Source organism: Mobula hypostoma, chromosome 7, assembly GCF_963921235.1.
Source record: "Mobula hypostoma chromosome 7, sMobHyp1.1, whole genome shotgun sequence".
Lineage (NCBI taxonomy): Eukaryota > Metazoa > Chordata > Chondrichthyes > Myliobatiformes > Myliobatidae > Mobula > Mobula hypostoma.
The window spans coordinates 39527772-39671950 of record NC_086103.1 but is presented as its reverse complement, the minus strand read 5'-3'; the positions used below and the strand labels follow the sequence as shown (position 1 = coordinate 39671950).

The 144179-nt window shown below is 43.0% G+C and overlaps 2 protein-coding genes and 2 long non-coding RNA genes across 6 annotated transcripts; 1 reads left to right on the top strand and 3 right to left on the bottom strand.

Moving 5' to 3' along the window:
- Positions 1-51019: 51019 nt before the first annotated feature.
- LOC134349254 (uncharacterized) lies at positions 51020-52204 on the bottom strand. Its single transcript, XR_010018621.1, has 2 exons — positions 52056-52204; positions 51020-51325 (listed from the first exon to the last, which is right to left on the bottom strand). It is a non-coding gene; the product is annotated as an uncharacterized LOC134349254 (long non-coding RNA).
- A 3415-nt stretch (positions 52205-55619) lies between these two features.
- On the top strand, positions 55620-123768 carry LOC134349252 (neuropeptide Y receptor type 5-like). 2 transcript variants are annotated; one of them, XM_063053287.1, is made up of 7 exons: positions 55620-55742; positions 75168-75554; positions 88531-88704; positions 102063-102296; positions 103699-103908; positions 105991-106198; positions 122596-123768. In XM_063053287.1, the coding sequence occupies exons 1-7, from the start codon at positions 55710-55712 to the stop codon at positions 122610-122612; spliced, it is 1263 nt and encodes a 420-aa protein (XP_062909357.1). In that variant the 5' UTR covers positions 55620-55709; the 3' UTR covers positions 122613-123768. The 2 variants fall into 2 exon arrangements, with proteins under 2 accessions (XP_062909357.1, XP_062909358.1); XM_063053288.1 differs by lacking the exon at positions 122596-123768 and adding an exon at positions 115251-115364.
- Positions 88594-101246, bottom strand: LOC134349253 (uncharacterized). Of its 2 annotated transcripts, none has more exons than XR_010018619.1 (3): positions 100740-101246; positions 99727-100005; positions 88594-88726 (listed from the first exon to the last, which is right to left on the bottom strand). It is a non-coding gene; the product is annotated as an uncharacterized LOC134349253 (long non-coding RNA). The 2 variants fall into 2 exon arrangements; XR_010018620.1 differs by lacking the exon at positions 88594-88726 and adding an exon at positions 90414-91186.
- A 682-nt stretch (positions 123769-124450) lies between the features above and the next one.
- Positions 124451-142352, bottom strand: camlg (calcium modulating ligand). Its single transcript, XM_063053286.1, has 4 exons — positions 141849-142352; positions 132714-133174; positions 127339-127404; positions 124451-126399 (listed from the first exon to the last, which is right to left on the bottom strand). The coding sequence occupies exons 1-4, from the start codon at positions 142069-142071 to the stop codon at positions 126208-126210; spliced, it is 942 nt and encodes a 313-aa protein (XP_062909356.1). The 5' UTR covers positions 142072-142352; the 3' UTR covers positions 124451-126207.
- Between the last annotated feature and the right edge of the window lie 1827 nt (positions 142353-144179).

Below are 144179 nucleotides of genomic sequence, written 5' to 3'. Positions count from 1 at the left end.
TGAAGCAATGCAGAAAAGATTCACCAAGTTGATTCCCAGACTGAAGGGGTTGATATGTAAAGAAAAGTTGAGCAGGTTGGACCTTTATTCATTGACCTTCTGAGAGTGAGAAGTGGTATGAGTGAAACATATTTTAACCACGCGAACCTCAAGCCAGTGCTCCCCAGATTCCATCAGAATGTGGACTTTACAACGAGAGGGGAGAATGTGTTGGGCCTTGTTTACACAAAAATCCCCAACGCGTACCGGGTGGAGCCCCGCCCCCACCTCGGTTACTCAGACCACATCTCTGTTATGCTAATCCCAGCATACAGACCGCACGTCAGATGCTCCAGACCAGTTCAGAAGCAGGTGAAAACCTGGCCAGCGGAAGCCATCTCTGCTCTTCAAGCCTGCTTTGAGTACACTGACTGGCACATGTTCAGGGAGGCTGCAACCGATAGCGACTCTACCATCTTAGAGGAGTACACGGCATCAGTGACTAGCTACACCAGCAAGTGCATTGATGACGTCACTGTGGCCAAGACCGTCACTACCCGCTCTAACCAGAAGCCATGGATGACCACGGAGGTGCGTGCGCTGCTGAGGACCCGAGACTCCGCCTTCAGAGCAGGTGACAAGGCAGCCCTAACAACAGTGAGGGCCAAACTGTCCTGGGCCATCAGAGAGGCAAAGCGTGCACACACCCAGAGAATCCACAGCCACTTCCAGGACAGCGGCGACACGTGGCGCGTATGGACGGGCATTCAGGACATCACCAACTACAAGACAATACCATCTGCCTGTGCTGGTGATGCCTTCCTCCCAGATGCATTGAACAACTTCTACGCTCGTTTTGAGGTGGAAAATGACGTGGTGGCGAGGAAGACCACCCCTCCTCCAAATGACCAGGTGCTGTGTCTTACCATGGCCGATGTGAGGAGAACCCTGTGCAGGGTCAACCCACGGAAGGCTGCTGGACCAGACAATATTCCTGGCAGAGTGCTCAGAGGATGTGCAGACCAGCTAGCAGAGATTCTCACTGACATCTTCAACATCTCCCTGAGCAGCACCGTCGTTCCAACGTGCTTCAAGGGCACAACCATCATCACCATGCCGAAGAAGTCTTCAGTGTCCTGCCTCAACGACTACCGTCCCGTTGTACTCACATCCATCATCATGAAGTGTTTTGAGAGGCTTGTCATGAGGCACATCAAGACCCTGCTGCCCCCTCACTGGACTCCCTGCAGTTCGTGTGCCGTCCCAACCGTTCAACAGATGACGCTATTGCCATCACCCTCCACCTGGCCCTAACCCACCTGGACAAAAAAGACATGTACGTTCGAATGCTGTTCATAGACTTCAGTTCAGCATTCAACACAATCATTCCTCAGAAACTGATTGGAAAGCTGAGCCTACTGGGTCTGAACACCTCCCTCTGCAACTGGATCCCAGACTTCCTGACTGGGAGACCTCAGTCAGTCCGGATCAGGAGCAGCATCTCCAACACCATCACACTGAGCACGGGGGCCCCCCAGGGCTGTGTGCTCAGTCCACTGCTGTTCACTCTGCTGACCCACGACTGTGCTGCAACACACAGCTCGAACCACATCATCAAGTTCGCCGATGACACAACCATGGTGGGTCTCATCAGCAAGAACGATGAGTCGGCATACAGAGAGGAGGTGCAGCGGCTAACGGACTGGTGCAGAGCCAACATCCTGTCTCTGAATGTGAACAAAACTAAAGAGATGGTTGTTGACTTCAGGAGGACACAGAGCGACCACTCTTCGCTGAACATCGAGGACTCCTCCATACTGATCATTAAGAGCACCAAATTTCTTGGTGTTCACCTGGCGGAGAATCTCACCTGGTCCCTCAACACCAGCTCCATAGCAAAGAAAGCCCAGCAGCGTCTCTACTTTCTGCGAAGGCTGAGAAAAATCCATCTCCCACACCCATCCTCACCACATTCTACAGATGTTGTATTGAGAGCATCCTGAGCAGTTGCATCACTGCCTGGTTCGGAAATTGCACCATCTTCGGATCGCAAGACCCTGCAGTGAATAGTGAGGTCAGCTGAGAAGATCATCGGGGTCTCTCTTCCCCCCATTCCAGACATTTACACCACACGCTGCATCTGTAAAGCAAACAGCATTATGAAAGACCCCATGCACCCCTCTTACAAACTCTTCTCCCTCCTACCATCTTGCAAAAGGCACTGAAGTATTCGGGCTCTCATGACCAGGCTATGTAACATTTTCTTCCCCCAAGCCATCAGACTCCTCAATACCCAGAGCCTGGACTGACACCAACCTACTGCCCTCTACTGTGCCTATTGTCTTGTTTATTATTTATTGTAATGCCTGCACTGTTTTGTGCACTTTATGCAGTCCTGTGTAGGTCTGTAGTCTAGTGTAGTTTTTGTGTTGTTTTACGTAGTTCAGTGTAGTTTTTGTATTGTTTCATGTAGCACCATGGTCCTGAAAAACGTTGTCTCGTTTTTACTGGGTACTGTACCAGCAATTATGGTCGAAATGACAATAAAAGGTGTCTTGACTAGTGATAGAGTTTGGAGGCAGATTGACAGGGTGGGTGCTGTGAGAATGCCTCCCCTGCTGACAGGGTTTTGAACCGGGATCAGAGCATTGTCCACTAACACAGAGAGGAGAAGCAGTTTCTTTGTTCAGAGGGTTGCAATTTTTTTAGGAATATCTCGCCTCGAGCTGTGTTAAGTATATTCAAGGTGGAGATTGACAGATATTGGAAACACAAGCATGTCTCAGGTATGGAGTAAGAACTGAAAAGTGCTGAGGTCATGTCTGGATCAGCCACGACCTTTCCAAACAGTAGAGTAGGCTTCAGAGGACAATTGGCTCACTCCAGCTTGCATTTCTTACATTCTTACGTCCAAATTCAGTGATGCATGTCAGGTAACAATCCAAGAGTTATTACCTGATTGTGATTAAACACTAATATAAAACCAATACACAGAAAATCACATATCATTGTGCTTCCTGTATGATTTTATAGAAATAGACTTTTTCAAAAAATTAATGTAAACGTAAGGAAACATACCAGACCATTCTGGCTATTGCCTCATTAAATTATTTACAGTGGCCTGCTTTAGGAGCTTAAGTTTTCTGAGGCAATCATTCAGTAACATAATAACTTCAAAGAAGATAATAGCTCCATGAGATATCTTTCCAACTGCAGAACTGCTTGCCGCATCATCAATCTTACAGTGTGGATGCAGATTCTAGCTGAAAGAAGACAAATCAGCACAACTACCTGAGCTGAGATGGATGGAATGATGCAGGACAGGGAAAGGTCAGATGCCTTTTTTCTGAAAGGCCTATCCAATCTGTTCCATTGCCCCGGTTCTTCCCTCAGCATCCTCTGCCAACACCTTCCAGTTTATAAAAGCTCGTTATCTACTCTCCGAGGCCACTTTAGAGGCATAGCCATAGCAAAGTACAGCACAGAAACAGGCCCTTCAGCCCATCTAGTCTGTGCCAAACCACTTAAACTGCCTGCTCCCATTGTCCTGCATCAGAACCATAGCCCCCCCCATGCCTGTACCTATCCAAACTTCCCTTAAATGTTGAAACCGAGCTGGCATGCACTACTTGCTCTGGCAGTTCATTCCACACTCTCACAACATTCTGAGTGAAGGTGTTTCCCCTCAGGTTCCCCTTAAACTTTTCACCTTTCACCCATGACCTTTATAGTCCCAACCAACCTCAGTGGAAAAAGCTTGTTCCATTTACATTATCTATAGTCCTCATAATTTAGTTTACCTCTATTAATAGAAACACAGAAAACCTACAGCACAATACAAGCCCTACGCCCCACAAAACTGTACCGAACATGTCCCTACCCTAGAACTACCTAGGGTTACCCATAGCCCTCTATGTTTCTAAGCTCCATGAAGCCATCCAGAAGTCTCTTAAAAGACCCTATCATTTCCACCTCCACCTCCGCCGGCAGCCCATTCCATGCATTCACCACTCTGCGCAAAAAATTTACCCACAACATCTCCTCTGTACCTACTTCCAAGCACCTTAAAACTGTGCCCTCTCATGCAAGTCATTTCAGCCCTGGGAAAAAGCCTTTAACTATCCACATGAGCAATGCCTCTCATCATCTTATACACCTCTATCAGGTCACCTCTCATCCTCCGTCGCTCCAGGGAGAAAAGGCCAAGTTCACTCAACCTATTCTCATAAGGCATGCTCCCCAATCCTGGCAACATCCTTGTAAATCTCCTCTGCACCCTTTCTATGGTTTCCACGTCCTTCCTGTAGTGAGGTGATCAGAATTGAGCACAGTACTCCCAAGTGGGATCTGACCAGGGTCCTATGTAGCTGAAACATTACCTCTCGGCTCTTAAACTCAATCCACGATTGATGAAGGCCAATGCACCATATGCCTTCTTAACCACAGAGTAAACCTGCATAGCAGCTTTGAGTGTCCTATAGACTCGGACTCCAAGATCCCTCTGATCCTCCACACTGCCAAGAGTCTTACCATTAATGCTATGTTCTGCCATCATATTTGACCTACCAAAATGAACCACCTCACACTTATCTGGGTTGAACTCCACTTGCCACTTCTCAGTCCCAGTTTTGCATCCTATCAATGTCCTGTTGTAACCTCTGACAGCCCTCCACACTATCCACAACACCCCCAACCTTTGTGTCATCAGCAAATTTACTAACTCATCCCTCCACTTCCTCATCCAGGTCATTAATTCATTTCTCCCTTCAATCTTCTATATTCCAAGGAATAAAGTCCTAACCCATTCCGTCTTTCCTATAACTCAGGTCCTCCAGTAAAGTTTTCCCTGTACTCTTTCAACCATATTTACCTCTTTCCTGTAGATATGTGACCAAAACTGCACCTAATACTCCAAATTAGACCTCACCAAAGTCTTATAGAACTTCCACATAACATCCCATCTCCTGTACTCAATACTTTGATTTATGAAGGAAACGTGCCAAAAACTTTCTTTATGACCCCGTCAACCTGTGACACCACTTTCAATGCATTATGGACCTGTATTCCAGATCTCCATGTTCTACCATACACATCAGTGCTATACTATTTACTGAGCAAGACCGACCCTGGCTGGCCCTACCAAACTGAAACACATCCCACTTGTCTGCATTAAATTCTGCCTGTCATTTTTCAACCCATTTTTCCAGCTGGTCCAGATCCCTCTGCAAGCTCTGATAGTGCTCCTCACTGTCCACTACACCCCAGTTTTGGTGTCATCTGCAAACTTGCTGTTACAGTTAACCACATTATCATCCAGATGGATGATATAGATGACAAACAACAACAGACCCAGCATTGATCCCTGCGGCACTCCACTAGACAGAAGTCTTCAATCAGAGAGACAATTATCTACTACCACCTTCTGACTTCTCCCAGAAAGACAATGTCAGGTCCAATTTAGTACTCTATCTTGAATGTCAAGCAACTGAACCTTCTTGACCAACCTCTCATGCGAGACCTTGTCACTTGCCTTGCTGACATCCATGTAGACAACATCCACTGCCTTGCCTTCATCAACTTTCCTAGTAATGTCCTTGAAAAACTCTGTAAGATTGGTTAGACATGACCTACCATGCACAAAGCCATGCTGACTATCCCTAATCAGTCCATGTCTTTCCAAACCCTCATATATCTGGTCACTTAGAATATCTTCCAGTAACTTCCCCACTACTGATGTCAGGCTCACTGGTCTATTATTTCCTGGTTTATTTTTAGAGCCTTCCTAAACAGCGGAACAACATTAGCGATCCTCCAATTCTTCAGAACCTCGCTTGTTGCCATGGATGATGTAAATATCTCTGCTAGGGCCCTTGGAATTTCTGCACTTGCTTCCCACTGGGTCCAAAGGAACACCTGGGGATTTATCCACCCTAATTTGCCTCAAGACAGCAAGCACCTCCTCCTGTGTGATCTGTATAAGGTCCTTGAAGTTGATACCACTTTGCATCACTCCTATAGACTCTTTCTGTCTCCTGAGTAAATACAGATGCAAAACAACATCATTTAAGGTCTCCTCAATCTCTTTTAGCTCCGTGCATGGCATTCTGATCTCTCAGAGGACCAATTCTGTCCCTTGCAATCCTTTTGCTCTTAACATACCATTAGAATCCCTTAGGATTCTCCTTCACCTTGTCTGATGGGACAACCTCCTGCCTTCTTTTAGCCCTCCTGATTTCTTTCTTAAGTGTTCCCTTGTATTTCTTATACTCCATAAGCTAAGAGTTAGGTATTAGGAAAAGTTGCTAGTTAATCCAAATATCTAATCAGCCACTCGCGTGCCTTCTCACCATAACTTTTGATCATAGTCATAGTCATAGTCATACTTTATTGATCCCGGGGGAAATTGGTTTTCGTTACAGTTGCACCATAAATAATAAATACTAATAAAACCATAAATAGTTAAATAGTAATATATAAATTATGCCAGGAAATAAGTCCAGGACCAGCCTATTGGCTCAGGGTGTCTGACCCTCCAAGGGAGGAGTTGTAAAGTTTGATGGCCACAGGCAGGGATGACTTCCTGTGACGCTCTGTGTGGCATCCCGGTGGAATGAGTCTCTGGCTGAATGTACTCCTGTGCCCACCCAGTACATTATGTAGTGGATGGGAGACATTGTCCAAGATGGCGTGCAACATGGACAGCATCCTCTTTTCAGACACCACTGTCAGAGAATCCAGTTCCATCCCCACAACATCACTGGCCTTACAAATGAGTTTGTTGATTCTGTTGGTGTCTGCTACCCTTAGCCTGCTGTCCCAGCACACAACAGCAAACATGATAGCACTGGCCACCACATGCTTGTAGAACATCCTCAGCATTGTCCGGCAGATGTTAAAGGACCTCAGTCTTCTCAGGAAATAGAGACAGCTCTGACCCTTCTTGTAGACAGCCTCAGTGTTCCTTGACCAGTCCACTTTATTGTCAATACATATCCCCAGGTATTTGTAATCCTCCACCCTGTCTGCACTGACCCCCGGATGGAAACAGGGGTCACCGGTACCTTAGCTCTCCTCAGGTCTACCACCAGCTCCTTAGTCTTTTCCACATTAAGCTGCAGATAATTCTGCTCACACCATGTGACAAAGTTTCTTGCCGTAGCCCTGTACTCAGCCTCATCTAACTATGCTGATGCATCCAACTATGGCAGAGTCATCAGAAAACTTCTGAAAATGACAAGACTCTGTGCAATAGTTGAAGTCCGAGGTGTAAATGGTGAAGAGAAAGGGAGACAAGACAGTCCCCTGTGGAGCCCCAGTGCTGCTGATCACTCTGTCGGACACACAGTGTTGCAAGCACACGTCCTGTGGTCTGCCAGTCAGGTAGTCAAGAATCCATGATACCAGGGAAGCATCCACCTGCATCGCTGTCAGCTTCTCCCCCAGCAGAGCAGGGCGGATGGTGTTGAACGCACTGGAGAAGTCAGAAAACATGACCCTCACAGTGCTCGCTGGCTTGTCCAGGTGGGCATAGACATGGTTCAGCAGGTAGACGATAGCATCCTCAACTCCTAGTCGGGGCTGGTAGGCGAACTGGAGGGGATCTAAGTGTGGCCTGACCATAGGCCGGAGCAGCTCCAGAACAAGTCTCTCCAGGGCCTTCATGATGTGGGAGGTCAATGCCACCGGTCTGACGCGCGGCGTCTTCGGCACAGGGACGAGGCAGGACGTCTTCCACAGCACAGGAACCCTCTGGAGCCTCAGGCTCAGGTTGAATACATGGCGAAGTACTCCACATAGCTGAGGGACACAGGGTTGAACACCCTGGTACTGACACCATCCGGTCCTGCAGCCTTGCTTGGTTTGAGAAGTTTCAGCTGTCTTCTCGCCTGTTCAGCTGTGAAGCCCACCGTGGTGGTTTCGTGTGGGAAAGGGGTATAGTCATGAGAGCAGGGTGGGGGACTGTGAGGAGGGGTAGGAGGGGAGAGTGGAATATGTGTTGGTTGGGGGCCGACAACAGATGGCTCATGTGGGGGATGAGCCTTACTAATCAAGACCAATCAATCTCTGCTTGAAATACACTCAACTGAACCACTGAATCAGAATTAGGATTAGAATTAATATCACTGGCATAAGTCATGAAATGTTGTGTTTTGTGGCAGCAGTACGTTGTAATACATAATAATAAAAACTATAAATAGCGATAAGAAATATACGTTAAAAAATAAATTAAACAAGTAGCACAAAAAGAGAAAAAAGTTAGGTAGCGTTAATGGGTTCAGTGCCCATTCAGAAATTTGATGGCAGAGGGGAAAAAGCTGTTCCTGAAACATTGAGTGTGTGTAGAGCGTAACTTGCAATGAATTCCACAGATTCACCACCCTCTGGCTGAAGCAACTCCTCCTCACCCCTGTAGTCTGAGGCTGTGTCCTCTGGTCCTCAACTCTCCCACTATAGGAAACATCCCCTCCATGTCCTTTCAATGTTCAATAGGTTTCAATGAGATCCTCCCTAGTTCTTCTCAACTCCAGAGAGTACAGGCCCATAACCATCAATCCCTCCTCAAAAGTTAACACTTCCATTCCCAGGATCATTCTTGTGAACTCAGCTGGACCCTCTTCAATACCAGAACATCCTTTCATAGATAGGGGGCCCAAAACTGCTCACAATACTACAAATGTGTTCTTATGTCATTATGTGTGTACATAATAAAGAACTTCAGTTCCCCCCAGTGTGCAATGCAAGTGGTTGACCCAGAACCGAAGTGGCGTTGGTGAGTTGGTCACACACGCTGGTGTTGGGCTGAAGCCATTCTGTAAATAAATATGAGTTAGTTTTACCCATGCTAAGTTTGTCTTTTATGAAGAACAAACATAACATGGTGTCAGAAGTCAGCATGGTGCCTAAACATGGAGCGTAAATGAATACTGTGTGCTACTGAGAAAGAGACACTGGTTCCAACAGAGAGAAGCTGCCAGCCAGAGAGCACGTTGTGTCCTGAAGCTGCTGAAGTTCACCAAATTCACCGAGAGAGATTCAGGTTTTGAGTCTGAAATGGATAACCTAAGTCCTCCCACACCTATGCTGTTTACCAGCAACCTAACTGATAACTAGAGTGCCTCCAACAGCGACTCAATCTATATTTGGCTGTGAGTAAAGCCAAAGGGGATGGATGAAAAATTGAAAGTGTCTATATTTCTACACGTAATAGGCAAAGATGCTTTGGACATCTATAACAACAGGAATTCTGCAGATGCTGGAAATTCAAGCAACACACATCAAAGTTGCTGGTGAACGCATCAGGCAAGGCAGCATCTCTAGGAAGAGGTACAGTCGACGTTTCAGGCCGAGACCCTTCGTCAGGACTAACTGAAGGAAGAGTGAGTAAGGGATTTGAAAGTTGGAGGGGGAGGGGGAGATCCAAAATGATAGGAGAAGACAGGAGGGGGAGGGATGGAGCCAAGAGCTGGACAGGTGATAGGCAAAAGGGGATACGAGAGGATCATGGAACAGGAGGTCCGGGAAGAAAGACGGTGGGGGGGGACCCAGAGGATGGGCAAGAGGTATATTCAGAGGGACAAAGGGAGAAAAAGGAGAGTGAGAGAAAGAATGTGTGCATAAAAATAAGTAACAGATGGGGTACGAGGGGGAGGTGGGGCCCTAGCGGAAGTTAGAGAAGTCGATGTTCATGCCATCAGGTTGGAGGCTACCCAGACAGAATATAAGGTGTTGTTCCTCCAACCTGAGTGTGGCTTCATCTTTACAGTAGAGGAGGCCGTGGACATCTATAACAGCTTTCAAATTGATGAGACAGCCTTGACATTGGACACACTGATGACAAAATTTGACGAGCATTTTGTCCAAAGTAAAAATGTCGTGTTTGAAAGTTGTAAGTTTTTATCCTGTGACCAGAAACAAGGTCAGTTAGAACTTGTGCAAATACTCACTGATCACAATGATGTTGTCCAGGGCTCCATTATAAGTCACACAGCAAGAACAAGAACCAAGATGAACAGATAGCATCTTGGCAGAAAGATGTGAAAGAAATGAACAGGTTGATCAGAGACTGAACACAGCAAATGAAAGCAAAACATCTGTGGAAACAAAAAGCTGACCAAAAAGGATAATTAAATCATCACAGAGATAGATTGAAAGTAGATGAGTGAATAAAGGACTGTATTTGCTCATTACAATTGAAGTTAATGCAAATATCTTTGTTGGAAAGCATTATTGTCTCTTGCAAGTTTATGAGGACATAGTTTTTATTTGTTTTCTATAAAGGGGAAAAGATGTGTTATTATGTGTGTACATAATAAAGAACTTCATTTCCCAGTGTGCAATGCAGGCAGTTGACCCAGACTGGAAGTGATGTTGGCGAGCTGATTACATGTGTTCATGTCAGGCCAAAGCTAATCTGTAAACAAATATGAGTGAGTTTTACCCACACTAAGTTTGTCTTTTATCAAGAACAAACATAACAGATCTGACCGATGCCTTATAAAGCCTCAGCATTATATTCTTGCTTTTATATTCTAGTGCTCTCAAAATAAATACTAACATTGCATTTGTCTTCCTTAACACTCATGCAATTTGCATGTTAATCTTTAGGGAATCCAGCATGAGAACTCCCATGTCCCTTCTCACTTCTGATTTCTGAATTTGCTCCCCGTTTAGAAAATGGTCAATGCCTTTAGTCCTTCTACCAAAATGCATGATCATGCACTTCCCTACATTGTTCCTATCTGCTACCTTTTCCTAATATGTCCTAGTCCTTCTGTAGACTACCTGCTTCCTCAATGCTACCAGCCCCTCCACCTATCTTCATATCGTAAAAAGATTATGTTCCTGGTCATTGATCTTTTATTAGAACTTATCATTGCTCTCTGTTTTCTGTCTTTTTGTCAAATGCATATCTACACAGCTACAGCTGTTTTAATTTTGTGGAAATAACTTTGCAAACAAGTTTCTTAATGTGGTGCTTCATGCTTCTTGATCAGCTTCAGGACCATCATTAATCTTCTCCAAAACTCTATCAAGTAACACAATAAGTTATGTCAATCAAGATCTAGCTTTCCATATCTATACTAGTTTTCATTTTCAGTGCTTATTTCTCCAACTTCCCATGAATTTTGCCCCAAATTTTAAGCAGTGGAAATTTCTCTGACGCCCATGTTAGGCAGACTGGTTTGTAGTTGCTAAGTCATTTCTCTTTCTGTTTTTTTGAACAAGTATGTAATACTAGTGCAATCACTCGAGTCGAGTATGATAGCCCCCTAAGCAGTTGTCTGTCAGAATTTTGTTTTTTTCGAATCATAACAAGTAGGCAGCAGCGTAAATCGCCATTTTTCGGGAGAAAATTCAGATTTTTTTTAACTACTTGGGATAAAAGTGGCACGACTGAGGCATGTGACCTCAGAGCGCGGAAGGCTTAAAAAGAACACTGCCATATCCAGCGGGCAGCAGAGTGAGAGGTGCAGAGTGATAGGGCTTTGGCTCAATGGGCTTATGCGAAAACGGGAAGAGGCTTCTTGCGACCGTTGAGTCTCATAGTAAAGGGGTAAGTTACAGGTTTATTTATTTAGTAATCATAGTAGCATTAGAGGTATGCATCTAGGATTAGTGTTGTGCTTGGAGTGCCAGTTGTGGGGACCCTGGGAGACTCCCAGCCTCCCCAAGGATTACATCTGTACCAGGTGCATTGAGATGAGGCTCCTTAAGGACCGTGTTAGGGATCTGGAGCTGTAACTTAAGACATAAGACCATAAGACAAAGGAGCAGAAGTAGGCCATTCGGCCCATCCAGTCTGCTCTGCCATTTTATCATGAGCTGATCCATTTTATCCTATTTAGTCCCACTGCCCCGCCTTCTCACCATAACCTTTGATGCCCTGGCTACTCAGATACCTATCAATCTCTGCCTTAAATACGCCCAATGACTTGGCCTCCACTGCCGCCTGTGGCAACAAATTCCATAGATTCACCACCCTCTGACTAAAAAAATTTTTTCGCATTTCTGTTCTGAAAGGGCGCCCTTCAATCCTGAAGTCATGCCCTCTCGTACTAGACTCCCCCATCATGGGAAACAACTTTGCCACATCCACTCTGTCCATGCCTTTTAACATTCGAAATGTTTCTATGAGGTCTCCCCTCATACTTCTAAACTCCAAGGAATACAGTCCAAGAGCGGACAAAAGTTCCTCATATGTTAACCCTCTCATTCCCGGAATCATTCTTGTGAATCTTCTCTGTACCTTCTCCAACGTCAGCACATCCTTTCTTAAATAAGGAGACCAAAACTGCCCACAGTACTCCAAGTGAGGTCTCACCAGCGCCTTATAGAGCCTCAACATCACATCCCTGCTCCTATACTCTATTCCTCCAGAAATGAATGCCAACATTGCATTTGCCTTCTTCACTACTGACTCAACCTGGAGGTTAACTTTAAGGGAATCCTGTACGAGGACTCCCAAGTCCCGTTGCATCTCAGAACTTTGAATTCTTTTCCCATTTAAATAATAGTCTGCCCATTTATTTTTTCTGCCAAAGTACATAACCATACACTTTCCAACATTGTACTTCATTTGCCACTTCTGTGCCCATTCTTCCAATCTATCCAAGTCTCTCTGCAGACTCTCCGTTTCCTCAGCACTACCGGCCCCTCCACCTATCTTCATATCGTCAGCAAACTTAGCCACAAAGCCATCTATTCCATAATCCAGATCGTTGATGTACAATGTAAAAAGAAGCGGCCCCAACACTGATCCCTGTGGAACACCACTGGTAACCGGCAGCCAACCAGAATAGGATCCCTTTATTCCCACTCTCTGTTTCCTGCCAATCAGCCAACACTCTATCCACGTATGTAACTTTCCTGTAATTCCATGGGCTCCTTTCTTGTTAAGTAGCCTCATGTGTGGCACCTTGTCAAAGGCCTTCTGAAAATCCAAATATACAACATCCACTGCATCTCCCTTGTCTAGCCTACTGGTAATTTCCTCAAAAAATTGTAATAGGTTTGTCAGGCAGGATTTTCCTTTAAGGAATCCATGCTGAGTTCTGCCTATCTTGTCTGTCTAAGTTCTGCCTAAGTAGGTAGGGCCTCTGCCCCTTCCCCCTACAGTCCTGACGAAGGGTTCCGGCCTGAAACGTCGACCAATCTTTTCCACGGATGCTGCCCAACCTGCTGAGTTCCTCCAGTGTGTTGTGAGTGTTGAGTAGACAGGATAACTTGCTGTGCAATAGAAATATAGCAAAATCGGTAACAGATACTGATCTAAATGTACTTTACTTAAATGCACGCAGCATTAGAAATAAAGTGGATGACCTTGTTGTACAGCTACAGGTTAAAAGATATGACATTGTGGCCATCACCAAGTCATGGCTAAATGATGGATGTGATTGGGAGCTGAATGTCTAAGGATACACAGTGTATAGGAAAGATACGAAGGTAGGTAAAGGGGGTGGCGTGGCTCTGATGGTAAGCAACGATATCAAATCACTAGAAAGAAGGGACATAGGATCAGAAGAGGTAGAATCCTTATGGGTCGAGTTAAGAAATGGCAAGGGTAAAAAGACACTAATAGCAGTTATATACAGGCCTCCAAACAGCAGCCAGGATGTGGACTACAAGTTACAGCTGGAAGTAGAAAAAGCATGTCAGAAGGAAAACGTCAAGATAATTGCGGGGGATTTTAATATGAAAGTGGATTGGGAAAGTCAGGAAGGTAATGGATCTCAGGAGAGGGACTTTGTAGAATGCCTACAGGATGGCTTTTTGGAGCAGCTTGTCCAGAAGCCCACCAGGGGACCGGCTGTTTTGGATTGGGTGCTGTGTAACGAACCTGAGGCGATTAGGGAGCTGGGGGTAAAGGAACCCCTTGGAAGTAGTGATCATAATATGATTGAGTTCAGTTTCAAATTTGAAAAGGAGAAGCTGGTATCCCGTGTATCGATATTTCAGTGGAACAAAGGAAATTACAGTGGTATGAGAGATGAACTAGCCCAAGTCGATTGGAAAAGTAAGCTAAATGGAGGGAAGGCAGAGCAGAATTAGATAAAATTCCTACAAGAAATAAGGAAAGTGCAGGAAAAATATATTCCAAGAAAAAAGAAAATCATGAAAGGAAAAATGGCACAAATGTGACTAACGAGAGAGGTTAGGGCTAAAATAAAAGCAAAAGAGATGACGTACAAGGAGCAAAAATTAGTGGGAAAACTGAGGACTGCACGACTTTTAAAAACTTACAGAAGGAAACTAAGAAAGTCATTAGGAAAGAAAAGATGAATTATGAAAGGAAGTTGGCAATTAACATAAAAAAGGATACTAAGAGTTTTTTTTAAATATATGAAGAGTAAAAGTGACACCGGTAGATATAGGACCGATTGAAAATGATGCTGGAGAAATTATAATGGGTAACAAAGTGATGGCAGAGGAACTAAATGAGTATCTTGCACCAGTCTTCACAGTGGAAGACATTAGCAACATACCTGATAGCCAGAGGTCTCAGGGAATAGAATTAGATACAGTCAAGATTACTAGAGAGAAAGTGCTTGGGAAGTTAAATGGACTAAGAATAGATAAGTCTCCCGGACCAGATGAGGTGCACCCATGTGTTCTGAAGGAGGTGGCTTTGGAGGTTGTGGAGGCATTCGAAATGATCTCCCAGGAATCAATGAACTCTGGCATGGTTCTGGAAGACTGGAAGGTTGCAAGTGTAGTTCTGCAGTTTAAGAAAGGAGGGAGGCAGCAAAAAGAGAATTACAGACCTACTAGTCTGACATCAGTAGTTGGAAATTTATTGGAGTCGATCCTCAAGGACGAGGTTATGAAATACCTCGAGGTGCATGACAAGATAGGCCGAAGCCAGCATGGTTTCATGAAGGGAAGATCCTGCCTCACCAACCTATTGGAATTTTTTTGAGGTAATCTCAAATAAGATTGACAAGGGAGAGGCTGTGGATGTTGTGTATTTGGATTTTCGAAAGGCCTTTGATAAGGTGCCGCATAAGAGGCTGCTTAATAAGATGAGAGCCCATGGAATTACAGGAAAGGTATTGGAATGGGTGGAGCATTGGCTGATAGGCAGAAAGCAAAGGGTGGGAATAAAGGGATCCTATTCTGATTTGTTGCCGGTTACTAGTGGTGTTCCGCAGGAGTCGGTGTTGGGGCCGCTTCTTTTTACAATGTATATCGATGATTTAGATTATGGATTAAATGTTTTTGTGGCTAAGTTTACAGATGACACCAAGATAGGTGGAGGAGCAGGAGGTGTTGAAGAAATGGAAAGGTTGCAGAGAGACTTGGTCAGTTTAGGAGAATGGGCAAAGAAATGGCAGATGAGATACAATGTTGAGAAATGTATGGTTGTACATTTTGGAAGAAGAAATAATGGGGCAGATTATTATTTAGATGGGGAGAAAATTCAAAAATCGGAAGTGCAAAGGGACCTGGGGGTCCTCATGCAGGATACCCTAAAGGTTAACCACCAGGTTGGATCGGCAGTAAGGAAAGCGAATGCGATGTTGGCATTCATTTCAAGAGGAATAGCGTAAAAGAGTAAGGAGGTGTTGATGAGGCTTTATGGGGCACTGGTGAGACCTCATTTGGAATACTGTGTGCAGTTTTGGGCCCCCTATCTTAGAAGGGATTCTCTGATGTTGGAGAGAGTTCAGAGATTTACGAGATTGATTCCTGGAATGCAGGGGCTAACATATGAGGAGCGTTTGTCGGCTCTTGGACTGTATTCATTAGAGAATGAGAGGGGATCTCATAGAAATATTTTGAATGTTGAAAGGGTTGGACAGAGTAGATGTGGAAAGGCTGTTTCCCTTGGTGGGTGAGTCCAGGACAAGAGGCCACAGTCTTAGAATTAGAGGGTACCCATTTAAAACAGAGATGAGGAGAAATTTTTTTAGCCAGAGGGTCGTGGATTTATGGAATTCGTTGCCACATACAGCTGTGGAGGCCCGATCATTGAGGGTGTTTAAGGAGGAGATTGATAGTTATCTAATTAGTCAGGGTATCAAGGGATAAGGGGAAAAAGCCAGAAATTGGAACTAGATGGGAGAATAGTTTAGCTCATGGTGGAGTGGCAGAACAGACTCGATGGGCCAAATGGCCTACTTCTGCTCCTTTGTCTTGTGATCTTGTGAATCTTCAGGTGGCTGTAGAGGCCAAACCTGGATTGACATATTAAGTGGTTCGCAATCCCGCCCCCTTCGCTACTTGCTTAATTCAGAATGTTAGGGTGGATTCCTTTAACGGAGAATGCGCATGTTCGATGCGGGGAAGCTGATGTCCTTGAGAGATCAGGGTCAGGGTCCAGTGGAATGGGACGCAAGACGACTGGGGACCCTTCACTACTGCAGCCTTCCTCTGCCTTCACTGCCATTGGGATGTGTCATTGTCTCTGCCAGCTCCACAATTGAGGTCTTGGTTGGATCGCTCTTTGTCTGGGACCTCTCCCTTGACCTTACCACCACGGGTGATTGTAGTCGGAGCTAAGTGCCAGATAACTGATCGCCATACGCCATGAACAAGTATGTAACGTGTGCACATCCTGTCATCTGATACCAGTCCATTGTGGCAGATAAAGTTGTTAGCTGGAGCAACCCCACTTCTACTTTACTTCTGTCAGCATTTTTAAAACACGTCAACAGCAATCAGCTACTTTTCTATTTCATTCTTTCTTCCTTATGTGAGAATAAAAAGCAAACAGGTTATTGCAAATTACCACACAGAAATACTTTTCAACAAATTGAATTAACAAATTCTGAGGGAGAATGGTCTAGTTTCTATCGAAGACCTGTACATAGAGGGATGGTGTGCAACATTTAGTCTACTGAAAGAGAAATCTGAGCTGCCTCATTCGCACTTATAGATTATGAGGACTCGCAGTCCTCTTTTATTGTCATTTACTAATGTATGCATTAGGAAATGATACAATGTTCCTCCAGAATGATATCACAGAGAACAAGATAAACCAAGACTAAAAAACTGACAAAAGCCACATAATTATAACATATAGTTACAACAGTGCAAAGCAATACCGTAATTTGATAAGAGCAGACCATGGCACAGTAAAAAAAAGTCTCAAAGTCTCGTGAAGGTCCCATCATCTCACACAGACGGTAGAAGGAAGAAAAACTCTCCCTGCCATGAACTTCCAGCGCCGCAAACTTGCCAATGCAGCACCCTGGAAGCACCCGACCACAGCCGACTCTTGAGTCCGTCCGAAAACTTCGAGCCTCCGACCAGCCCTCTGACACCGAGCACCGAGCACCATCTCTGCCGAGCGCTTCAACCCCGGCCCCGGCAACAGGCAAAAGGCAAAGCTGAGGATTTGGGGCCTTCCCCTCCGGAGATTCTCGTTACTTACAAATTAGACACTACATTCAATCTAAGAATTGTAATTTTGAAATCCTTCCAAGGAAGCATATATTTTTTGATATCTTAAAGAACCCTCCTGACTTCAAGCATCTCATTTCTAAGTTTGTATGTTTGCTTGATGGTTGTACTATAGCCTCTACTGTGAAGATCAGGGAGGCCTGGAGAGAGGAATTGGGCATTGAACTATCTGAAGCTGCCTGGGGCAAGAGTTTGTCTATGATATAGGCTTGCTCTGTTAACAACAGACACCAACTGATCCAGTTTAAAGTTGTCCACCGTCTCCACTACTCTAAACTTAGATTGCACAGGATTTACCCTTCTGTCTCGCCAATGTGTGATAGATGTCAAGGGACGGAGGCCATGTTGTCACACATCTTTTGGTTTTGCCCATTACTGACTGGATTTTGGTCCGAAATATTTGACTGGTACTCAAAGGCCCATAAAAGATCCTTCCCCTTGGAAGCTGGTCTCGCCATCTTTGGCTGTTCGCAATCCACTCTATGCTTCCCTAAAGCCATACAACAGTCTCTGATGCTGGGGATGACTGTCACCAAAAGACTTACCTTGAGGGAATGGAAATCACTCTCTCCCCCTTCCTTTCAGAGATGGATGGCTGACATGACCTCAGTCATACAGATGGAGAGACTTAGGTTCCTGAGAACCAATTCAATTAAAAAATTTTCGGCTATCTGGGATCCATTTCTTGCCTACTTGGACGAGGTCGGGGGCAGATGAGCAATTTCCCTCCAGCTGATTTCTCATGGCCCTCATTTGAGATTTAATGTTTAGCACTTTTGAGCACTTTGTACAATAGGCATCCCTCTAATGTTATGTCCCTTTTTTTTCTTATTTTATTTTTACACATGTCCGAGCTTATACGTTCTTGTTGATTTCATTGTTTTTTGAAAATTTTGAAAATAAAATATAAAAAAAACAAATTTTGTAGCTGACACCACAATAGACAAAAGGTGCAGGAGTAGGCCATTTGGCCCTTCGAGCCAGCACCGCCATTCACTGTGATCATGGCTGATCATCCACCATCAGTACCCTGTTCCTGCCTTCTCCCCATATCCCTTGACTCCACTATCTTTAAGAGCTCTATCTAACTCTTTCTTGAAAGCATCCAGAGAATTGGCCTCCACTGCCTTCTGAGGCAGAGCATTCCACAGATCCACAACTCTCTGGGTGAAAAAGTTCTTCCTCAACTCAATTCTAAATGGCCTACCCCTATTCTTAAACTGTGGCCTCTGGTTCTGGACTCCCCCAATATTGGGAACATGTTTCCTGCCTCTAGCGTGTCCAATCCCTTAATAATCTTATATGTTTCAATCAGATCTCCTCTCATCCTTCTAAGTTCCAGTGTATACAAGCCCAGTCGCTCCAATCTTTCAACATATGACAGTCCCGCCATCCCGGGAATTAACCTTGTGAACCTACGCTGCACTCCCTCAATAGCAAGAATGTCCTTCCTCAAATTTGGAGACCAAAACTGCACACAATACTCCAGGTGTGGTCTCACCAGGGCCCTGTGCAACTGCAGAAGGACCTCTTTGCTCCTATACTCAACTCCCCTTGTTATGAAGGCCAACATGCCATTGGCTTTCTTCACTGCCTGCTGTACCTGCATGCTTACTTTCAGTGACTGATGAACAAGGACACCTAGATCTCATTGTACTTTCCCTTTTCCTAACTTGACACCATTCAGATTGTAATCTGCCTTCCTGTTCTTCCCACCAAAGTGGATAACCTCACATTTATCCACATTAAACTGCATCTGCCCACTCACCCAACTTGTCCAAGTCACCCTGCATTCTCACAACATCCTCCTCACATTTCACACTGCCACCCAGCTTTGTGTCATCTGCAAATTTGCTAATGTTACTTTTAATCCCTTCATCTAACTCATTAATGTATATTGTAAATAGCTGCGATCCCACCACGAAAATATGCCTATAAAATTAGTTATCAGTTATGTTTAATTATTTCCTTTTAATCTCCCTCTCCATAGTAAAAAAGTTGTTAACGTCAGTCTAAAGTACAGGAGATGAAGGCTTGTACCATCTGTCCTCTGATAAATGTTTGGCAGCTGGAACTAGAAATGAGCTTGGAGTTTATCTGCTTATTTCTTCCATGGTTACTCTTGCAAAGAAGGACTATTTGTCCTTCAACAATAATTCTGCATATTTCATGCACATGAAGTTGATTCAACAATGAATTTTAGTGGTTAATTACAAAGCTAGTGGTATTGTGACTCTAGCAGAAATTGGTGAAATGAAATAGGACAAGTTAACCCTTTTCATTGTGGACTATCTTTGCAAATCAGACGTTTGTCAATTGCAAAAAAAAAACGATCTGCCTTTCAATAACATTAGAAACAAACAAATAATGTAAGCTGAATCATCAGCAATGGATGAGTGACCCAGATTACTGCAGCCAAGGTTTCATGAGTACTCAACCAAGCACTGATCACTAGCCGTGTAGTTAAAGATATATAGATCAATATTCTTGCTCAGGTTAATTGCCAAGAGCTCAGTTTAGAACATAGAACAGTATAGCACATTACAGGCCCTTCACCCCACAATGCTTTGCCAATGTTTTAACCTGCTGCAAGATCAATCCAACCTTTCCCTCCCATATAGACCTCCAGTTTTCTTTCTTTCATCCATGAGCCTATCTGAGAGTCTCTTAAATGCCCAAAATATATCTGCCACTACCACCGCCGCTGGCAGTGTGTTCCATGCACCTACCATTCTGTCTCTGATATCTCCTACCCCCCCTTATACTTTCCTCCCAACACCTTACCGCTACGTCCCCTTCTATTAGCCATTTCCACCCTGGTCTAAGTATAGATGATCTTTTCAATGTTAAATGCTTCCATAAGCTACTTCAATAATACTTCAGGTGTGACAATTTTACACATTTACAATGTGGTATATTTTAAGTTGGGGTGGGGGGGACTGTGAATTTCCCAGGGATTGGTACTTTTCATGCTCTACACTAGGAGAAGTTTTACACGCAGTTTGAGCATTGCATCTCTGCCACCTCCTGAATGTGGCACGGCTCTGCTAGTGGATGTAAAGCTGACTGCTGCAGCCAACTGTACCAGGACAAGCACAGAGGAACTTAGAATCGTTGTGAACTTTGGAGCCTCTAAAAACGTGGCCCGGGCACTGGTCAAAAACTGTAACAATGGTTGGAGCAGGTGATCACCTCCTGAAAAACTCAGATTCTCCATCGGCAATGCCCCCCTCCATTATAAATATAGGCATTAATCATAAGTAGTCTGAATATTTTAGAGGGCAGTTGCTGAGGGAGAATGATAGATTCTTCTGGCAAGAGCTATCCTCCTTTTCTTTCTTCTGCTGTCCCTTGCGTCTCCTTACTATTATGCTGAAGGCCTAACAGGTTGCCACCTGATTCAAGATTCTTCCACAGAAAGGAATCCGATGCACTCAGTATTGGAATATAAGTACTGAAGAAATAGGAGCAGGAGTTGGCTATCTGGCCCATCGAGCCAGCTCTGCCATTCAATAAGATCGTGGCTGATCTGACCATGGACCATAGGAGCAAAAGATCAACTTTATTGCTCCTCTATATTTACATGCAGTAGGAATTTGCTGTAGTGTGTTGGTCAGGGCATGACAGGCAACAAAAAAACAGAATATTCAACAATTATAAAGAATCACATAACAATTAAGTTAGAGGTTAAAGGATTGATATGAGATAAAATATGCATTAATATCATCATATACTTACAATGTAAACAGCTCTATAAAAAGTAGCTGAAAGCGTCTGCAGTGCAGTGAAGGGGGAAATAGATTGAGGGGATTGGGGGCTAACTAGAATATAGCTGCCTAGAGGAAGAAACTTTTAAGATGGTGTGAAGTTTTTGTTTTAATAGTCCTATAGCTCTTGAGAAGCTGTCCATGAGGCGTTGCAGTTGCTCTTCAGAGTGTGTTGCCAGTGCCACGTCGTCTGCAAACAACACGTCCCTAATGAGTACTTCACGAACCTTGGTTTTTACCCTCAGCCGGGACAGACTGAACTGCCTCCCATCCGATCTGGTGTGGAGGTAGACACCATCAGCTGATGTTCCAAAGGCGTGCTTCAGCATGACTGCGAAGAAGATGCCAAACAGGGTGGGGGCAAGCACACAGCCCTGCTTCACACCGCTGCGGATGTTGAAGGCCTCCGAAGAAGAGCTGTCGAACTGAACGACGCCCTTCATGTCTGTGTGGAATGACTGAACTATCCTGAGGAGCCTCGGGGGACAACCAATCCTGGCGAGGATTTTGAACAGGCCGTCTCTGCTCACAAGGTCGAAGGCCTTCGTAAGATCAATGAAAGTGATGTAGGGTGGTTGTCTTTGCTCTCTGCATTTCTCTTGTAGCTGTCGAAGGGAGAAGATCATGTCGATTGTGGAGCTTTCCGACTTCCGCTTGACCATCAGCCTGAAGAAAACCAACGTGGGCCAAAGCGTTGAGCACCCCCCTGCCATTACCATCAACAACTACGAGCTGGAGGTAGTTCACGACTTTACATACCTTGGCTCCACCATCACGGACAGCCTCTCCCTAGACCCCGAAATCAATAGACGGATCGGACAAGCAGCCTCAACATTCACCAGGCTGACAAAGAGAGTCTGGGAGAACAGAAAGCTGACGACGCACACCAAGGTTGCAGTTTACAGGGCCTGCGTCCTCAGCACACTGCTTTACGGCAGCGAGACCTGGAGCCTCTACTACAGACAAGAGCGGCGTCTCAACGCCTTCCACCTTCGCAGCTTGAGACACATCCTGGACATCACTTGGACTGACCGAGTCGCCAACAATGAGGTCCAGGCCCACGCCCAGATACCCAGCTCCTTCACCCTGCTCCAACAACGTCGTCCCCGCTGGCTGGGCCACGTACACCGCATGTCAGACAGAGGATCCTGAAAGGCCTGCTGTACGGGGAACTGGCCTCTGGCAAGAGAGCACAAGGGCGGCCCCATCTTTGTTTCAAAGACATTTGCAAGAGAGACATGAAGTCACTGAAAATGAACATCGCGAGGTGGGAGGATATTGCAAGCGATCGCTCTCACTGGAGGCTGGAACTACGCAGAGGTCTAAAAAGAGGAGAAGAGAAGCTGAGGCTTGCTGCTGAAGAAAAGCACCAAGACAACACCAGAGGACAGCGCCTTCAAGTGCAGTCGCTGCAGCCGAGACTGTCACTCCCGTGTGGGCCTCTACAGCCACAACAGACGCTGCTCTAACGCAGACTGAAGCCAGACTTTCCAGGTGCAGATCCATAGTCTCATGAGACTAACGGATGCCACCATCACCAGTCCTATAGCACTTTTCAGAAGAAAGCTTTTCGAAAAGGCAGTTTACAGGGTGGGTAATGTCCACAATGATTTTTCCTACATCTTCTTTCCCTGAACAAACCTTCTACCGGCAGGATTGGCGATAAGTTCTGGTGTTGCCAGCAACAGCGATGTCCTGAAAAATCAAGAGCAAGAATTGAGAATCCTTTTGAGCAGAGCAAGTGATAGTGGGGAATGGGAGAAATGGATTCTTCCTACTGACGGCAGCAAGCTTCTTGTATAAGGTTAACTCAGTTCTTTGTACGGTCAGATTTGGCAACACTATTATCCTATTCAATTTGAAAAGGAGGACAAATCATATTGAAAGTGTGTGCGCGTTATTTACAATCGAAATTGAAAGCCTATTTTCATTCAGAAATAAAGGACAGCCATCTACATCACTTGTTTCAAAGTCATAATGTTTGGTATTGCAGGAACAATAGAGAATAAATGGATTTTCTTTGCAAAAAATTCTCTTCAATAATTGTTACTATTTCTTAGGGAAAATATGCACAATTAATATTTCATATTGCTTGAGATACAAGAAGCCATTCTATGTCATAAATGATTTCTTTAAAAAAAAGCTCTCTCGCATTTGCTTTTCACATGACATGTAACCTGCCAGCAGCATGCAAGGTAAATGCAAGTTAAATGGACTTGTGCTAAAGTTTCATTGCAACTGTGATCTGCTACATATAGAGCAGCCCACGCACTGCGAATACTCGGCTGGCACATTAAGACTAATTACTTTGGCAAAGTATAAGAAATGATAAATGCTTCTATTATTAAAATCACTGTTCAAATCGATGCTTTCAGTGGAAGAGTGAAGAGAACAGAAAAGGCTGAAACATGAAAGGTTTACTTACAGTCCAGTGAGAGTTAAAGAGTCATTAACAAAATCTTTATTTAGAATTGCGCAGAAGTCAGGATTAGCATTTTCACATTAGCATTTTGAATAAACGTACCAACGCTTTGATGGTTAATCTCTGATCGAATATTCAGCAGTGATCTAATTTCTCACTTAGATGGAGCAAGATTGAAGGTCAGATTTAAAAAGAAATCTTAAAGGAAAGATGCATTTTACTGAATACGCCATAACTCTCAACAGAGAGAAATAACTGTTCATTCGTCCGCATTCATTGGCTGTCTTTTCAGGGTACATAAAATTATTAATGCAGTCTGGTGCCTGCTATGAGTTTTTAGTATTACACTGACAATCTGGTATGAATCGATGAACTCTGAGTTATTTACTTATTGCCAAGTAAAATGACAGATTTCAAGTCCATTTAAAAAATGGAAATTTGAAACGAATTATATGCAAATTTGCAAGTTAAACTGAGATCCATGAGATTGTTTGGACTGTAGAGATTGTGGAGACAATTAGGCTCATGATGAATAAATGGTATATAATTTGGAACGATGGACTGTGAGGAGGGCAAATGCACAACATACCTACAGCCGTAATGGAAAAGTGTGAAAAAATGTGAAGAGAGGAAGAGAACTGGGCAGTCTAATGATTTGCAAAGAAGGGATGGCTAAAGCGAAGGGTGTCTGGAGAATATAGCCAATTGATTATAAACTGTAGCATAATATTTAGACCTTCCATAAAATCTTGTTCAGGACTAACTAGAAGAGATTCATGGTTGCTGATATTACACCACCATGGGACCATAGGATATAGGAGCAGAATTAGGCCATTAGGCCCATCAAGTTTGTACTACTATTTCATCATGACTGATCCATTTTCTCTCTCAGCCCCATTCTCCTGCCTTCTCCCCATAACCAATCACACCATGACTAATCAAGAATCTATCAACTTCCACCATAAATACACCCAATGGCCTGCCGTCCAGAGCTGCCTGTAGCAATGAATTGCACAGATTCACCACCTTCTAGCTACAGAAATTCCTCCTCACCTCCTTTCTAAATGGTGATCCCTCTGTTCTGAGGCTGTGCCATCTGGTCCTAGACTCCCCCACATTAGAAAACATCCTCTCTACATCCACTCTTTCGAGGCCTTCGTTTTCAATGAGATCACCCCTCATTCCTGTGAATACAGGCCTAAAGCCATCAAACGCTCCTCATAACATAACCTTTCATTCCCAGAATTATTCTTATGAATCTCCTCTGAAACCTCTCAAATGCCAACACATCCCTTCTTAGATAAGAGGCCCAAAACTGCTCACATAACTCCACATAAGGCCTCACCAATGCCTTTTAAAGCTTCTGCATTACATGCTTGCTGTTATATTCCAACCCTTTCAAAAGGAATGTTAACATTCATTTGTCTTCCTCATCACAGACTCTTTATTCCATCTGCCACTTCTTTGCCCATTTTCCTAATCTGTCTAAGTCCTTCTGCAGCCCCCACTGCTTCCCCGACAGTACCTGCCCCTCCACCTGTCTTCATATTGTCCACAAACTCGTCCACAAACTCGTCCACAAAGCTACCAATTCCGTCATCCGAGTCATTGACAAGTGGTCCCGACACCGACCTCTGCAGAACACCACTATTCACCGGCAGCCAACTAGGAAAAGCTCCCTTTATTCTCATTCTTTGCCTCCTACCAACAGATAATCCCCTCTCCATTCTAGTATCTTTCCTGTAGTAGCATTGGTTCTTATCTATCCCATGCCTTCCAAATTGTTCTGGAAAAACTCCAGCCATTGCTGTTCTAATGTCATCCCTGCCAGTGTCCCCTTCCAGTCAACTTTAGCCTGCTGCTCTTTCATGCCTCTATAATTCCCTTTACTCCACTCTAATACTGATACATCTGACTTTAGCTTCTCCCTTGCAGATGGAGTACACATCAGGATTCTGAAAGAGGGATCTGAATAGTGGAGGCATTAGTAATGATCTTTCAGGAACCACTAGGTTCTGGAATGGTTCTTGAGGACTGGAAAATTGCAAATGTCGCTCCACTATTTAAGTAGTGAGGGAGGCAGAAGAAAGGAAATTATAGACCAGTTGGCCTGACTTCAGTGGTTGGAAAGATGTGGAGTTGATTATTAAGGATGAGAGTTTCGGGTATTTGGAAGCATATGATAACATACGCCAAAGTCAGCATGGTTTCAAGGGGAAATCTTATCTGACAAATCTGTTGGAATTCTTTGTGGAAATAACGGGTAAGATAGACTTAGGCGAAATAATGGATGTTCTTTATTTGGATTTCAGAAGGCCCTTGACAACGTGCCACACATGAGCCTCCTTAACAAAACAAGAGCACATGGTATTACAGGAAGGGTACTAGAGTGGATAGCAGATTGGCCAGCTGGCAGGAGACAAACGGTTGAAATAAAGGGACCTTTTCTGGTTGGCTGCTGGTGACCGGCGGTATGTCGCAGGTTTTGGTGTTAGGACTGCTTCTGCTCATGTTATATATCAATGATACGGATGATGGAATTGTTGGCTTTGTTTGTGGACCATACAAAGGTAGGTGTAAGGGCAGGTAGTGTTGAGGAATTAGAGTGTCTGCAGAAAGACCTAGAAAGATGAGAGGAATGGCAAAGAAGTGGCAAATGAAATATAATGTAGGAAAGAGCAAGTTTATGCACTTTGGCAGAAGGGATAAAGGCATAGACTATTTGTTAATGGAGAGAAAATTCAAAAATCAGAAGTGCAGAGGGTCTTGCAAGTTCTCGTGCAGGAATCCCTAAAGGTTAACTTGCAGGTTGAGTCGGTGGTAAGGAAGGCAAATGCAATGTTACCATTCATTCTGAGAGGATTAGAATATAAAAGCAAGGATGTATCGCTGAGGCTTTATGAGACATTTGTCAGACTGCACTTGGAGTATAGTGAGCCCTTAGCTAAAAAGGGCTTGCTGGCATTGGAGTGAGTCAAGAGGAAGTTCACAAGAATGATCCCAGGAATGAAAGGATTGACACATGAGGAGCATTTGATGTCTCTGTGCCCGTATTAGAGTTTAGAAGAATGAGGGGGAAATCATTGAAAGCTATAAAATATTGAATAGAGTAGATGTGGAGAGGGTGATTCCCATAAGACCATAAAATATAGGAGCAGAATTGGGACATTTGGCCCATCAAGTCTGCTCTGCCATTTCAGCATAGCTGACCCATTTCCCCCTCGTCCCCAGTTTCCGGCCTTCTCCCCATATCCCTTCATGTTCTGACTAATCAAGAACCTATTAACTCCACCTTAAATGCACCCAATAACCTGGCCACCATAGCCACCTGTGGCAATGAAATCCACAAATTCACCACCCACTGGCTAAAGACATTCCTCCTCAGCTCCGTTCTAAATGGACATCTCTCTATTCTGAACCTGTGCCCTCTGGTCCTAGACTCCCCCATCATAGAAAACATCCTCTCTGCATCCATTCTATTGAGGACTTTCAACATCTGTTAAGTTTCAATGAGATCCCCTCCTCAATTGTCTAAATTCCAGTGAGTAAAGGCCCAGAGCCATTAATCCCTCCTCATGTGATAAGCCTTTCATTCCTGGAATCTTTCTCATGAACCTCCTCTGAACTCTCTCCAATGTCAACACATCTTTTCTTAAATAAGGGGCCCAAAGCTGCTCACAATATTCCAAGTGAGCATATAGTGGGAGAGTCTAGGACCAGAGGGCACAGCCTCAGAATTGAGGGACGTCCATTTAAAATAGAGATGAGGAAATCTTTCTTTAACCGGAGGGTGGTGAATCTGTGGAATTCATTGCCACATATGGCCGTGCAGGCCAAGTCATCGGGTATATTTAAAGCAGAGGTTGATAGGTTTTTGATTAATCAGGGTGTCAAAAGGTTAATAAACCAGCCTTAATGGAATGGTGGAGCAGACTCGATAGGCTAAATGGCCTATTTCTGCTCCTATGTCTTATGGTCATATTGTAAATGTTATTCTGAAGTGTGGGGAGAATGCTACGTCCTGTTTGTTCAATTCATGAGAGGAGGGATGAGGATGAAATCAGCGTTAAGATCTAAAAGGAAGTTGCAATTTCAGCCAAGGAATTGGATGTACTTTGATCAGGCTCTTAACTTTATGACAGGCTGTGTATGACTGGGTCCTTGTCCTTCATTAAAAAGGCAAACTTACCTAAGCATTGAAAAAGGATCTTTCCCAGTGTACGGTACATGATGAATAAACTCATCTCGGGCTTCCAGCCAGGTACAGGTATCGATTATAACCAAGGTTTCGATCACAAACTCCACAATCTTCATCAGGGAAGCCCAAGGAGAGTTTATTCATAATCTAAGAACTGTTTATTTTTCTTTATTTCAGTTTTGTATATTTCAATATTTTAAAATAGCACATAGTTTTGTGAACTATAAGGTGTTTAACAATTATTTCCAGTTTTATTCATTTTAGCTTTGTATAAATTGCTGTAAAAGATGTCAGCCGTAGGGAGCTGCTAACAGCATCAGAGTGGTGCTCGGGACAGGGCAGACTCTCTGCCTCATGGAAGGGTTCCAAGGCAGAGGCCTCCCTCACAGCCCGTTCTGTGTGCTACAACAGCCAAATATGGCAGTGAAGTTATTGCATTCAGCAAGTCAGATCACCCATGATCTGACCCAAGCATGTTTCACTGAAAACCTGTACAGGAAAATCTATTTTCACAGCACCTTTAAAAGCAGTTTCAAATCATTGCAGGCACATAAGGTATTCACAAGACATGAAAAAATACTCAAACCTGTCCAACTACACAATATGATCTTGGGTGACCTGCACAGGCCTCAACCCCTCTTCCCTGTCATATCCCCATAACCATCAATTCCTAGACCTTTCAAATATTTATCTACATTACCTGACCTCCGCCGTCCAGAGAGGCAGAAAATTCCAGAGGTTTACTGCTCTTTGAGAGAAAAAGTTTCTATGTACCTCAGTTTTAAATGACAACACCTTATTTTGCGATGATTCTCACATTAGTGAAAACATCTCGGCATCCACCCTGCCAGGCCACCATAGAAATTTAGATGATTGAATAAATTCACACCTCTTTCTTCTAATCTCCAGGCAATATAGACCAAACTGTCTAGCCTCTCTTGATAGGACAACTGTCCCACCCCAGGGGTTTGCCTGACAAACTGCCTCTAATTACAGTACATTCCTTTTTTAGCTATGCACAGTACACCAGGTGTGGGCTCACCTACACACTGAATGACTGTAACAAAGCCTCTCTATTGTTAAACTCTTAACTACATTGCAAAACCTCTATATTTTTAAATTCCAGCTGCTTGTTGGACTTGCTAACATTTTGTGATTCATTCACTAGTACAACTAGACCCATCTAAACTTATCCCATTCTTAAAGTTAGATAATAAACTGGCTCTTATTGAAATGCCTGAACTTGCATATTCCACATGAAACTCCACTATCCACCAGGGCATCTTCAGGGAGTGGTGTCTCAGAAAGGCAGCATCCATCACTAGGGATTCCCAGGGCCCAGGACATGCCCTGTTCTCACTGTTACCATCAGGTAGGAGGTACAGAAGCCTGAAGGCACACATTCAGCAATTCAGGAACAGCTTCTTCCCCTCTGCCATCCAATTCCTAAACGGACATTGAACCCTTGGACGCTACCTCACTTTTATATATATTATTTGTGTTTTTGCATGATCCTTAATACGTATATTGTAATTGATTGATTTTTCCTTCTATATTAGGTATTGCATTGAACTGCTGCTGCTAAGTTAACAAATTTCACAACACCTGCCGGTGTTATAATACCTAATTCTGATTCTGATTTACAGTGTCAGGTTTCACACAGTTACTGAAATTATTGACACTTATCCCATTGTAGAATTCCCATGCCCTCATTATAATACACCCTGCCACCTACTTCTGTAACATTGGTAAACTTGCATTTTGCTTCCTCCTCCAGGCCAGTATGTAAAAAGTACACAACTGAGAGCCAAGAATTGATCCCTGGGGCACTGGTTGCACCCATCCAGCCTGTAAAAGAACCATTTATTCCAACTCTATATTTCTAAAATGACAGCTGGGTTGCATTTCCTGCTGACACACTTCCTCCAATACATTGTACTATTATGTGGCACCTTGTCAAATGCCCTTTCAAAACCTCATAGTCATAGTCATACTTTATTGATCCCGGGGGAAATTGGTTTTAGTTACAGTTGTACCATAAATAATAAATAGTAATAGAACCATAAATAGTTAAATAGTAATATGTAAATTATGCCAGTAAATTATGAAATAAGTCTGGGACCAGCCTATTGGCTCAGGGTGTCTGACCCTCCAAGGGAGGAGTTGTAAAGTTTGATGGCCACAGGCAGTAATGACTTCCTATGACGCTCTGTGTTGCAAAGGTTCTGAACTTAAAGAGGGGTAACTTTGAAGGTATGAGACGTGAATTAGCTAAGATAGACTGGCAAATGACACTTAAAGGATTGATGGTGGATATGCAATGGCAAGCATTTAAAGGTTGCATGGATGAACTACAACAATTGTTCATCCCAGTTTGGCAAAAGAATAAATCAAGGAAGGTAGTGCACCCGTGGCTGACAAGAGAAATTAAGGATAGTATCAATTCCAAAGAAGAAGCATACAAATTAGCCAGAGAAAGTGGCTCACCTGAGGACTGGGAGAAATTCAGAGTTCAGCAGAGGAGGACAAAGGGCTTAATTAGGAAGGGGAAAAAAGATTATGAGAGAAAACTGGCAGGGAACATAAAAACGGACTGTAAAAGCTTTTATAGATATGTAAAAAGGAAAAGACTGGTAAAGACAAATGTAGGTCCCCTGCAGACAGAAACAGGTGAATTGATTATGGGGAGCAAAGACATGGCAGACCAATTGAATAATTACTTTGGTTCTGTCTTCACTAAGGAGGACATAAATAATCTTCCAGAAATAGTAAGGGACAGAGGGTCCAGTGGGATGGAGGAACTGAGCGAAATACATGTTAGTAGGGAAGTGGTGTTAGGTAAATTGAAGGGATTGAAGGCAGATAAATCCCCAGGGCCAGATGGTCTGCATCCTAGAGTGCTTAAAGAAGTAGCCCAAGAAATAGTGGATGCATTAGTGATAATTTTTCAAAACTCGTTAGATTCTGGACTAGTTCCTGAGGATTGGAGGGTGGCTAATGTAACCCCACTTTTTAAAAAAGGAGGGAGAGAGAAACCGGGGAATTATAGACCGGTCAGCCTAACGTCGGTGGTGGGGAAACTGCTGGAGTGAGTTATCAAGGATGTGATAACAGCACATTTGGAAAGCGGTGAAATGATCAGACAAAGTCAGCATGGATTTGTGAAAGGAAAATCATGTCTGATGAATCTCATAGAATTTTTTGAGGATGTAACTAGTAGAGTGGATAAGGGAGAACCAGTGGATGTGGTATATTTGGATTTTCAAAAGGCTTTTGACAAGGTCCTACACAGGAGATTAGTGTGCAAACTTAAAGCACATGGTATTGGGGGTAAGGTATTGGTGTGGGTGGAGAATTGGTTAGCAGACAGGAAGCAAAGAGTGGGAATAAACGGGACCTTTTCAGAATGGCAGGCGGTGACTAATGGGGTACCGCAAGGCTCAGTGCTGGGACCCCAGTTGTTTACAATATATATTAATGACTTGGATGAGGGAATTAAATGCAGCATCTCCAAGTTTGTGGATGACACGAAGCTGGGTGGCAGTGTTAGCAGTGAGGAGGATGCTAAGAGGATGCAGGGTGACTTGGATAGGTTGGGTGAGTGGGCAAATTCATGGCAGATGCAATTGAATGTGGATAAATGTGAAGTTATCCACTTTGGTGGCAAAAATAGGAAAACAGATTATTATCTGAATGGTGGCCGATTAGGAAAAGGGGAGGTGCAACGAGACCTGGGTGTCATTATACACCAGTCATTGAAAGTGGGCATGCAGGTACAGCAGGCGGTGAAAAAGGCGAATGGTATGCTGGCATTTATAGCGAGGGGATTCAAGTACAGGAGCAGGGACGTACTACTGCAGTTGTACAAGGCCTTGGTGAGACCACACCTGGAGTATTGTGTGCAGTTTTGGTCCCCTAATCTGAGGAAAGACATCTTTGCCATAGAGGGAGTACAAAGAAGGTTCACCAGATTGATTCCTGGGATGGCAGGACTTTCATATGAAGAAAGACTGGATGAATTGGGCTTGTACTCGTTGGAATTTAGAAGATTGAGGGGGGATCTGATTGAAACGTATAAGATCCTAAAGGGATTGGACAGGCTAGATGCAGGAAGATTGTTCCCGATGTTGGGGAAGTCCAGAACGAGGGGTCACAGTTTGAGGATAGAGGGGAAGCCTTTTAGGACCGAGATTAGGAAAAACTTCTTCACACAGAGAGTGGTGAATCTGTGGAATTCTCTGCCACAGGAAACTGTTGAGGCCAGTTCATTGGCTATATTTAAGAGGGAGTTAGATATGGCCCTTGTGGCTACGGGGGTCAGGGGGTATGGAGGGAAGGCTGGGGCGGGGTTCTGAGTTGGATGATCAGCCATGATCATAATAAATGGCAGTGCAGGCTCGAAGGGCCGAATGGCCTACTCCTGCACCTATTTTCTATGTTTCTATGTTTCTATCTTGGTGGAATGAGTTTCTGGCTGAATGTACTCCTGTGCCCAACCAGTACATTATGTAGTGGATGGGAGACAATGACCAAGATGGCATGCAACTTAGACAGCATCCTCTTTTCAGACACCACCGCGAGAGAGTCCAGTTCCATCCCCACAACATCACTGGCCTTAGGAATGAGTTTGTTGATTCTGTTGGTGTCTGCTACCCTCAGCCTGCTGCCCCAGCACACAACAGCAAACATGATAGCACTGGCCACCACAGACTCGTAGAACATCCTCAGCATCGTCTGGCAGATGTTAAAGGACCTCAGTCTGCTCAGGAGATAGAGACGGCTCTGTCTCTTCTTGTAGCCAGCCTCAGTGTTCTTTGACCAGTCCAGTTTATTGTCAACTCGTATCCCCAGGTATTTGTAATCCTCCACCATGTCCACACTGACCCCCTGGATGGAAACAGGGGTCACCGGTACCTTAGCTCTCCTCAGGTCTACCACCAGCTCCTTAGTCTTTTTCACATTAAGCTGCAGATAATTCTGCTCACACCATGTGACAAAGTTTCCTACCGTAGCCCTGTACTCAGCTCATCTCCCTTGCTGATGCATCCAACTGTGGCAGAGTCATCCAAAAATTTCTGAAGATGACAAGACTCTGTGCAGTAGTTGAAGTCCGAGGTGTAAATGGTGAAGAGAAAGGGAGACAAGACAGTCCCCTGTGGAGCCTCGGTACTGCTGATCACTCTGTTGGACACACAGTGTTGCAAGCACAGGTTACAGGTCTAATTACAGGTCTTCCCCCGATTATGCCTGGGCTCCATTCCTGTGAACTATTCATAACCCTAACAGCTCATGTGTTGGAAATGCCACTGCAGACCAAACTTCCACAAGACAGAAGATGGCTGTAGCCCTGCAGCAGCCAACACGTCCAATTGGATAGTCTCTCAAATCCTCATTCATCTGTGCAGGTTGTACATAAACTGGGCACTCACTGGCTAGGGAGGATCAGTACAGGATATCCACAGGTTCCCCTCTATTAACACTCCCACTCACATTCCCAAAGAATCCAAGAAAATTTGTTAAGCATGATTTGACTTTCATAAAACCATGTTTCATAAAACCATATTAAATTCAGCTTTCCTAAATGATTTGTTAGTTCCTTTTTGATTATTGACTTGAGTATTGAAAGAAAATCCGGATTTTGAAAATTTTCAACCGGAGGGTCCATGTGAAAAATATACTTGTAACTGATATTTCAGAATAATGGACCATTTTCTCGTTAATGAAAGTGAATTTCAACAATGTAATTCCATATACATATATTTATTTATACATTTGTACATTTAAAGAAGAGGACAAATTTAAATTTCATTTAAGTCATGCAGTCTATTGTTAAGAATTATGAAAGCAGGAAGTTCCAGTTCAGTGAAACTCCCACTGAGTTTAGTTAAAGTAAGAGCTGCGGATCTGGTCAGATCTGTAAGCATTCTGATAACTCCTGGTCGATAAACTGCTGTTTCTCTTTTAATCTTTTAAACACATAGCTAAGCTAGAGAAGGCTAAGAGGCAGAAGCAGGCTTCAGTCTGCCAAGCTTATGTATATTTTCTAGTCACCTTATGTACAAATGTTCTCTGATCTCTAATGACTGTAAAATAAAACTTTTAAATAGTTTTGCATTCGCCACCCCTCATTATTTATTCTGATACACAACTGGAAGCCGTCTAATCTATTGAGATGAATTCAAACTAATTAATTGACAGAAACATTTTTCATTAAAAAGGGGAAATAGTAGTAAAATTACTTTCTAGAAGAGCACCAGAAACACAAATGAAAACAGAAAATTGCAGCATCAAAGTGCACAGATGGTTCAGGATTAAAGGCTGCAGTTTCATTGTGAACGTGATTGAATAACCAAGAATAAAGCCCAAACATTCAAATTTATTATCTAAGGTGTTGCAAAACAATTTAATACAGATGATCTTCAGACAAGCAGAAAGAATAATTACATCTGTACACAAGAGATAGATACACAAAACAGCCATTTGGTGTATTTGCATATCTTTAAACTTATCCTGCTAAATTTGGAATTCAGTACTACCCTCTAATTAGCATGAGTGAATTATTAACAGAGTTTACCACTTAAGTTAAAATGTGTTGTAATTTAAAAATGGGTTTGTATAAGTCATAATGGAAGAAAGTGATTTTTTGAAATTCTTCCCTTCCCACAGCTAAATCAGATACCTTGGCACAAGATGATAACAAGTTAATGATAGAAATTTTGATGCCAATTAACATTCAAGGTAAAATTATATGGAATACTTAAAAATGTGGCAAAATCAAGAACATGAATAAATTATTCAAACAAACAGGTAACAAAAAGGCAAGAGGCTAGACAGTGAAAAGAGTGTGAAAGACAATCAATAAACAGCTGCAAATCAGAAAATACAGGATGGTCGTGGAATAGCTGATTGGCTGTGAGTGACTTTCTGTAGTGTGATGGACAGTACACTCGTCTGTGATTTGTATAAGGGCGTAAGAAATGAAAGCTCAGAGCAGAGCAACAGAGCAAACCGTTCAGCTCGAGCCATCACAAAGGTAAAGTACATTTGTCCCATCTTCTTTTATGTGAATTCTTTCTCTTGCTATATCCATTAGAACAATTGAAGTTGAAGATTTAGGATAAGCAATGATGGTAATGCTGTAACAGATTATACGTGTACTGGTGGCTACTGAAACTGAATGGGCTGCAATATCGGCAGAATTAAGTGGCTGTAGTGGTAACAATTGAATGAGATCAATACTTCGTGTGATAAAGACATAGATGTTGTTTTAATGCACAGGAAACATCTGCTTTTTCAAAATGAAAACAGGATAATATTCTAGGTGCATGCAAAACCATTATTTATGGATTTAATAGGAGAAGGAACAGCATTGTGGATTTCAGTCTGTAGAACATGCATAAAAACTTATAATTCCATTTTCAAACAGGATTTAGTTATGAACATGATTATAACCTACTGAATTATGGATTATTATCTCCAAAAATCTCGGGTAAATTGCAGAACACAATTTACTCAATTACTGGGGTCTTTAGCTTCTGATTTTCAGTTCAAGCTCATTACTGCAGCTCTGAGTGACCGATTTCATTTTTGCCACCTTTCATCTTTTATCAGAAGACGAAAATGTTGATTGCATTCCTTCTGACAAATTATACGGTAATTTAAGATTTGTCAGAATCACCATCTGTGGCCTCTGAAGTAAAAGTAACATTTCTGAGAGGAGGCTGGCAGTCAGCTCTTTGGTTCGTGATAGAGTTTAAAGTGATGGAGTTGATCTCAGACTGGTACCTACACAAGTTCTGAAACAAGTGAGGATTTAAAAAGAACATCGTTGCTGGTTGAAAACTACAGTAGAATTTATAGATAAGTATACACGAATAGGGAACAGGAAATGCAATATCCTCTATAGTTAGTTGCATATTTCAGAAACATTCACAGCAAATAATATATGCAAATTATCACCAGTTCCAAAAACAGATGGAATACACTTTATTCAAACAAATGCAGATGAGAATAATACTCTTGAGTAATGAATAAATGTTCAATGATTGGTGTCCTGTTTATGCATCTGATCATTTCTTTCTTTGCTGTTCATAAAGGCAACATGATCATGAAATCTGAACCGCTTGTTTTAAGCACAAAATTAGTGGCCATGGCACGTGAGGTAATTATCACTTGTGCTAATCTTATGAAGGTGAGGCAATTGCTGCTGTCAGCACGTGTGCAATACGGCTTAGTGTCAATGCTACATTGTGGAACTCAGCCCGCTCTGCTAAAAACTTCACTCAATTAAATTCACATCCAGCAGGAGGAAGAGCTTCCAACACTTCTTCCTCGCTTCCTCGCCACTTCCATTCCCATTTACATAAATACCTCTCCGACCGATTATTTTTCGGACAGTTCTATATCTTGCAGTTACGGTTCGAATTCTAAATTGACAGTTTTGTCGGGGGTGGTGTGGTAGATGTTGAAGGATGTATGCTGACCTTGGGCTTCTCCACAAACCATTTGTCCCAAAGGTGCAACACTCATCCAAGCAACCCCTTGTCCCCAAGATGAGTGGCTGACATCAGTAACCACACCCAACTCCCGTGTAGTTTAACATGGCTGGGAGAATGAGAGGGCACATTGAGCAGTATAACATCTGGGAAAACGAGTAAAAGGGCCAGATATTGCTCTCAGCCCACATTTTTTATGGAAGTTCTCTAATCTAAAGCACAATGAACAACATTGTGTGATAAGTATTTCCAGATTGAAACCTGCTACTGGCACAATTGCAACCTTGGAACAAACCAAGGATTTAATTCAAGGTGACCATTGCAATAAAATTTTATTAACTTGTCTCCCTCTGGACCAGAGCTGGAAATATTTTCATTATCTTGTAATCGGGGCACCATGATTGTATTAGGTGGGTCACCAAAGCTAATCAAAGGGAATCAGCTAGTATATTCCTTTTTGCCAAAATCTGATAGGAAACAGGAGGACTTTGCTGTTCTAGTGTGCAAGGTTCCACATCACAAAGAGGTCATGAAAACTGCACACAGACTGCATCTGAGATCAAGATTCAACCTGGCTCGCTGGAACTGTGTGATTTCAGATACCTGTCTATGCTCCAGCTAATACAGCCGAATACTATACGGACATAAAACATAGGAGAAGATTTAGACCATTCGACCCATTGACTGTGCTCTGCCATTTGATCATGCTTTCTCCCTGTAACCCTTGATGCCCTTACTAATCAAGAACATATCAGCCTCCTGCTTTAAATATATTGTACCCAATGTCTTTGCCTCCACGGCTGTCTGCAGCAATGAATTCCATTGATTCACCACCCTCAGGCTAAAGAAATTGCTCTTCATCTCTGCTCTAAAGGGATGTTCTTGTATTCTGAGGCTGTGCTAGGCGAGACTCCCCCATTACTGGGAATGTCTTCTCAAGGTCTGCTATATCTAGACAACACACACAAAATGCTGGAGGAACTCAGCAGGCTAGACAGCATCTATGGAAAAGAGTACACTCGATGATTTGGGCTGAGACCTTTCATCAGGACTGGAGAAAAAAGATGAGGAGTCAAAGCAACACACATCAAAATTGCTGGTGAACGCAGCAGGCCAGGCAGCATCTCTAGGAAAAGGTACAGTCGACGTTTTGGGCCGAGACCCTTCGTCAGGACTAACTGAAGGAAGAGCTAGTAAGAGATTTGAAAGTGGGAGCTGGAGGGGGAGACCCAAAATGATAGGAGAAGACAGGAGGGGGAGGGATGGAGCCAAGAGCTGGACAGTAGATTGGCAAAAGGGATATGAGAGGATCATGGGACAGGAGGCCCAGGGAGAAGGAAAAGGGGGAGGGGGGGAGAAACCCAGAGGATGGGCAAGGGGTATAGTCAGAGGGACAAAAAGAAGAGAGAGAGAAAGAATGTGTGTATATAAATAAACAACGGATGGGGTACGAGGGGGAGGTGGGGCATTAGCGGAAGTTTGAGAAGTCAATGTTCATGCCATCAGGTTGGACGCTACCCAGACGGAATATAAGGGGTTGTAACCTGAGTGTGGCTTCATCTTTACAGTAGAGGAGGCTGTGGATAGACATATCAGAATGGGAATGGGATGTGGAATTAAAATGTGTGGCCACTGGGAGATCCTGCTTTCTCTGGCAGACAGAGCGTAGGTGTTCAGCAAAATGATCTCCCAGTCTGCGTCAGGTCTCGCCAATATATAGAAGGCCACATCGGGAGCACTGGACACAGTATATCACCCCAGCCGACTCACAGGTGAAGTGTCGCCTCACCTGGAAGGACTGTCTGGGGCCCTGAATGGTGATAAGGGCATGTGTAGCACTTGTTCCGCTTACAAGGATAAGTGCCAGGAGGGAGATCAGTGGGGAGGGATGGGGGGGACGAATGGACAAGGGAGTCACGTAGGGAGCGATCCCTGCAGAAAGCGGGGGGGGGGGGAGGGAAAGATATGCTTAGTGGTGGAATCCCGTTGGAGGAGGCGGAAGTTATGGAGAATAATATGTTGGACCCGAAGGCTGGTGGGGAGGTTGGTGAGGACCAGGGGAACCCTATTCCTAGTGGCAGGAGGATGGAGTGAGAGCAGATGTGCGTGAAATGGGGGAGATGCGTTTGAGAGCAGAGTTGATGGTGGAGGAAGGGAAGCCCCTTTCTTTAAAAAGGGAGGACATCTCCCTCGTCCTGGAATGAAAAGCCTCATCCTGAGAGCAGATGCGGTGGAGACGGAGGAATTGCGAGAAGGGGATGGCATTTTTGCAAGAGACAGGGTGAGAAGAGGAATAGTCCAGATAGCTGTGAGAGTCAGTTGGAGGAACAACACCTTATATTCCGTCTGGGTAGCCTCCAACCTGATGGCATGAACATTGACTTCTCAAACTTCCGCTAATGCCTCACCTCCCCCTCATACCTCATCCGTTATTTATTTATATACACATATTCTTTCTCCCTCTCTCCTTTTTCTCCCTCTCTCCTTCTGACTATACCCCTTGTCCATCCTCTGGGTTTGCACCCCCCCCCTTCCTTCTCCCTGGGCCTTCTGTCCCATGATCCTCTCATATCCCTTTTGCCAATCACCTGTCCAGCTCTTGGCTCCATCCCTCCCCCTCCTGTCTTCTCCTATCATTTTGGATCTCCCCTTCCCCCTCCCACTTTCAAATCTCTTACTAACTCTTCCTTCAGTTAGTCCTGATGAAGGGTCTTGGCCCGAAATGTCGACTGTACCTCTTCCCTGAGATGCTGCCTGGCCTGCTGCGTTCACCAGCAACTTTGATGTGTGTTGCTTGAATTTCCAGCATCTGCAGAATTCCTCGACAGAGAGCGGTTAAGATGTGTTTGGTGGTGGGATCCCATTGAAGATGGTGGAAGCTGAGGAGAATGACGTGCTGGATGTGGAAGCTCACAGGTTGGTAGCTGAGCACAAGAGGAACTCTATCACTGATAAGGCAGCAGAAAGACAGGGTGAACACAGATGTCTGGGAAATGGGGGAGACGCAGGTGAGCACTGCATCAATGGTGGAGGAAGGGAAACCCTGTTCTTTGAAGGAGGAAAATTCTGATGTCCTGAAAGCCTCATCCTGTGGTGAAGAGAAAGGAATAGTATTTTTACTGGAGACAGGTTGAGAAGAGTGATAGTTAAGAGTGCCATGGGAATCAATAAAAGAGGTTGGTTGAGAGTTTGTCTCCAGAGATGTAGACAGGGAGATCAAGAAAGGGGAGGGAGGTGTCAGAAATGGACCAGGTAAATTTAAGGGCAAGGTGGAAGCAAAATTGATGAAATTGACAAGCTCAGCATGGGTTCGTCAATCAGTACCAATGCAGTCGTCAGTGTAGTCCACAAGGCGGTAAGCATTCCTTGTCCACCGATGAAACACAAACAAAATACAGTGTAGGAATTGGTAATTTACCTCGGAAAAGTTTCTCCGCAATAATTGTTCTGAACTAATCAAAGGCACCAACGTGTTCAGTCACTCTGCTCGTAAGGTTTTCTCAGCCTATCAATCAGTGGATTTATTTAGTCCAGTCAATGTTATTTCTATGTTATATTGACTATCCTGTTGTACATACTATTTATTATAAATTACTGTAAATTGCACATTTAGGCAGAGACGTCACGTAAAGAATTTTACTCCTCATGTATATGAAGGATGTAAGTAATAAAGTCAATTCAATTCAATACCTTCATTGGGATTCTCAGAGAAGTGCCCTGGTGAAAATTTCCACATCTGATATTTAATTAGCATCCAAAAGATTTCCATCGCTGTACTGTCAATGGCAGAAGATTTCCATTCTGCAACTGTATATTTTGTGTTAACATTGAGCGGAATGGACCCGACAGACCTACTGGTTTCAGTAACCATTCAGTGATGCGGTGATGCTCGTTTGGCATGACGTATCTTCTCCTCTCTTGTGCTGTTGTGTTATCCTGAGGGGTGGCTCAGTCTTGGATTCTAGAAAGATAAAGACAAAAAAAGAGATATTGAAATGGTGATTGCAGACCCAAACAGGTACAGGACATGGGCCGAATATTTATTATTGTAAGGGATGGATGCATGTTAAAGATCCCATAGATACTTTCAAGCTTCTTGTATGTGTAACATCCTTAGTAGCCTTAAGGGTAACAGTGGGCAATTCAAAGATGCTCAGGCGTTCCTCTCTCTTAAAGCAGACATACATTGTGAGTCACCTTATCCCGTCTGACCCCAGCAAGCTTGGGAGCAAACTGCACTGCAGATTGAAAGAGTGTCATTTAAAGGATGGAGCACCAAAGAAAATTGAAATTGAATTTCAGGGAAAGAATGTTGAATCTTTCATCATTATGATCACAGATTAACAATATAAAGGCAATGTTGCCCATTCAAAACCTGCACTGGCATTTGTGAACCAAATTTGTCGACACTGAATCTGATTTACACTGACATAAATAAGCATGGATTAACCAGGCAACAAATGTTCACCTCCCAGCTTCCCACTTGATCCCCTCTTACCCCCTCACCTGGTTTCACCTATCACCGACCAGCTGGTACCCCTTCTTATTCTGGCTTCTTTCCAGTCCTGATGAAGGGTATCGGCCCAAAACATTGACCATGTATTCCACTCCATAACGCTGCCTGATCTGCTGCGTTCCTCCAGCATGTTACATGTTTTGCTCTGGGCTTACAGCATCTGCAGAATCTTTTGTGCTAATGAAGGTTTAATGTTCTTGCTTAGAAGTGATCCAATTTCATACGACCAATGTTTTCATCAAAACTCAAAAAATGTTCTCATCAAAAGAACTGTGGGTGCTCTGTTTGGTCTACAATGGCACATTAAATTCCATTGACTACAACTTTTATCTCTCTGTCTTGGCCTTCAGCATTGCTTCAACGTAGCCCAACATAAACTCAAGAAACAGCACCTTAATGTCTGACAGGATAGGGTGCGTCTCTCAGGACTTAACTCAATAATTTCAGACAACCAGCCTTTTCTGCCCACTTGTAATACAAGACATGAACATAGATTTCTCTATGCACAGATGCCACTTGATCTGTTAAGTATTTCCTGCATATATTTTCCATCAGCTGCTTCTCTCTGCTCTGATATGTTCCATTGTTTATTTTTACTCAACTAACCTCACCTTTCATTTATACTTCTCTGGAAAAATCAGTGACAATTAACAATTTCTCTTACCTTTTTCTCATTCACTCTTAAACGGCACCTAAGCCATTGTGTCACCTAGACAGGTTTGGTCTCCACCTCATTTTAGACATCTCATCCTTCTTCCTTTTGATAGAGGGCCGTTGTTATTTTTGCTTTTCCCTCCACAGAAGCTGCCCAATCTCATGAGAATCTCCAGCATGTTGTCTTTCTATGTCAGATTGACCTTGGTTCTTCTCATTACAAACCAGTGCTCAGATTTAAAGAATAATCACAAGCGAGTTAATGGAGAGGTTCTGGAGTCAGTGTTACATCTTTTAATTGAATGAAGAGGAAAATAAATGAAAACTTAAAACATAGATTCTATTTTCACATGTTCAAAATCTAACCAGGTGATAGGAATAAGAGAAATTCACTTTATAGATGCTTTTTATCAGAAATACTACAGTAAATATTGATTTCACATTTTCATGACAATTTTGGTAAATGTAACAAGACAATGTATACTCAAAGAAAGCAGTTAATTGTAACTATATTTCAGAATAATATTGCTGACATCAGAAAGCAATTTTAGTTTATTATTAAAATAATCTTGAATAACAAAACTCCAGAGAGTGGAATCAGGAATGACATCTGTAAGTGTGCAGTCTGCATTCATCACTTTGATTAGAATGGTGCTGCAGCTTTTAACACTGTATTGTGAAAAATTTAATGCAAAACTGACTAGAAAGGCTGTGTAAAATGTAATAGAATTTTTGGTTCTTCAAAATGAATTAAGTTTGATTTGTGATGGTTCATGCACACAGTTCACCTGCAAATAAATTAATTTACTTTAATTTTTAAAAAAGCGGGAAGTGTTGTCTGGAACATAATGAGCTAATTATGCAGGTGTTGATTGTCAAGAATACAGGCTGGACTGTTCAAGGCCATAAAACCATAAGACACAGGAGCAGAACTAGGCCATTCGGCACCTTGAGTCTGCTCAACCATTTGATCATGATTTCTTTATCCCCCTCAACCCCATTCTCCTGCCTTGTCACTGTAACCTTTGACTCTCTTACTAATCAAGAAACTATCAACCTCCGCTTTAAATATTCCCAACAAATTGGCCTCCACAGCTGTCTGTGGCAATGAGTTCCACAGATTCACCACCCTCGGGCTAAAGAAATTCCTCCTCATCTCTGTACTAAAAGATGTCCTTCTGTTCTGAGGCTGTGCCCTCTGGTCCTAGACTCTCCCTCTTTGGTAACATCCTCTCCACGTCCACCCTAACTAGGCTTTTAATAGTCAGTAGATTTCAATTAGATCCCTCCTGATTCTTCAAAACTCCAGCAAGTGCAGGCTCAGAGACAACAAGAGAGCCTCATATGTTAACCCTTTCATTACAGGATTAAGCTCATAAACCTCCTCTGGACGCACTCCAATGCCAGCACATCCTTTTTTACATATGGGGGCAAAAACTCCAAGTGCGGTCTGACCAATGCCATACAGAGCCTCCACATTACTTCCTGACTTTTAAATCCTCTTGAAATCAATCCTGACATTGTACTTGCCTTTCCAGCAACTCAGCCTGAAGTCAACCTTTAGGGAATCCTGCACCAGGACTCCCCAGTCCCTTTGCTTCTCTGATTTCTGAATTTGCTTCCATTTAGAAAATAGTCCAAACTTTATTCTTTCTACCAAAGTGCATGGCCATACTCTTCCCTACACTGCATTCCATCTGCCACTTCTTTGCCCATTCTCCCAGTCTTTCTGCAGGCTCCCTGCTTCCTCAATGCTAGCTGCTCTTCCACCCATCTTTGCATAAACTACAAACCTGGCCAGAAAGCCCATCAATTCCTTCATCCAGATCATTAACATAAAATGTGAAAAGTAGCAGACCCAGTGTTGATCCCAGTAGAATGCTACGTCACCAGCAGAAAAGGCTTCCTTCGCCTCCTGCCAGTCAGTCAAATAGTTGTCCACACTAGTATTTTTCCTGTGATACCACAGGCTCTTGATTAACAGCGTCATGGGTGGCACCTTGTCAAAGGCCTTCTGCAAATCCAAGTTAACAACGTCCACTGATTCTGCTCTGTCTATCCTGCCTGTTATTGGTAACCGATGCTGACTTCAGTCTATTTTATCACATACCTCCAAGAACTCCAAACTATTATCCTTAGTAATGTACTCAGATATCTTGCCAACTACTGAAGTCAGGCTAACTGGCCTATAATTTCCTGTCTTTTGCTTCCCACTCTTCTTAAGGAGAATTAACTCCTGTTTGAACAAGGATCTGGACCCAATGCGATTTGCCTGCCACCAAAACGGACCTACAGCAAATGCAGTCTCACTGACTTACCACTGGCTTTGAAGCACCTAGACAAGAGGTACACCTACCTCAGGCTGCTGTTTGTTGATTGCATCCCTCAGTACCTCTCAACAAGCTTCAAAACCTGGGCCACTCTGAGTTGTAGCCTCAGCCAGCTCCATCGTAGACACAATCCTCCTCACCTTCAAGGACATCTTCAAGAGGCAGTGTGTCAAGAATATGGCATCCATCATGAAGGACTTCTAGCATCAAGGACGTGCCCTCTTCTCATTACTGGCATCGGGAAGTGGTACAGGAACCTGAGGACCCATGCTCATTGTTTTAGGAACAACTTCCTCCCCCCCACTCCCCATTATCAGCTTTCTGAAAGGTCCATGAACTCGTAAACTCTGCCTTGTTGTTCCTCTTTTGACCTCTATTTATTTATTTATTCTAACACAGTAATTTTTGTCTTGCACTATACCAGTGCCAAACAACACAGTTTGTGACATATGTCAGCAACAATAAACCTGATTCCATTTCTAACTAAACAGATTCTACTTCTTAAGTGTATACCCGATACAGGACCATTTTGTACTGATGCTTCACTCTGCAAACAAGAAATTGATTAACCATGAATAAGAATGTATGCAATTGCCAGTAAGAGGCTATTTCAACGATTCACCTGATAATGTAACAAGCAACAATAAGACCAGTATGTAAAAAAAAATCTAAAAGACATTGTCTGTGTTTTTCCCAATTACACGTCATGCACACTGTAGAGGTAAAATGTTTGTTGAAATGGAGGTTATTCTAGTAGGTCTGAATAACTAAAAGTTAATTGTAGCTCTTCAGAGCTACCATAACCATCAATACCGATTCCAATCAATAGAGTACGTTGCCAGCTATCAAACTAGGATTTTATAGGTTTGCATACCTGGATAGTGTGAGAGTCCCAGTGATCCACAGCTTCAACATTTCTCCAAGTGTGTACACCCTGATCAACAAGCAATAATTACCCAATAATCCCCATGATCAATCTCTAGTAGGAACGATTAAAGATTATTGCATTGAGCATGATGATTTTGACATCTATATGTAATACAGCTTGATAATTAAAAGATGATCTGAAACAGATTTAAAAAAAATATCTCCAGCAGAACAGAACAAGTGGCAGCTCATGAAGACAAAAATCTTTCCAAGGCCATGGTTTCATCCCAGAGATCATATGACCTTTATAAACATTCAGCCCTTGGTTTTGATATCTGTCAATCCAAAATGTTCCGTAAGCTCAAAATTGTAACTTTTACATTAAATTACCACTAAGGATTTTAATTAGATTGCAGCCTCTTAATTCTGCTTGGTTTCCTCTCCTGCACCCCAACCTTGTCAGTCACAACCCAGACTGTAACTTTCCTATTCTAACTGTCCATCCACTAACCTAATTTCTTTTGAAAATGGGCATTTTATTAGCTACTTCCATACTAATAATATTCAATGACCCAATCCTAATGATGTAAAAGATTCATAAATTCCTTCTCTGGGTTCTTTCAGCATGCCAGAGTAAACTTCAACTCTTTCACTAAGTGTTGCTTTCAAGACTTTTTGTGCTATTTTGCTATTGCATGCAGATGTAGACATTCTGTTTGATGAGGCCGTAATGCAGAATGATGAACAAGTCATGATTCTTCTAACTGTATTGCACAATTACTATTCCTCATTCTCTTCCCTTGCTTCATTCTTCTGATCAATCTCCATTTTTTTTATTTTATACGTGTACTTTCTCCTGGAAGAATTGAATTGTCACAACATTGGAAGGAGGCCATTGAGGCCTCTGCATCAGTATTCCACTCAGTCCCACACACCAGCTTCAAATCATACCAACAACATTTAATTCCACGTCCAATTTCATCTCAGGTGTGTCCACCTGTCCCACCAGTCTGCTAATCTTCCTCTTGAAGTCTATCACTATCTTCCTTACTGCAGAGCATCCTCCAATCTGAAAAATAACCATTCCCCACAAGTCTTTGCAGTCTGTCTCTGTCCACATTAATTCCACCACTTAGATTACAAAAGCTTCTCTTTTGGTGTGTAGCTCATTGTATGAACAGTCTGGAATTGCATTAAGATAGACACCTGTACCCCTCGATGGCTGTTTTAGCAGGACTCGTCATATTCTTGTATTAGTGCGAGTGAACCACTCCATGAAGATTTTACAGAGATTATCCTTTAGCTGTAATACTCTTCAACAGTCTTTCTTAGTTCATCAATTGCCAGAAAATCCAACTACCGAGTGCAGTCACATTTCGACCTTAAGGAATAGTAATCGTCAGGTTTTTGGTAATGTTAAATTAAGAGTTTTAGTTTAAGCTGCTTTCATGTAGCAAAAGTATAGTAGGAAATTGTTTTAAGAAATCTGAAAGTCACAAACATGTGGCACCTCAGTGGTTCATAATTTTAACCTCGCTTTTTTGTTAACTGTGAGAACCAGTATTTTCAGCTTGAAATATTCAGAATACATTTTGTAACTTTCAACATTCAGCAGCTTTTGATGATATTTAATCGTTGAAGCTCTGAACCAGAGGCCAGTGGGGCAGTCCGGCCAGTGGGAATAGGAAACGTTAAAGACCAGAAATTTTGCAGGTGCTGGAAATCCAAAATAACACACAAGTGCTGGAGGAACTTAGCAGGCCAGGCAGCTTCCAAGGAAGTGGACAGACGGTTGACGTTTCAGGCCATGACCCTTCTTCAGCTCTGGAAGGGAAGAGGGAAGATGCCAGAATAAAAGGTGGGAGGTGGGGAGGAAAGACGGCTAGGTGATAGATGAAGCCAGGAGGGAAGTAAAGTGAAAGGCTGGAAACTGATAGGAGGAGGGGCACGAGGGGGAGGTAATAGGCAGGTGAGAAGAGGTAACTGATAGGAGGAGGGGAACGAGGGGGAGGTAATAGGCAGGTGAGAAGAGGTAAGAGGCCAGACCGGGGAAATGGAAGAAGAGGGAACGGGGGGGGGAGTGGGGGGAATGTAAGGTGTTGTCCCTCCACCAATAGGGTAAAGTCATCATGGCATGAGGTGGCCCTGGACCGATGTGTCAGAATGGGAATGGGAATTAGAGTCAGAGTTAAAACGTATGGCCACCGGGAAGTTCTGCTTTTGGTGGATGGAGTGGAGGTACTCAACAAAGGGGTTCCTCAATTTATGATGGGTCTCACCAACATAGAGGAGGCCGCATCAGAAGCACCGGACACAATGGACGACCCCAGCAGATACGCAGGTGAAGTGTTGCCTCACCTGGAAGAACATTTTGGGGCCCTGAATGGAGGTGATGGGGGGGGGGCTGAATGGGCAGCTATAGCACTTTGGCCACTTGCAGGGTTAAGTACCAGGAGGGAGATTAGTGGGGAAGGATGAATGGACAAGTTAATCATAGAGGGAGTGATCACTGCAGGAAGTAGGTGGGGGGGGGAGGAGAAGATATGTTTGGTGGTAGAATCCCTTTGGAGGTGGCGGACGTTCTGGAGAATGATGTGTTGGATACAGAGAGTCATGGGTGGTAGTTAAGGGCAAGAGGAACTGTATCACTGTTAAGGTGGTGGGAAGATGGTGTGAGTACAAATGTGAGTGTTCTATCCGCCAAAAGTGGAATTTCCTGGTGGCCAAACATTTTAATTATGTTACTAGGCATATTTTTCTCCTATGGTCCACTCTCCTCTCCTATCAGATTCCTTCCTCTCCAGTCCTTTCCTACTCACCTGGCTTCATATATCACCTTCTAGCTATCGTCCTTCCCTTCCCCTTCCTCCATCTTTTTATTCTGGAGTCTTCCCCTTCCTTTCCAGTCCTGAAGAAGGGTCTCGGCCTGAAACTTTGACTGTTTGCTCATTTCCATGGATGCTGCCTGACCCGCTGAGTTCCTCCAGCATTTCTGGTGTGTTGGAATAGGAAGGTTATAGCTTTTGTACTCTTGGACGAGTAGATTGGGGACAAGTATGAATTATATTTTTTCATAAGCTCTGTGAAATCTGTGAATAAGCAATCTGTCTGTTGGCTTCCCTTTTATAAGTCACAGGCCCAATAATATGCATACCCAGCTGGGATGAAATTGATTCAAGCTAAGAACCTAACTGGCTGTGCTGCCCTGCTGTTGAGCTCCACCAAGTGCTGACCTGTCTCCTATTTCGTAACAGACACTCCTGCACGCAGTTATGGGACAAAATGGATAACTCCCATCTCCATAATGTCAGCTAGAAATTCGATGCCAATAATTCCAAATTGGAGTGCAATATTGCAGCTAACATTAAATAGCTGAAGACATGTTCAGCACTGGAAAGAACATCCAATATTCAATTTAGAAGCAACACACACTAACTTCTGGAGGAGCTCAGTAGGCCAGGCAGAATCTATGGAAAAAAGTACTATTGACGTTTCGGGCCAAGACCCTTCGGCAGGACTGGAGGATCCTTTTTTGCTATTTAGAAGGATCATTAGCCAAGTGTAGATCCATTATTGATTGAATTCTGCTGATTGTTGCTTCAATTCAATTGGTGCCTAAAGTCTGCAGAGGAAGGCTGGGTCCTTCAATATTGGCAACATTAGTCGAGTATTGTTGGGAGCACTTCATTTGTAAGGTCTTCAGTTTTGGGTGGATGGGAAATGAATAGCACCAAATCTTGGGTTGTTTAATATGGATTATGGTCCCAGAGTAGCCCTTTCTGTCATTCCTGCATTGTTTTTCCCTTTGCCTGTGGATGATTTAAGCTTTCAAGAAACAATCAAGATGAAAATTGATTCTATATCGATGGCGCAGGAAATTCAACAATATGTGTAAGGAAGATATTATGGTTTCTTACATATCCACACAGATGTTTTTTAAAAAAATTCAGTGGCAGGTCATTCAGGTGTTTATGATTATGCTTCAAAGTTCCAAGTGACTATTAAGAAAAGATCATCTGATAAAGTATCAGTTTTCTCACCTGAGATGGTTGCTATCATTTTAGCCTTGGAATTGGCCAAAGAATTAAGCCCTGATTATGTGCCATTGTGTTCTGATTCGTTCTCGGTTTTGACATCTGTTAAAACAGGTACTTCAAATTATGAACAGGTGAAATTCTGAGATGTTGGAAATCCAAAGCAACACACACAAAGTGCTGGAGGAACTCAGCAGGTCAGGCAGTATCTATGGAAATGAAGAAACAGTCGATGTTTTAGGCCAAGACCCTCGTCCCACCCTATCTTCTACAATTATGTTGACTAAACCTCTTCCTACCCTGTCTCCTGTAAAAATGCTATTCCCCTGCCTTTGTCTCCAATGCACCTGTTCCCAGGACGTGGCTTCCTTTCCACAACATCAGAGATGTCCTCCTTCTTCAAAGAACAGGGGTTTCCCTTCCTACACTATTGATGCTGCCGTCACCTGGATCTCTTCTATTTCCTGAAATCTCCACTCACCCCATCTTCCTGCCACCTTAACAGTGATAGAGTTCCTCTTGTCCTTACCTATGAGCTGCATCTTTGGTCATCTCCAAAGGGATCCTACCACCAAACATATTTGTGTGTGTTGCTTTACCTCCGCCCTCTCCCTGCAGGGATCGCTCCCTTCATGATTCCCTTGTCTATTCATCCCTCCCCACTAAACTCCCTCCCAGTACTTATTCCTGCAAGTGTCCAAAGTGCAATAACTGCCCAATCACCTCCTCCCTCACCTGCTTTCAGGGACCCAAACAGTCCTTCCAGGTGAGGCAGACTTCGCCTGCATATCTGCTGGGGCCGTCCGTTGTGTTTGCTACTCCTGAAGCTGCCTCCTCTAAATTGGTGAGACCCATCATAAATTGGGGCACCCCTTCGTCAAGCACCTCCGCTCCAACCGCCAAAAACGGAACCTCCCGGTGGCCAAACATTTTATTTATGATTCCGATTCCCATTCTGACATGTCTCTTGTGCCATGACGATGCTACCCTCAGGGTGGATGAGCAACACCTTATATCCCATCTGGGTAACCTCCAACCTGATGGCAGGAATATCAATTTCTCTTTCCAGGAAAAAAAATTCCTCCCCCTCCCCACTTCTTCTCTTCCCCACTCTGGCCTATTACCTTATCACCTCCCCGTGGTGCCCCCCCTCCTTCCCTTTCTCCTATGGTCCACTCTTCTCTTCTATCGATTCCTCCCTCTCCAGCCCTCTACCTTTCCTACCCACCTGGATTCACCTATCACCTTCCAGCTGTCCTCCTCCCCCTTCCCCCCACCTTTTTATTCTGGTGTCTCCCCCCTTCCTTTCCAGTCCTGAAGAAGGGTCTCAGCCTGAAACTTCGATTGTTGGTTCATTTCCATGGATGCTGCCTGACCTGCTGAGTTCCTCCAGTATTTTGTGTGCGTTGGAATAGGAAGGCAACAGCTTTTGTTCTCTTGGTCGAGTAGATTAGGTATAAATATGAATTATACTTTCCATAGGCATTATGAAATCTGTGAACAAGTAATCTGTCTGTTGTCTTCCCTTTTATAAGATACAGGACTGGTAGCATGCATATCCAGCTGGGATGCAATTGATTCTCACTGTCACCATCAGGCAGGAGGTACAGAACCCTGAAGGCACACACTCAGCGATTCAGGAACAGCTTCTTCCCCTCCGCCATCCGATTCCTAAATGGACATTGAATCTTTGGACACTACTTCACTTTGTTTTAATATACAGTATTTCTATTCTTGCACTTTTTAAAATCTATTCAATAAATGTAATTGATTTACTTGTTTATTTATTATTTTTTTTCTCTCTCTGCTAGATTATGTATTGAAATTCAACTGCTGCTGCTAAGTTAACAAATTTCACATCACATGTCAGAGATAAATTTCACATCACATGTTGGAATTAATAAACCTGATTCTGATTCTGATTCAAGCTAAAAACCTAATTCAAAGATTCAAAGGTTGAATTTAATGTTAGAGAAATGTATACAATATACACGCTGAAATGCTTTTTCTTTGCAAACATCCACAAAAACAGAGAAGTGCCCCAAAGAATGAATGAGTTAAACGTGAGAACCCCAAAGTCCTCCCCAGAACCTCCCTCCTGCGCGTAAGCGGCAGCGAGCAACGATACACCCCTACTCCCCCACCAGCAAAAAAAAAGCACATCAGTACCATTGCCGAGCCAAAGTGTGTGCTAAGCAATAGCAAAGACACAGACCAAAGTTACACCAAAGGCTTCACATTTCATCCGACGTTCAACCCACATTCTCTCTCTTCCTGGCAAGGGAGAGGGAGGTGTCCCCCACTTTCACAGCGAGTGGGAGACATAACAACAACCCGCTGGTTTACGATGATAGAAATCCATTTTGTCGCTTTTTTCAAGCTCTGTGTCCAAAGATCGCAAAGACCTCGAGTCTTCGGGCCCACAGCGAAAGATATTCTGGCCTCCCCGACGACCCATGAGTCTCCTGCCATGATACCGACCCTCAATCTGCCCGTCTCCAGAGCCCTGAGATCTTAGGCTTCCAAACACGATCGAGACTCTCAGGCCAAACCCTTGGCATGTCGAATAGCAGCCAGTCGTGGAACCCCGAGAACGGGTCCCATTCCTGCAAAGAACCGTAGTCAGTGTGTAACTCCAGGTCAGGGTCGTCAAAAGAACCCTGAAAGGGAAAAATAAAGATATTAAAGTTAGAAATAGAGCTGTTTCCAAAGATGCAAACAAAGGAGTCGCAGTTAGGCGCCATTATCCCTCCTAAGCTCAGCCTTCAAATTGTGTGGCATTTTGTGAAAGGTACTTCAAATTGTAGGTCAGACATTCTGCTAGAGAATGGACAACATCTGCTGAGGCTGCAGGGTCGAGGTTTATTTGTCCATTTCTTATGATCCCTGTCTATTTTGGGGTTGAAGGAAATGAAGTGGCAGACATGTAATCACTTAAAATTAAGGGTGTAAATGTAGTGATATCTTTGAATAAAGAGGAGATGAAAGTCATAATTAAAACATCTATTTGATCTCTGGGCAACAAGGAAAAGAAAGGACAGCGTTGATGTAAGGTTCGGAGGAGGGTAGGAACACACTGGGAAATGAGTACAACAGGAGGGAAGAAAATATACTTACAGGTTAATGCATTGGACATACCACGTTGAGTAAGTCCTTGTTCAGAACTAATATACATGATACAGGCCTTTGTAGTGACTTAGCAAGCAATAGTGCAGTGTGAATTGTTTGAGTGCAGATTTAATGAAGTGCAAAGGAAACATTCAATTGCTAAATTGAGATCTTTGGTACAGACCAGTTTAGCACGGACAGTCTGTTAGATATCACCTGCCATCATAATATATGTAAGTGCATATTTGACTTTCAGAAAAGTATTAGACTTTTAGATATTACCTGAGATTTTCTGGGGGGAGGGTTGTACTTCCTGACTCTTTGCTCTGCACTCCAGCTCAGTAGGTGGCAGTAATGTGCCTTGTGTTGGTCTGCCAACTGCCACTAAACAATACTAGAAGAAGGGAAGGCTGTTCACCTTGAATTGTCCTTGTACAGTCTTAAATAGAAAATCAGAAAAGTTAGTATGTGAAGGCAATCAGGATAACCTGTCTTTAGTAGGAACACAGTTTCCATGATGTTGAAGATATAAAGTACAGAGGTAATCTGTGCATCACTCTACTAGCTATTGCTTGTTACTGTTAGGTAGACTCTGTAATTTTCATGTCTTGAAATTTGACAGAATTCTTTGTGATTTCTCATACATTTGTGACCTGAGACATTTTAACAACTTTGTATGGGCCTGATGCAATGTAATGGTGACATAAGTTTAATGGAGCCAGCTTTAAGTGTAGTGTCTGTGCTGGGAGCCTCAAAGATGGGGGAAATTATCTTGATCTTCAAACCGAAAGAAAGTGAAAAGGGAATGATGGCTTCAAGGCAGCTAGGTGGGCAGTATTATTCCATGTCAGTGACTCAGCATCTAAAGGCTTGTTCCTTTGTGTGTGCTACTTTGCCTGGTGTACTCTGTGGATCCAGTTAGAATGATAAAAGGCTAATTAGCTGCTCTCCTTCTCAGTGAGGAGAACAATTTATTTCCTTTTTTCTTTCATACTATGTCTCCATCATTCTGTAAATTGGGTTTTATTCTTTGAAACGTTGTAACTTAAGGTGGAGGCATTGATTACCAATGACATTCATCTAGGTTCATATGTTGTGCAGCAAAATGTGAGTTTCTGGGTTTATTTTCACTTTCACAGAAGAAGGCCAAAAAAAAGACTATGTTGAAGTTGCATTGAAGTATTTTTTTTAACAAGGGGAAGCCTATTGTGCCTCCACAAACTATTTCATTTCAACCCTAAACCAACTGCTTTTCCACTCCCTCCAGGATTCCCTTGTCCATTCGTCCCTCTCCACTAATCTCCCTACCTGGCACTTACCCGTGCAAGTGATAGAAATGCTATACATTCCTGTACATCTCCTCCCTCACCTCCATTCAGGGCCCCAAACAGTGCTTCCAAGTGAGGCAACACTTCACTTGCGAATCTTGCTGGGGCCATCTACTGTACCCGGTGCTCCTAATGCAGCCTTCTCTATATTGGTGAGATCCATTGCAAATTGGGGGACCGCTTCATCAAGTACCTCCGCTCCATCCGCCAAAAGGCGAACTTCCCGGTGGCCCAGAGTTTTAATTCCCATTCCCATTCCCGTTCTGACATGTCGGTCCATGGCCACCTCTTATGCCACGGTGTGGCCACCCTAAAGGTGAAGGAGCAAAATACCTTATATTCTGTCTGGGTAGCCTTGGTATAAATATCAATTTTTCCTTCTGGTTAAAAAAAAATCCCTCCCCCTCCCCTCTTCTTCTATTCCCCACTCTGGCCTCTTACCTCTTCTCACCTTCAATCACCTCCCTCCTCCAGCCCTTTCTCCTATGGTCCACTCTTGCATCACTCCTACTCCAGCTTTTACCTTTCCCACCCACCTGGCTTCTTCCATCAGCTTCTAGCTATCCTCCTCCTTCCCTCCACCCCCCCCCCCACCCACCCACCTTTTTATTCTGGTGTCTTACCCCTTCCTTTCCAGTTCTGAAGAAGCATCTTCATCTGAAACGTCTGCCGTTTATTCATTTCCACGGATGTCACCTGACCTGCTGAGTTCCTCCAGCATTTCCTGCATGTTGCTTTGGATTCCCAGCATCTGCAGAATTTCTTGTGTTTATGCTTTTCTCTTAACTTTTTCTCCTTTAAGATTGAGCTCAAAGCCCAACTTCATGATCAAGCTTCTAATGGAAGCTACATTAACCCGTGTTACTAGATGTATAAACTAGTCTGGCTCAGGCAGCTTTGTTCCAGCACTATAACATCCAAAATTTATTTTACCCAGAGTATGGTGTTGGTAGACGCAGGTATATTAGCAGCATATGGATGATAGGAAAATAGAGACCAATGTAGGAGGAAGGGTTAGATTGATCTTAGAGAGGTTAAAAGGTCAGTACAACATTGTGGGCTGAAGGGCCTGTACTGTGCTGGAGTGTCCTATGTAGTGTCAATGATCACTTCTGCATGAAGTCGTGCTAACTGCAAAGCTGGACTGAGTACTTTGGGTCTCAATCCAGGTCAGCTCTTCTGACTGGTCACCTGCATTGGATGTGGACCTAAGGACATCAAGCGTGCAATGCAATTTTCAGCCCTATGAGATCAATTTGATCTCCAGGCACCAGAACATGAAAATCATTGAGCAGTTATATGGAACGTAACACAGTTGTCATCAGCTAAGGAGCTGCTCTTTGGACATCAGGAGAGTCTCAGAACCGATTGCAGATTGTCGAAACAGCTCTTGGAATCAAGAGTGTGCTTCCACAGTCAGGGAACACTTGCTTCAGCACTGTACCTTGTTCACTGAAAGGTTCAAGCCTCCACAGCCACGATACTGACAGCAGTTCACTACTGGAAGCTTGGGGCTGAGTCTTACAGGTGATTCGGGGAGAGTGTCAGGCACCACAGGGTTGGGTCAGTACCCATGTGTGATGACCCGATAAAAGAAAGTACCTTAGATCCTTTATTCTGTATGGGACAGGCTCAGGTGGTGCATAATGAAATGGGCCAGACTTGCTTTCACATTGTTGGATGTAGGATACAAACAGGGCAGGCAGAAACAGATATAGCCAGAGCAAAGGGTGTGAATGACAAAAGCAACACAAAGACTGTGGTCAGGGAACTGTTTCACAATACTTTGTTTTTGCTTTAAAACAGCACTGCAAGCTGCCCTAAAGCTGTTTTGTGAACATTTTATGAAAACTAAGATCAGTTTTGTGAAGTTCAATGTCACAGAACAACATTGTCAGATTTCTCTGTGGAACGCCGCTTTGAGACTGCCATTGTATTTTGGGAAATTACTTTTCCTTCTGAGGTTTTGTAAACTCTTGCAGTTATCACCACGTAACCGAGTGGGGGTAAACTTGGCATCTGGTCCTAAAAGGGACATGCCACAAGCAAGCCGCCGGGGAGTGTTGCTGCTGAATCTACTGACCCTGTGCTGGTGGTAGGGACAGACAAATGCTTCTAAAGGACCAGAGGAACATGGACATGCTGGTGAAGAACCTGGGCCTCCTTGCAAATGAACTATGAAAGCCAAGTGGGCCTTCTCATGTAAGATCGCCTTTTCTTGAGCATGAGGCATGAGTGAGCCCCCAAATGTTCCCTGAGTAGCAACTGTGAGATGTGGCAGAGATCTGCAGCAGCAGCCTGGAAGGTGGAAGTTGTGACCCTGCTGTCCATGGGCAAAGCAGTCAAAACGGGTAGGAATGTTTGTTTTTTGTGATCCTGGAGGCTCAGGAAGAGGTAGTCAGAAGTAAAGAATGCAGTTAGAGTTTTGAGCTGTTAAGTAGCGTGGTTCCGGGTTGATAAGACCCAGCTATTGCCAAGGACATTTTTCAAGTCAGTAGGATTGAGAATCTCACGGTAACAAAATGTTGTGCTATTGTCGATGCCACTTGTGGAGGTTTTAATTTAGGACAAACATTCTGAGGATGTCACAAGTCCTGCTGAACAAAACATGAATTTCCTGACAGCCACTGAGGCCCCACAGGTGAGTGCTGATGTTAAACTGATTTTCAACAGGGTAGAGCTGTCTTTTTCTGGAGTTGCAAGAATGAATTTCTAACTCTATACATACCTCAGCTGAAAGGATAATTACAGAAATGTTGGGGCCAGTTGGAGAAAATTAATGAAACGGTGTAGTGGCTGAAGATATGGCCCAAGGAATCACATCACTTTCAGAAAAGTGGAAGATTTAGTGTCAGAACAAAGCAAAGGGAAGTGAGATATTGAGGGATAAAAGTAGATTGAAACAAATTGCATCATGCGAAAATAACAAGTTACTGATCTACATCAGATAGGATCCTACGCTAGGATAGAGTTAACAGTAGCCCTTACTGCTTTTCAATCTTTCTTGGATAGTGAACTGATGCCAGAGGATTAAGGGGATTGCAAATGTTACAACAGTCTTTATTTTTAAAAAAAGAGGGCAGTAAATGTGATGTTTAGCCCTACTAATGAAACATCAGGTCTGTATAAACTACAAGAGCTCTTTGAGTCGGCATCTCACAGCCAGCACAGTCTGGTTAAAGAACACTTCTGTTTGATGAACTTGTTGCCATTTGTTCAAAGTTCAATGTTCAAAGTAAATTTGTTATCAAAGTACATACAGTATATGTGACCATATACTACCCTGAGGTTCATTTTCTTTGGGCATTCACAGTAAATACAAAGAAATACAATAGAATCAATGAAAAACCACACACACAAACACAGAAAACAACCAATGTGAAAAGGATAATGAACTCTACAAATACAAAAAAAAAAGAAACAAAAATAATGGTAAATAAATAAACAAATAATATCGAGAACAGGAGTTGTAGAGTCCTTGGAGAGACAGAAGTTGAGTAAAGTTATCCCTACTAGTTCAAGAGCCTGACGGCCAAGGTTTCTGAAACTGGTAGTGTGAGTCTTGAGGCTCCTGTACTTTCCCGATGGCAGCAGCAAGAAGAGAGCATGGTCGGATGGTGAAGATTTTGGTTGATGGATACTGCTTTCCTGTCATAAGAGGCACTGCAATGCCTTCTTTGTAATGGCACTTACATACAGAGCCCAACAATACCTCAACAATCAGAAATTTGAAGCAGTTGGTTTTAAAGTCATGGTCTTGATTTGGACGCAAAATTAGGCAAGGGATAGCTGGAACAATATTGTAGATGGCTATTTCTCTCCATAAAAGGTTCCACTCTCTAGCATTTTCCCCATAAACCTTTAAGTAAGGATATTAAAGTTCCTTCTGTGAATAACTTTACCAATCAGTTGGGATTTTTACCAAAATCTGGTGGTTTCATAAGAACATATAAAAACAGCAGCAAAAAGAGGCAATTCCGTGCCACAGTACTGCAGATACGGAGTGTCTAATGAATCTCTCCAGTGTCTTGAGGTGCTTGCTGTTGGTAGTTCAAATCTCAGAAGAGAACAGTCCTCTAAACCCACTGACAGGATAAGTGGACTGACATTAGCAGACTCTTCCAGGTCAACTTCCCAACATGGAGGAGAGAATTACACTTGGGTTTCAAAACTCCCTGAGAAAATGACACCTCCCCACTGGGAATCTCTAGCCACTCAAAATAAAGAAGCAACATTTAGGATGATACTGAGAACCTCAAGGCCATCCAGGAAGAGCACACAGAAGCCCAGAATAAACAGTAGAAGTTGTTCAGCATCTCTTAATCCATCCACCTGCCCAACAGACACTCCCTCCCCATTTTATAATCAGCAGGTTCCACAAGATCACATCAGTCATCTGCAAAACGGGAGAGGAAGCAAGTAATCTTCCCCATTTGCCCATGTTTGGCTCACATCCTTCTGAGCCCTTTTCATCCAAGTCTCATTGATTTTTAAATTTTAATATTGTACTTGCCTTAACTACTTCCTCTAGCAGTTCATTCCATATACATACCACCCTCTGTTTTTAAAAAAAACTCAAAGTTGTCCCTCAAGTTAAATCTCTTCCCTCTCACTTTAAACCTGTGCCCTCTAACTCTTTATTCCCTAACCCTAGGGAAAAAGACTGATTGCATTCACCCTATCTGTGTAATTCATGATTTCATGCATCTCTGTGAAATACCTCTCAGTCTCCAGTGTTCCAAAGAAAATGCCCCAGCCTGGCCCTGCTGTCTTGATGAATAAGTCCCTTGAGTCCTGGAAACATCCTTGTTAATCTTTACTGCATCCCTTTCAATTTAATAACATTTTTCCTATAGCAGGGTGACAAGAATTGACTGCAATTCCAGTTGCAACAACTGCATCATAACCTCCCAACTTCTATACTCACTGCCCTAACTGACGAAGACCAGCATGTCAAAAGTTTTCCTCATCACCCTGTCTTACTGTGGGTCCTTTTCAGGGAGCGACAAGCCTGAACTCCAAGTTACCTGTTATACAGCGTTTCTCAGGACTCTTCCATTTACTATAAAAGTCCTTGATTTTCCAAAATGCAACACTTGACACATCTGAATTAAACTCCATTTGTCATTCCTAGGCCCATTTACCCAACTGTTCAAGGTCCCACTGTAATCTTTATTCACTACTTGCAATGCCACTGACAACACACTATCTACAATGGGCAGTGCTGTACATCGTGCCAGGCTTTACAATGCCATCTGTAAGATTGGTGTTCAATTCCTGTCACTGCCGGTAAGGAGTTTGTATGTTTCCCTGTGACCACATGGGTTTCATCCAGGTACACCAGTTTTCTCCCACATTCCAAAGAGACATATAATTAGGATTGTGAGTTGTGGGCACATTGGTGACACTTGCAGGGTTCCCAGCACAAACCTTGCTGATCTGTTTTGATACAAACAGTACATTTAACTGTATACTTTGATGTACAAGTAAAGCTAATTTCTCTTTCAAAACTGACCAAAACTGTCTCTATGTCATCTGCAGACTTACTAATCATGTCTTATACATTCTTATCCAAATTATTGACATAGATGACAAACAACAATGGGTCCAGCACTAACTCCTGAAGTAAACCACAAGTCACAGGCCTTCAACCATTTGCCATCACCCTCTGCTTCCTACCATCAAGCCAACTATGTATCCTAATTAACCGGCTCTACCTGAATTTCACACTATCTAACCTTCCAAAGCCTTACCTAGACCACATGTTCTGTCCTGCCCTTATTGATCTTTCATGTCACTTCATCAAAATACTCAATCAAATTCATAAGATGTGATTTTCCATGTTGATTACAGTAGAGAACAACCTTACTGAACTCAGTCCATATTCTCGATTTCCTTCAGAACCCAGATCCTAAAATTATGGCAACCATTTGTTCCAGATTTAATTTATCATTTGATTTTAAATTCCTCAGTTCAAAGTTACATCCCCAGATCAATACACCTGACCTCTGGGATACATCCAGTAATCTGACACCATGATGCAATGTGATAGAATCATTGTGGCAAATAGTCATATCTTTCAAGTCTTCCCTTTTTCTTGGCCTACTTTCTGCTCTGGCAAATTATCATCCCTGTGAAGTGTTAATTATGACAGCAAAGTGACTCCTGAAAGTGCATTAGGAGAGCGACTCTGCAGCACTATCCATCCATTAGTTAAATTGTGCTATCAAAGCACTTAGTAAGTGAACTTTTCAAAAATGGTGGCTTCCGTGTGCTTTGCATCAGATGTGGAGAAGAAGCAGGAACGGGGAAAAAGCAGGCACCATCCAACTGAAAATATGCCAAGACACAAAATCTGAAACCCACTGCATTCCCATCCTAATGCGGGCCCCGAACGGTAGCCAGGATGTGGGTATAGATCTCAACAGGAAATTGAAAAGGCATGTAAAAAGGGCAATGTTACGATAGTCATGGTGGATTTCAATATGCAGGGACATTGGGAAAATCAGGTTGGTGAAGGAAGTTTGGAGGATGCCTAAGGTTGCTTTGCAGAGCATCTTGAAGTTCAGCCCACTCGAGGAAAGGCAATTCGAGATTCAGCATTGTGTAATGAGCCAGATTTCATTAGTGAGCTTAAGGTAAAGGAACCCGAAGGAGACATTGATCATAATATATCAAAGTTGCTGGTGAACGCAGCAGGCCAAGCAGCATCTGTAGGAAGAGGTGCAGTCGACGTTTCAGGCCGAGACCCTTCGTCAGGACTAACTGAAGGAAGAGTGAGTAAGGGATTTGAAAGTTGGAGGGGGAGGGGGAGATCCAAAATGATAGGAGAAGACAGGAGGGGGAGGGATGGAGCCAAGAGCTGGACAGGTGATAGGCAAAAGGGATATGAGAGGATCATGGGACAGGAGGTCCAGGAAGAAAGACAAGGTGGGGGGGGGGGACCCAGCCACACTCAGGTTGGAGGAACAACACCTTATATTCCGTCTGGGTAGCCTCCAACCTGATGGCATGAACATCGACTTCTCTAACTTCCGCTAAGACCCCACCTCCCCCTCGTACCCTATCTGTTACTCATTTTTATGCACACATTCTTTCTCTCAGTCTCCTTTTTCTCCCTCTGTCCCTCTGAATATACCCCTTGCCCATCCTCTGGGTCCCCCCCCCCCGTCTTTCTTCCCGGACCTCCTGTCCCATGATCCTCCAGTATCCCTTTTGCCTATCACCTGTCCAGCTCTTGGCTCCATCCCCCCCCCTCCTGTCTTCTCCTATCATTTTGGATCTCCCCCTCCCCCTCCAACTTTCAAATCCCTTACTCACTCTTCCTTCAGTTAGTCCTGACGAAGGGTCTCGGCCTGAAACGTCGACTGCACCTCTTCCTACAGATGCTGCCTGGCCTGCTGCGTTCACCAGCAACTTTGATGTGTGTTGCTTGAATTTCCAGCACCTGCAGAATTCCTGTTGTTTATTGATGATAATGTGATAGAATTGGAGGAGAGCTAATGTTGTTCCACTGCTTTAAAGAAAAGCTCTAAGAATAAACCAGGAACTTATTGGCCAGTGAGCCAGATGAGAGTAATGGGAAAGTTATCGAAAGGTATTCTAAGAGACCAGATATATGGGTATTTGCACAGACAGGGATTGATTAGGGATAGTCAGCATAGCTTGCTGTGTGGTAGGTCATGTCTAACCAATCTTAGAGTGTTTTTTGAGGAAAGTTGATGAAGTCAAGGCAGTTAATGTTGTCCACATGGACTTCAGCAAGGCAAATTACAAGGTCCTCTATGACAGGTTGGTCAAGAAGGTTCAGGTGCTTGGCATTCAAGGTGAGGTTGTAAACTGGATTAGACATTGGCTCTGCAGGAGAAGCCAGAGGGTGGTAGTACATGGTTGTCTCTCTAGTAGCCTGTGACTAGTGGAGTGCCAAAGGGATCAGTGCTGGATCCATTGTTGTTTGTCATCTGTATCAATGATCTGGATGATAAATGTGGCTTACTGGATCAGAACATTTGCCAATGATACTAAGATAGGGGGTGCAGTGGACTGCAAGGAAGACTATCAAAACTTACAGTGGGATGTGGACCAGCTGGAAAAATGGGCTGAAAGATGGAAGATGGAATTTAACGCAGACAGGGGTGAGGTGTAGCAGTTTGGGAGGACCAACCAGGGCGGTCTTACACATGAATAGTTGGGCATTGAGGAGTGTGGTAGAACAAAGGGATCTGGGAATACAGGTCCCTAATTCATTGAAAGTGGTGTCACAGGTAGATAGGGTAGATAGAGGAGGTCCTGTGAACCTCCTCTGAACAAATCTTCAGGCACATTGGCCTTCCTAGATCAAAAATAGTACAGGAGCTGGGATGTTATGTTAAAGTTGTATAAGACCACAAGACACAAGAGCAGAATTAGGTCAATTAGCCCATCGAGTCTGCTCTGTCATTCAATCATGGCTGATCCTTTTCATTCCCCTCCTCAGCCCCATTCCCCGGCCTTCTCCCCGTAACCTTTCATGCCATGTCCAATCAAGAACCTTTCAATCTCTGCCTTATATACACCCAACGACCTGGCCTCCACAGCTGCATGTGATAATAAATTCCCCAAATTTACCTCCCACTGGCTAAAGAAATTTCTCCACATTTCTGTTTTAAATGGATGCCCCTCTATCCTGAGGCTGTGCCCTCTTGTCCTAGACTCCTCCACCATGGGAAACATCCCTTCCACATCTACTCTGTCTAGACTTTTAAACATTCAAAAGGTTTCAATGAGATTCCCCTTCATCCTCCTAAATTCCAGTGAGTACAGACCCAGAGCCATCAAATGTTCCTCGTACGATAACCCTTTCATTCCTGGAATCATTCCTGTGAACCTCCTCTGAACTTTCTCTAATGCCAGCACATCTTTTCTTAAATAAGGAGCCCAAAACTGTTCACAATACTCAAGGTGAGGCCTCACCAGTGCCTTATAAAGCCTCAGCATCACATCCCTGCTCTTGTATTCTAGACTTTTTGAAATTCCATTTGCCTTCCTCACCACTGACTCAACCTGTAAGTTAACCTTTGGGCTGTTCTGCACAAGGACTCCCAAGTCCCTTTGTAACTCAGATTTTTGAATGTTCTCCCTGTTTAAAAAATAGTCTGCACATTTATTTCTACTACCAAAGTGCATGACCATGCATTTTCCAACTCAGTATTTCATTTGTCACTTGCTTGCCCATTCTCCTAATCTGTCTAAGTCCTTCTGCAGCCTACCTGTTTCTTCAACACTACCTGCCCCTCCACCAACCTTTGTATCATCTGCTAACTTGGCAACAAAGCCATCTATTCCATCATCTAAATCAGTGATACACAGCAGAAAAAGAAGTGGTCCCAACAGCAACCCCTATGGAACACCACCAATCATTGGCAGCCAACCAGAAAAGGATCCTTTTATTCCCACTCTCTGCCTCCTGCCAATCACCCAATGCTCTAACCATGCCATGGATCTTAACTTGGTAAGCAGGCTCACGTGTAGCACCTTTTCAAAGGCCTTCTGAAAGTCCAAACATACAATATCCATTGCATCCCTTTATCTATCCTATTTGTAATCTCCTCAAAGAATTCCAACAGGTTCATCAGGCAAGATTTTCCCTAAAGGAAACCACACTGACTTTGTCCTATCTTGTCCTGTGTCACTAAGTACTCCATAACCTCATCCTTAACAGTTGGCTCCAACACCTTCTCAACCACTGAAGTTAGACTAACTGGTCTATAGTTTCCTTTCTGCTGCCTTCCTCCTTTCTTAAAGAGTGGAATGACATTTGCAATTTTCCAGTCCTCTGGCACTATGCCCGAGTCCAATGATTTTTAAAAGATAATTACTAATGCCTCCACAATCTCTACTGCTATCTCTTTTTCAGAACCCTAGGATGCAGTTCATCTGGTCCGGGTGACTAATGTACCCTTAGGTCTTTCAGCTGTTTGGGCATCTTCTCTTTTGTAATAGTAACTGCACTCACTTCTCTTCCCTCACATCCTTCAATATCTGGCACACTGGTTAGTGTCTTCCACAGTGAAGACTATTGTAAAACACTAATTTAGTTAATCTGCCATCTCCTTGTCCCCCGTTATTATTTCTCCTGCCTCATTTTCTAGCAGTCCTATATCCACTCTCAATTCTCTTTTATTTTTAACATGCTTGAAAAAGCTTTTACCATCCACTTTGATATTGTTTGCTAGCTTGCTTTCATATTTCATCTTTTCCCTCCTAATGCTTCTTTTAGTTACTCTCTGCAAGTTTTTAAAAGCTTCCCAATCCTCTGTATTCCCACTAATTTTTACTTTGTTGTATGCCCTCTCTTTTGCTTTTACATTAGCTTTGACTTCCCTTGTCGGCCACAGTTGTACTATTTTGCCATTTGAGTATTTGAGCATCAGACATCAGTGAGGCCTAATTTGCAGTATTGTATGCAGTTTTGGTCACTTACTCACAGGAAATATGTAAATAAGGTGGAAGAGTACAGAGATGTTGCCAGGACTGGAGGACCTGAGTTATAAGGATAGACTGAATAGGTTAGAACTTTATTCCCTAGAACATAGAAGATTGAGGGGAGATTTGATAGAGGTACACAAAATTATGAGTGGCATAGACGGGGTAAATGTAAACAGGCTTTTTCCACTGAGGATGGGTGGGACTACAACAAGAGGTCATGGGTTAAGGGGGAAAAGTGAAATGTTTAAGGGGAACATGAGGGGAAAATTCTTCACTCAGAGGGTGGTGAGAGTGCGGAATGGACTGCCAGCTCAAGCGATGGATGCAATTTTGATTTCAAGGTCTAAGAGAGTTTAGGTCAGTACATGGATGGGAGGAATATGGAAGGCTATGGACCGGGTGCAGGTCTGTGGGACGAAATTTAAATGGGTTGGCATGGACTGGATGGGCCAAAGTGCCTGCCTCTGTGCTGCAGTTTTAGGTGACTCCATGACTCTAATCCACCCTGCAGTTTGAGAGGGAAAAGATTAAGTCAGATGAATCAGTATTACAGTGGAGTAAAGGGAATTACAGAGGCATGAGAGAGGAGATGGCTAAAGTTGATTGGAAGGGGACACTAGCGGGGATGATGGCAGAACAGAAATGGTTGGTGTTTCTGGGGAAAATTTGGAAGGCGCAGGATAGATACATCCCAAAGCAGAAAAAGTATTCTAAAGAGAGGATAAGGCAACTGTGGCTGACAAGGGAAGTCAAAGCCAGCATAAAAGAAAAGAAAGGCATATAAGAACAGCAAAAATTAGTGGGAAGTTAGAAGATTTGAAACCTTTTAAAAACCAGTAGAAGGCACTAAAAAATCATAAGGAGAGAAAACATAAAATATGAAGGTTAGCTAGCCAATAATATAAAAGAGGAAACCAAAAGTTTTTTAAAGATATATAAAGAGTAAAAGAGAGGTGAGAGTGGATATTGGGCCACAGGAAAATGATGGTGGAGAGGTAAGAATGGGGGACAAAGAAATGGAGGAGGAACTTACAAATATTTTGCATCAGTCTTCACTGTGGAAGACAGTAGCAGTATACCAGAAATTTAAGTGTCAGGGGCAGAAATGTGGGTAGTTGCTACTACTAAGGAGAAGGTGCTTGGGAAACTGAAAGGTCTGGGGTAGGTAGGTCACCTCGGCAGAGGGTTCTGAAAAAGAGATTGTGGAGGCATGAGTAATGATCTTTCAAGAATCACTAGATTCTGGAATGGTTCCAGAAGACTAGAAATTTGAAAATGTCACTCCACTCTTCAAGAAGGGAGAGAGGCAGAAGAAAGAAAATTATAGGCCAGTTGTTCTGACCTCAGTGGTTGGGAAGATGTTGGAGTCAATTATTAAGGATGAAATTTCAGGTTACTTGGAGGCACATGGAAAAAGTAGACCAAAGTCAGCATGATTTCCTTAAGGGGAAATCTCGCCTTACAAACCTGTTGGAATTCTTTAAGGGAAAAACAGGCAGGATAGACAAAGGAGAATCAGTGGATGTTACTTACTTAGATGTTCAGAGCCTTTGACAAGGTGCCAAAAATGAGGCATGGTCATAGACCGTGGAATTACTGGAAAGATACCAGCGTGGATAGAAGATTGGATGACTGGCAGGAGGCAAAAAGTGGGAATAAGGGTGTCATATTCAGGTTGGGTGCTGATGGCTAATGGCATTCCACAGGGGTCACTATTGTGACTGCTTCTTTTCAGATTTAATGTCAATGATTTGGATGATGGAATTGTTAGCTTAGTGACCAAGTTTGCTAACAATACAAAGATAGGTGGAGGGGCAGGTGGTGCTGAGGAAGCAGGGAGTCTGCAGAAAGACTTGGACAGATTGGGACAACGGGCAAAGAAGTGCCAGATGGAATATAGTGTAGGGAAGTGTTTGGTCATGCACTTTGGTAGAAGGAATAAAGGCATGGTCTATTTTTTTTAAATGGGGAGAAAATTCAAAAATCAAAGGTGCAAAGGGACTTGGGAGTCCCCATGCAGGATTACCTGAAGGTTAACTTACATGGTGAATTAATGGTAAGGAAGGGAAATGCAACATTAGCATTCATTTTGAGAGGACTAAAATAAGAGCAAGGATGTGATGCTGAGGCTTAATAAAGCATTGGTCAGATTGCACAGAGCATTGTGAGCAGCTCTGCGCAATTTATCCACTGGAGAGGGTCCAGAGGAGGTTTATAAGAATAATTCATGAGAAGGGTACGAGGAGCATTTGATGACTCTGGGCTTGTACTCGCTGGAGTTTAGAAGAATGGAGGAGGGGGAATCTCATTAAAACCTATCGAATATTGAAAGGCCAAGATAGAGTAGATGTAGAGAGGATGCTTCCTACAGTGAGTGAGCTTCGGACCAGAGGGCACAGCTTCAGGATGGACGCACATCCATTTAGAAAAGAGATGACGAGGAACCTCTTTAGCCAGAGGGTAGTGAAACTGTGGAGTTCAGTACCACAGACAGCTGTAGAACCAAGTCACTGAGTATATTTAAAATGGAGTTTGATAGGATCTTGGTTAGTCAGGGCATCAAAGGTTACAGGGAGAAGGCAGGGATAATAAATCAACCATGATGGAATGGTGAAATAGACACGATGGTCCAAGTGGTCTAATTGTGCTCCTATCTCTTATGGTCAAATGTGTTTTTCTCCTGACGCCGTGATGGAGAAATTCCCGCTGATGGAACCTGACTCACAGCCTATTTTGATTCTTAGAGAGGCTCTGACTTAGCTGCGATTGTGTGAAGGTGTCAAAAACATGCAGCTTATATACATCTGGATGCCCACCAGCAACAGCTGATGCCAGCAGTGATACCAGACAGGGATTCCTGAGGCAAATCAGTAACTTCAATCAAGTCCAAACAGATGAGAGAATTTTCTGCTTAACAGCTTCTAACTTCTAAGGACTCTTAAGACCTTAACTTTCTTGCTCTTGTGCAGCTGAGCAAATAGGTAAATTGTACACTAACAGTGGCTGATCTCAACATTATGACTGTTGTGACAAGTGTTTAAAGCTTTGATCAATGTATTCAGGGATTCCTCATTAACCTCTCTGAACATGCCACTTCCACTATTATTAGCAGCAATCGGTTACAACCATTTTCACTTACTTCCATAATCTACACTATTTAAAACAAAAATTCATCCAGGAAACTTTGTAATCCCACGGTTGTCACACAAAGTATTGAAAACATTATTATGTTTTATCATTAATCATTTTTGCTGCATTATAAATTGTCAAGACCACTTACGAGCCACCAGCCTCACTGAAGAGTCTCCCCTGATGTGGATGTAACAATCAGTCACGGCCATGAATTGCTCAACGTCTCAACAGGGAAGCTCTGCTGTTCCACCCTGGTAGTGAAGCGAGAATTATTTTCATTAGATTCTCTTCTCTCTACAATGCAGCAAGGGATTGAAGTGAGATTAACTTAATGTTACTGTACTCGAAGCATGATGATACTGATTTCAGGTCACTGATAAAAAGGGAGAGGGTTAAGTTAATATTTTTTTAACTGTAATGCAAATGATTTTACTTGCAGTGTAACTACGAAAGTTGCCAAAATCAGTAAGTATACTTTGGGCAATATTTGGATTCCAGGAGTTTTTGATTTTCTTTTTCAATGCCTGCAAATGGGTGGTGAGTCGTGTGTAAATTATCTCACTGAAGCAAGACATGCATCTTTTTTGTTTGTTTCCAGAACTCGCTCATTTTAATTCAGTGAGCTGAGAGTGTAAGAGTCTCTTTCCTGAAGTGTGGTACTCTGCTGGAGCCTGCAGCTCCTTCTTAAAGTGCTGGGGTGGGGGCACCTGCAATGAAATGAAACACAAATTTTACATGGCCAGCAATATTTTCACAAAGCACCAAGGATCTGAAAATCTGGACTGCAAGCCTTAAAAACTTCCAGGCCATTAGCATTTTTTTAAAAAAGTGACAACCACAAACAACACTCATTGACTTCAGCAAGAAAGTCCATATGGGAAGCTTAGAATGGCTGCTTCCCATCACTGGTCAATGTTTGATGAGTAGGGTCAGATAAGGTGATCATGCAGGTAGAATTGAGGATCATGCAGAAGGTGACCGATTAATATATATTCACGAAGCTGAAAAGCGATAAATACCTAGTATTGTTTACAGAACTGGTCTCCCTATCCAAGGAAGGATATACTCGCAGCAGAGGGAGTATATCGAAGGAACACTAGGTGTATTCCTGGGGTGTATTAGAAAAGTAAATAGTCTATTGCTCTTTTATAACGGGATACAAAAATAATGATATCTGACTAGAATGAAATGGGGCCTTTCATCTGCACTGTTGTGCACAGTTTTTGTCTCCTTACCAAAAAATAGTGTATTTGTTGTGCAGGGATTATAGATTCACCAGACTGGTTCCTGGGATGGCAGGTTAGTTGTATGAGGAGAAACTGACAGAACATTTTACCATAGGACCATAAGATAAATGAGCAGATAAAGGCCACTTGGCCCATCAAGTCTGCTCTGCCATTTCATCATGGCTGATCCAATCTTCCTCTCAACCACAGCTACAAGATGAATTCATAACTTCTATCGTCAGGAGAACAATCATGAAGGCAGCTTCCTTTACCACCCCACTCACTTGTGTTTCCACTTTCGGGGGGCTACGGACTTGTACCCCAAGATGCCTCGGTATATCAATGTTCCTCAGTGCCCAGCCAATCACTGTACACATTCCACTTGCACTTAACCTTCCAAAGTGCAACACTATGGCTCTCTCTGCTCTTTCTCCACCCAGATTTCCAACTGATCTCTATCCTGCTCTAACACAAACAGAAGAAGATCTGGCTGGAAATCAAAAGCAACACACACTGTGTCCTGCTGTGTCCTTTGACAACCATCTTCTCCAGCTACAAACCCAGTGATTTGCATATCACTTACTAACCAGAGTCTCTGCATTTTCATCCAAACTATTAATATATATTATAAACTGAGATCCCTGCACTAATCCTTGTGGAACATCACTTAGCACATACCTCCAGTCAGAACAACAGCCCTCTATCACTAAACTGGCCATACGGCCTCTCTGAAATGTATCATGAGGCTGCTTGCCCTCTGACCTAGCCTTAAAAGTTTTAAAAGAAGACTTGTCTTGCAAACTGACAGGGAAAACTTGCTGGTACAAGCAGAGGCTCCGAAATTGCAGTGTTTGGTTGAAGGCAGATATAAAGATCAAAAGCAGCAACAAATGGCTCAGAGCTCAGCTTGATTTCATAGAAAAAGAACAATCCAGAAGCAGTGAGAGGTATAAGGTTTGCAATGTATAGAGAGAAACACTCCGTTTCTTTTTATGGGCTTTGTTCAGTTGAACACAAAATGAGCCAAATTCAAGTGGGTTCAATAGCTCCATAAGAAGGGAACTGATAGATACCTGCTTAAGCGCTGTCTTTAAGGACACAAGCATAGGGATTGACAGGATAATTAAATCCTCAAAGGATCTATGAATCATGCAACCAAAGGTCTTAGTCTGGACACCAGTTGCTCACAGTGGTCTGAATGAGTCAGGCTGAAATTTCCCATTTAATTACTGGGACAGTTGATCTGGATTACCTTCCCGAGTAGTCCATTAGTAAGAAAGTGTCTGTGAAAGGATCAGGTATGAGACACTGAAAGTCATTACCTTCTACAATGAATATCCCACTTCTTACAGTTAATAACAAAATTCATAATGAAAATAAGAAACAGAATCCAAAGAACTCCAGTTGTCCTTTCATGCCTTCTCCACCGTTCCATCAGATTATGGATAATCAGTGACCTAGTATTATTCTCCCCACATCTCTACCTACCATGAAAAATGTATGCTTTAATGGGATCACCTCTCATTCTTCTAAACTCCAGGGAGCATGAACCTAATCTCTCCACTCAGGACAGATCCCCCCTCTTTATCTGATGTTCACTTGAGTGATTCCTATACTCCACTCTCATGAAACAAGGTGATTAGTAAACACATTTATTCTTGTCCCATGAACTGAGGTGCAGAGAAAAACTTTTCTTGTGCACAGTTCATACAGATCAATTCCTTTTCCGAGGATCGTGGTGGAAAGGCTTGTAAACTCCTGAGATCTTGAGAGTGATGTTGTCTGGAGTTTAGCCATTTGGAGCTTAGCTCCTGGTAGGGTCACCCACTGTGGTAAGGTCAAGAGGCAGGCTCCGGACAAAGAACGATCCAGCCATGACCATTGTAAGATGATGACACATCACAATGGCACTGAAGCTGGAGGAAGACTCCAGCAGTGAAGGATTCCCAGTCATCTTGCATTCCATGATGCTAGAACATGACACAATCTGTCAAGGACCGTGTGCATACCATGATGCTAGAACCTGACCCCAATCTGTCAGGGACTGTGAGCATTCCACAGTGCTAGAACCTGACCCCAATCTGTCAGGGACTGTGTGCATTCCATGGTGCTAGAACCTGACCCCAATCTGTCAGGGACCATGTGCAGTCCATGGTGTTAGAACCTGACCCCAATCTGTCAGGGACCGTGTGCATTCCACAGTGCTAGAAACTAACCCAATCTGTCAGGGACCGTGTGCATTCCACAGTGCGAGAAACTAACCCAATCTGTCAGGGACCGTGTGCATTCCACAGTGCTAGAACCTGACCCCAATCTGTCAGGGACCGTGTGCATTCCATGGTGTTAGAACCTGACCCCAATCTGTCAGGGACCGTGTGCATTCCACAGTGCTAGAACCTGACCCCAATCTGTCAGGGACCGTGTGCATTCCACAGTGCTAGAAACTAACCCAATCTGTCAGGGACCGTGTGCATTCCACAGTGCTAGAAACTAACCCAATCTGTCAGGGACCGTGTGCATTCCACAGTGCGAGAAACTAACCCAATCTGTCAGGGACCGTGTGCATTCCACAGTGCGAGAAACTAACCCAATCTGTCAGGGACCGTGTGCATTCCACAGTGCTAGAAACTAACCCAATCTGTCAGGGACCATGTGCATTCCACAGTGCGAGAAACTAACCCAATCTGTCAGGGACCGTGTGCATTCCACAGTGTGAGAAACTAACCCAATCTGTCAGGGACCGCGTGCATTCCACAGTGCTAGAAACTAACCCAATCTGTCAGGGACCATGTGCATTCCACAGTGCGAGAAACTAACCCAATCTGACAGGGACCGTGTGCATTCCACAGTGCTAGAAACTAACCCAATCTGTCAGGGACCATGTGCATTCCACAGTGCGAGAAACTAACCCAATCTGTCAGGGACCGTGTGCATTCCACAGTGCTAGAAGCTAACCCAATCTGTCAGGGACCATGTGCATTCCACAGTGCGAGAAACTAACCCAATCTGACAGGGACCGTGTGCATTCCACAGTGCTAGAAACTAACCCAATCTGTCAGGGACCGTGTGCATTCCACAGTGCGAGAAACTAACCCAATCTGTCAGGGACTGTGTGCATTCCACAGTGCTAGAAGCTAACCCAATCTGTCAGAGACCGTGTGCATTCCACAGTGCGAGAAACTAACCCAATCTGTCAGGGACCGTGTGCATTCCACAGTGCGAGAAACTAACCCAATCTGTCAGGGACCGCGTGCATTCCACAGTGCGAGAAACTAACCCAATCTGTCAGGGACCGTGTGCATTCCACAGTGCTAGAAGCCAACCCAATCTGTCAGGGACCGTGTGCATTCCACAGTGCGAGAAACTAACCCAATCTGTCAGGGACCGCGTGCATTCCACAGTGCGAGAAACTAACCCAATCTGTCAGAGACCGTGTGCATTCCACAGTGCGAGAAACTAACCCAATCTGTCAGGGACCGCGTGCATTCCACAGTGCGAGAAACTAACCCAATCTGTCAGGGACCGCGTGCATTCCACAGTGCTAGAAACTAACCCAATCTGTCAGGGACCGCGTGCATTCCACAGTGCTAGAAACTAACCCAATCTGTCAGGGACCGCGTGCATTCCACAGTGCGAGAAACTAACCCAATCTGTCAGAGACCGTGTGCATTCCACAGTGCTAGAAACTAACCCAATCTGTCAGGGACCGCGTGCATTCCACAGTGCTAGAAACTAACCCAATCTGTCAGGGACCGTGTGCATTCCACAGTGCGAGAAACTAACCCAATTTTCAGGGACCGTGTGCATTCCACAGTGCTAGAAACTAACCCAATCTGTCAGGGACCGCGTGCATTCCACAGTGCTAGAAACTAACCCAATCTGTCAGGGACCGCGTGCATTCCACAGTGCTAGAAACTAACCTAATCTGTCAGGGACCGTGTGCATTCCACAGTGCTAGAAGCTAACCCAATCTGTCAGGGACCGCGTGCATTCCACAGTGCTAGAAACTAACCCAATCTGTCAGGGACCGCGTGCATTCCACAGTGCGAGAAACTAACCCAATCTGTCAGGGACCGCGTGCATTCCACAGTGCTAGAAGCTAACCCAATCTGTCAGGGAACGCGTGCATTCCACAGTGCTAGAAGCTAACCCAATCTGTCAGTGACCGCGTGCATTCCACAGTGCGAGAAACTAACCCAATCTGTCAGGGACCGCGTGCATTCCACAGTGCTAGAACCTGACCCCAATCTGTCAGGGACCGTGTGCATTCCATGGTGTTAGAACCTGACCCCAATCTGTCAGGGACCGTGTGCATTCCACAGTGCTAGAACCTGACCCCAATCTGTCAGGGACCGTGTGCATTCCACAGTGCTAGAAACTAACCCAATCTGTCAGGGACCGTGTGCATTCCACAGTGCTAGAAACTAACCCAATCTGTCAGGGACCGTGTGCATTCCACAGTGCGAGAAACTAACCCAATCTGTCAGGGACCGTGTGCATTCCACAGTGCGAGAAACTAACCCAATCTGTCAGGGACCGTGTGCATTCCACAGTGCTAGAAACTAACCCAATCTGTCAGGGACCATGTGCATTCCACAGTGCGAGAAACTAACCCAATCTGTCAGGGACCGTGTGCATTCCACAGTGTGAGAAACTAACCCAATCTGTCAGGGACCGCGTGCATTCCACAGTGCTAGAAACTAACCCAATCTGTCAGGGACCATGTGCATTCCACAGTGCGAGAAACTAACCCAATCTGACAGGGACCGCGTGCATTCCACAGTGCTAGAAACTAACCCAATCTGTCAGGGACCATGTGCATTCCACAGTGCGAGAAACTAACCCAATCTGTCAGGGACCGTGTGCATTCCACAGTGCTAGAAGCTAACCCAATCTGTCAGGGACCATGTGCATTCCACAGTGCGAGAAACTAACCCAATCTGACAGGGACCGTGTGCATTCCACAGTGCTAGAAACTAACCCAATCTGTCAGGGACCGTGTGCATTCCACAGTGCGAGAAACTAACCCAATCTGTCAGGGACCGTGTGCATTCCACAGTGCTAGAAACTAACCCAATCTGTCAGGGACCGTGTGCATTCCACAGTGCGAGAAACTAACCCAATCTGTCAGGGACTGTGTGCATTCCACAGTGCTAGAAGCTAACCCAATCTGTCAGAGACCGTGTGCATTCCACAGTGCGAGAAACTAACCCAATCTGTCAGGGACCGTGTGCATTCCACAGTGCGAGAAACTAACCCAATCTGTCAGGGACCGCGTGCATTCCACAGTGCGAGAAACTAACCCAATCTGTCAGGGACCGTGTGCATTCCACAGTGCTAGAAGCCAACCCAATCTGTCAGGGACCGTGTGCATTCCACAGTGCGAGAAACTAACCCAATCTGTCAGGGACCGCGTGCATTCCACAGTGCGAGAAACTAACCCAATCTGTCAGAGACCGTGTGCATTCCACAGTGCGAGAAACTAACCCAATCTGTCAGGGACCGCGTGCATTCCACAGTGCGAGAAACTAACCCAATCTGTCAGGGACCGCGTGCATTCCACAGTGCTAGAAACTAACCCAATCTGTCAGGGACCGCGTGCATTCCACAGTGCTAGAAACTAACCCAATCTGTCAGGGACCGCGTGCATTCCACAGTGCGAGAAACTAACCCAATCTGTCAGAGACCGTGTGCATTCCACAGTGCTAGAAACTAACCCAATCTGTCAGGGACCGCGTGCATTCCACAGTGCTAGAAACTAACCCAATCTGTCAGGGACCGTGTGCATTCCACAGTGCGAGAAACTAACCCAATTTTCAGGGACCGTGTGCATTCCACAGTGCTAGAAACTAACCCAATCTGTCAGGGACCGCGTGCATTCCACAGTGCTAGAAACTAACCCAATCTGTCAGGGACCGCGTGCATTCCACAGTGCTAGAAACTAACCTAATCTGTCAGGGACCGTGTGCATTCCACAGTGCTAGAAGCTAACCCAATCTGTCAGGGACCGCGTGCATTCCACAGTGCTAGAAACTAACCCAATCTGTCAGGGACCGCGTGCATTCCACAGTGCGAGAAACTAACCCAATCTGTCAGGGACCGCGTGCATTCCACAGTGCTAGAAGCTAACCCAATCTGTCAGGGACCGCGTGCATTCCACAGTGCTAGAAGCTAACCCAATCTGTCAGGGACCGCGTGCATTCCACAGTGCTAGAAACTAACCCAATCTGTCAGGGACATGTGCATTCCACAGTGCGAGAAACTAACCCAATCTGTCAGGGACCGTGTGCATTCCACAGTGCGAGAAACTAACCCAATCTGTCAGGGACCGCGTGCATTCCACAGTGCGAGAAACTAACCCAATCTGTCAGGGACCGCGTGCATTCCACAGTGCTAGAAACTAACCCAATCTGTCAGGGACATGTGCATTCCACAGTGCGAGAAACTAACCCAATCTGTCAGGGACCGTGTGCATTCCACAGTGCGAGAAACTAACCCAATCTGTCAGGGACCGCGTGCATTCCACAGTGCGAGAAACTAACCCAATCTGTCAGGGACCGCGTGCATTCCACAGTGCGAGAAACTAACCCAATTTTCAGGGACCGTGTGCATTCCACAGTGCTAGAAACTAACCCAATCTGTCAGGGACCGCGTGCATTCCACAGTGCTAGAAACTAACCCAATCTGTCAGGGACCGCGTGCATTCCACAGTGCGAGAAACTAACCCAATCTGTCAGGGACCGCGTGCATTCCACAGTGCTAGAAGCTAACCCAATCTGTCAGGGACCGTGTGCATTCCACAGTGCGAGAAACTAACCCATTCTGTCAGGGACCATGTGGTGACTGCCGGTGCATCATCTCTCTACATTAAACAAAGTCATGCACAGACCTTCTCCATTGATCTGGTATGGTATCAGCCTCTACAGGCATCTGAAGACCCACCAATAGATAATTCCTTAGGAAAACAGCATACTCGACTTGAGTGATCACACTACAACAGATCAATTCATTACAACAGTACATTGAAGTAGTAAAAGTCCAGACAATAATGAAAAGTTAAAGCTACAGAGAAAGTGCAGTGCAGATAGACAATAGGGTGTGAGGTCATAGTGAGGTAGATTGAGATCAAGAGTCCAATGTTATGGTATAGTTTTAAATACCATTGATTTGTGAGTCACTTTATTCTGATTTTTTTTAGTGATTACATGCTATTAATCGGCTGCCACTAATTCTAATTCTAGAAGCCTTCAAGAAGGGAAAAAAGAAGAGACTACTATCGGTGGGATCCCATAAAGAAACCCAAATTCACCAACATCAACATGGAGTCATACAACATCTCGCAAACCATGACAAATGAGACACATTTAATTATCCCAGATGCAGCCCACTACATCATCGTCATTCTGTATGCGTCGGCCACCTTTCTGTCTTTGAGTGGAAACTTGCTGGTCATCTGGGTCCTGACCATGGGCTGCAGAACCAGAACAGATATCACCGTGTTCCTCATCAACCTTGCTGTGGCTGACCTGACCATGGCCATTTTTTGCATCCCCCTCACATTTACTGAGGTTCTCTTGCAACGGTGGCTCTTTGGGGAATTCCTCTGCCCTCTGGTGCGGTTTGCACAAGTAAGTGTTTTGCTTAAAATATCAAATTCTGTTCTATTACTGGTTTAAAGCAGTACAGTCTTTTAAAAAAAATTAAACAGTTTTGCTTGTGAAGTACGACGTCTGTATGACAGGTGAGTCAACACTATCATGAAAACATCAAATGTCTGTAAATGGAAAGTGAATGCAATGGTTTCTTCTTTCTTAAAATGCATGAAGCAGGTTTTTCTCGAGTAATCATCACAGTTAACACCCCTGCTAATCTAACGAATCATGGTGCCAGAGTCAAACAAGTATCTCTGCCATAACTGATTTCATGCTCTGCTTTGAAAAGTTTACAGCCATTCTTTCACATAAATTTTCAAATTAATACTTGATAGCATCAAAAACTATGCAGAAAATCAAGGCCAGCAATATTTCAAGAATCCATATGATTGAAATTATTTTTGATCCTCCCCTGCACAAAAAATGAGCCACAAGCACTGAACTGATTATATAATATTATTCTAATTGTAAGTATCAGTCATGTCAGCTTCAAGAAGCCCAATAAGCTGCAGAGCATGATAAAAGTATCAATAGGACTTCTGCACAATGACTCAAAGCAACTCCCCTTTGCACCATATAGATGACAGGATGGTCTGTGCTGAGTTAACAGATCTTCCATAGGTTACCCGGACTCAATATTCATGGACTCTTGCAGATGTTGAGAGAAATTTTCATGGTTTCACTTGTGATTTGATAATTTCATCTTCTTAAGTGACAGTGTAAGTTGCATACTATATCTGCACAAGGAGAGTAGTGGACACTGGGAGCTGCTGTTGTCCATGAGGCATTGAGAAATTTATACTTGCCCGTTTTGGAGTCAGTACTTGCTGCACCTGATTTCAGAATGTATGGATATGGTTGGAAGAGTCTATGTTATCAATGGCCTGGCTTGTCTCAAAGAGCCAGTGAGAATCAGGCGGCTGCTGGCGTCATTGTGTGGATTTTAGGCAAACAAAGATGAAGGATAAATAGGAGGTGGAGGGGAATGGAGATGAGAAATAAGAGGGAGACAGAGGAGGAGCTGAGCTAGCAGGGATTAGAAAGAATGGTTGCTGGGGAGACAAGTCAGCCCTCATACAGTAAGTGTGGATTAAAATACTTTGCTTCAAAAATTTATTTTGCAGATCGCTCGGACTAGTTTTACAAAGTGTAGTCAGCAGTTGCTTCAGATCTAACCAGACTTGCAGTGGGGTCCTTGAGAAGGGAAAGGCCACTGACTTGTTATAAAGTCTGAAATAGGTATGTCTTTCCAATACAATAAGCTACACGCACTCAATGAACAATACAGAACCATGCAAAAGTCTTAGGCACATATATATAGCTTGTCAATGTGGAGAGGAGAGCGAGTTTGATAATCTGGTGGGAGCACAGTATATTAGGAATGGTGAAAGTGGGGCACCGTGAAAAGGATGTGTGACAGGTGGCAGAGAAGGAGTCCCAGGGGCAAGGGCTGACATGGTATGGCAGCATGCACACCCATCCCTGAGGCACCAGGCAAGGTCATTTGATTGCAAACAATTGGTTTATTGATCATTACAGAATGTCTCTCTGGTCCTTCCCACTCCTTCCTCTCTCCCCAACCATGATTCCCCTCTCCCTGTTCCCTTCCCACTCTCAGTCCACAATAGAGACCCATATCAGAATTAGGTTTATCATCACTCACATGTGTCATGAAATTTGTTTTTTTCTCCAACAGCAGTAGAGTGCAATACATAAAATTACTACAGCTCTCTGCAAAAGTCTTGTGGACCCAAACTATATTTATGTTCCTAGACTTTTACACTGCTGGATGTCTGTGCCTCCTGAGTACAATATTGGCTGCTCATCAGACTGGCAAATGCCTGACAAGTAAGAACAGCTCAGCTGAACTTAAGACCTTATGTTTCTGGATGAGACAGAATAACATTCTCTAGGTAGAAAAAGAACATGGTTAGAATGCTTTTTCAGACATCAGTAGCATCTGCTTAATGAAAGATAAAGACCTCTAGATCCGTGACTGAATGCTAATCTACTGTCTAGTTCATTGACTTCCCACAGTGAACACAGATTAATAGTTGCAATTCTGTTGAAATTAATCCTTTTTCCAGATTCTGCAAAGCTCAGTAACTCTGTCAAACCAATCCCTGCAATAATAACTGAATTTAGATTCTACTGAACTGCGGGCTCCAGAATTTCTCACCAACCCATTCCATAAGACCATAGGACAAAGAAGCAGAAGCCGGCCATTCGGCCCATCGAGTCTTCTCTGCCATTTTATCATGAGCTGATCCATTCTCCCATTTAGTCCCACTCCCCCACCTTCTCACCATAACCTTTGATGCCCTGGCTACTCAGATACCTACCAATCTCTGCCTTAAACACACCCAATGACTTGGCCTCCACTGCCGCCTGTGGCAACAAATTCCATAGATTCACCACCCTCTGACTAAAAAAATTTCTTTGCATTTCTGTTCTGAATGGGCGCCCTTCAATCTTAAGTCATGCCCTCTCGTACTAGACTCCCCCGTCATGGGAAACAACTTTGCCACGTCCACTCTGTCCATGCCTTTCAACATTCAAAATGTTTCTATGAGGTCTCCCCTCATTCTTCTAAACTCCAAGGAATACAGTCCAAGAGCGGACAAACGTTCCTCATATGTTAACCCTCTCATGCCCAGAATCATTCTAGTGAATCTTCTCTGTACTCTCTCCAAGATCAGCACATCCTTTCTTAAATAAGGAGACCAAAACTGCCCACAGTACTCCAAGTGAGGTCTCACCAGTGCCTTATAGAGCCTCAACATCACATCCCTGCTCCTATACTCTATTCCTTTAGAGATGAATGCCAACATTTCATTCGCCTTCTTCATCACCGACTCAACCTGGAAGTTAACCTTAAGGGAATCCTGTACGAGGACTCCCAAGTCCCGTTGCATCTCAGAACTTTGAATTCTTTTCCCATTTAAATAATAGTCTGCCCGTTTATTTTTTCTGCCAAAGTGCATAACCATACACTTTCCAACATTGTGTTTCATTTGCCACTTCTTTGCCCATTCTTCCAATCTATCCAAGTCTCTCTGCAGACTCTCCGTTTCCTCAGCACTACCGGCCCCTCCACCTATCTTCGTATCGTCAGCAAACTTAGCCACAAAGCCATCTATTCCATAATCCAAATCGTTGATGTACAATGTAAAAAGAAGTGGCCCCAACCCTGATCCCTGTGGAACACCACTGGTAACCGGCAGCCAACCAGAATAGGATCCCTTTATTCCCACTCTCTGTTTCCTGCCAATCAGCCAACGCTCTATCCACGAATGTAACTTTCCCGTAATTCCATAGGCTCTTATCTTGTTAAGTAGCCTCATGTGTGGCACCTTGTCAAAGGCCTTCTGAAAATCCAAATATACAACATCCACTGCATCTCCCTTGTCTAGCCTACTGGTAATTTCCTCAAAAAATTGTAATAGGTTTGTCAGGCAGGATTTTCCTTTAAGGAATCGATGCTGAGTTCTGCCTATCTTGTCACATGCCTCCAGGTACTCTGTAACCTCATCCTTGACAATCGACTCCAATAACTTCCCAACCACCGATGTCAAGCTAACAGGTCTATAATTTCCTTTTTGCTTCCTTGCCCCCTTCTTAAATAGCGGAGTGACATTTGCAATCTTCCAGTCCTCCGGAACCATGCCAGAATCTATCGACTTTTGAAAGATCATCGCTAATGCCTCCGCAATCTCCACAGCTACTTCCTTCAGAACACGCGGGTGCATTCCATCTGGTCCGGGAGATTTATCTACCTTTAGGCTGTTCAGCTTCCTGAGTACTTTCCCTGTCGTAATTGTGACTGCGCACATTTCTCTTCCCTGCTACCCTTGAGTGTCCGGTATCCTGCTGATGTCTTCCTCAGTGAAGACTGATGCAAAATACTCGTTCAGTTTCTCCGCCATCTCCTTATCTCCCATTACAATTTCTCCAGCATCATTTTCTATCGGTCCTATATCTACTCTCACCTGTCTTTTACTCTTTATAGACTTGAAAAAGCTTTTAGTATCGTCTTTGATATTATTTGCTAGCTTCCTTTCATAGTTAATCTTTTCCCTCTTAATGACCTTCTTAGTTTCCTTTTGTAAGGTTTTAAAAACTTCCCAATCCTCTGTCTTCCCACTAATTTTTGCTTCCTTGTATACCCTCTCCTTTCCTTTAACTTTGGCTTTGACTTTTCTTGTCAGACACGGTTGCATCCTTTTCCCACTTGAAAATTTCTTCTTTTTTGGAATATACTTATCTTGCACCTTCCTCACTTCTCGCATAAACTCCAGCCACTGCTGTTCCGCCGTCCTTCCCGCTAGTGTCCCTTTCCAGTCAACATTGGTCAGTTCCTCTCTCATGCCACTGTAATTTCCTTTACTCCACTGAAATACCAACACATCGGATTTCGACTTCTCATTTTCAAATTTCACAGTGAACTCAATCATGTTATGATCACTGCCTCCTAAGGGTTCCTTCACCTTAATCTCCCTAATCATCTCTGGTTCATTACACAATACTCAAACCAGTACAGCTGATCCCCTAGTGGGCTCAACAACAAGCTGTTCTAAAAAGCCATCTCGTAGACATTCTACAAACTCTCTCTACAAATTTTCCCAATCCACTCGCATCTTAAAATCCCCCACAATTATCATAATACTGCCCTTCTGACAAGCCTTTTCTATTTCCTGTTGTAATTTGTAGTCCATATCACTGCAGCTGTTCGGAGGTCTGTATATAACTGCCATCAGGGTCCTTTTACCCCTGCGATGTCTTAGTTCAACCCATAAAGATTCTGCACCTTCCGATCCTATATCACTTCTTTCTAATGATTTATTATCATTTCTTACCAATAAAGCCACGCCACCCCCTCTGCCTACCTTCCTATCCTTCCGATACACCGTGTATCCTTGGATGTTCAGCTCCCAGAGACATGCATCCTTTAGACAGGTCTCAGTGATGGCCACAATATCATAACTGCCAATCTGTAGCTGTACGACAAGATCATCCACCTTATTCCTCATGCTGCGTGCATTTAAGTATAACACCTTAAGTCCAGTATTTGGTACTTTTTGCTTTGATTGCACTGCAACTCATCCCAATGGCTGCAAATTTCCCTCATCCCCTGCCTGTCCTTCCTGACACCTTTACTGCTCACTATGTGACATTTATTTCTGCTTTCCCCCTCCTCCGCTCTATCATTCCAGTTCCCATCCCCCTGCTAAATTAGTTTAAATCCTCCCTACAGCTCTGTTAAACCTTCCCGCCAGGATATTGTTCCCCTTCGGGTTCAAGTGTAACCCATCCTTTTTGAACAGGTCATACTTCCCCCAGAAGAGATCCCAATGATCCAAGAATCTGAAGCCCTGCCCCCTGCACCAGTCTCTCAGCCACACATTCATCTGCCTGATCCTACTATTCTTGCCCTCTCTAGCACGTGGCACAGGTAGCAATCCTGAGATTACTACCCTGGAGGTCCTGCTTCTCAGCTTCCTTCCTAACTCCTGGAAATCTCTCTTCAGGACCTCCTCCCTTTTCCTGTCTATGTCATTGGTACCAACATGTACCAAGACAGCTGGCTGCTCGCCCTCTCCCTTCAGAATATTCTGGACCCGATCCGAGACATCCTGTACCCTAGCACCTGGGAGGCAACACACCATGCGGGTATCTCTGTAAGGCTCACAAAATCTCCTGACTGTTCCCCTGACTATAGAATCCCCTATGACCACCTCTTCACAGTGTACTCAATCATGTTATGATCACTGCCTCCTAAGGGTTCCTTCACCTTAATCTCTCTATCATTTCTGGTTCATTACACAATTCTTCTTCTCCCTCCTTCCCTTCTGCACAACAGCGCCAGGCTCAGTGCCAGAGACCCGGTCACAGTGGTCATCCCCTGTCAGGTCATCCCCCTCAACAGCATCCAAAACAAGATACTTGTTGCTGAGGGGGGCAGCCACAGGGGTGCTCTCCACTATCCGGGCATTTTCCTTCTCTCTCCTGATAGTCACCCAGTTTTCTGAACCCTGTAGCCTAGGGATGACTGCCTCCCTGTAGCTCCTGTCTAACACCTCTTCACTTTCCCTAATAAGCAGCAGGTCATCGAGCTGAAGCTCCAGATCCCTAACACGGTCTCTGAGGAGCTGCATCTCGGTGCACCTGGCGCAGATGTGGCCATCAGGGAGGCTGGAGGTCTCCCAGGATTCCCACATCTGACACCCTGAACAAAGCATTAACGCTGCAGGCATTCTACCAAGTTCTACAGGAATGAAACAAGGATAAATAAGTCTACTCACCCACTTACCTTGCCAAACACACAAACTTTTTAAACTGTTAGCTCATACCATTAGTTGTGTGAGCCCTATTGTTCCTCTGGCTGTCCAGGCCGATTCGCCAAGGGGTAAAAAAAGAGTTGGTGCCTCGCTCACACCTCTTCCCATTACCGCCTAAGCCTGTTGAGCCAAAGCCCTACACTCTGCTGCCACTCACTCCACTGCCCGCTCCGACCACTACCCACTGTATAGGGCGGCCTCCTTTTTAAACTCTCCGTGCTGTCCTGTCTACGTCACGCGCCCGCGCGGTCTCGTCCTTCTTGTACTCAAAGAAGTTTTTTAAAAAACTGCCTTCCTTCAGAATTTAGCTCTAACGCCACTCTTCTTGCCCCGATCCAAAATGAGCAATAATTGGTGGTGATAACTACATCCTGAAAAATAAATAAGCAAAAGGGTGTTCCTCGCGAAAGACTTCTCTAAGGCCTGTACACTTATTAACAGCATGAATCTGTATGCAGTCCCTGCTTAATTCACTGCCACAGACTGTTGTGGAGGCCACTCATTGGCTATATTTAAAGCGGAGGTGGATAGTTTTTGATTAGTAAGGGAGTCAAAGGTTACGGGGAGAAGGCAGGAGAATAGGGTTGAGAGGGGAAATAAATCAGCCATGATCGAATGGTGGAGCAGAGTCAATGAGCCAAATGGCCTAAGTCTGCTCTGATGTCTTGTGGTCTTAATGTCACTGCTGCACTATTGATTACATTGGGTTTGTAATGAGGGCGACAGAGAAGGAAGCAAACTCACTTATGTGTTCCATAACAAGAAGAGTTTAGGTCCTACCTATAGGTTACATACTTACTTCCCCCAAACAATCCCCAGATCTCCAATTCCTTGCCCATCAATCTGATTGTGTACCTGACCACTCTCCAATGGCTGATTGACTTGCAGCAAGCCTCAAGAGGCTGACATCACCCACTTCCCTTCTCCTCACTAATACCCAACCATCTACCTGAACTTGGGCTCCCCTGCCTGAAGTCACCAACTTCCCTTCTCTCCAACCATCTACTCAAACTTGAGCTCCTCTGCCCTGCAGTGCTGGCAACCTATACCCGAGACAAACCTCCCTCTCTTCACACACACCACCAATGCAAAGTGAGTAAAGGACTGTCATGGGTTAATTATTTCAGGCAGAATCTGCAGCAACTGGCTCTCAATAAATTGTTGTCCCACCGTGTATAGTCAAGTGAAAACAAAACTGCTGGTTCTAGAAACCAGAAATAAACTGTTGGGAATACAGAGCAGATCAGACAGCATCTGTTAAAATAGAAACAAGGTTAACATTTCAGGTTGAAAAGCTGGAGGGAACAGAACTAGTTTTAAGTTACAAAAATAGTGTGGATGGGAAGGAAAGGACAAAGGAAATGTCTCTGAAAGAGTGAAGACAGAGGTGCCATGAAGATAAACTGTTAATGAAGTAACCTGGTTGGAAGATTAATCAGAGTGATTAATAAGACAGGGAGAAAACATCAAAATAAAATCTGTGAGATGTGGTGAATTAGAGAGAAAAAACGCAAAGGAATGTGAAAACTGCGAAATGCAGAGAGCTGTAGGAAATGCCCAGTAGATCAGGCCAAGTTAATGGAGAGATAAGATTGACCTAATGTAACTGATGGATAACCTACAACAGAACTGGTCCATTCTAATACAAAACAATGAAGTGAGCTGTTAAATACAGTATCAATTGCGATAAGCTGGAATTTGCCCAAATTGAAGATGAGATGCTGTTCCTCACACTTGTTATAACAGTGCAGCAGCCCACAGCTGGATGGGTCAGAGTGGGACTGGGATGGAGATTCCATGTGGCAAACATCAGGAAGCTCAGGGTTGGCAATGCAATTGCCCCACAAATCAATCACTAGTCTGTGTTTGGTCTCTCCAATGTCGTGGAGGTCACTTTATGAGCACCAAATGCACATTAGATTGGATGAAGTGTAGCGAATTGCTGTTTCACGTAAAAGGATTGTTCAGTCCTTGGATGGCGAGAAGTGGTTAATCTGTTCCCCGAGTTGAAGGCAGAGGTCAGAAATGGAGGAGCAAACCAAAGACGGACCACATGAAGAGGAGAGCGGGTGAAACATTTGTGATGACATTCTTGAACTGTGTGTGAAAGTGTCTAAAATGATGACAAACTTCTATAGACTTCTATAGTGGAGAGGATACTGACTGGCTGCATCTCAGTCTGGCACGGAAACACCAATGCCCTTGAATGGAAAATCCCACAATAAATAATGGATATGGCCCAATCTATCATGGGTAAAGCCCTCCCCACCATTGAGCGCATCCACACAGAGCATCACAGGAAAGCAGCACCCATCACCGGGGACAGTCACCACCCAGGCCCTGCTTTGTTCTCGCTGCTGCCATCAGGAAAAAGCTACAGGAGCCTCAGAACTCACACCACCAGGTTCAGGAACAGTTATTACCCTTCAACCATCAGGCTTTTGAACCAAAGGGGATAACTTCACTCAAACTCACTCACCCCATCAGTGAACTGTTCCCACAACCCATGGACTCACTGTCAGGGATTCCCCATCTTAGGTCCTCAGTACTTATTGCTTATTTATTTGACTTATTATTTATTTCTTCTCTTGTTTTCCATTTGCACAGTATCTTGTCTTTTTTGCACACAGGCTGTCCTCTCGGTTGGGTGTGATCTTTTATTGATTCTATTATAATTATTGGATGTATTTGCCGGCAAGAAAACGAATCTCAGGGTTGTATATGGTGACATGTATGCACTTTGAAAATAAAATTACTTTGACCATTGTGGATCGGTCAGCAGTGGTGAAGAGAAAGATTTCATTTTCTTACTTTTCATCCAACATCCTGATTCTCTCACACAGCCTATTAATTTCAGCAAGGCCATTGGCATTTCCAGCCTCATTGACACACGACAGCCAGAACACCCCATCGACAGTGACTGTTGTTGCTGGAGGTTAGCCTAACTGTTCATTCAGCTGCCCACTTGTCAAATCAGAACCAGAACCAGGTTTGTTATCATTCATGTATGCTGTGAAGTTTGCTGTTTTGCGACAGCAGGACAGTGCACGACATAAAAAAATTACCATAGTTTACGCTAAGGAACAGAAAAATAAATAAATCAATAAACAAACAGTGTAAAAGGAGAGCAAATAATGAATAGAACATACAAAATTCTGATGGTGGAGGAAAAGAAGCTTTCCAAAACGGCTGTGTGTGGGCCCTCGGGCTCCTGTACCTCCCTACTGATGATAGTAATGAGAAGAGGACGTGTCCTGGGTGGTGAGGGTCCTTAACGATGGATGTCGCGTTCTGGTGGATTGCCTTTTGAAGATGTCCCCGACAGTGGGAGGCTGGTACCCATGATGGAGTATAACCCTCGGCAGCCTTTTCCAGCTCTGTGCAATTCCTCACCGTGTCCCTGGGAACAAGGGATCTTCCGGCTTTCCCATCAGATGAGTGAGCCCTGATCCTTGGCTCTGCTGAGGTTTCCCGGTGCAACAGGACCACTGAGATGCTGAGCTATCTGGCTCCAACAGAAAACGTGAAAAATTGGCTCCGTCTCGCACAATGAGAAGTGGTGTTGGGGGCAAACTTAGGGAAACTATGCCATTGTCACACAACTCATTCTGATCAGCTTTTTGAAAACCCTACCTCTTGTCATCTTCTCTGCCCTATATATTTTTCTTGTTATTTTCCTTTTATTGTGTATCACATTGTTAGCATTAAAAGTGCTAACCCTTGTTCAGTTTTCTTCACAATGTTACTTCATTCTCTTTAGGCCCACTTGTAAATATTGTTACTGTTGTTTCTTGAAGTCTCAGTAATATTCCCCTGAGTATCTATCATTATCTTTGCATTATCAGAGAATTTTTAGCATGCATCCCTTTTAAGAGCTTTGTAAAATTATTGCCGATATTAGACCATAAGACATAGGAGCAGATTAGACCACATGACCCATTGAGTCTGCTTCACGGTTTCATCATGGCTGATCCAATTTTCGTCTCAGCCCCAATCTCCGGCCTTCTCCCCGTATCCCTTTATGTCCTGTCTAATCAAGAATCTATCAACGTCTGCCTTAAATATACCCATTAACATGGCCCCCACAGCTGCCTGTGGCAATGAATTCCACAGATTCACCACCTTCTAGCTAAAGAAATTCCTCCTCATCTCCGTTCTAAATGGACATCCTGCTATTCTGAGGCTGTGTTCTCTGGTCTTAGACTCCCCCATCATGGGAAACATCCTCTCCACATCCACTCCGTTGAGGCCTTTCAATATTTGATAAATTTCAATGAGGTCCCCCGTCACTCTTCTGAATTACAGTGAGAACAGGAACAGAGCCATCAAACACCCCTCATCTGATAAGCCTCATATTATCAGCTATGTAGTTGTGAATTGTAAATGCTAACCAAAAGTTATCCAGAAATACTTCTCAAAAAAATCCTCATTGCTTTCTTCTCATAATTATCTCATGTTCTCCTTTTAACGGTGTGCTGAACAATAGAAATGAATTATTAAACCTTCCTAAACATGAAATACAAACTCATCATTTTAGAGCAAAGGAGCCTCTTAGATGAGTTAATAATTCAATCTTTTCATTGGATTTATAACTCTCCCTATAACAGCATGGTGCTCAATACTCTACAGGATAAGACAGATAAGTTTTATGTGAATGCTGTGTCCACAGAGTATAGTGATACAATTTTAATGATCAGGAAAAGGAATGTGGATGGAAACTAAGCATCTATCTAACAGAAATACCAGTTACTTTTTGGTGTTTTTTTTAATATATTCTAAGCAGAATTTGTTTGAGATAAGCATTAAGAGTTCCATGAGTTTAGCTGTTAGGAGGTCTATTTCTGAATTCTAGTTGAATTTAAGTATAATTTAGAAAGAGACTGAAACACAGAGTGGGTGGGATGCTTTGAACTGTGGAAAACTAGGGAAGAAAATGTTGGTTTGGGGGTCAGTTTTTAAGGCCGCAAGATCAGCAGTGAAATAAAAAAGACTTTAGAAAAGTACTGGTAGGCCCCAAACCAGTTTTGCTTTGCTATATTGTAGTATATTCTGTTGAATTCTGTAGTTTGCACTTTAACAGAGTTAACAGAATGGACAAATAACCAAATTACTCTTGAGGGAATTTAAATATTATAAAACATTATATTGAGAGGTAGGGTGGAGATACATCTCTACCAAATGAGATGTAAGGCACTCCTTCCCTCCACTGGTCTACAGGCCACCCTTGGGCAAGGTGTAGCACCTGCTTGGCCCCCTAATCAGTGAAGCCATGGGAGCAGGAGGTGGGTGGTCATATGAACAGCTGGTGTACATCACAAGTCCTGGTTATGCGACCACTGATGCCAGACAGACAATGTCTGAAGAATATTGATAATGACTGGGGCCACCCGTCTTGTAAAGACACTGCCCAGAAGGTGGTAATGGCAAACCACTTCTATAGAAAAATTCGCCAAGAACAATCATCGTCAAAAGACCATGATCAACATTGTACGATAAGTCATACGATACGGCACATAATGATGATGAAGATGAATGAGTCTAGGCAGCTCATTCTTAACAACTATTGTGGTGTTAGTCTCAGCTAGCAGAGCTTTCAAGACCTTATGAAACACAATAGAGGTAAGGGCTCCTGGGTTCAGCTTACTTTCTTCAATGAGCTTCCATCCTTTGACAATGGACAAATCTTTTTGTTAGGCAAACTTCTGCCCCTTCTGATCTCAGTCGCTAACTCTGCTCCCTTCCCTAGACTTCTTAACTTGTACTTGGTCTCTAAATTTCTTTGGGCTCTGAACCACATTTGGCCTTTAATTTTTGGCTTTTAACTTTTGGAGTTTCATCTCCCTGAGCATTCACAGTTTAACACTCGCTGCTGTGGCTATAAAATAGGAGACAAAGTTCTAGTCAGATCCTGTCATTAAATTCATTGGGACTTCAGAGAAACTCATATGTTTGTCTTCCTGCCTCTGAATTAGTATCCAATCCTATGTGCCAGTCCTTGTTCCAATGGGAATCCAAGGCATATTATGTACATTTTGCAAGGAGAGGCTCAACATAATGTCTCACTTAACATAGCATGAACTGGTTATGAGGATGGTGCCTCTTTTTACAACACTCACAGTTTTTTGTCATTAATGGCCAAGAAGAGTTATAATGCCAGAAAAATGATGCAATATAATAAAATACCACTCTCTCGACACTCAGGGCACACTGTATGTCAGTGATAATAAACCTGATTCTAATTCATTGATATCCGCATGTCCTCATGCTATCCTATTGACCGAAGCTCCACTATTAGTCAATGTGACTTTAGCTGTCAATAACAATAATTATATTCCTGAACCTCTGGGCTCTCTTTCCTCCCTTAACATTCTCCTTAAGAACTAACATACTTGACCAACTTTTTGACCATTACCTTCAAGGGCTTGCTGTCAAATTCCATTTGAGGGACAATTCCGTGAGGTTATTTGGAATACTTTAGACTGTCAGAGTTAATATACTGGTGCAAATTGTTATTGCAAAATTTATTTTATAATATTGATCCTTTACATTGTTAATAAATTCTTCGCTTGCAACTTTAATGTGATTGGCTTTAGCCTGCCCATTCTTTTGCCCAGATTCTCTCCGTGTCTGTCAGTATCTACACCCTCATGACCATTGGTGTAGACCGTTATTACGCTGTTTGCCATCCGCTGAAGTCTCGCATGGGTCGCTCCCGAAGTAAGATATTAATTGCTGTGATCTGGATGGTCTCTTTCAGCATTGCATCTGTGCAGTTACTTGTATCCAGGGTAAGTGCGGAAGTACTGAATCCTAATTTCGAAAAAAGGTTGCATTTCAAAAGTTATCCTTAAGATTCTTTAATAGAGGAGCCCTGAAGTGGACTGGGGGTCAGGGGTTGTATTGCTGTAGTTTTTTTTCTGAGGGGGAAGGGGTCGGGTTGCTGTTTTTTTCTGTGGAAGAGGGGGTTGGGGATTGTTATTGACGCTTTTTTTCTGCAGGGAGGGTGTCGGGGATTGTTATTAACGCCGTTTTTTCTGCAGGGAGGGGGTCAGGTATTGTTACTGACACCTTTTTCTGCAGGGAGGGAGTCAGGGATTGTTATTGACACTTTTTTTCTGCAGGGAGGGGGTCGAGGATTGTTATTATCACTGTATTTTTTCTGCAGGGAGGGAGTCAGGGATTGTTACTGATGCTGTTTTTTTCTGCAGGGAGGGGTCAGGGATTCTGGGGTCTGTGAGTTTTGTTTCTTTTACTTTTTCATATGTATTTTGTGGCTATCTGGAGAAGACAAATAGAGTTATATTGTACTTGCATACTTTTGACAATAAAATGAACCTTGAACCCTGAAAATCCCAGATAGGAGGATGTTGCTGGAAATCCCAGGTAGGAGAATCCCGCTGGAAATCCCAAGGAATTTCAGCACAAGCATTTGCATTTTTCATAAGCTATATTTACAATAGTGCTATTTGTGAGCAAAATTTTAAAAGAATGGTGTACTAGCTGTATAGTCATTACTGAAATGTTGCCATGGCGATTTACTAATAGTAAATCAAACAGCTTGTCAACAAACTTTGTCAACAAAGCATGTCAACATTTGCTAAGTCAATTTGCAATCTGAAAGCTCTTTCCTAGCTTATCCAAACATGCTGGTGACCGAACATTTGAATGTTGGAGCTCCAGTCTGTGATGAGTTTGCTGATTTCAGGCAAGGTGTAATGGGCAATAATTGGCCTTAAGAGACTAATGCATTCTGAGGGAAAATGTTAAGGGGAGACAGTGTTTTGAATTGTTCTTTAAAAACCTAAGCTAGGAGAACTAGCTTCAAGGCGCAGAATGATTGGGCTGGGGTGGTGATGTTGCCCTCTGTGCTTGGCCAGCAAGATGGCTCTTCAGCCCCCATTTTAATGGGGTAAAGAAGGATTAGTATTACCAAACCCCCACCCCACTATACACATCCGGCAGTCTACATGACCCCCCTCCCCCCCCGCACACGTGGGCAAAAGCATGACTAAGATTCAGAGTTTAAAATCCAGGGACTAAACCTGACAACGTCTTAAAAAATCAGGTCAACTGTAAATCCAAAAGAGAACAATTAAAGTAAATTAATTTTCAATTCTTAAATCAATTTTTAATTCCACTTCTCTGGAGATTGCCTGCAGCCTAATTTTACCATCCTGACAGGCGCCTGACGGCAACATCCCTGTCACCTTCGCTCACTCAGCCTACAGGACAATGTGATTAGAGTCATGTGGAAACAGGCTATTTAGCCCATCACCTCCATGCAGACCACACAGATTAAAGAAAAGCTTCGCTCCCCACCCACCCTACACTGCTATCACACTGCTGAACCAACCACCTCCTTCACACCCACTTTTTGGTGGTGTTGCCTCATTCCCTTAATTCCACTTCTCTCAATTATTCTGTTATTGTCACTTTGAGTTTTTTTTTGCACTCATTCAGGCTACACTACAGTCTTTGCACTATTCTGCTGCCTTGTGCATTATTGCATTTATCGTATTTATTATTAACATGTTTCGTGTTCACTCTGTCAGCTCAAGAGAACAAGGGATTTCATTACACTCTGGTGTACATGACAATAAATTAATAACGTAATCTAATCTAACAAACAAAAGTAATGGCCCTTGCAGAACACAGCAGAGTGGAAGAATTACATTTAAAGGCTGGAATAATATTGTTTGGTGGAAAAAAGAGACAAAATAAATAAAATATTAAAAGGGGGTTGGGAGCAAGGAGATCTGAGTGTTTACAGACATAAATCATTGAAGAAAAGCAGGACAAAAGGCTGTTAAAAAGATTGAAATACGCAACTTTATTAATTAAGTCATAGGTATAAAATCCAGTAGATTTTGGACCACGCTACTGGGCCAAATCAGAAATATCGTGTTCAGGAATCAGCATCAGATTTCAGGGCTTTGGCGAGTCGGAACAGATAGGAAAATTTATTTATGTCGAGGACAAGAGATTGCTCTTTGTAGAGTGTGAAGTTTAAGAGAGGATTTAATACAGGCGTTCAGATCTTCAGTTTTGCTGGAGTAAATAAAGAAAAATGCTTTCAGTAGAGAGAAGAGTTGGAACCGAAGACTCAGATTGAAACAATTGGCAGAAGAACTGGAAACCTTTTGTTTTTGGCAACGACTTGCGATCGGGAAATTATTCTCTGAAGGATGTCAGATTCAGTGACTAAATTCAGAATGAAACGCTTGAAGAGAAAACCAATCAGTATGAAGGACTGATCTGTGAATATTGGATCTGCAAGAACAAACAATTTGAGCAGTATGTAAATTACGATTCAAACGTTAAATTTAGCCCTTTTAAGGCAATACAGTTCACACTCACATAACACACAGACCAGGAAACTTGGCATGTCATAGTGGCTCCAAAGACACAGAACTTGAAACATTTAATATTTGAAAGCAGAAGGACAAACTAATATTGGAGGAGAGGATGGCTTTATATCTTCAAGCCTTTCACTAATCCTCTAAATGTCAAATTCCAGGCACAAACTTCAGATGTGATTGACTGATATCTCTCAAAGGAAATACATCTGACTATAAGTCGGGAAATGTTTCAAAGAGAAAAAAGAACATACTATTGAAACAGCTGCAGTCATCTGCCCAGTTTGTAGTCTGAGGTCATTGACACTGAAGTTAATAAATGCTATAGAGTTAAACAGAATGGAAGGAAATCCACCAGCCCACTGAGTCCTTGCTGAGTAACAAATGCACATTTACACCAAATCCTTTTCCAGCACAAGACATAGGAGCAGAATTAGGCTATTCGGCCTGTCGAGTCTGCTCTACCATTCCATAATGGCTGATTTATTATCCCACTCAACCCCATTCTCCTGACTTCCCCTCATAACCTCTCGTTCTTTATTTTATTCTCCCCACATTCCCATAAATTCGCCCTAGAATCTATTGCCTATCTACACTGGCCAGTTAACCTACAGCCCAAACCAGAGGAAGCCCACATGTTTGCAGAGAGAAGGTGCAAAACTCCACACAGACAGGACCGGGGGAAGAGGGAGGGCAGAATTGACCCTGGGTCGTTGGAGCTATGAGTCAATAAAGGTAGTGATGGCTGAGAGACTCGTTTCCATTTTGATACATATGAACTATATAACTTTCTGATACATTTAAGCTGAAACAGTGGTTTTAAGTTTAAACATATTACTGAGGTATGAAATGAGGTCATTCAGAAAACTACAATATTTTACAGTAGGTGCGCAATAGATAACATTTAAAGAATTAACAGAGAGTTTACAGTTAATAAATATTTCTTTGAATCACAAAAGCCCAACATGAAAAATGGCCCAGCCTTGGTGTCTTACTCTCTGTTATGCTATTGGCATTCAGGCAGTAATGAAGGTCCTCCATCTCTGGTGGTGTTCAGGGCTTCTTTCATCATGTCAGTAACTTCCTCTCAGTTATTCAAGTCCTGACTGGAGACTCAGGAATACCGTCACACTCAGATGTAGAAGGATTCTTCATTGCTGCTTCTGCAATGATTTTGTTTTACCAGTCAGGGTCATTATCCCTGAGCTGAACCCCCAATCCTGGAAGACCAGTGGACCGCTCTTAGTCTGGCCTCTACCCTTTGCCCTGTTTGGCATGGGTGACCCTAGAAAGAACCAAAGCCTAAAGCCCTGACTCCAGCCAATATGGCTGTCTGGGTCATTAATGCACGCAAGCCTCCAAACCGTGACGAGGTTGTGGTTCTCTTGCAGGCAGCCTTGGTTAGCAAGGGCTTAAAAGGTCATATGAGATCAAAAGAAAAGATGATGTCAAAAAGACCAGTCAGCTGAAGATGAGAATGTTTCAGATTGCACCAAAGGAATATCAAGTAACTGAAAAGGAAAGGAAATACAGAATACAAGTATAATATAGTGAGAAACAATGACAACTGTTAAAGTTTTGATAGGTAAGGGTAAAATAAAAGATACACAAAGGTTAATGTGGATCCTTTGCAGACCGAGACAAAAGTTGCACTGGCAGATAAGGAAATGGCAGGAAAAACAAACAAACATCCTAGATCTGTCTCTGCAAAAGACCACATTGAATACTTCCTAGACATAATAGAGAACAAGTCTTGTGCGAATTAGGAGCTCACAAAAATTAGCATTATAGAGAAAAATTAGTACCGGATGAATTAATGGGACTAAGGTGTGATAAATCCCTAGTGTTGGGAACCAGGGGTCGGATGGGACTAGCCAGTCAGGAATGAGATAAGAAGAGATTTCTTCTTTCAGAGGGAGGCAAATCCTTGGAATTTTCTACTCAAAGGCGGCTGTAAAGTATCAGTGATTGCGCTTATTCACATTAAGAATTGCGGTGTGGTGGATACTGAGGAAGTTTGTCTAAGTTTACAGAAGAATTTGGATCAAATAGAAAGTTGAGCAGGGCACTGGAAGGTGAAATTTAATCCTAAGAAGTGTAAGGTGATCCATTTAAGGAAGTCAGATAGGAGTATAACATATACAGTTGTTTCTGGGGCACTAACGAACATTGATGAACAGACAGACCTTGTAGTTCAAGTCTGTTATTCCTTGAGGATGGCGAAGAAGCTGTATGACATGCTTCCCTTTATAGATCAGGCACAAAATATAAAATGGGAGGTTACAGGTAACGTCGTAGCTTTAGAAATCTGATTCGAATGCACTTGCAGTTTTGTGTGCTGATCTGGTCCCCAAGGATAGTAAGGATGTAATTGCACTGGAAGACAGCAGAGAAGATTCACCAGAACCTAGCCTGGACTAGAAGAAGTCAGTTATGGGGAGATATTGGATAGGCTGGTCTTGTTTTCCCTGCAGCAAAGGCGGCGGGGGTGGGGCAGGTGACGTGATAGAGATGTATCAAATTATGGGAGGCATAGATAGAGTAGATGATCAGAATCTTTTTCCTATGCTAGGAATGGTAGGGATATCAAAAAACCAGAGAACAGAAAGGAATTTGAAGGGAGATCTGAGGGGAAAGTCTAATTTACAAAAGAAACACAGAGAGTGGTTGATATCTGGATCACACACTGTTAGAAGAGGTACAATTGTTATTTCTTTTAAAAAAGGTATTTACTCAGGTACTTGATTGGCAAGGCAGAGTAGAACACAGAGCTAAGATGGGCAAAGGGGATTAGAGTGTGTGGCTAAAATAGCTGGCACGGACATGGTGAGCCAAAGGCCCTGTTTCAATGCTGCATAACTCTGTAACTCAGACTATGTGGCAATGATTTATTGATTTTTTTTTGGATTTAAAGACATATTGGGATTAATACTGTGACGAGAATACACATAAATTAAGATGTTTGCTGGCCTGGGCTTGCACCAGTGACATCAGCAGTGGTCTGCCACCTGTCCTCAGGGGAGGGAGAGATAAGGCACACAATGAAGCAGCATTCGGAGGTGTTAATGAAGGAGCCATCAGTCTGGGTATTGTCAAGATCGGCTCCCCCTTTGAACCCTGAACTGTTTGAAGTGATGGACAGGCGATCTGGAGATGTGTAATGAAGGGACGGGAGAGAGAGCTGTCTGGAGCGGCTCCCCCTTTGAACCCTGAACTGTTTGAAGTGATGGACAGGCGATCTGGAGATGTGTAATGAAGGGACGGGAGAGAAAGCTGTCTGGAGCGGCTCCCCCTATGAACCCTGAACTGTTTGAAGTGATGGACAGGCGATACCCCAGCAGGGGGATAAAAAGGGACAGGTTCGCTAAGGCAGGACACACACGACACCCGAGGTAACGAGACCCTGGAAGCGGTGTGCCTCTCACAAGTCGGTGGGAAGTACCAGGCCATAAACGCACAGGGTGGAAAGGTACGATCAGCGGGAACCCGGTGTGTGTCCACCCTCGCTTGGGTGCCGGGTTCACTGCAGAGGATCGACCGCATCTGGAGGAGGGGTCACAGTCGGTGACCTCAGGTGACATCACAAAGGACCCACCCGAAAGCTGCTTGTGAGCAATATCGCAGGTCTGTGAGTGGAAGCCGTTCTGAATGATCAGTCGTTCTCGTTCTCTCTCCCCCTCCCCCACGTTGTCCATCGCCACGGCAACGATTACTGCGAACTGAACTAAATTGGACTGAACTTTGTGTCACTTTGAAATTGGTCATTTACCCCTAGACAATGATAGAGCTTGATTGATGCTGTTATCTTAATTCTGTGCACATGTGTGCTTATCATTGCTGAACTGTTGCATTTATTATCCTTTCGATTACTGTGTTGCTTGTTTCTTTAATAAAACTTTCTTAGATCTAGTAATCCAGACTCCAACTGAGTGATCCATTTCTGCTGGTTTGGCAACCCAGTTACGGGGAACGTAAGTGAGTACGTAAGTACGGGATAAGTGAGGTTCTCGTCCGGGATTTTGAACGCTAAATTTGGGACGGAGTAAATTGATTGGGTCAAAATTCCCGAAAGAAAGAAAAGACAAACAGCAGAAATGGAGGCTGAGGAATTTATAAAGGCGCCGACCTTGGAGGCATTAGAGGATGCCAGGAAATCGGAATTGGTAGCTGTGGCCAAACGGTTGAATCTTGCTAAGGGGTAGTCAACAATGAGGAGAGAGGAGATACACAGAGCTATCGTAGAGCACTATGTATCTAAAGGTGTGTTTCCCCAAGGCGAGCTGGAGGTGGTGTCTATTGAAAAACCTGCTGGAGACGCGGTACAGGTGCAGCTTGAAAAACTGAGACTCGAGCACGAGTTCTGGGTATGGCAGTTGGAGCGAGAAGAGAAGGAGAGGGACAGTCAGTTACAGCGAGAAGAGCAGGAGAGAGAGGTAGAAAGGCAAGAGAGAGAGAGACAGTTGGAAAGAGAAGAGAAAGAGAGAGAAAGACAGTTGGAGAGAGAAGAGAAAGAGAGACAGAGACAGTTGGAGCAGTTGGAGAAACAGAGGGAAAGGGAATTCGAGCTGGAGAAGTTAAGGTTAAGGGCAGAGCAGGGGCTCGTGCCGAACCAAGGTGGAGGGTTCCGGGCGACCCAGGAGGTTAGGCTGGTTCCCCCATTTGACGATACCGACGTGGATCGGTACTTCCTCCATTTCGAAAAAATGGCTATAAGTGAGGACTGGCCGAGGGATAAGTGGGCTGTATTACTTCAGAGTGTACTGAAAGGGAAAGCCCAGGAAGCTTACTCAGCTTTGTCCGCGGAAGAGGCCCAGAGGTATGAGGTGGTGAAAGAGGCCATCCTCAGGATTTATGAGTTGGTCCCGGAGGCATACCGGCAGAGGTTCTGGAATACGAGGAAGCAGTGGGACCGCACGTATTTAGAGTTTGCCCGTGAGATGCAGACATATTGTGAGCGTTGGTGCGCCTCAAAGGGGGTAGAGGGGGATTATGACAGACTGCTACAGCTGATCCTGATTGAGCAGTTTAAAGGTTGCGTCCCTGAGGGTATGAGACCCTACCTAGATGAGAAAGAGGCAGCCACGTTAGCCACAACTGCTAAGTTAGCGGATGAGTATGCGTTAACGCATAAAATGAAGTTTGCCCCGAGTAAAGGCTACCAGAAGGGTAGTCAGGATGGCGGGGAGAGTCCGCCAGAAAAGTCAGAAAGTAAGCCGGGGACTAGTGAGAAGGATAAGGTAGACCGGGAGCAGTCTGGTAGGAAGTCTCCTGGGATCGTCTGCTATAATTGCGGGAAAGTTGGACACTTTGCGTCCAGGTGCTTTGCTCCAAAGAAGGAGACGGGAAAAGGGAAGACAGCGATTTTTAATGGCTGTATCGAGCTGTTAAGCGAACCGCTAGGGAAGGACAGGTCTGCCAAAGTTCAGGAAGGGCGCGAGAGGTTTATCTCGGCTGGATTGGTGTCAGTGAAGGAGGGGTTAAAACCAGTTCCAGTGCGGATCTGGAGAGACGTGGGAGCATGTCAGTCACTAATACTGAAGAGTGTATTAGAGTTTAGCTCAGAGACCCAGACTGGGGAGGTAGAGGTCAAAGGTGTTGGGGAAGGGACAGAGTCAGTCCCTTTGCACCAGATACACTTACAGAGCAACCTGGTCTCTGGACTAGTCACGATCGGGGTGAGGTCCGAATTACCGATGAAAGGCGTGGAAGTCTTGCTCGGTAATGACGTCGCCGGGGGAATCGTGTTCCCAATCGTGAGATTGACAGGTCAGCCTGCCAGCATTGAGGCCCTGCCCATGGACTCACAGGTTCATCATGGGGCTGTGGTAGTGAATTTAGCTGCGGTGGTAAATTTAGCTGAAACGTTTCTGCCAACCTTGTACGAGAAGAGGGTAGATAGTGAAAAGAAGGAGTGTAGTGAGACAAGAGGTAGTGAGGGAGCTGGGACAGACGTAGCAGTAGCCAGGAAAGAATTTGTGCAGACGCGGGAGTGAGACGAGGGGCTGATGGTTTCAGCAGAGACAGCTCTCTCTGACACAGACTTGACAAGGGAACTAGTAGGCTATTGTGCGGAGGAGAAAGTGCGAAGGAAGCAAGGGAGACCAAGTACCGTGCCCGCAGATGAGGAGTGGGGGTTGGTGCAAAAGAGTTATGGGGATGAGATTTTTAACCTGGCCCACGAAGTACCCCCCGGTGGACATTTTGCGGTGCTGGAGGAAACAGTTGGTGGAATCATGAAAGAGGTTTACCGGCTGCCCAGGGGGAAGAATGTTATTGATCATGACCGACGCGAACTGAGACGGTCACCGGCTTTTGATATGCTAACAAACCTAGTCGGTGTTAGCGTGGAAATCAATGAAGCTAGGGGCCCCCTGATAAGAGAAAAAAAAACATTTTGAAAAGATTAGTATGGGATCGATCAGATGGGAGAAGGCTATTGTTTTCGCCAGGTCTACTGATAAGGTCTCTCCCTTAATCCCCGAACAAAGCGGCTCTTTAGGAGAAGTAATTAAACGACTCGCACACGTGTGTTTGATTGTCCTGAGGCAATGCAAAGAACTGGGACGTTGGGTGATTGTGGTTACAATAGGGCAGCCTAGTAAACAACATCCATATATAATGAGTAATTCAGTCACTAAAGGGCTGATGAACACAGAGGTGTGTATTGGCAATTTAATACGGCTGTCTGAAGCCAGCTTGATAGTGAACCTTGAAAAAAAATGAATTCGGCCACACGAGGGTCACTTACCTGGGAATTGTGGTGACACAGGGGCAGCTGGCAGTGATGCAAGCTACAGTGCAGGCTATTGCTGACCTCCCAACCCCGACAGACAAGAGGGCCCTCAGAAAGCTCTTGGAGATGGTGGGGTACTGTAGGAAGTTTTGCAATAACTCTGCGGTCACTACCCCTCCTCCTCTTACTAAGCCCTTGCGAGAGAAAACTAAGTCGGAATGGAACGACCCTTGTTATTGTGGTCCGGGACAAAGCCAAATGAGAGGTTACATTGATCGCAATTCATCAGTGTTTTTGGCCACTATGAAGTTTGCTGAGTTGGAGCCTAGTCTAAGGGATTATTAATAACACATATAAAAGAAACAGAAAATGTGATGGCTGACTGTCTGTCAAGGTGTTGACAACTTCAAATTCACTGTATTAGCCAAATAGCTGATAAAGATGTATATTTGTGTGTATCAAATAATGTACTCATGTTTGTAATTTTTACCCTGGTAAAAATCCTTAAAGGGGGGAAGTGTGACGAAAATACACATAAATTAAGATGTTTGCTGGCCTGGGCTTGCACCAGTGACATCAGCAGTGGTCTGCCACCTGTCCTCAGGGGAGGGAGAGATAAGGCACACAATGAAGCAGCATTCGGAGGTGTTAATGAAGGAGCCATCGGTCTGGGTATTGTTAAGATCGGCTCCCCCTTTGAACCCTGAACTGTTTGAAGTGATGGACAGGCGATACCCCAGCAGGGGGATAAAAAGGGACAGGTTCGCTAAGGCGACACACACGACACCCGAGGTAACAAGACCCTGGAAGCGGTGTGCCTCTCACAAGTCGGTGGGAAGTATCAGGCCATAAACGCACAGGGTGGAAAGGTACGATCAGCGGGAACCCGGTGTGTGTCCACCCTCGCTTGGGTGCCGGGTTCACTGCAGAGGATCGACCGCATCTGGAGGAGGGGTCACAGTCGGTGACCTCAGGTGACATCACAAAGGACCCGCTCGAAAGCTGCTTGTGAGCAATATCGCCGGTCTGTGAGTGGAAGCCGTTCTGAATGATCAGTCGTTCTCGTTATCTCTCCCCCTCCCCCCATGTTGTCCATCGCCATGGCAACGATTACTGCGAACTGAACTAAATTGGACTGAACTTTGTGTCACTTTGAAATTGGTCATTTACCCCTAGACAACGATAGAGCTTGATTGATGCTGTTATCTTAATTCTGTGCACATGTGTGTTTATCATTGCTGAACTGTTGCATTTATTATCCTTTCGATTACTGTGTTGCTTGTTTCTTTAATAAAACTTTCTTAGTTCTAGTAATCCAGACTCCAACTGAGTGATCCATTTCTGTTTGTTTGGCAACCCAGTTACGGGGTACGTAACAATACAAATAAAAGATCAGTCATAATCTTATTTTGTGTCATAGAAGGTGTAAAATGCCAAATGGTCTTTTCCTCTTTCTACTTCATAATAAGGAACAATGAATTATATGAAGTATAAAGCTACTAACCTATATGTAGTCACTCGCACATGCAAGTCTTCTTAGGTTGTCACTTGGAGTTGGGAACGACTTAGTCCCACTCCAGTTCTACATTCTGGCTGATGAGCCTAGTGAGGAATTTTAAGACTTTACCATGGGTGGGGCAGGAGATGCTCCAGCCAAGTATGTGGATGAATCTTCATCTATTACTTGCATGAGTTGCACATGCTCCCAAACTGATACACACCTTTACTATGTCTTCCTCAATTTTCTTTCTCCATTCGGAGCAATAACTGAAGAGGGATTAGCATGAGCTGGAGGGTGATGGGCTGAACGATTTCCCATTCATCCAGTGGATTACTTCTTCAAGTGTACAACTCACTAGCAAGGTGGAATATTTTGGTGAGGAAGACTGCGAAGAAGGTTGAAGAAATGACAGGAAGCATTGCTGCTCTTGGTCAAGATCGTGGCCAGTAATCCTGGTGGATTGAATCCAAGCAATCATTTAGGAAGAAGTCTTCAGCCACTGGGAAGAAAGAAAGAAGAGAGCTATTACAAAGACTGTCCCTATGGTAAATAACAGGGAGACCCCTCTGTAATTTCCATGAGTCAGAAATCTCTCATAAAGACCATTGCAATCACAGAATACATCTGAGGTTCTCTGGCACGATACCCTCGCCCAGATGATGACCAACACAAGACGTTTCTCTTTGCCAAGTTTCCCATTCACCACAGGGATGCCATCTGCCACCTGCCATCTGCTCTGATTTCATGGCTGGTGTGTAACTTTTTCAGTCTCTCGGCTGGGAGAGCAGTAAAACCGGACTGGACACCGTGTTATGAGGTGAGACAAGAACTCTCGTTTCAGCTGCGTGTCCTGGCTGAAATGCTCTTTGAAGTGATCCTTGAAACAGACACTGACTTCCTCTCCACTGTTGACAAGCCATTCTTTCCCCTGACAAACACTTCCACTCTTGTTTCTGAATGGATGGATCCCCAGAATGGCCAACGTCGGGGAGCGAGAATGTAGAGGGGAGGAGGCGGAAACCGCTGGAAATGAATTTTTAATGCCATGAAAACATATAATAAGGCTTTAACTTTAGAATCATAGGGCACTCCAGCACAGAAACAGGCCTTTGGGCCATCTAGTCCATCGCAAAATGTTATTCTGCCTAGTCCCATCGACCCACGCCTGTCCTCCATATCCCTCCCATCCAGGCACCTATCCATATTTCTCTTAAATGCTGAAATCAAACTCACATCCACCACTTCTGCTGGCAGCTCATTCCACACTCTCACCACCGTCTGAGTAAAGAAGTTCCCCTTTAATGAGAAAGATGAACAAGAATTACTACAGCTCATTACAGTATTACCATATTGAAGGCTTACAGGTGTTCCAGTCTCTGTCAAGATTAAAAATAGCTAATTGACAGTAAAACAGAGAGTGCCACAAGCACACAGCAGGACAAGTAGCATTTCCAACATTTTCTCTTTCAGTTTTGGTGTTCCAGCATGTACAGTTCCCTTGCACCAATTACTTTACAGTGAGCGTGGTGTCTCCCTTTGAAAGACAGAGGAAGCATTTATATTGTGACTGCTAAATCCAGCCTGAATCTGGGCTCATGACTCACTGTGACACTGGATAGCTGAGGATGTTTTGCTTTGTTTGAGAATGTTTTGGAACTTTGTACTCAACTGGCAAGATGAGTGTTTGTTCAAGCAGGCACAATTTTTCCATCAATGTTAGACCAATTTTCCTGAATCTGTTCTGCTCTGCTGGGGCTTTCCACTGGAATATGGAGAGCAGGTAAAATTGAGGCTGCTTACTAATCTCAGAACTGAAAAGGCAATTCTTTGTTTTATTTATTGAGAATAGGCCTTTCTGGCCCTTTGAGCCATGCTCTTCCTGCTGTTTTCCATGTCGGTCTTTGACGTTCCCAGCACACCCTTGGGGACTCCGGTCTTTGGAAGGGTGTGACGTCAAACCCACTGTTCCTTCCCCAAAGCCTCTGTTTGTAGGCAAACTGAACAGCTGTACAAAAAAAAGTCAGCATTTTCCCCTCCCACTGGCATTCAAGGCCTACACCTATTATAAATCGTTCCAACACTGCCCCTGACAAAAGTCCTGAGGAGCAAAAGGTGATGTAAAGGTTGCAGAAAACCCCAGTCTCTAATTTCTGTCCTATAGAAGAGGATTAAAGATCAGGACTATCAGCCCTTCTAGAATGTTGAAAACAGGAAAATAATTCTGTTTGGTCATGACCTTGTCAGGATCGATACTTCCGTTGATCCTCATTCCACTGGTTTTCAAGAAGTTTATGACAAGGGGTGTATTTGGAGACAAATGCATGACTACCTTGTTCCAAATTTTCCACCGACTGTGGAAAATATGATCATATATGTACAAGATTTGCATTTCTATTGCCAGGTTGCCTCAATTTTCACTGCACAGATTCAAGAGTCATTGGTGCAAATAATTAAATGTCATGGAACAATTTAAGAACTTGCAGAATTTAAAGTGGTTTTAAGTTAAGAAATGTTATCTAAAGTGTGATTTAAAATGTGTTACATTTTGTATGTCAGGCTAAGTACCTGAGTGTGGAAAGTGAATCTGAAATGATCTGTTTGGAAACTGGTTGGCCCAGCAATACTTACCGGAAGATCTACACGCTCTTCCTGCTGCTTTTCACTTACATGCTTCCCCTGTTCATCCTCACCGTAACGTACTGGAACGTGGGGTTGAGGCTGTGGGGTCGGAGACAACCTGGAAATATGGACAGAAACAGAGAAGCTCAGCAAGACAAATCAAAGCGGAAGGTAAAGTTGCACAAGTCACACACTGGGTAAAGGAGTAGACATATGTGCAGAATATACTGTATGCCTAGATACGCTGGTTTAGAAAATCAGTAAATAAAGTATTGGTTACACTGCTGTTATCCTGCGGATGCAATTATCTATCAGCTGCCATGCTCCTGAAAAGGCACTTTTTCTGTTTCGATTATGTCCCAAAGAGAAGACGAGGCATATTTTTGCATTTGTCACATTATTGGCTAGAAGGGCTATTTTATTGAAATGGAAAGATGCCTCTGCTCCCACTTTGATACAATAGTTCTCTCAGGTGATGTTATGTCTTAGTTTGGAAAAAATTAGAAGTTGAACTTTTGATCCTAGATTTGACTTCGAGAAAAGGTGGGGTTCTTTTGCCCGTTATTATCATCTGATTTGAGTTAACAAAGATGGTCCTTTTCTGATGCTTGGGTATATGGATTTGGTTGGCGGATTGATGTCTTTTTTTTAATGGAAGCTTGTATGGCGTATAGCTCCGGGTTTTTTTTTCCCGTTTTTTTTTGTTATTAGGGTTTTTTTTTCTGTTTTAGTTAGTAGGGGTTCTTTTTTTTCTTTCTTTTTTTCCATTAAAAAAAAGATTTAACATCTTGTTTTTTTATTATTATTGATATACTGTTCAGCTTGGTTGATAGCTTAGCTCTTATTCTACATATGGATATGTTATCTTGATTATTTTGATGTATTTTTCTCTGTTGATTTTCAATAATAGTTAATAAAAAGATTTAAACATGAAAAAAAAGGAAAAAAGGCATATTTCCATAGTTTCTATGTGTTGTAGCATTCTACTGTGGAGGTTGGACTTTGTTCAGGCATTTAATTATGTTATGAGAAAGAACCTGATAAATAAGCTTACCTCAGACTGGGTAGCATTGGGGACCTGTAATTCGTCACTGAGTCACTATAGGGACTGTGAAAAGGTTTCTTTCATTCATTTTGCCCCAGTACATTTCAATAAAGATGAGTGTAATGGTCTTTCATATTCTGCTCCAGCACTTAACTAATTCCCATCAGCAAAACTGTTGTCCATCCCAGCCTGGATGACAACACAAACATGAAATCTGTATAAATTGCTTGCAGAGATTTGATCCTGTCTCGACATTTATAGCTTTCTTGGGAGTACACCTGCCTTACCACCAAATTTTTTGATGGATGAAAGTTTTAATAGAGAATGTTTTAATAAGAAACTTTATTTGTATATTTAAAAAGAGTTTTAACCATACATCAACTGAAAAAGTGGCTGAAAGAAGTTTTCAAAGAAATTCCTGATGAAGAAGAATGGTGTTGAAATAAAAGATTATAATCACTATGAAGTAAAGCTGATTGTTTTGTTAGTTGAGATGACTAAACTGGGATAAATTATAAACTCTTTCAGGTAATCAAGATGCTGTTTATCATAGTGGCTGTTTTTGCTCTTTGCTGGCTACCATTCCACATTTTCAGTGTTACGTACGAGTTCAATCCTGCTGTGCTGCCAAATGATCCCCTGGAGATTACTGCCCTTTACTTCTTCTCCCACTACCTGGCCATGTCACATAGTTTCTGGAACCCACTCATTTATGGATTCTACAACGATAATTTCAGGGTATGTTGGTATTTGACATAATTTGTTTATGATTAGAGACATGCGGTATGCACAGGAGAAGTGGCTGCTAACCTTTAGTGCGGATGCTTTTCAATTCAGTGGAAAGAGCAAAACTGAGATATGGATTATAGAACATACATAGAACATAGAATAGTACAGCACAGTACAGGCCCTTTGGCCCACAATGTTGTGCCGACCCTCGAACCCTGCCTCCCATATAAGCCCCCACCTTAGATTCCTCCATATACCTGTCTAGTAGTCTCTTAAACTTCACTAGTGTATCTGCCTCCACCACTGACTCAGGCAGTGCATTCCACACACCAACCACTCTCTGAGTAAAAAACCTTCCTCTAATATTCCCCTTGAACTTCCCACCCCTTACATTAAAGCCATGTCCTCTTGTACTGAGCAGTGGTGCCCTGAGGAAGAGGCGCTGGCTATCCACTCTATCTATTCCTCTTAATATCTTGTACACCTCTATCATGTCTCCTCTCATCCTCCTTCTCTCCAAAGAGTAAAGCCCTAGCTCCCTTAATCTCTGATCATAATGCATACTTTCTAAACCAGGCAGCATCCTGGTAAATCTCCTCTGTACCCTTTCCAATGCTTCCACATCCTTCCTATAGTGAGGTGACCAGAACTGGACACAGTACTCCAAGTGTGGCCTAACCAGAGTTTTATAGAGCTGCATCATTACATCGCGACTCTTAAACTCTATCCCTCGACTTATGAAAGCTAACACCCCATAAGCTTTCTTAACTACTCTATCCACCTGTGAGGCAACTTTCAGGGATCTGTGGACATGCACCCCGAGATCCCTCTGCTCCTCCACGCTACCAAGTATCCTGCCATTTACTTTGTACTCTGCCTTGGAGTGTGTCCTTCCAAAGTGTACCACCTCACACTTCTCCGGGTTGAACTCCATCTGCCACTTCTCAGCCCACTTCTGCATCCTATCAATGTCTCTCTGCAATCTTTGACAATCCTCTACACTAACTACAACATCACCAACCTTTGCGTCGTCTGCAAACTTGCCAACCCACCCTTCTACCCCCACATCCAGGTCGTTAATAAAAATCACAAAAAGTAGAGGTCCCAGAACAGATCCTTATGGGACACCACTAGTCACAATCCTCCAATCTGAATGTACTCCCTCCACCACAACCCTCTGCCTCCTGCAGGCAAGCCAATTCTGAATCCACCTGGCCAAACTTCCCTGGATCCCATGCCTTCTGACTTTCTGAATAAGCCTACCATATGGTTTATCCAGTACACACAGATCTCAAAGGAATGTTTAATTTATGAACGGATAGTATTTTTTTAATTATTCATTCTAGCACCCTTTCAACATAAAGTGAGATGAGAACCACTGCAGGAACAATTGTATTTAAAATGAAATAAGGGTGTCAACAAAGGGCAGAAGAGGAAGGCTGTAGAGTTTGACATTTGTAAATGCAAAGTACTTAATGGAGTGTCTAAGGCTATTTAGGGAATTTTAAATGTGCAGATCTAAGGGTATTAGAAAAGTATTTTATTTAGGAGAAACAGAACTAAATGAGGTTGGAAATGGCTATGGAGTAATTGGGTAGCAGTCAATTCAAAGAAGTACTTAGACTATCCTTAATCATCCTAATGGAATAAAGATATTAGTTGAAGAACACGATAGAAGGTGGCTGTGAATATGGATAAGAGGTTTTGGGGTAAATGATGGCAGGTGGGTTATTGATATCACTGTGGATAAGGCATTCAAACTCTAAATATCTATACCCAGCCAGAAACAACCTTAAAACTTCACAGCTCAGTCAGCGCCTGCAGAGATTAAAACATAGCTAATGCTTTGTGTCACTGACTTCACTGGAGTTGTAAAGTTTTACAAATATAATAGGTTTTAAGTATAAAGGCAAAGGAATAGCAAGAGAAGGGGAAAAGTGATAGAGAAGCTGCCAGTGAATGGAACTCGACTTTCACCTCACAGAAGTTTCGGGTCAGATCTGCGGTAGAACCCACACTACAAGTAGGATTGGCTAATCCCGGCAACGTACGTGGGAGTTAATATAACAGCAGAATTCTTTTTGTCCCCAGGCTGACCTGCAAAGATTGTGCATTCGTTTCAATCCATCCAGATGCTGCCCTCACATGTATGGGGATAACCTTTCAACCTACAGTGACTCGGATATCTTTAGGAAAGAGAATACCATAAGTGTGCGTCTGAGCTCAATGGAAAGTTGTAGATCTCTGGTCTCCAGGAAGCAACCTGTTGTCCCCACTTCCCGAACAGTCCAAATTCATGGTAAGTATTGCAAAAAAGAACACTATACTGTATTCTAAATGTACTAGAGTGAATTTATTGTAGAAATAACAAGCAGGATAGACAAAAGAGTGTCACTGGATGTTGTGTAGTTGGACTTCCAGAAGGCCTTTGACAAGATGCCACATATGAGGCTGCTTAATAAGATAAGAGCTCATGATATTGCAGGAAAGATACTAGCATGGATTGAAGATCGGCTGATTGGCAGGAGGCGAAGTGTGGGAAGGAAGGGGGCCTTTTCTGCTCGGCTGCTGGTGACTAACGGTGTGCCACAGTGGTCGGTGTTGGGACTGCTTCTTTTTGTGTTATATGTTAATGAATTAGATGATGGAATTGATCAAACTTGTGGCCAAGTTTGCAGATGATACAAGGATAGGAGGAGGGGCAGGTAGTGTTGAGGAAGCAGGGAGTCTGCAGAAGGACCTAGACAGATGAGGGGAATGGGCAAAGAAGTGGCAGATGGAATATAGTGTAGAGACTGCTAGGTCATGCACTTTGGTAGATGGAATAAAGGTATAGGCTATGTTCTAAATGGGGAGAAAATTCAGAAATCAGAGGTACAAAGGGACTTGGGAGTGCTCGAGCAGGATTCCCTAAGAGTTAACTTTCAGGTTGAGTCAGTGGTGAGGTTATGTTAACATTCATTTCGAGAGGACCAGAATATAAAAACAAGGATGTAATGCTAAGGCTTTATAAGGCATTGGTCAGACCACACTTGGAGTATTGTGAGCAGTTTTGGGTCCCTTTTTAAGAAAGGATGCATTGACATTGGAGAGGGTTCAGAGAAGGTTCACAAAAATTACTCCGGAAAGAAGTGTTAATGTATGAGCAACTACTCCTGCACGCATGCTGAGCGCGTTGACTTCATTAACTTTGCCTCCAACTTTCACCCTGCCCTCAAGTTTACTTGGTCCATTTCCGACACCTCCCTCCCCTTTCTAGATCTTTCTGTCTCTCTATCTCTGGAGACAGCTTATCTACCGATGTCTACTATAAGCCTACTGACTCTCACAGCTATCTGGACTACTATTCTCACCCTGTCTCTTGCAAAAATGCCATCCCCTTCTCGCAATTCCTCCGTCTCTGCCGCATCTGCTCTCAGGATGAGGCTTTTCATTCCAGGATGAGGGAGATGTCCTCTTTTTTTAAAGAAAGGGGCTTCCCTTCCTCCACTATCAACTCTGCTCTCAAACGCATCTCCCCCATTTCACGCACATCTGCTCTCACTCCATCCTCCCGCCACCCCACTAGGAATAGGGTTCCCCTGGTCCTCACCTACCACCCCACCAGCCTCCGGGTCCAACATATTATTCTCCGTAACTTCCACCACCTCCAACGGGATCCCACCACTAAGCACATCTCCCCCCCCCCACCCACTTTCCGCAGGGATCACTCCCTACGCAACTCCCTTGTCCATTCGTCCCCCCCATCCCTTCCCACTGCTCTCCCTCTTGGCACTTATTCTTGTAAGCGGAACAAGTGCTACACATGCCCTTACACTTCCTCCCTTACCACCATTCAGGACCCCAGACAGTCCTTCCAGGTGAGGCGACACTTCACCTGTGAGTCGGCTGGGGTGATATACTGCGTCTGGTGCTCCCGATGTGGCCTTTTATATATTGGCGAGACCTGACGCAGACTGGGAGACCGTTTTGCTGAACACCTACGCTCTGTTTGCCAGAGAAAGCAGAATCTCCCAGTGGCCACACATTTTAATTCCACATCCCATTCCCATTCTGACATGTCTATCCATGGCCTCCTCTACTGTAAAGATGAAGCCACACTCAGGCTGGAGGAACAACACTTTATATTCCGTCTGGATAGCCTCCAACCTGATGGCATGAACATTGACTTCTTTAACTTCCGCTAATGCCCCACCTTCCCCTCGTACCCCATCCGTTATTTATTTATATACACACATTCTTTCTCTCTCTCTCCTTTTTCTCCCTCTGTCCCTCTCACAATACCCCTTGCCATCCTCTGGGTTTTTCCCCCCTCCCCCTTTTCTTTCTCCCTGTGCCTCCTGTCCCATGATCCTCTCATATCCCTTTTGCCAATCAACTGTCCAGCTCTTGGCTCCATCCTTCCCCCTCCTGTCTTCTCCTATTATTTTGGATTTCCCCCCTTCCCTCCCACTTTCAAATCTCTTACTAGCTCTTCCTTCAGTTAGTCCTGACGAAGGGTCTTGGCCCGAAACGTTGACTGTACTTCTTCCTAGAGATGCTGCCTGGCCTGCTGCGTTCACCAGCAATCTTGATGTGTGTTGCTTGAATTTCCAGCATCTGCAGAATTCCTCGTGTTTGCGGTTAACGTATGAGAAGCTTTTGATGGCTCTGGGCCTGTGCTCCCTGGAGTTTAGAAGACTGGTGGGGGGGAGGGATCTCATTGAAACCCTATTGAATATTGAAAGGCCCAGATAAAATGGATGTGGAGAGGATGTTTGCTGTGGTGAGGGAGTCTAGGACCAGAGGGCACAGACTCTGAATAGAAGAACATCCATTTAGAACAGAGCTGAAGAGGAAATTCATTATCCGGAGGGTGGTGAACCTGTGGAATTCATTGCCACTGTGAAAGTCAAGTATTGGATATATTTAAAGCGGAGGCCGAGAAGTTCTTGATTAGTGAGGGCATCAAAGGTTACAGGGAGAAGGCAGGTGAATGGAATTGTTAGGGATAGTAAATCAGCCACAGTGGAATGGTGGAGCAGACTCTAAGGGCCAAATGGCCTAATTCTGTTCCTATGTCTTATGGTCTTTTGGTCTAAATTTGAAGTTTGGTCACGTACATGGTCAAAGAATACAATGCACATAGTTTGGAAGAGGAATGATTTAGAGTGCATCAAGAATTGCTTCCTATCGAATTTTCCTGGAACAACAAAAAAAGAAACATTGCTTTAATTCTTTAAAAAATCTATCTAAATACAGGAGAACAACTGGAAAATAGTCACCACATTATTGAGTTCAATGAGGAACAGAAAAGGGAGAATAGATAAAAATGAAAATATCAAAGTGAAAAGCAATTGATCAGAAAACACTGGACTTAAAATATTAGAACATAAAATAGTACAGCACAGTACAGGCCATTCAGCCCACAACGTTGTGCCAACCCTTAAACCCTGCCTCCCATATAACCCCCCCACCTTAAATTCCTCCATATACCTGTCTAGTAGTCTCTTAAATTTCACTAGTGTATCTGCCTCCACCACTGACTCAGGCTGTGCATTCCACGCACCAACCACTCTCTGAGTAAAAAACCTTCCTCCAATATACCCCTTGAATTTCCCACCCCTTACTTTAAAGCCATGTCCTCTTGTATTGAGCAGTGGTGCCTTGGGGAAGAGGCTCTGGCTATCCACTCTATCTATTCCTCTTAATATCTTGAATACCTCTATCATGTCTCCTCTCATCCTCCTTCTCTCCAAAGAGTAAAGTCCTAGCTCCCTTAATCTCTGATCATAATGCATACTTTCTAAACCAGGCAGCATCCTGGTAAATCTCCTCTGTACCCTTTCCAATGCTTCCACATCCTTCCTATAGTGAGGTGACCAGAACTGGACACAGTACTCCAAGTGTGGCCTAACCAGAGTTTTATAGAGCTGCATCATTACCTCGCGACTCTTAAACTCTATCCCTTGATTTATGAAAGCTAACACCCCATAAGCTTTCTTAACCACCCTATCTACCTGTGAGGTAACTTTCAGGGATCTGTGGACATGTACCCCAGATCCCTCTGCTCCTCCACATTATCAAGTATCCTGTCATTTACTTTGTACTCTGCCTTGGAGTTTGTCCTTCCAAAGTGTACCATCTCACACTTCTCCGGGTTGAACTCCATCTGCCACTTCTCAGCCCACTTCTGCATCCTATCAATGTCTCTCTGCAATCTTCGACAATCCTCTACACTATCTACAACACCACCAACCTTCGTGTCGTCTGCAAACTTGCCAGCCCACCCTTCTACCCCCACATACAGGTCGTTGATAAAAATCACGAAAAGTAGAGGTCCCAGAACAGATCCTTGTGGGACACCACTAGTCACAATCCTCCAATCTGAATGTACTCCCTCCACCATGACCCTCTGCCTTCTGCAGGCAAGCCAATTCTGAATTCACCTGGCCAAACTTCCCTGGGTTCCATGCCTTCTGATTTTTTGAATAAGTCTACTGTGTGGAACCTTGTCAAATGCCTTACTAGAATCTATATAGATCACATCCACTGCATTACCCTCATCTCTATGCCTAGTCACCTCGTCAAAGAACTCTATCAGGCTTGTTAGACACGATCTGCCCTTCACAAAGCCATGCTGACTGTCCCTGATCAGACCATGATTCTCTAAATGCCCATAGATCCTATCTCTAAGATTCTTTTCCAACAGCTTTCCCACCACAGACGTATGGCTCACTGGTCTATAATTACCCAGACCATCCCTACTACCTTTTTTGAACAAGGGGACAACATTCGCCTCCCTCCAATCCTCTGGTTCCATTCCCGTGGACAACGAGAACATAAAGATCCTAGCCAGAGGCTAGGCGATCTCTTCCATCGCGTCGTGGAGCAGTCTGGTGAATATTCCGTTAGGCCCCGGGGACCTATCCATCCTAATGTATTTTAACAACTCCAACACCTCCTCTCCCTTAATATCAACATGCTCCAGAACATCAACCTCAGTCATATTGTCCTCACCGTCATCAAGTTCCCTCTCATTGGTGAATACCGAAGAGAAGTATTCATTGAGGACCTCGCTCACTTCCACAGCCTCCAGGCACATCTTCCCACCTTTATCTCTAATCGGTCCTACCTTCACTCCTGTCATCCTTTTGTTCTTCACATAATTGAAGAATGCCTTGGGGTTTTCCTTTACCCTACTCACCAAGGCCTTCTCATGCCCCCTTCTTGCTCTCCTCAGCCCCTTCTTAAGCTCCTTTCTTGCTTCCCTATATTCCTCAATAGACACTTCTGATCCTTGCTTCCTAAACCTCATGTATACTGCCTTCTTCCACCTGACTAGATTTTCCACCTCACTTGTCACCCATGGTTCCTTCACCCTATCATTCTTTATCTTCCTCACTGGGACAAATTTATCCCTAACATCCTGCAAAAGATCCCTAAACATCGACCACGTGTCCATAGTACATTTCCCTGCAGAAACATCATCCCAATTCACACCTGCAAGTTCTAGCCTTATAGCCTCATAATTTGCCCTTCCCAATTAAAACTTTTCCTGTCCTCTTTGATTCTATCCTTTTCCATGATAATGCTAAAGGCCAGGGGGCGGTGGTCACTGTCCCCCAGATGCTCACCCACTGAGAGATCTGTGACCTGACCCGGTTCATTACCTAATACTAGATCTAGTATGGCATTTCCCCTGGTCGGCCTGTCAATATACTGTGACAGGAATCCGTCCTGGACACACTTAACAAACTCTGCCCCATCTAAACCCTTGGAACTAATCAGGTGCCAATCAATATAAGGGAAGTTAAAGTCACCCCATAATAACAACCCTGTTATTTTTGCACCTTTCCAAAATCTGAGGATATTTAATGTTGAGAAATGATCTGTGGAAAATATTCTAATATCAGTTCCACAGCAAACAAAACAAGTCATTTCCAAAGGATAAAGGTATGTTAAAGACACTCTGTGGATAAACGTAGAGAGATCAACTAAACACTGATTTAAGAGCTGTAGAATACAAAGGCTAAGTGCATCATTGATTAGGTCCTTCCTGAGGAATCTTTTCTCCACTTGTGCTAGAGTGGAAGATAAGCCCTACATAAATTGGTTAGGACTGTATCTGTGCTGCAATTTCTATGCAGATTTCTATAAAATGGCTACACTCAGCTCTTTCAAGTCCGGCTCTGCAGATTGTTCAATGATACTCAGTGCATAAATCATGTGCTGCATTCAATATCGTTTAATAGAGCAAATCCTTATCAGCTCCTAGAAAATAAACCTGCGTTCCAGTCTTGCACTGGGAAGCTGTTGTCCAAAGGAAGAGTACTTTTCAGTTGACCTTACTTTTATACTTGTAAAGTAAAATCTCACCATTCTACTTCCATCAGGCTCTTGAACAAAAGGGGATAAGTACACTCACTTGTCCATCCATCATAACCAATGACCTCACTTCAAGTACTCTTTATCTTGTTATTTCATGCTCTCATTATTTATTGCTATTTATTTATAATTGAATTTGCAGTTTGTTATCTTCTGCACGCTGCTTGATCTTCCATTGATCCTGTTATAGTTACTATTCTATAGATTTGCTGAGAATGCCCATGTAGCCCCCCTGGCCAGCCTCCAGGTCGCTTGGCTCACTGTCGTCTAGGGAAACAGCCCTCGGCCCTGCCAAACTGGGTAATCAGTTTGTGTGGATGCTGTGTGATGTACCCCAACCCACCCAAATTTCAGACAATACACCAGATATGATTAAATGATTTACGGTTTACAGATATTACTGGAACTATATAATTAATAGAGAATAAAATATAAAAGGGAAATAAAAGGCGCCACACTTATCAAAGTTCAATCTCTTCAAGCAAAAACAGTTGGAGCTCAGGGCCCTTCTTCTTCACCCTGCGACCCCTCAGACCACCTCGACCGGCCGCCTGGGACCAACAACGGTGGTCAACCAGACACTCCACACGAGTCCGTCTCCGTCTCCTCTCCTCGCCGAACGCCCTGCTCGGGGTCCAACCCCGTTAGCAGACTCACAGCACCTGGTCCATCCTCTGTCTCTCTCTCCCGCCTTCTGCCCCAAAACCCCGCACATACAATATCTTACAGACACACCAAAAGCATAACAACTATCCCAATTGGTTCGTAACATCTTCTTATCAGTAACGTGATCCAAACAAACTGCTAGCGGGAGGACCTTCTCAGCTGTTAACATAACAAAGAAGCCCTTTCAATTATAACATAACAAAGAAGCCATTTTAATTAGAATACGCAGTAACATAAAAAAAGAAACCCCTTACACCCATGAGAAAATGAATCTTGGGGTTGTATATGTTGACATATATGTACTCTGATAATAAAATTTACTTTGAACTTTGTACTTTAGAATTAAAGGCACCAAAACAGCAAACTGGTGAACTGTAAGACATGCAATTCCTGCCTTTTCATCTCTTCCTTCCCTTTCCACCATCCCAGGACCCCAAACGTCCATTCAGATGAAATGACCACCCATCTTCTTCCTGTTGAGTGTACAGCTCATGATGTGATTTTCTCAGTGTAGAGGCAGATTCCTCAAAGGCAGATTATATCTCACTTTCTGTGGCTGTATCAAAGCCGGCCAGTTTATTGTTGACCATCCTTCATCTGTAATACCGGCTCTGATTTTCTCTGCAATAGCACTGCCCAGTGTGCTGGGTATTTATATTCCTTCGTTCACATTCCATCCATCTAACTTCTGGTAGCGAGTGGCTAGTACGGTGCTTTACAGCACCGGTTGTAAGATCGGGGTTCGGTTCTGTCTGTAAGGAGTTTGTATGTTCTCCCGCCACTGTATGGGTTTCCTCTGGGTGCTCTAATACCACCTACATTCCAAAGACACGTGGTTAGGATCAGTGAGTTGTGGGCATGCAGAAGCATAGTAACGCTCACCAGCACAATCCCCGCTGATTTGATTTGACACAAACAACGCATTTCAGTGTATGCTTTGAGGTACGTTCCAATTAAAGCTAATCTCATCTCATTAACCCATCAATCGGATGCCCCATTCTATAGTTTAACCCCTCATCAACCCTCTCCTCACTCTATCAGAAATGTTCTCTTTCTCTTATCCTCCAATCCTCATTTCCTCCATTCCTCATTCTCTCTGCAACTTAAATCGGTTTTCTTTCTTGCCCAATCCTACAAAACGCCCACAGCCTGAAACATTAACTCCACTTCCATCTCCATTCATGCTGTCTAACCTGCTGAGTGTGTTCAGTTTTTATGTCAGACTATTGAACTGCTACCACCAGTGTAGCAGCATCATTTGATCCAAAATCAGAACAAAACGATTGTCACTGGCCTGCAACCCCAGACGGAATTGTTATACTTGCGTGACACGCCCACAACGCCAATGATTGCTCCAAAGAGTCAAATTCCCTATCCGATCCTTTATCAGCGATTAGTAAACATGCAATTAAGCAATATTGAGCATTATCTCAGCAATCTGCAAAGATACAACCTCCACCGGTCCCAAGCTACAAACTGCATTGAAATAAGCTAGAATACATAATTTATTCCCTTCACTTTTATTGCACCCCCTCCCACTCATGTGACTAATTACCAGAATACAAATAATAAACTCACAACACAGAATACATGGCCTCTACATTCCAGCACCCTAACGATTATACTATAATAATTACAACTACATACTACTAAAATACAGAAGACATGAAATCTCTATATTTATAAAATTGTCCTCTTTTGGTAAGCAGTCTATCCTGGAATGTGATCTTCTCCTGACAAATCAAGTTGTCCCTCCTGAATGTGTTCAGGAAAATCTGTCTTGATTCATTGCTGCCAAAGCTCACCAAAGCACAAAACTGAAGCTCTAGCTGAGCGTAGTCTCTTCCAACACCGTGGTTTCCTTCAGTGGCCCATTAACAGTCCAACCTCGCATTGTTCTGATTGCTTAAGGTTCATCATTAAAACTATGAATGACTTGCAACGGCTCAAAAGCCTTAGGCACATTCACCCCTATCAACACACAATTTCTGACTTAATTTCCGACAAATAAATGTGTTTCAGGTGAGACCATTCCTGAAGATCTCTCTGACAAGCAATGTTCCCTATGTGGATGGGCATATGTTCCTGCATGTAGATGTTAGACAGTTCACAATAGTTTTCACTACCCAAGTCAGCCACTTCCAGTCCTGAATTGATGTAGCTACTCACAACCTTCTCTTGACCCACGGTGTGTAAGAGAATGCTTGTTCCTTTTCCTGTCAGATTGAGCTTGTTCATGAGCCTGACTGTACAGAACATTGCTGTACTTCTTTGATCTAGGAAAGCATACGTAACCTCCGTTGTGTTACTCTTCTTAGACCTCACCTGAACTGGAATTATAGGAAGTTTACAAACATGGTCACCAGCCCCAGTAAGACCATTAGGAACCAGGGCGGTACTCACTGCTGTGTTCGATTCATTCATGGCTTGTTTCGAATCTGCACCCTTCTCATCAGCTCTGGGCTCAGTTTTAGCTTCACTTTCCACCGTAGTGGCAAAGCTGCTTCATTTAGTTTGAGAATAAATTTGTGACCCAGTTTTGTTCACACCTTTGCTTACTGTTGGTGATGTGGTATTGTATTTCTTTCCAAACACCAGGTCTGTAGCAATCTTCACTTGCCTTTCAATAAAATCAACAATGTCAGTGAAAGTAATCTTACTGTTGTGTCTTTTTTTTGCAGTTCATACACTGCCAATCTCCATTCTCTTCTTAGTTCACCAGGCAATTTATTTATGACAATCTTCAAATAAGCAGGCATGTTCAACTCCTGCATGGCCTGCATGCCTCCCATGGCATTGCAACAACTTGTAAGAATGAAGACTGTAGTCTTGAAGAGTTTTCACGTCTTCTGCTTTGATATATGACCAAGAAAGAGCCTTTTCCATGTAGGCCGTAGCAGTTTTGTTCTCATCATCGGAATGTTCCTGTAGTAAAGCTTGGGCCTTTAGATATACTTGCTCTGAGCTGATCCGCTGGCAACTTTTGACAAGCTCTCTAGGGTAACCTCCAGTGGACTGTTTGGGAAAATAGAAATGGTCACTATAATTATTCGTAAACACAAAATAATCTGCAGATGCTGTGATCAAAGCAACACTTTCAGTACGCTGGATGAACTCAGCAGGTCGGGCAGCATCAGTTAGAAATGATAAGTCGACGTTTCGGGCCGGAACCTTTCGTCAGGACTGAAGAATGAAAGATGGGGAAGGATTTGAAGAATGCTTGTAGCTTCAGTTGGAAGACTGGTAACTTGAAAGACAAAGGGGTGGGGGAGGGGAAGCATTGACGTCATAGCCCTGAAAACAACGGGTAGTAGAAGAAGGAGGCGGAACCATGAGGGAGCTGGGGGAGGGGGTAGAGTGAAATAGGGATAGAGGAAGGGAGGGGGAGGGAATTACCGGAAGTTGGAGAATTCTATGTTCATACCAAGGGGCTGGGGACTACCTGGAAGGGCTGTTTGGGGGACCCCAACAGACTCACAAGTGAAGACAACACTTCACTTGTGAGTCTGTTGGGGTCATCTATTGCATCCGGTGTTCCCGGTGCGGCCTCCTCTACATCGGTGAAACCCGATGCAGATTGGGGGACCGCTTCGTCGAGCACCTCCACTCCATCCGCCACAACAGACAGGATCTCCCGGTAGCTACTCACTTCAACTCTGCTTCACATTCCCATTCGGATATGTCCATACATGGCCTCCTCTACTGCCATGATGAGGCTAAACTCAGGTTGGAGGAGCAACACCTCATATACCGTCTAGGTAGTCTCCAGCCCCTTGGTATGAACATAGAATTCTCCAACTTCCGGTAATTCCCTCCCCCTCCCTTCCCCTATCCCTACTTCACTCTGCCCCCTCCCCCAGCTCCCTCATGGTTCCGCCTCCTTCTTCTACTACCCGTTGTTTTCAGGGCTATGACGTCAATGCTTCCCCTCCCCCACCCCTTTGTCTTTCAAATTACTGGTCTTTCAACTGAAGCTACAAGCATTCTTCAAATCCTTCCCCATCTTTCATTCTTCAGTCCTGACGAAGGGTTCCGGCCCGAAACGTCGACTCATCGTTTCTAACTGATGCTGCCCGACCTGCTGAGTTCATCCAGCGTACTGAAAGTATCACTATAATTATTCATCTTGCCTTCAATATTATTCTTGAAAGCTCTCATAAATGAATGATACTGCAATGGATGATTTCCATTGAAGATTTGAATCTCTCTTTTAGGAAGAGATGCAATGTATTGTCGTTGCACCACTAATCTTGTTATTTCCTTTTGTGTCCTTGTGGCCTCCAGCCCGGCATTTACACCTTTCTCATCTGAAACACGAGTCAGAATCAGAATCAGGTTTATGTCACCAATCAATGTTCTCAGAAGCACCTTATACTATTGGATATGGCATAGGTTCGAAGTGCCTCCTCGGTGCAGGCTGAGAGTGAACTACCCCTTGGGGTTCAAACTCCTGGCTCATAGGTATTTGATTCTCAAATGTCTCCATTGAGTATGCTGAATTTTCTCTGTTCCATGCCAGCAATGGAACTCTCGTCAGAGGACCGCTCTGCTGGAGCAGGCTTAGCACACACGGCACTTGCAGCCCATAAAACTTAAAACTCTGGCCATCTTGGCTGCAATTTCTTCCTGCAACTTGACCTCCTCCATCTTCCTCCGAAGTTGTTCCACCTGTTGTTCCTGACTTTGGCGATGCTGTTCCACCTTTCCCACCAAGGCAAGCTTATCCCTCAGTATCTGTTGTCCTGTGTAACCCAGCTAAACCAAGCTTCCACACGGGACATTGATCTGTGTGACGGAACACGTTGGCAATGCTAATTCTCCCGCTAACCTTGCCCTTTGCCCGGTTAGTCACTCCTCCTCATTCTGTCCCTGGTCTAGTTTCCCCAGTAGTTCACACACTTTGCCCTCCGACTCTGCAGTCCTTGGGAGTTCACCATTTACACACCCTAACAGTAAAACAATCGCTAGCTTGGCTAATCAAAACAATCCCTTCAGTTAACATGCCCTATTGGTTTATAACTCATAAAAATAAGGATTCAAGGCACAGTCATTCCAAACCGTTTCAGTTATTTTCACTCACACTGTTACATTGGTTTGTAGACAACCGAACAGCCCCAAAAGACCCGAGGGACAGTTTGTGGCATCCCAAAATAATGCCTGGGTTAGTGGGAGCAACACCACTGGTGGGGAAGCATTATTCTTTTATATTCATCTGAGCGTGTGGACACGGATCAATAGGTTTAACAAAGACATTTGTTCTGGAATAAAACTGTAGGACGTTAGAATCCCTGTTTAAAACGTTCCAATTCTGCGTCTGAAACAATTATCATTGTGGGGTCACGTGATCCCCCACCCCCGGACCAACAGTAGGATTTCCTGGTCCTCCTTGGCCGGGTGGAGGCAGATTTAACCCCTCGGTCTGGCTTTGCTAGAGAGGTGCGGAGATTAGAGTTGACGGTTGGTGACTAGTTATATTAGAAAGTTCAGTGTGTCATGGAGAAAGACTCTGTATATTTGTAAGATTTTGTACATACAAGTTTGATTTCATTTAACTATTTGTAAGTACTTTTTTACTTCACAACTTTTGGGCAGCTTTTGCATTTTCTTTCTGCTGGCTCTAAATAAAACTCCTTGTGCTACTGTGCGGATGTGGCTTACCATCTTTTTTTTCAACTGGTGACCCTCACCAAGGCAAGTCTACCCACACCGGACAGCGAGGTGTGACAATCTGCTGACAACGGAACACGCTCCGCAAACGTTATCCATGCTGTCTTCAGCTTGTATGTAGGCCTCTAACTCATCACCTTTATCAGTTCTCACAGCTTGTTCTTTAACTTCGTAAATATTTTCATTTCCCCCAGGGAAGTGACCTTCATTACTATATGTTTGTTTAATTGCTCTCTCAGCTTCAAGCCACTGCTTCTAGCTGAAATCATTTTGTCTTCCAAGTTGTGCCAACGAGACAAAACAGTGGCAGTTTCAATTTAGCTTTTCAATTATAGAAACAATTCAATTATTTCAGTTCAAACAGAAACAGGGGTCGAACCACCACCAAACAGCTTTTCACTCCAATCCAATTGGACACAGCAATGTTCGACCACTTCAAACCTGTGATTCAACCCAAACACACAATATGAACAACAAAAAAAGGTCGTTCTTGCCACAAGCTGCCGTTCATTTGGTATAACTGTCAACATCTTTGCTGACAAAATGTAGCGGCAAAATTTGATCCAAAATCAAAATAAAACTATTGCTACCAGCCTGCAACCCCAGACGCAGTTGTTATACTTGCGTGACGTGCCCACAACCCCAATGATTGCTCTAAAGAGTCAAATTCCTTATTTTAATCCTTTATTAGCGATTAGCAAACATACTATTAAGCATTATTTTATGTTATCAAAGCAGTCAGCAAAGGTAAACCTCCACCAGTCCCAAGCTACAAACTCACCAATACGTAACTTATTCCCTTTGCTTTTACCACGTCTCCATCCATGTGATTAATTACCATATAGACTCACAGCACAAAACAAACACAGGGCTCCTACAACAGGAGTGCTACTGTTGAAGCTCGGCATTGCATGGATCAGGCAAAATGCAAGATAAATTTTTCCAGTGGCTACTGCCTTCCTCACATAGAGTATTTTTCAATGAGAAAACTATCTGCTTGGTCTTGATACACTGAGAACAGATTGCACTTGAGCCCAGAGAATTTCTAACATGCAGTGATGAGAACTATAGAACAAAGAACAAATGTTCTGCACCCACCCACATTGTCTGCTTTGCTTTGTGCAAAGATCTGCAGTCTCTCAACACTAGAAAAATAATATTGCTATGATTCACGTCAAACCTTTTATGATTTCAGGATTTGTGCCTCTTTGTTTGGATAGAGTTGAAGCAGGTTATTTTGATCATCCTCTGCCTTAAAATGATTCAGTCACTGAAAACACTCTCTCTCACCTCTTGAATCTAGTTCTTTTTTCAATTTGTGTCAGTAAGTTGGTTGGAGATCGACTCATTCTTTCTGTTGCAGGTTGTAACCGAACCACTGGGGTGAGAATGCTGAAAGCTAAAGAGTCTTTTTTTGGCTTTTGTATAATTAGTCACCAAGTGTAGGAGAGATAAATTTATAATCAAATACCAACTGTGAAGAAATAATTTCAACCCTTTGCACAGCAATATACAAGACATGTCAGATTTGGCATAATTCAAGAAAATAACACTATATTCTGGATTCTGTCATTTTCCCTTGTAGTATCTCGATGTACTGCTGCGATGAAACGATCTGGGTGAATGGCATGCAAAACAATGTTCCTCTCTGTATCTCACTAAACGTGACAATAGTGAACCAATTTATCAAATCATAATTTGAATTCTGTCAGACTAATCAAGAGAAAAGAACCAAATAATGTTTCTTATAACCAAATGCATTTAAATAAGATGGTTTGGAATCAAGCAGCATTTGTGATGTCAAGCTATCTCCTTGTAGGTGTGAACAAGCTAAATACAGTGTTTAATTGATGATATTCTTCGTGTGACAGTTTGCTCATGTTTACAGAAAATGTATTAATCATTCAGTAATATTTGCCAAATAAATGTCAATTATTTGTACTAAAACTTAGATACAGAATGGAAATTATGTTTTACTGGTAATAAGGCACATGATTTTGATTTTAATTATTGCAAGAATAATTTTGCCTATAGAGAGGGAAAATAAGAATTTTCACTCCCTATTTATTCTTTTGACTTATTCTTTCAAGTTACGGTCATTACAGATGTGTGTTGATTGTAACTGCACAGTACCTCTGTAGTTTATTGATTTGAGAGAGCAAGATCCAAAGCTCAGAAATATCAACATATGACTAGAGGTACTAATAGAGTTTAACCAATATAATTGACCAGTCAATTATACAGAGTATTGATAATCCACGAGGTTTATCTTGCACACTGACCAAGATTGGACAGCTAGCTAGAGCCAAGTGTTCTTGTCATTAACATTTTTCAGTCCTTGAACTTCTTCTACCACAGCAATGATCTAACTCTAGATAATCATCAGTGCATCTTTTGCTATTCTACATGCACACCAAGGCCAATATACACTCAGTGGCCACTTTATTAGGTACACCTACTCAATGCAAATATCTAATCAGCCAATCATGGGACAGCAGCTCAGTGCATAAAGACATACTGACACGATTAAAAGGTTCAGTTGTTGTTCAGACCAAATATAAGAATAGGGAAGAACTGTTCTCGAAATGATTTTGACCATGGGATGATTGTTGGCGCCAGATCCTGTTTGTTTCAGTACAGTATCTCCATGCTGCTGATCTCCTGGGATTTTCACACACAACAGTCTCTGGAGTTTACAGAGAATAGCGTGACAAACAAAAACATACAGTGAGCAGCAGTTCTGTGGGTGAAAATGCCTTGTTAATGAGAGAGGTAAGAGGAAAACAGCCAGACTGGTTCAACCTGACAGGAAAGCAACAGTAACTCAAGTAGTCTGCAGAACAGCATCTCTAAAATGCACACGTCGAACCTTGAAGCCGATGTAGCCAAGAACATGAACGTACACTGAGTTGCCACTTTATTAGCACAGAAGATTCAATGGCACTTTAGAAAGGACTGCTCCCCTGGTATTCTAGCCAAAATTTATTCCTCAACTAGCCCTACCAAATGGTAATTTATCACGTTAACTGTTAGTAGGATTGTATTCACAAACACTCTTCCACTTTTGTGTATGAAACAATGTCATTACTTCAACAATAAATTATTAGCTATGAGATGCTTGGGGATCCAAAGATTTAAAGGATGATTTTTAAGTATTCAGTCTCCGGAATTCTTTCTCTGTATTCAACTCTACCACCTTCAATTCTCACCATCATTCGATACCTTGATAGGATCACCCTTTGATCAGGATTTTTCTCATCATTGTTATCATGATTCAGTTTCCTTTCCTTGTCAACAACCTCAGGATGATCCAAAATAAATACCAACTGCAAAGATTAGGCGGGGGGGGGGGGGGGCAGGAGGACAAAATAGCATCAGTACAATTGAATCTAGAGGTTCCAAAAGGAGCCACATGAAGTTGATTGACTGTCCAGAATGGACAGAGCTTATTTGCCTTGTCTCAACAATACAACTGTACCACATTCAGGAAATAGACATGTCATTCACTACAACGATATTGCTATTTCACGCCATCAACCAACCTTGTAGCCTGAGTGAGGTTATTCTGGTCCCGAATTTAGTGGCCTTCTGATAAAGGGGGATGAAATGGTCCTAATGTATTTTTTTTAGTAAAACACGAGGCAGGACAGCAAAAATGTTATCATACTATGGTGAATTAGAATCCATTGTTTTAATTATGTTCTCACTTTAAAAACATTTAACATTACTGCTCAACAGGTTTGATGCTGAGACACATTTTTCCTAACTACTCTAAGGGGACTCAGGGCTCAAGGTGACATAGAAATGAGAATCAAGATGAGGAGAAATTTCTTTAGAGTTGTAAAGCTTTGCAAATCTAAAATGGATCTAAGAGCCACCGTTAAGAGGAAGATCAAAATGAGAAAAAGATAACGGAGGGTTTAGAATATCAGCAGTGATCATCTTGAATGTCCAAACTTATGTTTTTGTAATTGCTATATTTCTGTTTTCTTACAGCTACTTCTGTGATATAACATGCAATCAATTTGACTGGGTTCCCAAAGGGTGTTTTACATGCAGATGACTGTAAGCTGGTACCAGATGAAGCTAATCCTAGCAGTACCAATTTCTACTTTTGTGTATAGATCCACAAAGTAAAGACAACTGGGTTGTCCAGGTCTCTTAGTAAATTCAGATGGAAAGAGACCAGCTCAATGCCAAAATTGTTAAAAGTTACCTGCCTTGACTTGTCCTTTATCAGACTCAGCTACAGGTAAAACCAAATGTATTGATACAAAATTTGGGTAAATCTCAACACATTCTGTACATACGTTATCTGTTCCCAAGTTTAAAAATCACATTTACTGTACATAATCCATTTTCAATTATGGTTGAATGAAAAAATGTACATAATAAAAATACTAGACATAAGTAAGCAAAATAGTTGTGATTACTGAGCTCTTTGCATTTGTAAATACTGAAAATAATTACCCCAAATAAGCAATGGACTTTAATTATGGATTTAGACAGCAGGATGTATAACATCAAATTATTGCTTGGTTTCACACTGGTATCATTATTTATAAAATAACAAAATTGGTTTAAAATATATTTGTTACTTGTCTAGGCTGCAAAGCCGGGTATCTGAAAAACACAGATAATTTGCGATAAAATAACTCTATTGCACGTTTTGGAGAAGCATTTTCAGTTCATTTAAAATGGTGGACTTGTCACAACAGAAAGAGCTGAGAAACTAGCAGTTTCAGTTAATTCATTCCAGGATAACATTGAATTCAAAAGTGAGATGCACAATTCTATCCACAACTGTAAATACGCTGAAATGTAGTACTTTATGCTATTGATGGATGCCAGTGTTGCAAACCTCAGCAAAAGAAAAAATCATCTAAACAGGACTGTCAACTTCCTATGCAAAGGATATACTTCAAAGACTTCCCAGTTAATTTCTGAGTTCAAAGTGCATGAAGCTCCCTTTTGCCTTTTCAGAATATGAAATTAAATCCCCCTTTGTATGACTACAGAGGTCCATTTTGGCAAACATACTGGTAGAATGGAAAACTGATTTTTATTAAAGGGCTGTGAAAATCATCTTTCTATTGAAGTGACTGCTTTTTCATTTTTATGAATATTTCCTTTAGGAAACTCTCTTCTATCGACACTAACGGTGTCCACCAGAATCACCACTGATCCATACCATTTTGATTGTTTATCCCTGCAAGAATGTGGATGAGTATACTTAGTGATGACAAAATTGTGATTGAAATACAGGTACTAAGTTAATATACTGGACAATTGCTACAATTCCTAAAATCTGTATGTGAATACAAGAAACAGTGCAGAAATTGGAATTGAGATTGATCTACCAATTACCTTCTTAATTACTTGATGTAATTATGTTAACTTACTATTTTGTCTACAAAGGCATCTAAATTCCACCAAAACATTAGCAATTATTATTAAAAGCAAAATATTATTTAATCTTCCTACCAGTGTGAATAATATACTTGCCACTAACTCACCTACTTATAAGGTGAATTGTATCCACCTTGCACCACTTTCCACCCTTATTGGTGAGTATGGATAAAACAAGTGGAGGAAAGTTTAGAGATGTCAGAGGTAGTATTTTGTTTAAAACAGGGAATGTTCTGCATCTGGAACACACTTCAAGGGCTGTTGGTGGTGGAAGCTGCATGTATTTTCCCTCTCCTTCTGCACAATGACAGCTTTGTACGCAGGTCCATGAAGTAAGGAAATGGGGTAATGCGAAAAAAAATTCTAGTGAGTGTCCTTAACTGGGAAGGTACTGCATTTAAAAACAGATGTGGCTGTGATCACCCCAAATAACAGAAACATTATCACCATCTTTGCAAGTATGAGAAAATGTACAATAATAAAAAATCCAGTTTTAGGACAGTATAATATTAAACATTTAATTAAGTTTCTCTTACAGAGTAATGATAAATGATAACATGTGGTGCAAACTAAATTCAACAAAAAGATCCACTCATTGTCATTCACCAAATTCAACCAAAGCAACATTTGTAAGCACAGGATTTGTTTTTTTTTTAAACCAGATGATTTAATGATTTAAAATAAAGATTCAATTAACCTGGAGTGACAGGTTAATTGCTTAAAGATTCATTCAGGGAAATACATGTTGATAGTTTTACAATGTATTTATAAGATATGGCAGCTCTCCTTCACTTCAAAGTTGCTTTTCTCATGAGTTGCTCATCACTGCCACACATTGGTTTCGACAACATAGGATCTCGGAGTTGCCCCTTACTGAACAAAATCACATGCTATACAGCAGCTTCACCAAGATCTTTTTTTTTAAAAAAACACATGCATACATATTTTTTTTAAGTACCTCTTTACGGTAATGGTTCACAATTTAACTAGCAGCAATTTCTCATTTAAATGTTTAATGTAGAAAAGTCTGAACTTGATATGATTGCCTCGCAATCAAATTAACCTTTAATACATCGTCTAGTATTAAACAGCATGATTTGGAAAACAATAACAGACATCAAATCAAAAGGAAAATGAAATTGGTTTGAACTATGTAACAAGATTTTATTCAAGATTCCAGCATTTACCTTATCATAATGTGATATACTCTGCAGCAAAACAAATAAGAGGCATTTTCCCCTTCACATATTATGCAAGCACCCAGTATAAAGAGAAAAAAAATTCACTGCTGTTCTTAAATATGACTTCCTTGTTGATTCATCCTGTTCCGTTGCTGGAGGGCAGCAGAGACTGAATAGTGTTGAGAATACCTACGTATCATCGAACACTACAAAGTCACGTAAATGTAAAACCTGAGTGCTGGTTGTCAAATAAACTTTTATATCAGTGGCAGTTTTACTGGATAGATTTATACAAATAATTAGACCAAATGTGTAAATTGTGATGCACCTAACTTTTAATGGATTTTGCATTGCAAAATAAAAACATTCATTTTGCTCTTGAATGGCTTACAGAAAACACAAAATCTAATATAAATACAAAACCTGGGTGAAATAATTTAATCACAATATGTACAATGAAAGAATAAACACACTGAACAATCGAACTTTCAACTTTGAACAAGTTCACACTGAACTTTCCATTCAAACACAGTCCCAAACTGTAGAAACAAACATCAGATAAGTAGTCATTTATAGTGTCAACTTTTCAAAATGATACACTCTTTTGTTGTATTCTTAGTTCCCTTTGCATCACCAAATGGCTTGTGCTAATCATACAGATATAATATGAATATACAGTCAAGGTGAGGTTCTTAGTGCATTCTGAACTGCTTTTGTTTAAACTAGTAGTCGTAACAAACTACCTGATGCCAAACTTTGCAAAAATGAATTAAAGGTAAAACATTTCTTGAAGTTCTTTCATTATGGCTTCCCAACCACATAGCTTATTTCTGTTGCTGAATCTTATTTTTCCTTCAACTATTATTTGAGTAAAGTGATCCGGGGGGACCTCCAATAGCCTGAAAGACCAGTGTCTGTGAAGTCTAAAGGAACGAACGGCACAAACAGTACATACCGCAAAGGTAAATGAAAAAAAAACTTTTCTCACTTCTCCCTTCCCCTCCTTTGCTGAATGAAGTCAAGGTACATCAACTCCAAGAAAGAGAAGGATTTCATGGGAGAAGATAAAGGTGAAAAAATAGACACAAAGATCTGCAAATACATCTCCCATTTTCCCATATGTATCCATTGAGCGATTGATGACTTCTGCAGGGATTCCCGACAGAAGCAGGGCCGCAGTTAATACCGTTGTCTTTACCTTCTTCTCACTCTACAAAAGGAACAGAATTGCTATTACATATTTTAAAATATCTTCATTGTGTGATTCTTGCAGTCAATCAGGTTTGTGATGAAAAGGTAAAAACATGATCCTGATGGTGTGTCACCAATATTGAAGTGAATGGCAGCATTAACCAAACACAGACTGCACCTTTTATGGTGCAGTCCTCAATTTACCCTCTATTAATCGTCAGTGTCACACTAAACAGACAAAACAACAAGATGAAACTCACTCACTGGGAATGCAACGTATAGAAAAAAATGACTAAAAGTTATGCATTTTGTGAAATCAGTAGCTTTGTAAGTTACAAAGGTAGTGCACTAGAATGCAAGAGTAACATGTGATGTCAATGATCACTAGTGGATCATTGTGCATTTCTTCAGTGGCTCTTTTTAAAAAAAGTCTTTTTAGTCATTCTGCAATGGGGGCTATTATTTTTTCCTGCAGTAGTTTATAAAAATAAACAATATATACTTCTATAAAAATCACCTGGAATTTAATCAACTTACATGACAGATATACCCTAAGTCACACAACACTTAATTATGTGAATGATGATTTCATAAATTACCTTCAAATCAGTGGTAGCTGAAGAATGCTAACATTTCTTGATGCATGTATTGCATTTTTTCCCCAAGAACTGGACAGAAGCAAATCAATTCTAGGTAACTGAGGTAACATTTGCAAGATACATTACAAATGATGTGTAAAAAATTTGGAAGATACAAGATGTATACTATCTGCACCTTTTACCTTAATGTTTATTTTTGCTACAAATCAGAAGCTGAAGTTCTATCCAAACTGAAATCCAAACCAACTTTCAGGCCTTTTTTTAAAAGGCTATCTTGCTGCTACTAATTTCATGCTTTGTTGGAATTGTTTTTAAAGCTCCATCCTACTTAATTACATAGTGAAAGAATTAAATCTTACCTTCGGAAAGTACTTTGATAGACCAATATATGCAAGTTGAAGAGTCAGAAAGGGAGCAAAAATGGCCTGCAAGAAAAAGATTAATGAGTGAAAAAGCTACATGTGGAGCTGAGTTGAATGACCTTTACAAACCCATTACAAGTGAAAGAGTGCATCATTAATTGTAAACTTCCAGAAGCATTGGCTCTGAATTTGCAGTGGTGAAACTGCTGTCCTGTGTTGTTTAATGCAGAAATTCTGAACATGCTAAAAGACTGAACTGTATTGCAGTACGAGTTTCAACAACTCCACAAGCTCAGGCGATACAGAGCTTGAAATTTAGAAATGTTTGGAAACACCAATGTGACATAACATTAATGTAAAAAGATGTCACAAACCAAAACATTGTGTTTCCTTTTATAGTCACGATACTGCGTAAGAATTCTTATTTTAATTTATAAATGCTTATTTCATTTGTTCCTTAAAAGCATTATCAGTTGAACAAATGAAATAAGTATTTATAAATTAAAATAAGAAAAACAGCATGTTTATATTGATAAGATTTATAGCTAAGATGTCAGGGACCATGACAAGTACAGCAAGAGGAACAACATTATAAAAGTTAATATTGCTATCCAAACCCACTTTTCATATCCTCTGCACAGCTGTGTTTTCTATAAGCACTACATCTAATAGCAATTACAATGATCAACAATTGGTTTCAAAACATTAATTAGCTATCTGGTGGCCTACTGCTCTGACATGACAATGATTATCTAATCACTGGGTCTGAACAATTCTGCATAACTACACAAAATTTATTCCCCCAACGACTGTGAAAAGAATCCAATACAATACTTATTGCAATCTTCATTCTCAAAATAATTAACAGAACAGTTTCTGGATCTCAGAAGATGCTCAAAGTATCCATTCATACTAAGCTGTTTGCACAGCATGATTCAAAGTTCAGAGAAAAATGTAAAAACAATAATATTTTTATAATTGAGGTCTGCCACATTTAGCTCTTGTTGATGAGAGAAACTTCTAGATTGATGTAGAGCCAGGCATTTATGTGTGCACGGTTTTCTCTAACAGTCATTGTTACGACATTCATTTGGTAAAAAGAGTTCAAATCAGCAGCAAAATATGACCCTAAACAATGTTATGAGACAACTACAAAAACTATTTTCTGAACAACTCTGATGAATAATCCTTTATTTTAAAGAAAATTGGTGCTTGCTGTTTCTATAGACCAGACAGATAAAAGAACTGACCTAAATAAAAGCTGGTTTGGAAATTTCACAAATGCACCACATCAAAATGGCAAGGCATTCACAGCAGCTCTTGTCCACCTTTAAGCTGTCATATCTTTTGCAAACTCAGTTTGACACCCATTTTAATGAAATAAATTATTCATTCAATGCAGCGTTCATTTTACATAAAATCAATTATTTCCTATATTCAAAATGCTATTGTCAATCTCAACAACATCAATTTGAACAATTTTTTAAAACTTGTTTTAAACTTTTCAAGTTTTTAAACTAACTTTTTAAAAAGTTACTGGAGTGCACCTCTGCTTCCTAGAGATTTTAATCTAAAGTTTCTGAGAAATAAAACAAGTATTAGCAATGATTGCTTGATCTTTCTGATACTTTCATTCATTATGGTTTCAGCCTCTCAGTTTAAGTCGAAAAAGTGTTTTTTTCATATAATACCCTCCAGGGAAATAGGACATAATTGTAGATAGGACCTTTTATCAGTTATAAAATCAATGAAATCTTTTGCAACCACCAGCATCTTTCTCTTGAAATTCACAAACAACTGAGAAATAGTAGACTTGACTGGGTGGCAAATATTTTAAAAATTGAAATTTGGATTTGAATTCTTATTTAATTGTATCCATTTTACTTGTCATATCATAAATCTAGATAGATATTTTATTGATGCCAAAGGAAATTACAGTCACAGTAGCATTATAAGGGCACAGATTGACAAATATTAGAAGAGAAGAAAGAAAGAATAAAAAATAATTTACCTCAAACAGTCTAACAGTTGGGGGTCATCACCTCCCCGGCTAGAAGTTGACTCATTATAAAGCCTAATGGCCGAGAGCAAGAATGACCTAATATACTCCAAAGAGTGGCGCAGTTGTCTTAGTTCATTACTGAAAGTGCTCCTCTGTTCAGCCAAGGTGGCATGCAGAGGGGGAGAAACATTGCCCAGCACTGCCAGGATTTTCTGTTGGGTCCTGTGTTCTACCACAGCCTCCAGTGTGTCCAGTTTAACTCCTATAACAGAATCAGCCTTTCTAATCAGTTTACTGAGCCAGTTGGCACCACCCGTGTTGATGCCATTGCCTCAGCACACCACCGCATAGAAGATTGTACTGGCGACATCAGACTGGTAGAACATGTGAAGAACATTTTTCCTACATTTATCTTATAAAACTAACAAGTCCCAACTCAACAAATAGTAACTTTAGTACCAGCAGAGATAACTGAGCACTGCAGAACACTGAGGTGGGCGGTAAAGCAGAGGGATTGAGGAATACAGGTCCACAATTCCTTGAAAGTGGCATCACAGGTTGATAGGGCTGTAAGGAGAGCTTTTTGGCACACTGGCCTTCATAAATCAGTGCGCGGAGTACAAGAGTTGGGACGATATGTTAGAGTTGGTGAGGCCAAATTTGGAGTATAGTCTGTAGCTCTGGTCACCTACCTACAGGAAAGATGTCAATAAGCTTGAAAGAGTGCAGAGAAAATTTACAAGGATGTTGCCAAGACTTGAGGACCTGAGTTATGGAGAGAGGTTGAATAGGTTAGGACTTCACTCCTTCTTAATCTTGCGTACCTCTATTAGAGGTATATAAAATTATGAAAATATAGTTAGGGTGAATCATGCAGGCTTTTTCCAGAGGCTGGGTGAGACTAGAACAAGAGGCCATAGGTTAAAGGTGAAAGGTGAAATATTTAAGTGGAACCTCAGGGGAACTACTTCACTTGGAGTGGTGCAAGTGTGGAATGAGCTGGCAGTAGAAGTGTTGGATGCGGGTTCAACTGCAATATTTAAGGAAAGTTTGGACAAGTAAATGGATGAGGGGGTATGGACCGCTATGGTGGGGTTCTGGGTAGATGAGACTACGCAGTAAAACAGGCTGGCATGGATTGGATGGGCCAAAGGGCCTGTTTCTGTGCTGTACGATTATAAAACCAAACCGTAAAACTTCAACTTCAACATCTGAATTCACAAATGACACTGACAAGAATATTTTGAAAACTAAATCAAATCATTTAATGTATTTTTTTCTAAAATAATCATTGGTAATATCAATAAGAAACTGATTTCTGGAAATAAAGAGTACCAATATAAATGACTGGATTCTACCATCCATCATGATGAAGATAATGTTTGTTACTAAACTAAAAAAAATTCAAAATTTAGCTTCACCAACATTCTCAAAGACCTAACTGTCCTTGGAAAACTGTCCATGTTGCAAAGTCAGTCATTCCAAGGTGTATTTATTGTCATCCCTGGTGTTAGGAAGTTCACTGAGAACTAAATCACATGTAAAAATTCTTATAAAACATACTACAAGATATGAAATAGCTTCTCCCCACAAAAAAAGCATGGAGGTTTGCCAAGCTGTTACTTTAGCTCAGTAAAACGTTGAAAACAAACCTCATGTAACAAAGCTTAACCTATGTCCTGTAATAAAATAATTTGTAATGAAGCATATGGCAGGTACAGTGTACTGAAATTTTCCAAATTTATGCCAGCACAAAGCCTGATCCACGAGTCCCTGTACATACCAGCAATCCTATAAAACAACAAAACCAGGGATTGTCATGGAATATCTCCAGGTACACAATGTAATTGAATCGAAATTTAATAAAAGACTTGTCTTCAGCAGTATCTCAGGTGCAAGATGAAGGAAATGTTTTAGCCGAATAGTGCCTTGGTCAAAAGCTTTCTGCAAAATTGCATTCCGTTCTGCCTTTATTGTATGTATTAACTAGCAATCAATTACAAAGCTTTCGCTCAACACACATAAAAACTGCTGGTGAACTCAGCAGGCCAGGCAGCATCTTTAGGAAGAGGTACAGTCGACGTTTCGGGCCGAGACCCTTCATCAGTACGAACTGAAAGAAGAGATAGTAAGAGATTTGATAGTGGGAGGGGAGGGGGAGATCCAAAATGATAGGAGAAGACAGGAGGGGGAAGGATGGAGCTAAGAGCTAGAAAGTTGATTGGCAAAAGGGATATGAAAGGATCATGAGACGGGAGGCCGAGGGAGAAAGAAGGGGGAAGGGGGGGAAGCCCAGAGGTTGGGCAAGGAGTATAGTGAGAGGGACAGAGGGAGAAAAAGGAGAGAGAGAAAAGAATTTTTTAAAAATATAAATAAGTAACAGATGGGGTACGAGGGGGAGGTGGGGCCTTAGCGGAAGTTAGAGAAGTCGATGTTCATGCCATCAGGTTGGAGGCTACCCAGACGTAATATAAGGTGTTGTTCCTCCAACCTGAGTGTGGCTTCATCTTGGCAGTAGAGGAGGCCGTGGAAAGACATATCAGAATGGGAATGGGACACGGAATTAAAATGTGTGGCCACTGGGAGATCCTGCTTTCTCTGGTGGACAGAGTGAAGGTGTTCAGCAAAACAGTCTCCCAGCCTGCGTCGGGTCTCGCCAATATATAGAAGGCTGCATCGGGAGCACCGGACACAGTATATCACCCCAGCCGACTCACAGGTGAAGTGTCGCCTCACCTGGAAGGACTGTCAGGGGCCCTGAATGGTGGTAAGGGAGGAAGTGTAAGGGCATGTGTAGCACTTGTTCCGCTTACAAGGATAAGTGCCAGGAGGGAGATCGGTGGGAAGGGATGGGGGGGACGAATGGACAAGGGAGTCGCGTAGGGAGCGATCCCTGTGGAAAGCAGAGGGGCGGGGAGGAAAGATGTGCTTAGTGGTGGGATCCCGTTGGAGGTGGCGGAAGTTACGGAGAATAATATGTTGGACCCGGAGGCTGGTGGGGTGGTAGGTGAGGATAAGGGGAACCCTACTCCTAGTGGGGTGGCGGGAGGATGGGGTGAGAGCAGATGTGCATGAAATGGGAGAGATGCGTTTGAGAGCAGAGTTGGTGGTGGAGGAAGGGAAGCCCCTTTCTTTAAAAAAAGGAGGACATCTCCTTCGTCCTGGATTGAAAAGCCTCATCCTGAGAGCAGATGCGGCGGAGACTTTCGCTTTACTGTCTCACTTGGTTAATTCGCATCTCCCTGTGACTGTAATAGCATATTCTTCCATTTGCTAAGGAATGCCATAGGTCCTTTGCAAGCTTACATAAAAGAAATCCCTATGAAAATGCGTTAAGTATTTTACAGTAGAAACCAGACGCAGTACTTACCAGATATTTGCATACAAAGATTCTAACCATTAAGGCTAGAAGAGCACTACCCACCAAGCGGAAAACTCGGAATGTGCCAAATTCTTCATTTTCACCTCCATTCTCCTGACCAGGCTTTTCACTCATCAGTTGATTTCGAAGTTTCATTGCTTCATCAAAGCGTGATATATACTGCTCGATACCACGGCGGGAAGAATGCTCTAGTGACACATCTGATGTTCCCAGGTCCTGACTTCCCGGACCCAAATCATCGTCAACCTCATTAGTTTTGTTAATTGAGTCTTTTCTGTCTGCAGAATATGGCCCCTGATTCTCTGTTCCATTAGCATAATGAATGGATGCCACTGAACCATCAGATTCGTCTGAAATTCCTGGAGTTCTTTTGGATAAGCCTGAAGTCAACAGAGATTCTGTTTTCTCCAGTTCATATGGTGGAAGAGAATCTGCTCGGTTCCCCTCTTCTGCATATAAGGAAACAAGAAAATACTGTATTTATCTTTCAAGTATAATTAAATAAGTATTCAAAATGTATGATAAAAAAATCACTCACATTTGATTTTTTAAGTTGGCATGTTACAAGGTTACTTCCAATTCTAGGTCCTCATTTTTATTTTAATAATTTATGTTGAATCTGATGAAGAGCTTTTAGAAGCCCATATAACATTGTATACCAGAACAGCTGATCAAATTTATGGTAGGATCTTCATATCTAGTATGCCTTTTTATTGGGAAGAGCAAAGCATTACAAAACTTAAATTTGATATATTTGTATTTTCACTTTTAATAAGCATTCACAACACAGTCAAATTTCTAATTCAACCTGAATAATTGTACAGATCATTTCAAAACTGCTACCTGGTTCCATGAGAATGTTTGCCAGTTCATTGCATGAAGCAAATCTAAAGTATAAATTACAAGCTAAATTATGTTTCTGGCAATTGGTCACCGTATGATGCACCCTGCTATATGAATATGCTTGTCTACAACCCGTGAAGAGCACCTTTAACTGCTTGCCTAGGAATGCCTGGGTGGGATGGATTCCACTGCACCACCCCAGAACAGAAGGACAGTGTACTGAAGTGTGCTATCCCAGAAGTATTGTATTGGCCATCTTACACCATCACTAACTGCATTATGCTCCTGTTGAACCCAGAATCAAACACTTGCTGTCAAGGGCAATCTACTGAGCTCGGTATTTTAGAGAGGGGTCTGAGGAGACAGAAAAATAACAGAAAGGCATAAACCATGCAGAGATAGAAACAAAGAAAACTAACAGCACAATACAGGCCCTTCAGCCCACAATGCTGTTCCCAACATGTTCTTACTTTAGAAATTACCTAGGGTTACCCAGAGCCCTCTATTTTTCTGAGCTCCATGTACCTATCCAGGAGTCTCTTAAAAGACCCTATGTATCCGCAAATTAAAAAAAAACCGGAACACAAGGGATAACAAATTCTCAGTGGTCACACTTGCTTCATTTAAAGTAATTAGTGATTAAGTCTAAATTACAAGAAAATAGTTTTACTTATTCTTATTTAGAGATACAGTGCGGAATAGGCCCTTTGAGCTGCACCGCACAGCAATCCCAGACAAAACTGATTTATCCCTAACCTAATCACTGGACATTTACAATGACCAATTAACCACCCCCAGTACATCCTTGGACTGTGGGTGGAAACCAGAGCACCTGGAGAAAACTCATCCATGCCATGGAGAGATTGTCAAGGATGAGGTTACAGAGTACCTGGAGGCATATGACAAGATAGGCAGAACTCTGCATGGTTTCCTTAAAGGAAAATCCTGCCTGACAAACCTATTGCAATTTTTTGAGGAAATTACAAGTAGGCTAGACAAGGGAGATGCAGTGGATGTTGTATATTTGGATTTTCAGAAGGCCTTTGACAAGGTGCCACACATGAGGCTGCTAAAGATAAGAGCCCATGGAATTACGGGAAAGTTACATACGTGGATAGAGCGTTGGTTGATTGGCAAGAAACAGAGTGGGAATAAAGGGATCCTATTCTGGTTGGCTGCTGGTTACCAGCGGTGTTCAACAGGGGTCCGTGTTGGGGCCGCTTCTTTTTACATTGTACATCAATGATTTGGATTATGGAATAGATGGCTTTGTGGCTAACTTTGCTGATGATAGAAGGTTAAGTGGAGGGGTCGGTAGTGCTGAGGAAACAGACAGTCTGCAGAGAGACTTGGATAGACTGGGAGAATGGGCAAAGAAGTGGCAAATGAAATACAATGTTGGAAAGTGTATGGTTATGCACTTTGGTAGAAGAAATAAACAGGCAGACTATTATTTAAATGGTGAGAGAATTCAATTTTCTGAGATGCAACGGGACTTGGGAGTCCTTGTGCAGGATACCCTTAAGGTTAACCTCCAGGTTGAGTCGGTAGCGAAGAAGGCGAATGCAATGTTGGCATTCATTTCTAGAGGAATAGAGTATAAGAGCAGGGATGTGATGTTGAGGCTCTATAAGGCACTGGTAAGACCTCACTTGGAATACTGTGGGCAGTTTTTGGCTCCATATTTAAGAAAGGATGTGCCGACATTGGAGAGGGTTCAGGGAAGATTCACTAGAATGATTCCAGGAATGAGAGGGTTAACATATGAGGAACGTTTGTCCGCTCTTGGACTATATTCCTTGAAGTGTAGAAGAATGAGGAGGGACCTCACAGAAACATTTTGAATGTTGAAAGGCATGGACAGAGTGGATGTGGCAAAGTTGTTTCCCATGATGGGGGAGTCTAGTACGAGAGGGCATGACTTAAGGATTGAATGGCGCCCAGTTAGTACAGAGATGCGAAGAAATTTTTTTAGCCAGAGGGTGGTGAATCTGTGGAATTTGTTGCCACGGGCAGCAGTGGAGGCCAAGTCATTAGGTGTATTTAAGGCAGAGATTGATAGGTATCTGAGTAGCCAGGGCATCAAAGGTTATGGTGAGAAGGCGGGGGAGTGGGACTAAATGGGAGAATGGGTCAGCTGATGATAAAATGGCGGAGCAGACTCGACGGGCCGACTGGCTGACTTCTGCTCCTTTGTCTTATGGTCTAACATACAGATTCCTTAGAGATGGCACCAGAATTGAACTCCAAACTCCGACGCCCCGAGCTGTAATAGCGTCACGCTAACCGCTATGCTACTGTGAGGTACCAACATTCACCCACACATTAACACTCTCCTGACGCTTCAATGAAAAATGTGAGAAACAATACAGTGAAGCTGATGATAAAGCCACATGGTAAAAGTGGCTTAGGTATTCCTGATATACAGGCAATGTATTTTACGTTAACTTTGCTATTCCAAGAGATAAAGCACCAGAAGGACAGTCAGGGACTTAAATCAGGATCATAATAGCCTTCCTGGAATTGCAATGTCAATGGAGCAAATGGTAACAGTGCATCTTGAAAATTAATAATTTAGTTTCGCTGCAGGTGGAGAAAACAAAAAAACTTTCCCTCATAAATCGATTGGATCTACTGGAAGTGTCCAATGCAAACTTGAAATGAAATGTCCCCAATGTAGAGGTTGGTTGGCAAATGCAATGTGGAAAACTGTTTCTGCTGCTGATGGGCTACAAGTAGGGTTCATGGGGAATTCAGTGTTAAGAATTAATGACCAGAGGAGAAATCATGTTAGTTTTAAACATGTATTCCAACCAGCAACGGGAAACAATGATACTTATACTACACATAGATTGGGTAAATTAGATTAAAACCACTACTCATTAACAGGGAAAAAAAACCATAAAGATTCAATCTGTCTGGTGTTTCAACACATTGACCGAAAGCAAAAATTTACCAATTGTTAGGTGACAAGAGTTATTATGAAATATATATTATACAGGTGTCCCCCGCTTTTCGAATGTTCGCTTTATGAAACCTCATTGTTACGAAAGACCTACATTAGTTACCTGTTTTTGCTAACAGAAGGTGTTTTCACTGTTACTAAAAAAGGCAGCGCGCGCCCCAAGCAGCCAAGCTCCTCCCCCGGAACTGCATTCTCGCCGGCATTGCTTAAACATGTGCCTGTGAGCAGCCGTTAGCAAGGTAAGTTCCACGGTATCAGAAGAGCACGTTAGGGTGTTAAACTTAGCGTAAAACTAGACATAATTAAGCGTTTTGATCGTGGTGAACGAAGTAAGGACAAAGTGAGTTTGGCTTGTGGAAGTTGATGAAGATGATGTTGAAGAGGTTTTGGCATCCCATGACCAAGAACTGATAGATGAAGAGCTGATGCAATTGGAAGAGAAAAGGATAACAATTGAAACCGAATGCAGTAGCCAACGGACCGAAAGTGAAGTTGTCCAGGAACTGAACATGAAGCAACTGCATGAGATGATAGAAAAATGCGTAAGCAGTCAAGCATACTGTCGTTTTTTAAGCCTTCCACATCAGACACAACAGACAACGAACCTCCACCATCAACATCGAGGCAGGCAGACGTAGAAGATGAGCTGCCTGCCCTGATGGAAATGGACGACGATGAGATGACACCCCAGTGTCTCACCACCCCAACTCCTGGGCTGTGGACCAATACATTGCTGCGGTAGCTGGGGCGCACTCAACACATCTTTAAGAAAAATGCCAAAATAAACAAGCTAGTTAATTAGGTGCCGCCCAGCACGTAAATGTCGGCCCAGATCAGAGACGATTGCCGATTGCGGCACCTCTGATGTGGGCCGACATTTACGTGCCAGGCGGCACCTAATTAATCAGCTTGTTTATTTCGGCTTTTTTCTTAAAGATGTGCTGGGTGTGCCCCGGCCACCGCTGCATTCTCCGCGGCAATGTATCGGTCGGTGGCCTGGAGGGTGGGGACCACTGCACCACCCCAACCTCCAACGACTCAGCCTAACACATCATCATCAGTGTGCTCGGCACTGTATTCACAAGTGATACTACACTGTACATACATTATTTCTACTTTATACTGGCTGTGTATTGTTATGTGTTATTTGGTATGATTTGGCAGCTTCATAGCTTAAAGGTTACTGGAGAGAGTGTTTCTGCCGAGAGCGCTTGCGTGAGATTTTTCGCTACGGAGAACAGTGCCGGCAATGATTGTAGACACGTATTTCTACTTTATATTGGCTGTGTATTTATCATATCATTCCTGCTTTCACTATATGTTACTGTTATTTTAGGTTTTATATGTTATTTGGTATGATTTGGTAGGTGTGTATGTGTGTGTAAAGAAGTCAGTTATGACTTTTCTGATAGGTATATTTCAGATATATAAACCACATTTAATACAGTATTGAAAACAAACTGATTTTCCTGTTTTAATTCGCCAGCTGTTCCAGCACACTATTTTGTATCAGTTTTCAAAATATTTATATGCCCACATGGTTCAAGATATTTACATGCCCCCATGGTTTAAAGCCAAGAAATAGTACTCGACCAGAAATTATAAAACTGAAGCACGCAAGCATTATAAACAAGCACCAATTGCAAAGTAATTTGTCAACAACCTTCCCTTCAACATCAGCAAAATGAAGAGAGCTGGTCATCAACTTCTGGAAGGGAGGGAGGCAGTTAGTGCACATGCCCCAGTTTACATCAGTACAGTAGTGTGAGGTTGAAAGCTTCATGTTCCAGGGAGTGATCATCACCAATACCCGGTCCTGGTCCAACCACAGATGCCATGGCCAAGAAAACTCACCAATGTGTCTGTTTCCTTCAGAAGCTAAAGCAATTTGGCATGTCCTCACTGAACCATGCCCATCTTTAATCGGTACACCACAGAAAGCATCCTACCTGGATGCAGAATGGCTCAGTATGACAACTGCTCTATACATGATTGCAAGAAACTGCAGAGAGTTGTGAACACAGCTCAGTACATCACAGAAACCAACCTCCCCTCCATGAACTCTCCATCTGCACTTCTCACTGCCTCAGTAAAGCAGCCAACATAATCAAAGACCCCACCCACGCCAAATATTCTCTCTTCTCCCCTCTCCCATTGGGCATAAAATATAAAAGGCTGAAGGTAAGTACCACAAGGTTCAAACAGTTTTTACCCCACAAACCTACTGAATGGCTGTAAGTATGACAAGATAGACTCTTAACCTCACAATCTTTCTCACAATTTGAGCAGTATGCAAGACAAGCACATGTTCTGCCAGTGACAATAATAAACCAATTCTAATTACAGGTTTCCCCCGCCATCCGAAGGTAGAGCGTTCCTATGAAATGGTTCGTAAGCCGAAATGTCGTAAAGCGAAGAAGCAATTACCATTTATTCATATGGGAAAATTTTGTGAGCGTTCGCAGACCCAAAAATAACCTACCAAATCATGCCAAATAACACATAAAAGCTAAAATAACAGTAACATATAGTAAAAGCAGGAATGATAGGATAAATACACAGCCTATATAAAGTAGAAATACTTCTCTATAACGATTGCCTGCACAGATCTCCGTAGCGAAAATCTCACGCAAGCGGTCTCGGCAGAAAATCTCACGCAAGCGCTGTTGGCATAAACGCGCTCTCCAGTAACCTTTAAACTATAAAGCTGCCAAATCTACCAAATAACATGTAAAAATACACAGCCTATATAAAATAGAAATAACGTATGAACAGTGTAGTATCACTCACCGGAATTGCGAAGACATCGAGCACACTGATGATGGTGTGTTAGACTGAGTCGTCACAGGTTGGAGTGGTGCAGTGGCCCCCACCCTCCAGGCCGCCGACTGATACATTGCCGCGAAGAATGCAGGGTAGCTGGGAGGCACACAGCACATCTTTAAGAAAAAAGCTGAAATAAACACGCTAATTAATTAGGTGCTGCCCGGCACGTAAATGTCGGCGCAGATCAGAGGCGATTGCCGATTGCATCGCCTCTGATCTGGGCCGACAATTACGCGTGGGGCGGCACCTAATTAATTAGCATGTTTATTTCGGCTTTTTTCTTAAAGATGTGCTGTGTGCCTCCCGGCTACTGCTGCATTCTCCACAAATCAGTACAGTATCTGTCCACGGCCTGGGTGTTGGGGTGGTGGGACACGGGGGTGTCATCTCATCATCGATCAGGGCAGGCAGCTCATCTTCTCCTATGACTGCCCGCCTCGATGTCGACGGTCGAGGTTCGTCGTCTGCTGTGGCTGATGTGGAAGGCTTGCTTGACTGCTGAGCCTCACACATTTTTCTATCATACAGTTCTTTGTAAGGACTCAAACCATCTTGCAAATATCCCCTAAACCTACGTACCCTTTCAAAATTAAAGTCGTACTTTATCATTGCAGCGAAAATCTCACGCTGTTGCTTCACTTTCTGCATTCGGTTTCGATTGTTATCCTTTCCTCTTCCAATTGCATCAGCTCTTCATCTATCAGTTCTTGGTCATGGGATGCCAAAACCTCTTCAACATCATCTTCGTCAACTTCCACAAGCCAAACTCACTTTGTCCTTGCTTCGTTCACCACGATCGAAACGCTTAATTATGTCTAGTTTTACGCTAAGTGTAACACCCTTACTCTTTCAGGCTTTTCCGACACCTTAGAACGCATCTTGCTAACGGCTGCTCAATGCAACGTGTTAAAACAATGCCGTTCCGAATCCGGGGAAGAGCAGCTGCTCGGGGCGCACGCTGCCTTTCTTCGTAACAGTAAAAACACCTTCTGAAAGCGAAAACGATATTAACGTAGGTCTTTCGTAACAGTGAGGTTTAGTAAAACGAACGTTCGAAAAGCGGGGGACACCTGTAATCCCAAACTGCTGTAGTCACAAACTTTAATCAATTCAGGGATTATATATACTTACAGAGATAGTGATTCATCAAGATTGGAGTGTCTTCTGACAGCAAATTTAGATATACTGACAAAAGGCATGTTCTGGGAGTACCAGGAAAGGTCTGCATCAAAGCTGAGAACACTGTGAACAGTTCTGGACAGAAAACACTGGATATGTGGAAGAATTCATTGTTGCCTTCTAGTCTTGAAGTAGAAGATGGATTTAGAATCCACAGAGTTAATGGTAAAGTTAATCCAGGGAAATCTATTTCCACTTTTTTTTACTTGCCTGCAGTCTTTCTGGGCTTCAACATTTACCTATCATCTTAATTTTAAGCACTTTAAGTATATAGCTTTTATTTAGAAAAGAAAGAAAAAGTACATTTCTAAGTAATGTAATTAATGAAGCAGAATAGGAAATATGTAAATTGCAAGCATAGAAATTTAAAGTTCAAAGTGCAAAACACTGTTCCATTTGTTCCAAGAAAGGTTACTGAAGACCATTATTCAGAAGTGGAAGATACATCACTGTACCTTTAAGTGTCAAAAATCTGTCATTTCAACTAGCAAAATAATTCTAGCTGTGTCATGCCTACACAAAACTGCAAGACACCCTCAGAAAATAGAAAACCCTCAGAAGCTTAAGATTCATATTATGGTTCAAGTGCAAGATCATGTTCCCGTTAGTAAAGGATATAGCTTAAAGCTCATAGCTTTTACTGAATTTGTGCAATCACAGGCAATCAGGTATAGGCATATCATCTTCAAACTATTATCCTGTATTAATCATATTCTCCTTCTCAACTATATAGTAGAAAACTAGCCTACACACCTAGGTTTCACACAAGTAGTGGGCAAACCTCCAGACGTGATCAAGATCTCAAATTCTTGATTTTTCTTTTAAACGTGCAAATGGGCCCCAACCATTTGTCTTGGCGTGGCATTGGATATTAACAGCAACACATCACCACATTTTTCAAAAACGTTTAATCCAATTTTCCGTAATCGGTATTAAGAATTTGCAGGAAAAACTCAGTGGGTCGAGCAGTTGTGACGGGGAAGGAACGATGGACGTTTCGGGTCAAAACGCTGCTGAGGGAATAGATGCTGCTCGACCTGCTGTGTTGCTCCAGATTCCAGGATCTGCATTGCCTTCCAACCTTTGTCTGATATTCAGTGCGCGGTAATCGCTCCTAGTTTCAAAAGAGTGGCTGCGTTTCATTGTTTGTTGCGCTATTGTTATCAGTAACAATGGTTCTGCCTACTAATTCTGTGTACAGTATGTGAATCGCTGGAGCTCCCCGCCGCCAGTGACCGCTGCTCAACCGGTTACCAAGGGCCTGAGCTCGGGCCCCAGGCCGCGCGTCCTCCACCCGCTCGCTAACTCACCCGCCCCGTTTTTGCTGAAGCCCATGATTCGGTTCAGCCGATCCTCCGAGTTCAGGAGCAGCTTCCTCCGACGGAGTTCGGCTCTCCGCCGTGCCGAACTCATCTTTTTCTGGTCGTCTCCGCCGTTCAAGGCGCCGCCAGCGCTCTCCATCCCCGCCGAGTGAGTGCGGCCGCCGCGGCGCCGCCTTGTCTGGGCGCACGGCGATGACATCACAGAGACCATGGCTGGGGTTCGGGCCGGAGGGCTGAACCGCCCCTGGCCTGTTGTCACCAATCTTTTCTAGCATGTAAGTTTATCTGTAAACCGAGTGAATCGGTGTCACCACGCCAGCTTTTGAAAGCTAGAGCGGCGCCCACTCCTGAACAAAGGCTGCTGCTCTGCTCATGTACAACGCACAGCAGTGAATGGGCGGAATATTCCTTCACTGACAATGAAGTCAAATAGTAACTCGATGAAAGCCTGCGGAAGACATTCAAAAAGCCAAAATAAAAAGCGGTGGCATATTTTGGGGGAATGATGCAAATGTTTAAACTTGATAAGTAGAGTATTTTTATTATATTAATAATGGAGGCTCGCAATCTGAAACGTGGAATGTTTTTTTTCGTCTCCCGTGTACGCTGAATGGCCTGTTGTGTTCCTCCCGTATTTTGTGTGTGTAACTATGTATTTTTATTAATACTAAGCACGATTATACTTTGTAGTTAATGTAAGAGTCTGAAGATGTGAGGTCATGGACCCTATACAGATCAGGGAGGAGGAAGTGTTTTCTTTCTTGATGAAAATTAGGGTGGATAAATCCCCAGTGCCTGACAATGTGTTGCCTCTGACACTGGGAGGCAAGTGCAGAAATTGCAAAGGTGTTCAGTAGGAGTTAAACATGAATGGCTATCCAATGCTGGGTATCTTGTTAAATTTAAATAAATGGCTGCTGCACATATTGATGGATTTAGGAAAAAGGCTGGTAAATGGGGTTGAGTCTTAGATCAGCATGATTGAATTTCAGAGCGGGCAATTGCCTACTGCTGCATCTCAGTTACTAAGCTTTTTATCATCAGTAGAAATAAATTTTCTGAATTCATATAAATTCTTGTCCAACTAGTGTACTGAGCACTTGTGGACAGAAGGGATGGTTTCCACTGGAACTGGAGGGGAACTAATATCCTAGGGCGAAGGTTGCTGGTGCTGCACGGTGACGGCGGGGGGGGGGGTTAGAAGTTGCAGGGGGATGTGTTCATCAGAATGTGTCTGGTCTGGAGGAACAACCTTTTAACCCCTTCTGAACAGACAAGAATGAGGCTAACCTTGTCATACATCAGGAATATTTTTGAAATGATCCAAGACTGCTGCAAGCACATGGAATAATGGTAGCACACGAACCCAGCACAACCATCAGAATGGCTCCTCCTGGGACCCAAGGACCCAACAGCCCTGGTGGAGAGAACAAACATAATACACTGTACCAGATCCAGTGAGGAGACTGCTCCATACACCATGCATGACAGACGGGAGACATCTATCCACGAGACCTCATGAACATCAGCTAGTCGTAAGAAACATGGACCTCTGTCTCTTATGAAGACCAAGGAGGATACAAGTTCATCTGGGAAACCACAAAAATCCTGGCAGAAGCGCAATACAAGAAATCGAGAATTCTTGGAAGCTTGTTTTTCAACAGAAGACTCTATTAACAAGCATATTGAACAGGACGCAATTTATGAAACTAGGCGTCTGCGGGATTGGTGCTGAGGGTGACCACAGATACCTGAAGGCCCAATGCTGACAACGACCAATAACAGAGATCACTTGGCTATCGGGTTGGCTGGGACCCAGCAGAGATTAGCGGCCAGCGCGATAGCCAACCAAACAGAACAACGAGTCAAACCAATATAAACGCAAGTACTCTGCTGACACAGTCAATTGAGCCGTGATGATGTCACTTCGACCATGACAAAATGTTTGCCACCTCATGTCCCGGTTGGGCGAATAAGTATCTGTTGGTAATGTTTGAGAATTTGGATCTAAATGTCTATTGATGTGTTGCCAAACAAAGGGTTATTAAATAAATCAAAGCTCACAAATTTGGTGGTACAGTAATGTACTGGAAAGGATTGAGGATTGTTAGAGAGACAAAGTACAGAAATAAATCAGACATTTTTCAGTTGGAAGGCTGGGGCCAGTGGGATTCATGTGATTCCCAAGTGTTCCAAATCTATTTCAATGATTAGGAGAGGAATCCAAGATTGCTGATGATGCAAAACAAAGTTACAGTGTGTGGGGTGAGGAAAATGCAGAGAGGCTTCATGGGATATAGACAGGTTAATTGAATAGGC

Excerpts from the sequence above, each read along its gene's own strand:
- camlg (XM_063053286.1), bottom strand. The coding sequence starts at position 142,071 with ATGGTCTCTGTGATGTCATCGCCGTGCGCCCAGACAAGGCGGCGCCGC. Across the intron at positions 127,405-132,713 it reads TCTTTGTATGCAAATATCTG|GCCATTTTTGCTCCCTTTCT; the intron begins GTAAGTACTGCG and ends TTTTTCTTGCAG. Across the intron at positions 126,400-127,338 it reads TATCAAAGTACTTTCCGAAG|AGTGAGAAGAAGGTAAAGAC; the intron begins GTAAGATTTAAT and ends TTCCTTTTGTAG.
- LOC134349252 (XM_063053287.1), top strand. The coding sequence starts at position 55,710 with ATGAATTTCCTGACAGCCACTGAGGCCCCACAG. Across the intron at positions 75,555-88,530 it reads CTCTGGTGCGGTTTGCACAA|ATTCTCTCCGTGTCTGTCAG; the intron begins GTAAGTGTTTTG and ends TCTTTTGCCCAG. Across the intron at positions 88,705-102,062 it reads TGCAGTTACTTGTATCCAGG|GCTAAGTACCTGAGTGTGGA; the intron begins GTAAGTGCGGAA and ends TTTGTATGTCAG.